We start from the raw sequence: 144179 nt of genomic DNA on the forward strand, positions 1-144179 counted from the left end.
CCATACCACGGTAATCCCGCGGCCAGCAACGCATCTACTCCACATTCCGCAATATCAGCAAATTTCAGGGCATTCTCAGTGTTCAATAATCTTCCATCTTCAGGTCGCGACAGGAAAGTAAGCCTGTCCGTCTCTTCAGGTTCAAGAATATTGAACAGGGGCAGCTGTCATACCCCAAAATTTGCCCCATCTACTTCACTTATAAAGATTCAAAGACTAGGGATCCATTCAAGCAACACCCCTAGTCAAGAGCCTCCTAAGGTTAGGGTTTGAAGTTCCCCTAAGAGGGATCAATGAGATAAGGCTCCTAATCAAGGATATATGGTTTATAGTGATCTAATCTAAATCCGTGGCAAAAGTCAAGGCACTACTCCAAAGGTCACCTGCTCAAACAATCTCAAGATCTACAATCAACTGATTCAAATCCAAAGTCAAGGCATGATCCAAACTTCTAACCATTGGTCACACAATAAGTGTGGGGATGTATATCCATCATTTGATCAAAGCTTGATCATGATTCCACTAATAGAAACTCAGAGATGAACAAATATAGAAAGGTTCAAATTAGGGTTTCTTAGGAGAAAGTCAACCCAACTTTGACTGGGCATAACTTTCGCATGGAACATCAGAAATTCTCCACTCAAAGCCTATTTTGAAGGAAATTGAGTTCTCTACAACTTTGTGTCTCACAAGCCAAGGCTAAAAATGCTTCATTTAAGAGATACAAAGCAAAAGATTACAGGTAATTTTCAGGCATCCTTCAAAAGTAGTTTTTTCCCAAAAGAGGTATGGTCAAGATAAAAGCTTCAAATGAGAAATATGTTCCAAAGTGGCTTGTAGAGGACCTCTTGAGGTTTCTAAAAAGTATTAGAACTCCCTCATAGCTTAAAAATTGAAGGAGATATGCTTGATCAAAGTCAGGTGATTTTAAGGGACCAAATGTGAAAAAGGAGGGTTCAAAATTGAGATTCTTGCAAATAGGCCTACATTCTATGACCCAAACTTGGTCCACAAGCTATCCAAAACATATGCCATGAATTATATCATTTTATTTGGTTTTGCATGTTTTTATTTCATTTAAAATTTATTTTTAATGATTTTAATTAAATGGAGAATCAAATATTTGGTAAAAAATATGTTTTGATTATTTTTTTTAATCAACAATAATGGCAAAATACACTTCAATTTTCGTGGCAAATCAATTAGGAAAAGATTGATATAAATTGGGCCAAGAATAGTAGCTTAAAGTGCAAGAAATAAAATCAATTTCTCAAATTAGGAAGATTGGATTTAAGTGAGGTTTTGGACAAAGATTTACCCTAATTCTATTCTCCTATAAGTAGTAAACACTAGCCAAGAGACTAGGGGACGAAAATCTGGGCAGAAGAGAGCTTGCAGGAACGTAAAATTCCTTCAAGAAAGTCCAAATCGGTTTCAGAGAATTAAGGCGTTTCAACCCAATTTAAACGTTGCAAAAGCTTCTTTGGAGGATTTAGAACGTGTCTGGATACTCGCACGACTTCAACACCCCCAGAATTACCTCATATTTGCCAAGGTAAGTCACTTCAAAAACCTCTTCGATCTGGACAATATAAGCATCCATATTAAAATCTAATTGCATATTGTCGTTTGGTTCAATGCATCGATCGTTTCTGGGCTTGTTTTGTGAAGTTTGTATGTCTTAATCGCATTTCGCCATGAATGACCGATTTAAGCTTTTTAGGGTTTAATTGGGGGTTTTCGGTTAGGGCAAAATTAGACCATAAAGTTTGTATGATTAGATTCGCATGGTGAGGACGAAGAGAATCATAGGGTTGCGCCACATTTATTCACGGGTAGGAGCTATTCGCTATTTCTGGTAGTTTGGTTTGCTACGAAAAATCCGCAGCTAGGTCGTAGCAAAATTTTTGCAGGTTCTTGTGTCTTCTTGGGGAAGACGAGGATGTGGCACCACACTATTGGGTCATTCAAATCCTCGCGCGCGTTTTGCCATGATGTGTCTCAGATCTCCTATGTATTGAACCAGGCGCATATGTTAAACAAATAGCTTGCTTAGTTGAGTTGGTGGGATGCGCGTGCGTATGAGGGCAGGGTCACAGGTTCGAGCCCTCCCTCCAACATATATTTTTTTCTGAAATTAACAACTCTGGATCCTGTGTATGCCACACCATAGCCTGTTTCGTAGACCCTCAGATCTGGACCCTTAATCCAACCACCTCTTAGATCTAGCGCCCCAGATTTGATCCCCATACCATAGACCTTACCAATAATCACACTGAATCATAACCTTAATAAAAACTTAATAAAAATCTAATTAATTTGTTTTTTCTTGTAATTAAAATATTAGTTGGTAATTAATAATTTATATTAAAATTATTTTATTTATAGAATAAAAATATGACGTTTATATAAAATATTTTTTTAATTTGTTATTTGCGCCGATTAAATCGATTAATCGCTGTGGTTAACAATAAAAATAATTAAAGTACTTTTTTTTTATTTTTAATTAAAATAAAATTCAACCAAATTCGATTAAATGGCTGCAACTATCTTATTGGTTGTGGTGATTAATCTTGCCTTATTATTTAATTTAATTTGTTATTATTTGTAGTCGTGTTAATCGATTATGAGAGGTAACAATATAAAACGCCAATTAATAAATAATAAAATACAATAAGTTGTTATTAATGATGATCGAATTAATCGATTTGAATTGGTAACAACGCAAATCCTTAATCTTTTAGCTATGATGATCAAACCTATTGATCATTGCGGTTAATTGTGCCAAATCAGGGTTGTACGCCCAAACCCTAAAAAAAAAATCATTCTAAAATCCATTCAAATTACAAAGACAAAACAAACTGCGATAGGCTAACTAAAAAGCCTCTAAAAAACCATATCAAATCAAATTCCAACTCTAAATGGCGTACAACCCTTCCCGAACTACGTAGACTCTGATCCTCCCTAAGGAGGTACGTAGGCACTTGGCAACAAGGCGAGTCCCCCTCTTCAAAATTCTTAATCAGGTCCTTATAATTCTGTTTGCCATATTTCTTTATAAACCCTGCCATGCAACCCCAATCTTTGAACATTAGCCTTTAGGAAAGGGCTGAGGGTGCCTAACACCTTCCCTCAGCCTGATTATAATAACTTACCCTCAATCTCTTATCTGCGTAGGGTTTCCTATTCGCCCTTCAGAATAGGTGGCGACTCGAAAGCTGAATTTTAGGCAGGTTGCTACAGTAACCAGTTGTGCTTCTTCGATCTTCCTTATCTCCACACCAATCAACATGTGAATAGCAATTAATCACAAATTTTTTCCTTCAGAACTTAGTGGAAATAGATTTCCGCAATTTATCGATCCTTTTAAGTATCTCAAGATTCTTCTTGCAGCCTTCATGTGTGACACCCTTGGTTTAATCATGTAAGTGCTCACCATTCCAACCGAGAAACCTATATTAGGTCTATTGTTGCACACATATATCAAAGATATGACAATTTGCATGAACAAATTTACATCAACTTTTTCCTCCTCTCCACGCTTCTCCCGTTTCAAATTTGGTTCGACAGGCAAAGATGCAAGATTGGAATCATCCATCTTGAATCTTTTGAGTATCACTTTGACATACTTTCTTCGATGCAACACCATACCTTACTTGGTAATTTGAAATTCCATGCCTATAAAATATGACAAGTTTCCCAGATCCCGACATTTCAAACTCCTTCATTATTAACTCTTTGAACTTCGACAAGTTCTCCATGCTATTTCTAGTTACCAGTAAGCCATCGACATATAAACACATTATTTTTATATCTTGTGCCATAACCTGAACATAGACACCATACGCAGACTTGCATTTGATGAATCCCTATTCGACTAAGTATTAGTTGATTTTCTTGTTCCATGCCTTGGGTGCCTGTTTGAGAACAAAAAGGGCTTTTGTGCAACTTGTACACTTTCCTTGCTTCCTCCGTAATCACAAACACAGGAGGTTGTGTTACATATACCCCTTCATCTAAAGGACCATTAAAAAATTTTGATTTCACATCTAAGTGAAATGTCGACCAACCATGGTTACATGCCAAGGCTACCACCAATTTGATAGTCTTCAATCTTACGACTTGTGCATATATTTCAGAGTAGTCGAGTCATGCTCTCTGAAGAAATCCTTAAGCTACAAATATTTCCTTATGTCTTGCTATCGACCCATCAACATTGTGTTTTAACTTGAACAACCACTTCACTTTGATAGCTTTTGTGTGTTTTGACAATTCGACTAACTAATATCTGTTGTTTCTTTCGATTGCTTGAAACTCTTCGAACATAATTGACTTCCACTGTTTATTCTTTAAAGCGTTACTATAGTTGATTGGTTCAACACCAGTAAGTAAAGCAAAATGAACTAATTTTACATCTGGTGTGACTTCATCATCACCAACCACTTCATAGTCTTGAAGTCTTGCTAGAAGAACTCTATTCCTTTGATGTCTTTGGCTTGTGCTAGTCACACCCTCTTCGACTTCAGTCGTGTCCTCTTCGACTTCGACTATGTCGGGAATGTCATCAGCTGCTTCGACTTTGACTACATCAGTTTCTTTGTCGATGTCATAACTCATCTAAGGCTTGTTAACTGCATCACCAGAATTCCAATCCCAGACAAAATTCTCATCAATCACAATATCTCAAATCATCACTATCTTCTCATTAATTGGATTAAACAACCTGTATTCACCAGTTTTTTGATATCCTACCAGAATCATTGGTTCACCCTTGTAAAAAAATATAACTAAACACCTTTAGATTACTCACTGATGGGGAAAACCCACTTTGACCAGGTTTGGGTTTTCCCCGATTATAAAATATAGGGACGTATTGGGTAATATGGACATTAGTACCCACCCCGAACCCGCTCCATTTATTTCATTATGTACATTATTATATATATTTCATAATTTCTAGTATTAAATATATGGCTGATATTTTGATAATTTGATTTGTACTTATTATTTAAAATATTTGAAATGTATGTATGAAATTTTTTGAGATAGTTTTTTTTTATTATTTATAATGTAATTTGATTTTTGGAAAATTAAATATTTTTATTTAAAAATTAATTTTATTAAATGGATGGTGGTGGGGCGGAGATACCCGAATCCAACCCGAACCCGTTTGGGACAAGTTTGTGTTTTAATTCTCCATCCCCGTTTGGGTTTGAGTTTGGGGGAGGTAAAAACCGTCTCTGACCCGCCCCGTTGCCATACCTTATATCCAATATGGTCCTGTTTCTTCTTTATGTTATTCCATTATGTTGAGGGGTGTAAGGAGCAAATACCATGTTCTACACAGAATTCCTCAAATATCTTGGATATGTATTCGCTATCTCCATATGTTCGCAGAACCTTGATCTTCTTTTCACTCTGGTTTTCAACAAGAATTTTGGAATCTTTTAAAGATTTCATATATTTCGTCTTTGTGTATGATCACATATATCCAAAGCTTTCGACTATAATCATCGACAAACAAAACAAAGTACTTGTTTCCACCAATGATATGCTCCTCGAACGAGCCACGTACATAAGAATGAACAACTTCGAGTATGTAGGAGGATCTCATTGGCATAGTCAAAATAAAAGACTTTTTGGGTTGCTTCCCTACTAAGCAGCCTTCACAAAGTTTGTCGGGCATCACAAGACTTGGTATACCAGTTACCATATCTTAAATAATCATTTGATTGAGTGACATAAAATTTAGATGTTCAAACCTCAAATGCCACAACCAACTATTCTTGTGGTCGACAACTATTTTTAGGCATTATACCTCAGTCGAACTCATCATGGTCTCAAATGTCCTATTTTTCGACAAGGGAGATTTTAAGACCAAACTATTTTGGGTGTTGAACAGTTCCATGGCTCTATCTTTCATAACCACTAAGAAGCCTTTTTCGACCAGTTGTCCAACACTTAGCAGGATGCACTTCATTCTATGTATATAGACTACATCTTTGATCATAGCTTTTGCTCCTTTGAATAACTATGTTGTCAGTACCTTGTGCTTGCAACGAGCTATTATCTACTAGTTTGACCTTGCTTTCTTTGACTCGTCGAAATTCGTTAACTACACTTTTTACCAATCATGTGTTTCGAGCATACTGTATCGAGGAACCAAATCTTGGAGTCGACACGGTCATCTGCAACTGCAACCATAACCACCATATTTTCAAAATCATATGAATCTTGGCGTGCAAGGTTTTCTCCTTCCTCCTTGCCTTATGTTGTTCCCTTGTTTTCCCTGTACCAATAATTCTTATCCAAGTGACCCCACTTTTCACGGTTATAATACTGCACACTTTTTTTCTTTCTCTTCTTTGTCTTTCCGATAGGAGTTTCCTTCTCCTCTTTTCGAGGATTCAGAAGCTCTATCATTGACCTTATACTTTTGAGGGTTCGACCAAGACTTCTTGCTCTGAGTCTTGTCTCTTTTTCCTTTGAACTTGTTGGAACCACCACGCTTCTTCCATGTCTGAGCCTGCAGTGCTGGTATAAATTCTTGAACCATTTTCCTGTCAACAATCTTGATCTCATGTGCCTCCAACGAACCAATCAAATCTTCTGGCTTTAGGGTTTCAAGATTCTTCGATTCTTGAATAGCTACTATAACATGATCAAAGTGAGAGGTTAATGTACGCATTACCTTTTCAACTATCATCTTATCAGTTAGGGTTTCACCACAACCTTTCATGAGATGGACAAGATTTTGCACCTTCGAGATATAATCTGCAATCTTTTCTTCTCCCATATGTAGTAATTCATAATGCCATCGCATTGTCTGCAACTTGACAGTTTTAACCTTCTCACCTACTTCATAATACTTGACAAAAATATCTCATGCTTCATTTGTTGATTCAGCATGAGAAATTCGATAAAAAAAATTCGCGTCTATCTCCGACTGAATACAAAACGCATCCTTGCAGTCTTTCTTCTTGACATCCTTGTGAGTGACTCTTTGAGCATCAGCTGCGTTTTCAACAAGTTCATGAACGTCATTGATGACAACTTCTAGGGTTTCATGGAAACTGAACAAAAATTTCATCAGCTTGCTCCATCGGATTCAATTCTTGCCGTCAAGAATTAGAAGAGAATTGGGAATACTATTGCCACTATTCATCTCTACGGAAAATACGATTCATGATCCCTGAAAACACAACCACCGACGTGCAGCTCTTGAAAACCCGATCAAAAAATTAACAGGAATCTTTAGATACCAATTTGTTTGAGTGAGAAGAGAATGAGAGAGAATGAAAAATAAAAATTGTTGTACTATTGAGTGTTTTATATATATATATATATATATATATATATATATATATATATATATATATATATATATATATATATATATATATATATATATATATATATATATTACCGGTATATTATTAAATAACTCACATAACAAACCCTTACACTAATTAATTTGAGCTTGAACTACAACTTAGATTACATCATCGCGACAATACGGTGTTTTTGGAAAATGAGTGTCAATAAGATACATAACTCCATTTAAAAATAAAGAATGTAGCCCTTATGTTATTAAAAAAAAGAAAGAAGAGCATAATAACATTATGCAATAACATAATACTTCCTCCGTCTCATAATAAATGTTTTATTTGAGCAATGCGCGGTTTTTAAAAAAACTATTTGATGCGTTGATTTTAATAAAAAAGTTAATGTCATTTACTAGAATATCCCTATTAATAGTAGTTGAATAACGTGAAAGTTAATAAATAGGGGTATAATAGTGAAAAATTAATAATGATTGATGCATTGAAATTGTAAATGAATAATTAATTTGAGACAAGGAAAAAATACAAATGAGGCACTTATTATGAAACGGAGAGAGTAATAGTTTATATTTTTGGAGAGGCTAGTTAGTAATTAAGGAAAGTTGAAGTATGCTTTTTCATCCTTTAATTTGATTAAAATAGTATATCTTGAGTACATTTTATATTCCAATACAGACAATTCCTGCCTTCCTGGATTATGACTTGACCAACCACAGCTATCATGGAAGAAAAAATGTAATGGTCCTCCTGATATTCTATTCTATACATGGATGAGGAGAGAGCAGCAGTACTGCAAGCCAAGATACGTTGCAATAATGATGTTGAGCAGTACTAGTATTTATTGTTCATGTATTTTTCTACATAAAAAATCAATATATGCACTGTATGAGCCGAAAACTGACATCTCTCGATCTTATTAACAGAACTTATAATTAAAGTACTTTTGTTTTGTTGAGTCAGCAGAGGACTATTTCAAAGAAGTATGAATAAAATAAATTGCGTAAAGTAAACAGATTCTTCAACTTGTTGTCACAAACTCTCAAATGCCGGTTGGTTTTGGAGCAACTCTCTTGTCTTCTGTGGATACCATTCGGCTAATCTAAGAGTATCTACTTCCACGAACTTTTCTTATCTTGCTCACCACACATTTCTTTGAATAATAGTATATTGTCTACAACATAACGTGGGATAGATGTTTATGTTTATCAATTATTTGGTCTAAAATTCAATCTATATAACATGTGTAAGAAAATATAATGACAGATTTTGTTTTCCTTTATAAAGTAAAGGTGATTTGACATCAATAAAACTAATTTGGACAGAATTTTCTCTGAAATATTTAAGTTGTTTTTTATTTTTAATTAATTTTATTTTTAATTTCAATTGTTTATAGTATATTAATTTAAAAATTATATTTTATTTTAGACTATCAATTTTAATTTCTCTCACTTTCTTCTGAATCTTATTATATTTATTTCTTATCTTTCTGTTAGTCAATTCTCTTTCCATTATTTTTCTTCAATAATTTTAATAAGATATGAAAGAGAAAACAAGCATGGTGTTGAAAAGACGGAAGAAGAATGACTTTTGAAAAATTAACATTAATAACTTAAAATAAAAGATATGAATATAATATTTTAATATGTAATTAATGAAAATTGAAAGTAATAAAAAAATATAAAGTAGATTCTATGTAATTTAAATGTATTGATGTCATGTCAGTTTTGAATAAATTACTCATAATTTATTAAAGATAATAAAAAAAACAAAAAAATATTTCTTGAAAATTATCAACTATTTAAACGAATTTCAATAATAAAAAAAATGTAAATGTCTACCTTTGCGGATGGATACTAGAGATGACAACAGGTCGGATCTGGTGCGGGTTTCACACTATCCAAACCTGCACCCGAAGTTGGCACCCAAACTCAAATACTGTTTGTGTGGAAACACTCACGCGCACACCCGCTGGATTTCGGGTTTTTTCACCCAAACCCGAACCCGTAACAAAATACATTTTTCCTACAACTTCCCACAATATATTTTATATATATATATATATATATATATATATATATATATATATATATATATATATATATATATATATATAAGCGGGTGTGATTTCGGATTTCGGGTGCGGGTTTCACACTACCCAAACCCGAAATATCGGGTGGCACCCGAACCCAAACCCAGTCAACTCGGGTTCGTGTGCGGATGGGCCCTGCGGGTTTGGGTCTGCTTGTCATCCCTAATGGATACCTTAAGAGTGTGTTTGAATGAGGTAATTGAAAATCTGAAAGAAATTTAAAATTCAAAGCAATTTAAACGATTCAATTGAAATCAACTCATTTATAAATTATTTTGTTTGGATGAAGTTCATTGTTAAAATTTTGGGGTCATTTTTTTTATAAAATTTAAATTTTTTGGACCAAATAAAAAATTGAAAAGTAGGGATCAATGTGCAATTTTTAAAAAATTAAAGGATCAAATTGTAAAATTTAAAAATTATTAAGGACCAATTTGTAATTTTTTGGAATTTTTTGGGATCAAAATTGTAATTTTGAAAAATATGAGGATCAATTTATAAAATTTGTAAAATTCATAGAATGTATTTTATGAAATATGAGAGAAATTTCAAATTATTTGATTTTTGGTGTCATTTCAAAATAATTAAATTTAACTTAGATAAAATACTCCATAAATTTCTATCATTTTAACGATTCTTCATTTTTGTTTTCAATCAATAAATTTTGTACAAATCATCTTAAATTCCCTCAAAATATTATATTACCTCATTAAAATGCTTCATCCAAACACACTATGATTTATTGAATAAAAACTTATGAGAGAGATGTACTTGTTTCGAGGTTTAAAATTAAATTCAATTCAGAAATATTATGTTAAAAATAATATATTTACTTGTTTATTTGGTAAAATTTTAATTTTTTTAAAAGATAGTGAATTAGTACATTGTTGAGGGTGGGACTGGAGGGAGATGCTTAAAGAAAATTGAAAGGAATTAAAGCTTCACTAAAGCATTAACAACAAAATTGTCCCTGCAATATTGTGAAGAAAAATGAAAAGGTTAAAGATGATATCAATAAGATTGATAGACTTGAAATGAAAAACAAATAACTTAAATGAATCTTAAGAAAGACACTTTCTATCAGTTCAACTTTTTTTTTGGTATAGAATCAATTGCAATATTCAATAACAAATATCTTAAAATTGTGGCCTAAGGAGAGCGATGCTAATTCAAAATACTTTTTATGTTGAGATTTCACATAAAAAAGAAAAAATAATTCTATCTTAAGGAAATGGTGTTTAAAAATTTTGAATCAATTATGATAATTTTAAGAGTTCAAAAAAAAAAAAAAATTATCTTGGCTTTTTTAAAACAGTTTTGGAATGAAGCGAAAAGTGATTTCATGAATTTTGTTACAAAAATTTCAAATGAATTGTAAAATTGTGAAGGGGTCAAACAATATTTCATATATATATATATATATATATATATATATATATATATATGGGTTTAATGGATATGCACTGTCAGTGTAAAATTCTTTACACAGTCAGTGCATCACAACCGTTCACATATATTATTTTATAAATAATGAAAATAAAAGTCAAAATTCAATAAATATTTAACGACTACGATTCATTGACAGTGTAAAACTGCTTTACACTGTCGGTGTATTTCCATTAAATCCTATATATATATATATATATATATATATATATATATATATATATATATATATATATATATATATATATATATATATATATATATATTTTAAAAAACGTTAGTGTTTGAACGATTTCGAGCGATCTTTATGGTAAGCTGCATGCATAAAGTTCTAGAAAAGGCATTATTAATTAAATAGATTGAATGGTATCATGGGCAAAGTGATTTCAAAAAATGCAAAGAAATTTTGTCAAAAGAAAAACAAATTTTGGACAACATCTTAATATGAGGGTGTGGGGGGTATAGAGAGGAAGTTCACAAGATTCATTAGGTTAAGTGGTATAATATTTGTTGTGAGTGTGGTCATGTGTTGAAGTTGAAGGTTTGAAACATTTATTTGTTTAACTTGTTTATTTTGAGAAAATGGAGTTAGGAGTGTGTTAGTTGGGAATTTCGACGGGTAAAGTGAAATGAAGATTATTGAAGAAAAAGTTATTTCGAAGAAAAGATGCAAAATCCAGCTTACGAAGGTGATTCTAATGTCTAACTATCAAATGTTTGAAGAGTTTTTATCTTGTCAAGTACTATAGAAGAAAATATCATCGAAACAAAGATAAAGACTTAGAATATTTCGGAGCTTTCAAGAAGCATAAGCTTCGACGGCCACATTAGTTGAGTTTGGCGCTTCGAAAGGAAGAAGATTCAAATTTAAATGATTAGTCTTATCCAACAAGGACGCGTGGAGGCCTTAGAAGCATGCAAACGACGAACGTGGCGTTCCGTTAGGGTCGAATTAGTATAAATTAGAATCTTAGCATTAGATTTTAGAGTGTTCAAATCTGTATAGATACTCAATAATACTCAAAGTACCAACATATATCGATAAACGAGTTCTCGGAAATGTACGCGTGATTTACCACCATTTAATTCAATTACCAATTTTGACCAGTTTTTACCTTTATTGTGTCAAAGTCCTTTAAATTCCTTTACCTTTCGAGTCAAAATCTTTACTTGTCTTTACTTTTCTGCATTTACTTTATCCTTTAAACATTTCCTTTTACTTACAAATTAACCACAGTAATCGAAAGAATATGTGTCAGACAAACGTCAAAATCTTGAAACCAGACCATGTCCTAGGATCAATCTAGTCGATCCTGCGAGTAACTAGAACGTAGTTATTTTTGGAGAACTAGCGCTTGTTTACCAAATTCTAAGGTAAACAAATTGGCACACCCGGTGAGACTGTGTCTAAGTTTCGAGTCACAAATTCATATGTGTTTTCTTTTCTTTTACGTTACAATCAATTTGTTTAACATTGTTGTATGAGATTGAGGAATGGAAAATTAGCAAACACCAACAAACCAATACCAAAAAGGAAATACAATAGGAAGATGGTTAACCCTCCCAGTAACAATGCAGAATAAACCTTTCCTCTGATAGAAGGAAGAACAGTTGTTGCGACTACAATCGAAGCCATACCATCTAGTCAAGGTACAACAGACATTCCTTCCACGACAGCCTTGACGATAATTCCTTCGACAAGAGTTTCAGCAGCCATACCTTCGAACACTCAGAGTATACCAAATGTCTCATCTGTAGCGACTTAGGGTCAACCCACAACCCTTAGGCCCTCAGGATTCAACGTATCCAAGCCATGTGCACCGGAATTTTTGATCCCTATGCGAGATCCTCCATATGTGATACCAACATCTTTTATGGAAGATTTACATAATATTACATCCACGTACATGAATCCATTGGCATCAACATTTTCACCATTATAAGGATCATGTTATGGTGTTAACAATTTGGGTTAAAATATTTGACCAACATGATTCACTAATCAGCTGACTTCACTTACCACAAGTTCTTCAGCGATTTTGAGGAGCAAATGGATGAGAGCAATCACGAGATGGTGGGGGTAATTTCTCAACAAATGAGTATTATCTTCAACCCATTAATCTAGAATGCAACTCAGCCAAATTTACAAAATGCCCAAGCGAACCAACAAATGGCAACGCAAATGGGGCGAATCACATATTTCTTTGGGGCTCCCAGAGAACCAATTCAGCCACCCCATCGTGACAGGAAAAGGGTTGAATCAATCAGAAACCATTGAGGAGGATCCCACAATTAAACAGGCCCAAATAGTTCCATAAAATATTGACGAAAAAAAATCAGGGAATAATAGTCGAATCACTCAGAAACCAACAGGCTGTGCCCAGGGAGGAAGAACCTCGAAGGGTTATGTAAGTCGACCAAAACCATAACACTGACGAAGTAATCCAACACGTTCGACAAAATGAGATATTAGGAGAGAACAACCAGGCTACCATGATCGAAAGGATTAGGGCACGAAATGGGGTGAACATTGGCCTTCGAAGGCCAAATTATACTTCCCCTATATCAGAATACATCTTGCAAACTGAATTACCAAAGAGATGGAAAGTCCCAAAATTCATAAAATTCTCCGGTGACACTAGTGAATCGTCTATTGAACACATAGTCAGGTATCTTATCGAGGCTGGAGATATAGTAAACAACAAGAATCTAAGAATAATATATTTTCCGAGTTTGCTAACTAAAAATGCATTCACTTGGTTCACCACTCTCTCGCCAAATCCCATCCAAGATTGGCCTAATTTGGAAAGGCTATTTCATGAGCATTTATATATAGGCCAGTCGAAGATAAGTATGAGCGAATTGGCCAATGTGAAATGTAAGTTCAGCGAACCCATAAATGCGTATCTCAATAGATTCCGCCTATTCAAGGCAAGGTGCTTCACACAAGTGTCGAACATGAATTGGTTGAGATGGCTGCGAGAGGATTAGACTTCTCTATAAGAAAGAAGTTAGATCCCAATTATTTAAGGGATATAGCTCAATTAGCGGACATAGTTCGATAAGTTAAACGCCTGAAAGCTGAAAAGGCTAGAGCAAATAGGAGCCATAAAAAAAAGAAAGGGTTGCATATGTCGAAGACGAAGAAGGCGAACAAGAAATCTATGATGATCCTTTAGCCTTCAAAGAAGGCGAAATAAACTTGGTTGAGTTAAAACAAGGGCCACCTTATCCTTGTAAAATGTTAACCCCTTCGAATGGAAAGAACTCTGTCGAACCCAAAAAAAGCAAAAAATTTCCTAAGAAAACATATACATTCGATGTGACGAAATGTGATGAGATTTTCAATTTGTTCGTACAAGATTGCCAAATGATAGTGATATAATTAATAATTATTAGAATTTTATTTTTATTACTAATTAAATCTTTTTTAGAGTCCAAGCCCATTGTTTTTTAACCTATTATTTTTTATACATTAGGGACTAACAATTCTAACCCTGACACTCTCTCTCTCTCTTCTCACAAACACAAAAAATATTTTCTCCTACTTTTCCTTTTTCAGGGTTGCGATTCCGGCTGCAGCACAATAATAAATTTTCCAGCCTATCAGTCGAATTCTGAAACTACTGTTTCGATTTGCTCTGAATTTTTTCAAGAAGTTCAGAAAAAAATCGTAGAACAATACTCCTTTAGAATTCTAAAGGATTTCGACCCTCAAAATCGCAAATTCCTCTTTTTTATATTTTATTTGATTTAATTTCTATTTTCATATTTTCAAAAAAATCTAAAAAAATTTGTAGTTTCGTGTTCTTATTTTATTTGATTTATAATCAGGTTTTTATATTTATTTGATTTTATTTTAATCACTTTTCTATTTTTTCATTTGTTTTCTTAACCGTAACATTGTGCTGGTTTATGAACAGGTTTTCTATGGATTGACCAAGTGGATGGTACCCCAATTGCTTTTTTGGCCAAAACCTTTTGGTATTTGGCCAAATCAAGGTTATTCATATTAGGCCAAAAACCTTTTGGTATTTGGCCAAATCAAGGTCATTCATATTTGGCCAAAAACCTTTTGGTATTTGGCCAAATCAAGGTTATTCGTAATTTTGTCCATAATTTAATTTTCTAAACCCCAATTCTTTTCTTATATTATTATTATTACTATTACTAATATTCTTATTCTTATTATTATTATTGCAGGTACCTCCTTTGGCCAAAGAGATCAGGGTTTTATTTTCGTGCCCAATTCTTCCTCTATTTTGTATTTGCCTCAAGGCCAGATCTGACGCCCACAGGACTGAAGGCATACCATACACCCTCAGAAGGCGTCCACACAGGATCAGAGCTAAGTTCTCTTTAATTTCTTTTTAGTTTAATTGCATAATTCTTTTCTTTATTTATTTTTCCTTCTTTTTTCTCATTAATTGTTTTCTCTAAAATTTATATTTACTACTAATGATATTTTGTCAATTATTTAATCGAAAACCCGATTTTTCTTATAACATTAAAAATAATCGTTTTTTAGGTTTTTTTAAGCTAATAATTATGTTAGGGTAATAATTTAATTTTGGGCTAATTAAATTTATTTTATGCCTTAAACCCTGATTTTATCATGATCACTAATCACTGTTATTGGTAGGTGTTGTCTATTAACCCTGTTTAACTTTTGGCTCATTCAGGGCTTGCCTTTCGCCATGCCCTTTTTGTTTGCCTAAATTATTATTATTTTTATCTGCCACGTTATAATTGTTGAGATCACTCATGCACTAACATTTTTCTTCTTCGTGGCTAATTTTCAGGATAACCAAAATTCTTCAGCCACGCGCCATCAGATCAAAAAGCTAAGTTCTAATCCTTTTCTTATTTAAATGTTATTTTACCTTTTAATTTTTGCCTTATAAGCTAAGTTAGGGTTTATTTTCAATACCAAGGAATTCCTCCTACACTCACCCTTATTATTGTCCGTTTAATTCTCAGATGATCAGAGTCAATCGAAGGTTCGAGGAAGATCAAGGCTGAAGATGTGTAAATTAATTTTCTGCCTTTATTTTTCCGTTACCCTATAAGAGTTTTATTGTAATAGGTTTTAGTTTTCCCCCATCCCCGCAGGTGTTTATTGTAATAGCGTAGGATTTTAACTGTTTTATTTTCTGCCATGGTTAGTAATCCTAGGGAGTGCAAGCCTGCTAAATAACTTAGATCACTAATTACAAGATAAATATCATCGAAGTTAACCACGTGATTGTGCCACACACACACCTTTAGGATAATCCCTCTTGTTGTCTTATATTGTTGCCTTATTGTTGCCTGTTGCCTTTAAGTATACTAAATAGTCAAGTCCCTCGATTCCGAGGATACCTAAAGCAATGTTGCCTTTAAAGTTATTGAAACCCCCTTGAGGTTGCCTTATAAAAATATAATGGTTCTCCCAATTGCTAAGGTATCCTCGCTTGTTGCCTAAAAGTTAAATGACTATTATATCCTTCCCTTAGACTACCTGCCCTCTTTATGGCATGGGACAGTCTTGTGGCGAACGATTATTCTCGATGACCCTTAAACATCCAATTGAAAGACTTCCTACCCTCTCATGGTATGGTATGGATAGAGCCTTTCGCCCTGAAAAGTTAAAAGAACAACTTTCAAAACTTAGGGTGGTTGCTACTAATTGCTTGCTCTTTTTTTCAAACTCAAATTTAAATTCAAATATATCTTTCCCACTCTTTTCAAATACTTTCAAAATAAGGCTACGCTTATTTACAAGCTAAAGTTCTTAACAAATCTTTTTCTATTCACATCCTACTTTTCAAACAATTCAAACATTTTGAAAACAAAGTGAGCTAAGCAATTAAGAGCCCGTGGATAACCATGGATACAAAGGGTGCTTTACACCTTCCCTTTGTATAACTTACCCCCCGAACTCAAAATCTTTTAAAAAGGTCTTTTCTGTTCTTTTAGCCTTTCTTTAAATTGGATAAAATAAAATTCGGTGACGACTCTTGCTTACCGCGACATTCCGATAAAGTCGGTTCACCGTGTTACAGTGTCACATCTTCATAATAACCTCATTTAGCAAATAGCTCTCCTCTGTTGCAAAAACATTTAAATCTAGATAACTTCTTTAGTATCATCAAATAGATTACTTTAAAGCTTCGCAGTGAAATAAATAATTCAAACATCTTCATCATAAATAACCAATACCACGATGGGTAGTTTAACATCAACAAAATCACCACAATTCATGTTAAGTCTGCATGATTATAAAGGTAATACAAAATTCTAAAATATAACAAGGAATAGTCACCGTTCTCGAATCAATCGATCCCAACCCAAATGTTACGTATCAGAGCAAGACCCAAAGACTCAACGAAAAACCAAATAAACGCACTCCGAAGCTATTGGAATATGGGAAAAAGTAAATATGTACTTGCAAGCAAAGTAGATTGGCTTAGTCTGCTACTAAAAACTTGATGGGAAAGGAAGTGAATAAAAAAAAATACTCATTCGTTCCTCTTTAAGTATCGTTTTAAAAGAAGTTTTTGGTTTCTATTTAAGTGTTGTTTTTATAGTTTTATGTTATAATTTGTCAGTTATACCCTTAATTTCTCAATTACACCTTTAATTAGCCATTAAAAAAAGAGAATGATGATTGAATTTATTTAGAAAAAGAAAATAAATGAGGGTATAATAGAAAATACTTCCTCTGTCCCAAAATATAAGTGACAAAACAAAAATCACACTTTTTAATAAAAAGTAAAAACACAATAATTTAGATGATGAACTTTTTGTAGTTTTCTTGTAATAATTGTCTTGGGAAGATGCAAAAAAATTCTAATTGGTAGTTGGTTATAGAAAAAGTGAGCGAGAAAGTAAATTAAATGCAATTTGCATTTAATTCCACTTGAAAAGATGAAAGTTGATTTTCTCTCTCTTATATTTTGGGACAAGAAAAATGTCTTTTTTTTCTCTTATAATTTGGGACGGAGGGAGTATAACTCTTACAATCCACTATCTTTGCTGAATAACTTTATGCTAAAACGACACTAAAAAAAAGAGTAGAGGGAGTACTATTTTCGAAAAAGTAAGGAAAAGTAAATGAAATGGCAAGCTGGATTTTTTTTAAGAAAGATCTCGAAAGAAGTATGTGTAGAGGAAGAATAAGAAAGAATATGAAAGCTGAGCTAGTCCACATGGATAGGCTCATTGGAAGTATTGACAAAAAGGGCAAAAATTGTTTTTCAAGAAACATTGAAATTTCTTTATTTTATATATATATATATATATATATATATATATATATATATATATATATATATATATATGAGGATATTCTTAATATTTAATTCCACTTGAAAAGATGAAAGTTAATTTTTTCTCTCTTATATTTTGGGACAAGAAAAATATCTTTTTTTTCTCTTAAAATTTGGGACGGAGGGAGTATAACTTTTACAATCCACTATCTTTGTTGAATAACTTTATGCTAAAACGACACTAAAAAAGAGTAGAGGGAGTACTATTTTCGAAAAAGTAAGGAAAAGTAAATGAAATGGCAAGCTGGATTTTTTTTAAGAAAGATCTCGAAAGAAGTCTGTGTAGAGGAAGAATAAGAAAGAATATATGAAAGCTGAGCTAGTCCACATGGATAGGCTCATTGGAAGTATTGACAAAAAGGGCAAAAATTGTTTTTCAAGAAACATTGAAATTTCTTTATATATATATATATATATATATATATATATATATATATATATATATATATATATATATATATATATATATATATATATATATATATATATATATATATATATATATATATATATATATATATATATATATATGTATAGGAGGATATTCTTAATATTTAATTCCATTTGAAAAGATGAAAGTTAATTTTTTCTCTCTTATATTTTGGGACAAGAAAAATGTCTTTTTTCTCTCTTATAATTTGGGACGGAGGGAGTATAACTCTTACAATCCACTATCTTTGCTGAATAACTTTATGCTAAAACGACACTAAAAAAGAGTAGAGGGAGTACTATTTTCGAAAAAGTAAGAAAAAGTAAATGAAATGGCAAGCTGGATTTTTTTCAAGAAAGATCTCGAAAGAAGTTTGTGTAGAGGAAGAATAAGAAAGAAAATGAAAGCTGAGCTAGTCTACATGGATAGGCTCATTGGAAGTATTGACAAAAAGGGCAAAAATTGTTTTTCAAGAAACATTGAAATTTCTTAATATATATATATATATATATATATATATATATATATATATATATATATATATATATATATAACATGAATACAACAAACCAAAGTCACTACGGTTGTTCCGTGGTAACATCGCTAAATATAGGTGCTGACATTTCATTTTTAATTTTTAAATAAAAATTGTTTGAATATAATCACGGTTGAGAAGCAAAATCGTGATAATATAATCACGTTTTCATTGGTTTGAACCCCAACGCCCTCAAATATTTTATTTCTGTAAGGTTTAGACCCACTTTTTCTTTTTTATTTACTTTTGTTGTTACAAGAACATAACATTTTTAAGTCACAAAAATGCTTCTTGTGACTTATCAATGTATCCGGTGAGAATTAATATTTATTTTGAGAAACGAGAACTATTGATATGAATCGTCAGATTTAATTAACTTTTAAGATTTAAAAATTCCATATAAAAAGACACCTTACTAAATTATTTTTGTTAAGATTAATATATCAAAATTCCATAAAAAGTGATTCCTATTCAAAATAATTATGATTATTAAATATTTTTCTGCTATATTTAATATTTAATATGGTTATAAAAATATTTTTCTATTTGTTATAATGAAGTTTAATAGAGAAAAAAATTCAATAAGGTGCTCTTTAATATGGAATCTTTAAATGTTAAACATTAATTAAATCTAACAATTGATATTAATAGTTCTCATTTCTCACAAATCTATTAGTTCTCACCGGATACGCTCCATTTACATATATATATATATATATATATATATATATATATATATATATATATATATATATATATATATATATATATATATATATATATATATATATATATATATATATTATCTGGTAAAAACTAATATTTTTTTGTGAAAAACGAGAACTGTTGATATGAATCGTGAAATTTAATTAACATTTAAGATTTAAAAATTTCATATAAGTAGATACCTTACAAAATTATTTTTTAAAGATTAATATATAAAATTTCCATAAAAAAGATTCCTACTCAAAATAATAATTGTTATTAAATATTTTTCTGCTATATATAATATTTAAAATTGTTATAAAAATATTCTTATAAAAATATTTTTTTTATTTCTTATATTATGTTTAATAGAGAAAAAATTCAATAAGGTGCTCTTTAATATGGAATCTTTAAATATTAAACGTTAATTAAATTTGACGATTAAAATAAATGTTGGAGAAAAGAGAAAAAAAGAATGACACATAGGCTCTGTTTGGTAAGTCGTGTTTTCGAGCTTATAGCTTATGTCTTATAAGCTCATATGATAATTTAGATCCGTTTGGTAACGGTCTTTTCATCACGAGCTTATAGCTTATTTTACTAGCTTATAGCTTATTTTCCATACGCTATTTCAAATAGCGTTTTAGCTTATGTCTTATAGCTTATCATTTATTCTTCCTTTTTTATCCTTATTATTTTAATTAAAATCCAATTTTAACCCTTATAATTTATTTTAATTTAAAATAAAATAAATATTAAATATCTTTTATGTCCTTTTACATTTATAAGTTAATTGAACCACTAATTTACCAAACACTTCAATTAGCTTATAAGATATCAGTCTCAATCATCCGCTATAAACTATAAGTCATCAGTCATTAGCCATCAGTCATAAGCTATAAGCTATCAGTTAGCTTATCAATCAACCGCTATTTTTACCAAACAGATCCTATCCACCATTTATTTTAAAATCAAATGGTTCAAATTAATTTGCATGTTCTCACATAAAAATATCATTCTCATATGATACGTCTATATATATATATATATATATATATATATATATATATATATATATATATATATATATATATATATATATATATATATATATATATATATATATATATATATATATATATATATATATATATATATATATATATATATATATATATATATATATATATATATATATATATATATATAACTGAGTTTATTATATTGTAGGTAGATTATTTGTTTCATTTACCCTTCATTGAAAATATATTCATTTTAATTGATTTAGAAAATTATAATTTAAAGTTTTTGTTATATTTGAAAACTCACTTAGATCCATTAATGTTTTACAAATTGCATTCATCTCACGTGCTTTGACGAATAAAACTTATTTTATTATCTCGAATTCTTCAATATAAATTGTGATGCTACTAAATTTTGAACTTAAGTTAAATGTAGTTTCCGTAGGTATATAAATAGAATTATAATAAATAATAAATATTTAATATTTAAATATATTAATTGTTATTTTGTAATGTTTCTAGAAGTTTTTTAATATCTTATGATTCAAGTTTAAGTTGATTTCGAAGATCATTGCGGATAGGTTGGCTGTTTTGATGTCGTTTCTAACTTCGAAAGAGCAACACATGTTCATACAAGGTAGGAAAATTCATGACTGTGTTGGGCTTGCTTCCGAAGCGTTCAACTTACTGGACTCTAACACTTGGTTCGACAACTTGGCTCTCAAATTGGATATTAGGAAAGCCTTCGACACGTTGAACTGGAACTTTCTTTTGAAAGTGCTGCATAATTTCGGTTTTAACGCTAAATTCTGCTCCTAGGTTAGCTCAATTCTTCACTCGGCCTCTCTGTTCGTTAACATTAATGGTGTTTTGCATGGATTCTTTAATTGTTCTAGCGGTGTTCGGCAGGAAGACCCGCTATCTCAGCTTCTGTTTTACTTGGCAGAAGAGGTCCTTAGCCGAAAACTTCTCCAGTTTGTGGTTGAGCAAAAGCTGGATTGTATTAAGGGCCCTTGAACATAATAGTTCCATCTCATCTTTTATATGCAGATGATATTCTCATATTTTGCAAAGGGAAAATGTCAAACATTAAGCATCTTATTTCGGCTTTCAAAGAATACGAGACTGTTTTCGGGGCAAAGTGTTAACTGTAAGAAGTCATTCATTTACGGTGGTGCAATGTCTGCTTCCCGGCTTAATATTCTTGCGTCTAGATCGGGGTTCATGATAGGTTCATCTCCTCTTATTTATCTTGGTGTTCCAATTTTCAAAGGCAAATTAAAAAAGATTTTCCTGCAGCCTATAGCGGATAAAATCATTAGCAAGCTAGATTCTTGGAAAGGTTCGTTGCTATCGTACGCCGGTCGGGTGGAGTTGGTTAAATCTACGATTCATGGTATGCTTATTCATAGCATGGCTATGTATGCTTGGTCGATGTCTCTCATACGGGATATTGAAAGGGCGATAAAAAGGTTCATTTGGAGCGGGAAAACAACTGACAGTAAAGTCATCACAGTGGCTTGGAATTAGCTCTGCTTGCCTTTTGAAGAAGGAGGTTTGGGTCTTAGATCTATAAGCAATATAAATGAAGCTTTTAAGTTAAATCTTTCTTGTGATATTATCAATTCTTCCTCCTGTTGGGTTGTTCTTCTCAGGACCAGAGTAACTAGGAATAACAAGTTTATCAAGCACCATGTTTTCTCTTCAATTTGGGATAGCTCTAAGCACGAGATAAAAACCGACATTGAGAACTCCACTTGGTGTATTGGTAATGGTCATTCCATTAGTTTATGGTACGATAATTGGTGTGGTCCTCCCTTTTGCTACGATAATGAGGCTCTGGTGCTGATTGTAGATAATCAGGTAAGTAGTATCATTGAAAATGGTCTGTGGAACTTTTCTAAGGCTTCAACGGTAATTCCCCTGTCAATGCAAGTGCGTATTAATAATTTTCACATTCCCTTTGACATTCGTTCGGACAAGAGATGTTGGAAGCATTCGGCTAACGGTGAATTATCTTTAAAGCTGGCGTATGACTTTAAGCGTAGCAAGGGTATTTGCAAGGATTGGTGGAAGATGATATGGAGTAGCTCGATTCCCCCGGCAAAATCTTTTATGGTGTGGAAACTTCTTCACCATAAGTTACCCACCGACGATCGATGGGAGAGAAGGAGCTTCTCTTTCCCCTCTATCTGTGCGCTTTGCAATTCAGAAGAGGAAACAGAGACTCACTTGTTTTTTGAGGGTCGGTATGCGATGAAGTTATGGAGATGGTTGGAAAATATGTTGAACCTGTCATTTTCTATTGTAGGATGGTTAGACATTTGGAGATTAATGGGTATGGATGGTGCGGTTCAGTGCAAAATTGTTAACAAAGTGGCGGTTGTTAGTCTTATCAACTCGATTTGGAAAGCTCGGAATATGGTTAGATTTCATAATACTTTTATTTCCTTTTCATCTTCGATTGCTTCCATTTTGGCTACTGTTTCTTCTGATGGGAATGTGGTGAGTATAGGCTCGCATATTGGTATGGAGGAATTTGTGATTCTTAAGAAATTTCAGATTTGTATCAGGCCTCAGAGAGCTCATAAGATTCGAGAGGTGCTATGGTTTAAGATAAATTGTGACGGTGTTGCTACTCCTATATCGTCAGCTTGTGGGGGTTTAGCAAGAGATTGGGATGGTTGTTTTGTTGGCTCTTTTGCGTCTTTTTTAGGTTCTTCTAATTCTCTCATCGTCGATCTCTCGGGTGCTATGCAAGCAATTGAGTTCGCTCATGAGAAGAATTGGCGCAAAGTTTGGTTGAAAACAGATTCCATGGCAGTGGTTAAAGCATTTTACCCTCCGTTTAGTGTTCCTTGGATCATTAGAAATAGATGGATTAATTGTATTCACTTAGTTTCTCATTGGAATTTTGTAGGGTCTCATATTTTTATAGAAGAGAATAGTTGTGCAGATGCCCTTACTAATTTTAGTTTATCACTGACTGATTTTACTCATTTTACTTCTATTCCTTTATTTTTAAAGTCAGATTTTGTAAAGAATAAGATCAATATGCCTTTTTTTAGATTTACATTGGGTTGAGAGGGTTTTGGTATAGCCCCCCTCTCTTTTTACGTACTGTTTTCTTTTATATATATATATATATATATATATATATATATATATATATATATATATATATATATATATATATATATATATATATATATGGGGACGACTCAAGTGAGAACACTTGGTTATTATGAGAAATGAGAATAATGAATCACGACCATTAAATTTTGATTTTGTTGATTTTAATGGACTTGATTTGTTTCTCTTTCTATGATCCTTAATATTTATTTTAAATCAACATAATAAGAGAAACCAATCCAGTTCATTAAAATCAACAAAATTAAAATTTAATGGTCGTGATTCATTGTTCTCATTTCTCATAATAACCAAGTGTTTTCACTTGAGTCGTCCCCTATATATATATATATATATATATATATATATATATATATATATATATAAACCTTATTTAAAAAAAAGATGTATTTACAATAATATATAACATTTCTTTTGAATTAACATCAAATATATGAAATAAAATTATTTTATTTTCCATTTTATTTATTTATTTATTCTTAATTTAAATTTTTACTGTATTTTCTTAATTTAATGCATATAATTTTAAGTCATCAACCGTTAGTTGGTTTAGTGGTGATTGACGCTAAATTTGATAGGGAGAATCATTGTTTTAACCCTGCAACTGCGATCGGGGGGTTGGAACCACTTGATACCAGAACTGACCTCCGAATTGGACTAAACCGGTGGTGATAGATTTTTCCATTTAATTGATAAATTAATTTGAGGTTTTTCTAATTAATTAATTTATAAATTAATTTGAAATTTTCCAAATTAATTTGTAAATTTGGGATTTTCCTATTAGTTGGAAAAATCTCAACTTTCACTATGTTTTAACTTTTCCATATACACTAGTTTATTAGGCTTCCGTGGATGCATCTACGAAAGGAATCAAATTTTTTCAAAATATGGAGTACTTCCGGAAATCCATCTACGAAAGTTGAAGGCAAAAATGAAAATTCTTGTAGTGCGTAAGAAATTCAGTAATTGGTTGAAATTTATTTAAAAATTAATACTATAATTATAATCTGATTTATTCCCCGTGACAAGTGAGAACTCTCTCCCGTAAAAAAAAAAAAGACAACTCTCTAACTCTAAAGTTTTATTGCTTTTAATACTTCAACAACAAATTAATTAAAGCTACATCATAGGAGTATCTTTTATATATTAAATTATTTTTAAAGTAGTTTAGTATTTGAATTACTTATATTTCTTTCATGTATACATTCATGCCACCAACCGCATTAAGATTCAGTGCTGTAATATTTACTATGAATATGATAGTACTTACTTAATATTACCAGTTAATTTGTTCTTTTAAATTTATCGTCACACTGTAAATGATATGAACCGTTGATATTAAATTGAATAACACATAAAGTAATGGACAACAAAGGTTTAATTGAATTTTAGTTGTTCATTTTTAGACTATGTCTTCATTTGACTAAAATTCTACGAAATTCACATGCAACTTCCAAACAACAAAAGTTTAATTGAATTTTAGTTGTTCATTTGTTTTTCCTACCTCATTTCCTGTCTATATATCATGCAATGTTTTTTCTAGTTGACTAAGCTCCATCACAAAATTATCAATAATATATTTTTTTTGTAAAGACGTAACACATTCCAATACTCAAATCTAATACTACAAAAAAGGTATGGGTAGGTGCAACTATTCTCATCATATAAATATCATATTATAATTTTTTTTCTGTTTGGATCTCAAGATCTCATGAACATGAACCAAACAATACAAAAATCATTTAACAAACTTAAAATATTTTTTTTCAGAAACAGTTACATTAAAATAAAGTAATTTTTTTATAAAGTAAATAAAATTAATTAATTATTCATTTATGTATCGTTTACTAAAGGCACAATTTGATTTAATTTTTATCCTTTTTGAATATTCTTTTATATGTTTTTTTTTGGTATTTAATATTTTAATATAATAGAAATTATTCAATTCACGTGTTTTGTTTTGTCTATTTTGAAGACAAAAACGTGTAATATTTAAACCTATCTTCTGAAGAGTCCTGAGCAGTTTAGGCCATAGAGGAAAAACTGGTGTGAGGAACTTCACCTCCTCAACAAACCAGTGGCCATTGAAACGACACATCGTTTCATACTATCTATTCTTATTAAGGTTGTTGTTCATATACTCATAAAAAAGAAGAGAAAAAACTTCAACTACTATAAGGTAATTAATAACCATTTTTAAGCTGTTATTAAGGTACTATGTCGTTGTATCTTAAAGATTGAACGTGTTTTTAGCTTGTTGGTCTGTTTTCTTTTTGTGCCAAATCATTTTTTTTTTTGTTGTCCTCGCTTTTGTTTTTAAACTTTGTATTCATCACCTTTTGGCTTTTTGCTTCTCTTCATTATTATCATTATCAGCATCATTGTTGTTTTTTTGTTACTTGTGTTCATAATAGGAGTAGTTGTTTTTTATTTGATTTCTTAAAAAAATAAAAAACCTCACAACCATGATGTTGTCTGTGATTGTTTCAGGGTTTTGATTGATTGCAGAAAAACACAAACATGTCTTCTTTAGATTCAACTTGGAGTTGGATTACATCTCTCTCATGTTCACCTTCTCCAGGTGATGCATTACCTGAATGGCTGAGATTCGTTTTTCTGTCACCGTGTTCTCAGAGAGTTCTTCTCTCAGCCGTTGATTTTTTGCTCTTGTTTACTCTATTACTATTTGCTATTATAAAGCTTTATTCTAGGTTCACTTCTAATGGAAGTACCAACTCAGAAGAAATCAACAAGCCTCTTATCAGTGACACAACAGCTTTGAGAACGAGGACGAGAACGAGAACGAGAACGACTCTATGGTTCAATCTAACTCTAATTGCAACGATAGTTTTGACTGTGTTGTACACTGTTGCTTGTATTTTAGTGTTTAGCAGTTCGGGGATTGAGTTTGAGTCGTCGTGGAAACAACTTGATGGATTCTTTTGGGTTGTTCAAGCAATAACTCAATTAGTCCTTGTAATCTTGATTATCCATGTTAAGAGATTCGAAGCTGTTGTTCATCCTTTATCGGTTCGAGTTTTCTGGGTTGCGAATTTCGTTGTTGTTTCTTTGTTCGCTGCTTCTGGTGTTGCGCGGTTGGTTTCTTTGGAGGGGAATGAGTCCTTTAGCTTTATGGTTGATGATGTTGTTTCTTTCATTTCGCTACCGGTTTCGCTTTTTCTGCTTGTTGTTGGTGTTAAAGGTTCCACTGGTGTTATTAAGTTGAGAGAAGAGAGTCACAGTGTTGTTGATAATGGTGAAGAAACAAAACTATATGATCATGGTTTGGATAAACCGGGTCTTACTACTGGTTTTGCTTCGGCTTCTCAGTTTTCTAGAACCTTTTGGATTTGGTTAAACCCTTTGTTGAGTAAAGGGTATGCTTCGCCGCTTAATATCGATGAAGTTCCGTACCTTTCTCCACAGCATAGAGCTGAGAGGATGTCTGTTATCTTTGAGTCAAAATGGCCTAAATTGGAAGAGAGATCGAAGTATCCGGTTAGAACCACGTTGCTTCGGTGTTTCTGGAAAGACATAATCTTCACTGCTTGTCTTGCTGTTATTAGGCTATCTGTTATGTTTGTTGGACCGGTATTAATTCAAGATTTTGTTGATTTCACTGCTGGAAAAGGTAGTTCTGTGTATGAAGGTTACTATCTAGTGCTGATTCTTCTTGTAGCCAAGTTTGTTGAAGTTTTAACAACTCATCATTTCAATTTCAACTCTCAGAAACTTGGAATGCTTATAAGATGCACTCTCATTACTTCTTTATATAAAAAGGGATTGAGGCTATCTTGTTCTGCAAGACAAGATCACGGTGTCGGTCCCATTGTGAATTACATGGCCGTTGATACGCAGCAGCTATCCGATATGATGCTTCAGTTACACGCGGTTTGGATGATGCCGTTTCAAGTTGGTATTGGTTTGTTTTTGCTTTACAATTCTCTCGGTGCTTCGGTGATCACCGCGTTTCTTTGCCTTCTACTTGTTCTCGTGTTTATCGTGGTGACAACTCGACAGAACAAAAACTATCAGTTTAAAGCTATGATAAGCCGCGATTCGAGAATGAAAGCTGTGAATGAGATGCTTAATTACATGCGTGTTATCAAGTTTCAGGCATGGGAAAATCATTTCAACAGTAGAATCGCAGGTTTCCGTGAGTCGGAATTCGGGTGGCTTTCGAAGTTTATGTACTCGATTTGTGGCAATATCATTGTATTATGGAGCGCTCCTATGTTGATATCAACTCTCACTTTCGGTACCGCGCTTTGGCTTGGAGTTAAACTTGATGCAGGAACTGTTTTCACTACAACAACTGTGTTTAAGATTCTGCAGGAACCTATTAGGACTTTTCCACAGTCAATGATATCTCTCTCACAAGCGTTGGTATCACTTGGGAGGTTGGATAGGTACATGTCTAGCAAGGAATTGAATGATGATTCGGTTGAGAGAAACGACGGCTGTGACGGAGAAATTGCTGTGGATGTTCAAGATGGTACCTTTAGTTGGGATGACGATGGCTTAGAACAAGACCTGAAAAATATTCATTTGAAGGTTAATAAAGGCGAACTCACAGCTATTGTCGGTACTGTAGGATCTGGAAAATCTTCTCTTCTTGCATCAATTCTTGGCGAAATGCACAGAATTTCTGGAAAGGTATCACCATTTCTAAGTTTAAGGCCACTATTTCATTTACTATGAGCATATACTAATTTGTAGCACGATTATTTATTATATTTATAGGTTCAAGTATGCGGGAGTACTGCTTATGTTGCGCAAACGTCTTGGATTCAAAACGGGACGATTGAAGAGAATATTCTCTTTGGTTTACCAATGAATAGACAGAAGTACAATGATGTTATCAGGGTTTGTTGTTTGGAGAAAGATTTAGAAATGATGGAATATGGGGATCAGACGGAGATTGGAGAGCGCGGCATCAACCTCAGCGGGGGTCAGAAGCAGCGTATACAGCTCGCAAGGGCTGTATACCAAGACTGTGACATATATCTTCTTGATGATGTCTTCAGCGCAGTAGATGCACATACTGGCACTGAAATATTTAAGGTCCTTATCCTCTCGATCAATCATAATCATTGAATCGATAGAAATATTTGGCTTTAAACATATCTATCTTTTATACAGGAATGTGTGAGGGGAGCTCTGAAAGGAAAGACCATAGTTCTTGTAACACACCAAGTAGACTTCTTACATAATGTCGATCGTATCGTGGTAAGTCTCCTTTTCAAATCTTGTGTGTGATTCTCGGTGAACGGTGAGTTATTCTAACATTTATATATATTTGCTTACAAAAAGGTGATGAGGGAAGGAACGATAGTCCAATCGGGTCGGTACAACGACCTACTTGATTCTGGACTGGATTTCGGTATCCTGGTTGCAGCACATGAGACATCTATGGAACTTGTAGAACAAGGCGCGGCCATGCCTGGTGAACCGACGATAACTAAGTCCGCGTCTAATAACAGCAGAGAAGCCAATGGTGAAAGTAATTCGCTTGACCAACCTAAATCTGCTAATGGAAGTTCTAAACTTGTCAAAGAAGAAGAAAGAGAAACTGGTAAAGTTAGCTTTAATATCTATAAACTCTACTGCACCGAGGCTTTTGGATGGATAGGGATTTTCGCGGTACTCTTTCTTTCTGTGTTGTGGCAAGCATCTATGATGGCTAGTGATTATTGGCTGGCATATCAAACATCGGTCAAGCGTGCTGAATTTTTCAATCCTTCTTTGTTTATTTCCGTCTACGCAATTATTAGCGTTGTTTCAGTTCTTCTGATAGTGCTGAGATCCTACTCAGTCACGATCTTTGGGTTGAAAACAGCACAGATTTTCTTCAATCAAATTCTTAATAGCATCTTGCATGCTCCAATGTCTTTCTACGATACTACTCCATCAGGAAGAATTCTAAGCAGGGTAAGAGTTTAAGGCTCAAATATAAACGTTTCGATTATCATCATTTCAAATATCGATGTATGTATGTATGTATGTATGTATGTATGTATGTATGTATGTATGTATAACTGCAACTTCATTGTTTTTGAACTTCCACAGGCTTCCTCTGATCAGACAAATGTCGATATCTACATCCCTTTGTTCATCAATTTTGTGGTGGCCATGTATATTACAGTCATCAGCATCATCATCGTTACATGCCAAAATTCATGGCCAACAGCTTTCTTGCTGATTCCTCTTGTTTGGTTGAACATTTGGTACCGGGTATGAATAATCACTTATTTGACAGATTAAATCCTTTATAGTACTCAATATTATGCTAACCATTAATGTTTTGCAGGGCTATTTTCTTTCTACTTCTCGTGAGTTAACTAGGCTAGATTCAATTACAAAAGCACCTGTGATTGTTCATTTCTCCGAAAGTATTTCCGGGGTAATGACGGTCCGTGCATTCAGAAAACAGAAAGAGTTTAGTTTAGAAAACATCAGACGAGTAAATTCTAACTTGCGAATGGATTTCCACAACTTCAGTGCCAATGCGTGGTTGGGTTTCCGCTTAGAATTGCTTGGAAGCTTGATTTTCTGCATGTCTACTTTGTTCATGATCATATTACCTAGCAGTATAATAAAGCCAGGTATTTCCCTCATCATATATTGCAATAAAGGTTTATTATTGAGATGTTTAATTAATCGCTGTTCTGTTTGATGTTCGATGTAGAAAACGTTGGTTTATCTCTCTCCTATGGATTGTCGTTGAATGGAGTGATGTTCTGGGCCATATACATGAGCTGTTTCATTGAAAACAAAATGGTATCTGTTGAGAGGATAAAACAGTTCTCGAATATTCCATCAGAAGCCGCGTGGAACATTAAGGATCGCTCTCCTCCCCCGAATTGGCCTGGTCAAGGCCATGTTGATATCAAAGACTTGCAGGTATCTATAATACATTATAAATCTTGCTTTGAAAATCACACAGTTTCCTTATGGTAATAAATTAATCTTCTGTTAAACAGGTCAGATATCGTCCGAACACTCCTTTGGTTCTTAAAGGCATTACTCTAAGCATTAACGGAGGAGAAAAGATTGGCGTTGTTGGTCGAACTGGGAGTGGAAAGTCAACTTTAATTCAAGTTTTCTTTAGGCTGGTGGAACCTACCGGAGGCAAAATAATCATCGATGGCATTGACATATCTGCCTTAGGACTTCATGATCTCAGGTCTCGATTTGGTATCATCCCTCAGGAGCCTGTCCTTTTCGAAGGTACCGTCAGAAGTAACATTGATCCAACTGGACAGTATACAGATGATGAGATATGGAAGGTAAATTAAAATTTTCAGTCGCTATCTTTGTAAGGTCTAAAATTTTGCTCGACATAACAAACGTAGTTTTTGGTATCATTGGCAAATAATCTTAATAGTAAGGTTTGTATTGATGCAGAGTTTGGAGCGCTGTCAACTAAAAGACTCGGTAGCTTCAAAGCCCGAGAAACTTGACTCATTAGGTATTGAAGACTCTTACCATTTTCTTTGAACTACTTGAACTTCACTTCCATTTTTCTTTATACTCATTTGCACGCGGATGTTATTTATAGTGGTTGACAATGGAGATAACTGGAGTGTTGGGCAGAGGCAGTTGCTTTGTTTAGGGAGAGTCATGCTTAAGCAAAGCAGGTTGTTATTCATGGACGAGGCTACAGCTTCTGTCGATTCTCAAACCGATGCAGTAATTCAGAAGATCATCAGAGAGGACTTTGCAGCGCGTACTATCATCAGCATTGCTCATAGAATACCAACAGTGATGGACTGTGATCGAGTGTTAGTTGTAGATGCAGGTAATGAGCACATGTCTATTTTTTTCACTGTCAGTGCATAGATATTAAACTTCAATACTACGTTGATCGTGTATAGTAATCTAAATTATGTTTGTTTTGATGTAGGGCGCGTGAAAGAATTTGACACGCCTACGAACTTGCTCCAGAGGCAATCGTTGTTTGCAGCTTTGGTTCAAGAGTATGCCAACCGTTCAACTGGACTATAACAAAACTTCAACTGGACTATGACGAAACTTCAGCTCCTCTGATCTATATATGTTAGCTTCTCCAGCATTCATATTTAAAGCTAGAAAATAACAAAACTAGAATGCGTGTTCGTCAAAGCGAAGCGTTTTGATTAATTAATGTTTAGAAGTATATTTGCATGGAGAAGCTAAATTCAGCTACCATTGCAAAATCATTTTAAGATGAGCTGATTTATTGCTGGTGTATTTTGACCTTGAAGTAGTGTTAGTAGTAAGAAAATGTAGGATTGTAGGTTCTGATTTTAATAATATACTGCACCAAAGTGTAATGACTTATAATAAGCATGCTTTCATTTGCATTATAGTGCTCCATAATTGAATAAGTTGAAATTACTATGAGACTTGGCAAATGTTTTGCTTGCATGTTCATGAGATATATTTGAGAAGCTCCAAACATGCCATTAATCAAAATGAAATATCGTTTGCATGCTAACACAATATTCAAATTTGGCATAATTAAACTGTTACTTTAAATTTAGCACTTTAAATTCAGAAGTGTTACTGTACATTTAGAAGTGGTTATTTAATAAAATGTGCAAGAAAGAAATTTGTTGCAAAGAAAAGCAAGGCAACAAAAGAAAGAAATGTGCATGAAAGCAATGACTTTACATTTAGTATCAGAAGTGGTTATTTAATAAAATGTGCAAGGAAAAAATTTGTTGCAAAGAAAAGCAAAGCAAGGCAAGAAAGAAATTAAAAAAAACATTTGTTGAGAGTGGGATTTGAACCCACGCCCTTTCGGACCAGAACCTTAATCTGGCGCCTTAGACCAACTCGGCCATCTCAACTTGTTGATTTTTTTTCTAAAAATAACTATGTAACAATACATTCTTAATTGTTACAGCACAAAATTTGCTGTTAACCACCCCCAAGCTCCGAATACACCAAAACCCTCCAATACAAATATTTTCTTATGTCTCACAAAACTCCAATACAAGATTAAAAGAGAATAAAAAAATCCACATAAAAGCTTTAGGTACTTTTGATTAATGCATTTTGTAATGAAGAAATTGAATCTTTTATCTAGTTTTGGATTTTCTATTCCTTTATAAAACTAAGTGACATGAGACTTCTTTAACATGTATATCACCCCAACAATCTCCACCTTAATTGAAAATAATACACCAGCTTACATCGTCTTCACCGACAATCATACTCCACCATAAAGAATAGTCACTTGAAGCTACATCACTCTAAGAATTTTCACATTGTATTCACCGACAATCTTAGTTTAAAAACTATCATACTCTACAATGAATAGTATATTTCTCTCGAAGGTAAACCACTCCAAAAATTTCACATTGTCATCACCGACAATCATATACTCTATCATGAAGAACATATTTCACTTGAAGTTAAAACACTCCAAGAATTTCACATGTCAAAAATCTGATTGAAAACTTATGGTGCAACTTCCTTGTTGGTAGGAAGCTCTTCAACCATCGACATAATCTCATATTACATCTTGCATCAATGTTAATCAATGTTCATGTACTAACTACTGGAGACAAAATAATTATCGACGACATTGACAAATCCACCTTAAAACTTCATGATGTTAGATTTTAATTTGGTGTCATCCTCCAGGAGCCTGTCCTTTTCTAAGGTATCCTCAAAAGTATCATCGATCCAAGTGGACAATACATAGAAATGAGATATGGAAGGTAATTAAAATTTCAATAGATATTTTTGTATGGTCTAAAACTTGAACTCACTGTTTATAATAAGTTATTAAGTAGAGTAACTCAAATTAGAGAGTAACTTGATTTCTCATATACATAAAAAACTTAGTTTTTGATATCACTGGTTAATAATCCTAATAATAAGGGTTGTATTGATGCAAAGTTTGGAGCATTGTCAAAACTACTCGGTAGCTTCAAAGTTTCTTAGAAAACAAACAGTGATGGATTGCGATCGAGTGTTAGAAAACAAACAGTGATGGATTGCGATCGAGTGTTAGTTGTACATGCAGGTAATAAATGCATGTTAGTGCATAGATATTACACTTCAATATAATGTTGATCGTTTATAGTAATCTATGTTATGTTTGTTTTAATATAGGGCATGGGAAAGAATTCGACACACCTACGAACTTGCTCCAAAGGCAATTGTTGTTTGCAACATTGTTTCTAGAGTATGTCAATTGTTCTACTGGACTATAACAAAACTTCAGGTCCTCTCTCTATATCTATTAGCTTCTCCAACATCCATCTTTATATATAGAAAATAAGAAAAAATGAACACATGTTCACCAAATCTGAGGGGCTTTGTTTAATATTTAGAAGTATATTGCATGTAGAGGCTTAATTCAGCTACCATTGCAAAATTATTTAAAGACGAGCTTATTTATTGTTGGTGGTAAGAAAATGTAGCGATTGTAGGTCTTGATATTAATAATATACTACACCAAAGTGTAATGACTTATGATATGTTGCATGTTTTCCTTCACATTATACTTCTCCATAATTGAATAATTTGAAATTACTATGAGACTTGGCCAATGTTTTGCTTGCATGTTCATGAGATATATTTGAGAAGCTCCAAACACGCCATTAATCAAGGGAATTTCTTTTCCCACCCTTAGTGTTATTACTCATCACAATGAAATTTCATTAATGTCTATAAAATTCATATTTTAAACTCCGGACGCACTAAAGAATGAATAAATACGCTAAATGGAAGATGTGAAGGCCAAATTAATTTGCATATTTGACTCTAGACCCACCCCTTACCACACCTCACCACACCCATTTCTTAGATCCAAGTCAATTTAACACTTAATTAATTCATATTTTGATCTCTGTAATTTTTATGGATTTCAATCTTCAAATGTGTTTGATTAATAACCTAGAACCTAACCTTTCCATCTTCCTTTTCATTTCACAAACTTACTCAGAACTCAAACTTGAGCTCGTGAACAAACTCCATTTCCATTATTTTCAAGCTTTCTCGCTACTTCTACTACATTGCATTCAAGCCTAGGACATCAATCAACCTATATTCCACTTCATTCAATCAAGGTTTCCTAGTTTTCAAGCTTTTCTCACAATTTGGTAAGTTTTTCATTTACATCCATTTTTATTTCTAATGAATTCATTAGCTAAATAGATTGGTTATGATACATTATATTGTAGTTAAAATAATAATAGACTGGTTTCTAATGCATGCGTAATTTTTTTTTTCAAGTTTAGAGCGTAAGGGTTCTAACGATTCGTGTTATGCAATCTAGTTTTGCCTAGAAATTGGAATTCGGACCATGAGTTCGAAGAAAAAAATATGGATTTTCCTGCCTTATTTAATTGATTTTGCATGTTCTGTCCAATGGGTTTGGCTTCGTTGATTTTGATATGATTTTTCTGGTGTAATTACTGGTAAAATGTCTGACAACCAAGACATCTTGAGGCATGCTAAAGTGGTCCAACATGCTTCCATTCGGAGGAAAAAAGCTAGACCCTCCCTTCTATATGTTGGTGTCAGTTCATTTGATGTAAACGCATCGTCTTCTAGAGCTCAAGTGTCTCTCACATCATCCTCCCGAAGACATGATTGCTCTATGGCTTCCCATGATGCCCCAAAAGCCACAAAAGTCCATGTGTTCCTGATGTTTTTCCAATAGACCCCTCAGACCTGAAACTTCTTCCTCTATATGAAAACCATGTTGTTAGACACGTGTGGGATGGACATGTAACATAAATATTTATTCTTTTAAACATTTGCATTATAAGATTTAAACTTTCTAATAGTGATGTTTTTTTACAGTATGGTGATACATTGAAATGTATCAACCATGGAAGGAAGATTGCAAAGTTACCACAACCTGATGAGCTATGGTTTTAGGATGTCATGCATGCATCCGGGCTTCAATATTTATGTAAGATTGGATATGGTTATATTAACCATGTTCTATTATATGTTTTTGTAGAGAGATGGCACTTAGAGAAATCTTCATTCCATCTTTCGATCGATGAGATATCCATCATACTTGATGATGTGTCACCCCTGCTACATCTTTTGATCACGGGAAGATTATTAAAATACTCCATATGTGGTAGACTTTAGGCACTGGAGATGATGGTGACGTATTTGGAACATGAACCAAGTGATGTCCAAAAGAAGATAGATGGCACTAGAGGATGTCACTACTATAAAATATACATTTTGTAACATCTTATTACCTTGTCCTTTAAATCAACTGAAGTAATAACTTTTATTTAGGCATCTTTATTATTTATTTATTTAATAAAAAACTTTTCACCATGATCCAGACTAACAACAGTGGTGATAGATTAAGCATTACACGTTTTGAATCCCAACACCAGCAATTTCCCCTTTTTTCGTTACAAAAAAGGGGGTCTCCACTTAATTTGTATAATTATATTAAAATTAAAATTTTTAAAGTATGCCTTAAAACATTTGTTGATGAAGATAAAGAAAACATGTTTCGAGATTGCCATAAATTAGGAAGTTAGAGAGTGTCAAGAATGTGTGGTTCAGGCGGTTCGCGAATATCAGGTTTCCCTTTGAACATCCTAAATTATGTAATTTAGAATATCAAAAAGCTTCTAAATGACCAATATTATTAAAATGCTTGCATTTAAATACAAAGCGATTATATTTCTTCATATCATGGAAAATGCTAATGATCGGTCTATGATTGATACTTCAATCCATCTTTATCACATGAAACTCTTTAATTAGACAAAATTAAATCTAAATTTTCTTTATCCTTATTTAATTTACCCAAGGTTTCATTCATGCAAATTACTAACTTCATTTTTAATGAAACACGTGTTTCATATCTGTTAGATTTTAACGAGTGACTTCTCATATCAGCTCATTCTTCCCCAAGAACTTTATTACTATTTTTGAGAAAATTAGTGTGATATTTGAGGTCAACAATATCTCTCTCTGATTTTTTTATCTCTTTGCCAAGCCTAACACCTAATTTAAATATTTTCTTATTGGTTAGATAAGTTACCTTATCATCTTCTTCTTCATGCGTGGCTTTGAAGTAAATATGTTCTTCGTCAGATTCCTTTGTTGTTCTTCTAGAAGACACTTCATGAGAGTCTCCGGACGAGCCATGAGATAAATTTGTGAATACATATTTGCATTAATCTATTGAGTTCTCCTCTATTCATTCCTCTTCTTCGTGAGATACTTGATATGATGAATCTCCAAAAATTCTTGGATGTCGATTCTTCTAAAGTTCTCTTGGAAGTTGATTTTTCATAGGATCATTCATTTAAATTTTGATTATTTTTTAAACAAACATCTGGTGTCAATCTGTAATATACTTCTTGAAGTAATTTTTTTGAGGATGATGAAGATTCTCCGAACATTCTTGACTTTTTTTAATTTGCTAGAAGTTGGATTACCTCTTTGAGTTTTAAGATAATTTCCTTCTTTCTGGATTTTTATTGAAATCCGACACAAACTTTTACGTCTTTTGAATTAAATATTGGATCAAATTTCTAACACAAATTCTTGATTCTAAGATATTTATTAGATATATATTTTCTAAAACAACGTCCAAGGATTACAGTGTTTGAGACCCATATGTGAAAATGACCTTCACTTTCACTTGGCGACTCATCTTCTAGGATATGTATGTCCATTCTCTCAGGTTCAATCTCGGAGAAATCTCCATGGATCATTTCAAGAGTGTCTCATACTTTCTTGGTTTAATTACAATTAAAAACAAATAGGTACTCAAAGGTGCTTAGAGCACCCATCATTAAGTACTTAGCTTTTAATTAAGTTTGACTTTTCACTTATCTTCTTTGCTCCAAAGATTATTTGGTTTATATACTACTTTATTATTAATACAACAAGTAGGAATAAATAGACCATTGACAACACAATTCCACATTTCAAAATCATTAACTTCGATAAAAACATTTATTCTAACTTTCCATAAGTCAAACCTTACACCATCAAATAGTGGATGTGTATTTATGAAAAGTCCCTTGGTAAAAAAATGAAGTGCTTGAAGTCATCACTCTATCTCTTGAGACGATTATTATTATAATAGGAATTAGATTCAGATGCCAATTGTCGGACAAGTGGCTCCAAAACACAAGGGGGAGTTGAATTATGCAAGTTGAAAAACGATGTCCATTTATAAAAATATTGATTTATAAAAACATTTAAGTTAATTTTATAAATCAAAAAGAGAATATCCGGCAGAATAATTAGCAGAAAGGAAATCAGAGAGATGGAAAGATGTTAATACAACAGAAAGAAATATAGAAGATAAACATAAAGAGATAAGGGATGACAGAAATTCATCAATGATTTATATGGGTTCTTGATAGTTTCCACTATATGAGATGTGAACTTTTGTAGGTTATGCCGACAAACCTTCTTACGATCAAACATTTGACTTTACACTACTAATTCTCAAACCAAAGAGAGATTTTACATTGATCTAATCTCATTACCAAACAAAGCTTTTACACTATGTTGAGCTTAGAAACCAAATAGAGTTTGTGACGGCTAAACTTAATAACTAAACAGGAGATTTTAACGGACTGAGCTCATGATCCATACATACATTTTACCTGAATATCTCAAGAACCAAACTGAAATTTTAACTAATTTAGCTCAAGAACCAAACATCTACTTCTTTTAAAGATATTACACATGAGACAAACCCTTCTTGAGTAATTTAAAATATTCTTACATAACTGGAATCACAATAAAAACTTCAAGGTATTTTTCACTCTTAAAGTATTAAGATAATTTAGTGAAGAAAAAGAAAGAAATGATTTAGAGAAATTAGAACGTGAGAAAGTATACTTGAAATACGTTTTCTGGTGTTTTTTTAAAATGAGGATAATCCCACTATTTATATGAGAAAAGTTTAGCCCAAAAAGGAAAAAAAGTTGTGTGCCTTTTAATGACATGATTGATTAAGATTTTCAAAATGAAGGCAACTCTTATCCCGAAATAGAAATCCTACAACAATTATGTGTCTTAATCGATTGGGAGTATTTCTAATCATTTAATGAGCTTTTTTTCCTTTCTCTAATCAATTGGATTGAGTCCCCAATCGATTAAGAAGTTTACAAATGTTTTCTTAAAAAATTTCTTATGCACCTTGATAGTCCTTCCATAAGTTTAAATGTGTTTTAGAAAATTCAAAAAGGTTTAAAAACATATTAGTAATTCAAATAAGTTTTAATGTGTTTTGTAAAATTCAAATAGGTTTTAATGTGTGAGTTGTCTTAGTAATTCAATAATTACACTTATACCTTTATAATACACAGATCACTCAGCCACAAACCAAACGAGCTTTCGCACTTCCTATCTTTAACCATCTTTGAAGTTTCAAGATCCATTCCTTGATTCATTATAAATTTAATACTTTATTATGGGACTTTATTATTTTATATGATGAGACTTGATAAAGCTTATTTGATATACGCCATCATCAGGTTTTACTAAACAAAATGATCGTCAAGGGCTTCATTGAACGCCACTTCAACTTAGGTGTAGTCCTTATTGAATTTGACTTTACATCTTTATCTCATAGAAACATTTTGATAGAACATCTTGAGTACTACTTCTTCTAAACAAATGAAGACTTCACATCATGTCATTTGACATACAATGTTTTCACCATTAACGACAATTACCCATCAAACATTCAACATCGGTGGTATATAAGATAATTAATATGATCCATTTTAGATAGTTTAGAGACCAATATAATACTTTTTAAAGATAAGGGATAAATATGAACCCTGATGTCAAATTAAGGGACCGAAAAATATGGTTTAGCCATTTCTAAATTTACATCCTCATACACACGCATTTTCCCCTATTTTCTAAAATGATTTAATGCGTATATATATATCCTCAATTCAAGAAGAAAAAAATAATGTTTGACAAGATAAACAACATTGAAGATTTTAAATCATGTCTACAATAAGATGAATCAAAGTAAAAGACACACATTGTGGGAGGGAGGGGGGAATCTTAATGATAAGTTTGACTCAAGGAAAGAATAGGCAAAGTCATTTCCACATTGTGGTTAAATTTAAGGCTTTTGATCTTCTCAAAAATTGTCAAATCATACATAACTGATGATTAAGAATTTGTTTCCATCTCACATCAGAAAATTTAAACTTGAAAGTATATGATTTAAGTATAAAAAAGAGTGCTAACTAAAAAATTATTTGCATAAAGAATAATCAATCAACTATCAAGCCACTAAAAGACAATGCCACCACTATACATGTATTACCTTTTTCTGTTCCATCTAATTACAAAGCCAAAAGGGCTTCTTTGTCACGTCATAATCAAGGCATTTTTACAACTTCTAAACAAACCCGCTTAAGCCACGTGTTTGAAAACTTTTTAGATTCCCTCCTTCTCTTAACTTCATTTCAAGTCACTTCCACTTCACTTCTCTTACCCTCTCTCTCTCTCTCTCTCTCTCTCTCTCTCTCTCTCTCCACACCATCAAGAGTCATCATCACTCAAGCATACTCTATCTTCAACCTGTACCATATCTTTCAAGAATCATCATTCAAGCAACTCAGGTTTGTAAAAACTTCTCAATCTTGCTAAATGTTCTTCCTTCGCTTCTTATTTGTTCACTGGCTGTAATTTGGATCCAATGGAACAACAATCATTTTGTAAACCCTTTATGTTTCATGCCGCGCATAGCTCAAGTTTTTCGGTTTCTTTATGCAATAACCTTCGTCATGCTCATCATTTGTTGTATATATTTTTTTTCTAATTTCATCCATATATTTTTGAAATGCCTGTCCTATAAACATGTTATGTTTCCACATTCAAAATCAGTTCCTTATTTTTTACTCACAATAAATAGATCTGTATGTCGTATATTCTATGTGTATTTTGAAAATAAGCTTACATTATAGTTATGCATAGTTTAACAGTTATGTTAAATGTATTAATGCCATATTGTTTACAGATGCCTTTTGAAGTCATAATTTATATTTCACTTACAATGTGTGTTTTTACTTTTGTGTTGTCTTTATTTCACTAACTGTTAAATTTACCATTTTTATGTTAGATGTCAAGGCCTCCAATTTTTGTGAATTACTTGGAGATAGGAACCCAGGTTTGGAAAATGAGTTTCCGAGTTACTAACTTGTGGACCGTCAAAGAGAGGAATGACCAGTTACGCGCAGAGCTCATCATTCAAGATGCAAAGGTGATAAACCATTTTATAGTTCCAACTCTTTCTCTGTTCATTTATCATCTTAAATTGCTCTTCACATTGAGTTGTACTTCTTTTTCATCATCTTGAACATGTATTAGTGTCAGAAAATACAAGTCATTACACATCCGAGAGAATACTAGCATTGGATGAAGGTGTTGGCAGAACGTGAGACATATACAATGTTATATTGGTGAACCGTTGAAAAATAATATGCATTTAAAGGAATGTTACAACATTCTCAAACTTATGTTCAATAATTTAACAACCCTCTATAAGAATTAGATTCATAACATACTTCCTCACTAGTTCTATTTCAAGTCTATATCTGATTTTTTTGTGGAAGTTTCAATCATGATTAGTTATATGGTAATTGTAACCTCTTTTTGTATCACTGCTATTTCATTTTCGTTGATTACTATTCATAACTTATGTTTGTTTCTTTTCTACTTTATGTTAACTCTTAGATGTCTTTGGCATATTACATGAGATCATTATAAAACAGATTGTCGGCAACAACAAAAAGGCTTGTGCTAACATTGCACTTAGTGACTATCATGGTAACATCATCGACTTGACTCTCTGGGACACTTATGCTTCCAAACTTTTTGACTTTCTCTACTCAATTACCAATGTCACTCCCTCCATTGTTATCCTAACTCATGGTTGGTTCAAACCAAGTGCAGGTTTCTATTAGACTATTAACCTTTTATTTCAAAGTATATGCATAGTTTCAAAATGTGATATGATCCTAATTATTTTTTGTCTTACATTGGAGATTACAGCTACAAGTAAAATAACATTGTCAAATGCCTGAAGTGGAAGTAAACTATTCATCAATTTTGATCACCCTTAAGTTAACCATTACAGAACTAAGTAACCACCTTTTATTATACAAATCACATCATTCAAAGCACCCCATTTGATTGTAGGTTACTTAACTTTATTGTATTTCCATTTCAGGTTAGGGTCTCATAAGTCGTGCCTGCAGAATTCCCAATCTTTGTCGCTGACATATGGCTCAAAAAACTTAGAATATGATAAGTTTTGGACCAAGTCTAAGGAATTCAAGACCATCTCAGAAATCATTGGACAACATTAGGTCTTTAGAGGTAGTTATTACTCTTTGTTAACATGGCTCTTAATTGTTTTTATCCATTATTTACCTAACACATTTTTCAAAACAAGGACTTTTTCTCCACAACCATTGGAACTACGTTGAGATTCAAGACTGTATAATTTTGCTGGTACTATAATTGTTGCATAGGATCCAATTGTTCAAACAAAAATCATGAACTACCTTTTCAGAGCGACTGTGGTGGACTCAATAACATTGAAGTCACAAAGTAAGCCCTTAACTGGTATTTTATGTTGAGTATCTCAATAATATTTGCAAGTCTTATTATCCGTCTTATTGTCACAATTGTATTTCGTAGATACAAAATTGAAGTTGATGTTCACCACAATTGTACGTTCATGTTTTGGGACAAAGAACGTCTCCCAATTAATGGGATGGAAGCTGCCAAATTGAAAGCTATAATGAAAGAGTTAAGCATCCTACATCTTTCCAACCAAATTGTCTTTCCATATATATGCAGTCTTATAAATTATCTGCTTGTAATGTAGTTTGGGGAAGATCACCCACAAATCTATGCTTCTTACCTTGATAGTCTTCTAAAGAAAAAGTTGGCTTTCCGTACCAAATATACTACAGACTTCAATCAATGCTCCATTGTCATGCTTAATAGGGATGAACACATTTAAAAAAGGATCGATGAATACTTTAACCTCAATGAGGTAATCCTTCTATTATGCATTAAAACCATTCTCTTATTCTTTCATTACGTTTTTACTTAACATTACATACACAACATGCTTGATTCTATGATTCCAACACACTTCAAATATTGCCACCGTGCAAACTTTAAATGTTTCTGTCGTGCAAACTGTTCCCTCAATACCAACAACTCCGATCAACTAGAATATGGTCGCTTACTATTTATAATTCTGCCAAAATTAGTAGATTTCTAATTATACTCATTGCTAATTTTTAAACTGAATAAAAATCCAATTACCTAATTATTTTTGTGTAGTATCCAAAATACTAAATTAAGCATGTGTGGAATAGGCTATACTAACACCCCATCAAATAGAGACATTGATGTCATCGAATTTGACGAAACTTCTCCGATCAAGTATCTAACACCCCGAAATTCTACCACCAAACTGAAACACATGAAGAAGGAGTGACACGAAACATATTTTGTAGCTTCAACCAACAACTTATGACTCATTTTGTACATCATAAATTTATTTAGCTTACATCACTTTTGTAATTTTGAATTCCAAGCTACTAAGACATATGAATCAAGTATTGCTTCCTTTTGCTCATCATTTGCTATGCATGATGAGTTGGTTACACTAGGGCTTCTATTTGTATTTTGATACAATCTATTTAATTATTCCCATTGTGGTTAACTGAACATCATTGGAATTGGGTTCTTAACATACTATAATTCAACATTGTGTGCATGCACTACAGTTCTTTAAAGTTTACTTCACCTTTTTCCTAATATATGTTGTGTACTGCAGTTCTTTACAGTTCCGCTACACATTGCACTAAACTATGAAGTTTTCCAGCTTTTCCTGCTATTTGATTGAAGTAAATTATTATCTAATGTTAATTAGATTTTTTTTAAAAATCGTGATAACAAATTTGTTAATAACCACTAATTCTCACCACCTTGTACTATATCCTGGCCTTTAAATACAACTCTGTCTCTATATTGTTGGCCTTTGTTTTTGCTTTATCTCCATTTTTTCTATACACAATTTCATAATTGTGGATTTGTGCAAACCGCTATTGCTTGTCATGTTAATGTATTTCTACTATTGACTTAATAATGAGTAGTCATGATTTTTTGAATAAACTTCGTACCTACATCTTCTCCATTTTTTGATGTTTCAGCTGAAAAACTTGATTATTTTACTATACTTTACATATTTTACTATAACCAAAAAACATTTATTTTCATGTTTCAACTTATCTACTATATTATTTTCATGTTACACTTGATCTATTGTATTTTTTAATCCATTCAAATAATGTCAAGATGTAGATATTGCACTCAAGTAGATACTGCACCCATCTTGGTTGTTCTTACATGAAATGCAATTGTCCAAACCTTTTATTAAATGCAAGTTGTCAGTAGTCACTTCAACATGCTCATATTATCCTTCATATATATTTTATGGCTAGAAAACGGGATTACATCCAAAGCAAGTACACTCAGCATCCAAAATTTTGAAAATGTCACTTTCAATCTCAGACAATTGCCAGTTTTTTATATACACTAGCATGCATAGGACTGCAAATCCCTTTAGTTTAAAACCACATGGTTAATACCCAATTATTGCCTTGTGATTTATGTTTTGTCATATTACATTGATTTTACTTTTGGCTATTCGACTAAAATGTGATAAACCAATCTAATTAAAACTTATTCATATTGTCAAATATTCACATACTTATAACTATTGGTAGAAAATTAAAAAATTAAACAATTTTAATACATTTGTTGACTTTTGGCGTTGACTTATGTTCACATACGCAAATATTACAGTCACTTAAACTTTATATTCTTTTGAATTTGTAATCATCATAGTTATCCTCACAAAATGAAGACTGTAATCGTAAAGCATGTGAGCATGGCCTTGGTTCATTGATCATAACACTTTAAAAATCTCATCTATAGTTTAACATCATGACATGTCGAGCAATGTCTTTATTTTCTTTATTGTGAAATTTTATTTTGTGCCCTACATTTTTTTTAAAATATCATGGTCACTAGGACCATCAACATATTTAGAAGTTCACACTTGAATCCAAATTTCATCATTAATATATCAGGTATTTCAAGAACTAATTACAGGACCCTTTATACAATTTACTTTTTATATACCAGCTATTATGTTGTTGTGAAATTTGGATCAATCAGAAGGCTTATGTAATGGTACAAGACTAACCGTTACAAGACTAGCCAATCATGTCATTGAAGCAAAAATCATTTCATGGAAAAATATTAGAAACATCATTTATATCCCAAGGATGTCATTGTCACCTTCCCAATCACTATGGCCGTTCAAGCTTGTCATAAGACATTTTCCTATTATTTTCTCTTTTGCCATGACTATTAACAAGTCTCAAGGAAAATCATTGGACTACATTGGTTTGTACTTGCTGAAAGAGGTTTTTAGTCATGGACAACTTTATGTTGCTTTCTCCAAAGTCAAAAGCAAGCAAGGGTTGAAAATCTTGATTCATGACAAAGTGAAACAAACTTTGGATACTACCACAAATGTTGTATTTAAAGATGTTTTTCAAAACATCTAAAAGGTGTGTATAACTTATCTAAACACGATTTCCATTTAAATTTCATAAGATTTCCTCTTCTATTATTTGTTCATCTTGACTTCATATTATTTTCTTGCAGGTTCTCTACTTATACTTATTGTGTGTCAAAAGATTTGTGCCTTATAATTTCATTGTTCTTATTTTCTTGTAGTTTGATAAGTAAACTTCTTGAACAATACACAATCCTACTAACATTTTTCTAGTGGCTTATATTCATGTTATCCATATCATTCAAAAAATGCTACACCAAATATTCTATACCCGTGCGGATGCATGGGTATGTAACTAATTTATTAGTAACAAAAGATGTTTATTACAAAAGCCCATGTGTGTGGCAACACATAACATCCAAAATAAAAATACAGGTACAAATAAGAGACCAAATGCCTTCTTCTTCCTCATCATGAAATCCTTTTGGGATTATCCACTCACCATTCACCGTAAATTTTAATTAATTCACCCATTTGGTGTTCATTTGGACATTTGGGTTATTAAATTTTTTGACTTGAGTTACGATGCTCTTAAAAGCACACGGACGCGTCTTAATGATATCATTGTACATGTTGATCTTTGTTATTTTCTCTTACCTTATCCTCCTTTATAAATCGTCCACCCGTAAGGCTTTTTCTAAATCTACCTTTAGAGCATCCTTTGTTTTGTCTTCCTTTCCACTAATCCACTCACCTTCTCCAACAAATAATATTTATGCTTTCTAGGGGTGGGAATAGGCTGGGCCGAGTTAGGCTTTTTCAAGCCTGATCCTGGCCTGCTAAAAAATTTAAATCCTAAGCCTGCATTGCTAAAAAAATCAAAGCCTAAGTCTGACCCGTAGCCTATCTTAGGTTTATTTTTAGGCCTGAGCCTAGTCTTTTTGATTGCTTGGTTGACCTACTAGCCTACTTAAAAGCCTACTTCATTTGAACATTTATAAATAAGTAATTCAACTAATATTAAATATCTTAACAAATTATAAGATCAACTAGACTAAATGTTTTCATTGACTTGTTCAACTTTACCTATTAGCATAAGTTTTGTGATACCATTTGTTTGAGATAACTTATGAAAACAACTTATGACAATAACTTATGATATTGTTCATAAGATTTTTCAACTTATTTTCATAAGTTATTCAAGATAACTAAGCATTACTTTCATATTTTAATTCAAAGTATAAAATACAATATAATAATAAAACTATTCATGTTTACTTAAATATACCTGCTTAATAGAGTTAAAATGTTTTTTTTTATGGCACATGGTCTAACATTTTTAGTTAAATAGATTTATAAAACATCATAAGCCTTTTCTATTAAAAGAAAGTCTAACAATGTCCTGAATTTATGTAGGCTAAATCGTAGAACCTTATTAATTGACTTGTCTTATTCCCATCCCTAATGATTTTCCATCTATTTTCCTCTTTGGTCTTGTTGGATAGTTTTGTATTCAAACCAGTAGAGCTATTGCCTCCTCATAAAGATCACGAATAATGTTTTGGAAATCAAGGCCTTTTTCATCTCAATTCTCCTCATTATCTCATAGTTCTTCCACCTTGTACAAGTACTTGCATTCAGTGTTGTTCAAGGTCATAGAAAGAATACTTCCATACGAAAGATAGACATTACACTAAAAAAAATAGAAGATAAGTGAAGTAATTGTAAAATCATATCAAATGGTGCGACTCTGATGTATGGGGTCAAACTAGAAAAAAAAAGTCATTTTCAAATGCAATTCAACATAAATGGGCCAGATAAGCCCAGTTCATTTCATGCCCTAAAATTCTAAACGAAACGACATCGTTGAGACGCACATTTCATTCGATTTGATCTGAAACCATAAACCCTAATCACATACTCGAAAAACCCTAATTCGCAGACGCAGAGAGATAACAGAGGAAGAGAATGGGAGGATCTCGAAGAAAATACAAGAATTCTCGACCTAAGGTTCGTGTGGGTCTTCCAAAGAAGAATCCTAAAGTTGTGAAACCCGCCTTCACCATTCCTCCCAAACTGTTACAATCCCTTGTAGAAGACCCTAAATGGGACGAGAAAGGTAGCGTCACCCAAAACTATAACTCCTTCGGCGTCGTCAATGACCCTAACTCCCTCACCGATTCTCTTCAAGCTCCTTCTGTTTCCGATGACCCCAACGATTCCGGCAGTGACCTCGAAGAAGACGGTATATTCTCCTGAAGTTTCAATTTTTAGTTTATTTTTCTATCGGAAATTGTTTATACTTGGTTGAAATGAGTTTGAATTTTGTTAATTTGTTGTGTAGATTTGAAATCGGCATTGGGAAAGAGAAGAAGAGATGGCAAAAATGCACTTCCTCAACCTTTGACTTCGATTCAGCGTCTTTATATTAGTCGGCTAGTTGAGAAATATGGAGCTGATTTTGAGGTTTGATTTTTCATTATTGCTTTCTAAGACTTTGGTTTGGTTAAATGTTCTTTATTTTCTGTTTGGACAAGGTTGCAATCAAGATTACAATCAAGTTACAAATGTTGCATTATTTGTCTGTTTTGCTAGTTTTTAGGAGGTGTTTGATGTTTTGTTCTTATTATGGCAGAGAATGATGATGGATATAAAGCTAAATCCTATGCAGCATTCAGTTGCAACTTTAGAGAAATTGTGCATGAGCTATTACATATATAAGAACAAGAATCCGCTGATCGTTGGAAGATGAAATACTTTGATTGTGAACTAGTGCAGTGCTGTCGAAGTTGTGAGTTGTAACGTTGATCATGAATAGGTGAAATGTTGTTACAATGAAGATTTTTGTTGTTTTGACACTTTGAATGTTGCTCATGTAATATTGTTATAAAATTTTGCTGATGCTTTTTATTTTTGTATGGATTTTTGTCGGGGAAGATGAAACATTATGGTCTCCTTGCCTGTTGTCAAAAATGTTTTAATAGATGAAAGTAATTTTGGATGGAGTGTGTTTGCAACTGTCTAGGTAGTTTGTTTTTTGGGTTACGGATCAGTTTTGTTGGGGAAGATGAAGCAATTCTGGTGTAACTAACCAGCTTTTGCCAAAAGCAATTAAATGAGATGGCAGTAATTTTAAATGGAATGTGATTGGAACTGTTAAGGAAATTTGTGATCATACATGTTTTGGCTAAACACATTTTGCTGTCCTTTAACTTAATGCTTATAAGTTAATTTCTAAATTTGTTTTCGTTACAATCTGCCTTTAAATCTAAATATGTATGTCGTTATTTAACTTTATACACACAAACTATAGTAATGGATTCTTCATTTCTTTTTAGGAAATGGAGTGGATCCTTATTCATTTCTTAGAGTAAGGATCCACTCCATTGTTTATACTCCACTTCTTTTCCATTTTTGTGTGTGTATTACACGTATTTCTAAGACATGTTACACATATTTACAATTTATTTAACTTTATGCACACAAAACTATAGTAATGGACTCTCCATTTCTTTTTAGGAAATGGAGTGGATCCTTACTCCATTTCTTATGGAGGTTAATTTTAAAGGATATGATCAAATGACACCAAAGTGTCAAAGAATAATTTGACACCAAATCTCAACCGTTTGATATAACTTTTTTTTCTTCTAAAAAGTATGTTATTTATATAACTGTTTGATCGAGTACTATTAACGGTTGAGATTTGGTGTCAAATTAAACTTTGACACCTTGGGGTCATTTGATCCTATCCCTAATTTTCAAATCAATTGATTTATATAATTGTGTCAGACCTTCATTCATCTTTCATTTTAGAAACTTACTCAGAACTCAAAATAGGATTCATGAGCAAATTTCATTTCCATAAATTTTCAAATTTTGTCGCATGTTTTATTGCATTGCACTCAATCCCAGGACATTGTTCAATCTCTACTCCACTCCATTCAATCAAAAATCGTCTACTTATTACATTTAGTAAGTTTCTCATTTCCTTTTTGTTTCGTTTTGTGATGCATTAGGTTGTCGTTAAACTCACAATAGGTTGTTTATGGTACATAAAGTTGTAGTTAAATGCATAATGAGTTGTTTAGTGAGACATGCATTTAGGTTTTTTTTTTTTTTTTTAAGTTTAGAGCTCAGTTTCTGCATTTCAGTGTTCTTCTGATTTCATCCGGTAGGGAAGTTAACTTCCATAGTTTCCTTATAACATAGTTTGTTTATTTTTGTCCTATTCTATCAATTGGGTTTGACTAATTTGATTATGATATGATTTTACTAGTTCAGCTAAAGGTAAAATGTCAGATATCCAATATATTTTGTGACATGGTATAATGAGTCAGCATACTCCCGTTAAGAGGGAAAATATTAGACCCTTGTTCAACTGTTTTCCCTCCGAACGGAAGCATGTTGTTGCCACTTTATTTGATGCAGAAGCATCACCTTCCCAAGTTAACTTGTGTCCGACATCTTCTTTCCAAAGGCATGTGTCCTTTGTTGTTGCCCCAGAAGCCCCAAAAGTCCAACCTACTGTCCTAAAAACTGCTACCATTCCTGATGTTTTTCCAAGATATCCCTAGACACCTCACTACTTTATATGTATGCAGACCATGTTGTTAGGCATGTATGGGGTGGAGAGATAAAATAAATATGTATTTATTCTCTAAATATATATATGTTAAAAGATTTTAACTTTCTGACGATGATGTATTTTTTTATAGCACCGTGAGACATTAAAATGTATCAACCACGATAGAAATATTGTGAAGTTGTTGTTGTTTGATGAACCGTAGTTTCAAGATGTTATGCAGCTATATCGGCTGCAATGTTTTGCAGGACTGACTATAGTTTTATTAACCATGGTTTGTTGTCTGCTTTTATGGAGAGATAACACTCTGAGACATCATCATTTCATCTTCTGATCGGTGAGATGTCCATCACACTTGATGATGTGTCATCCCTCCTACATATTCCGATCACAAGAATATTATTAAACCACTCTAGAATCACTAGACATGATGCAATAGACATGATGATGCAATATTTAGGAGTTGACTTAAGTGATGCCGAACAGAAGATAGATGATATTAGAGGATGTCATGCCAAATTTGGATTTCTAGAGAAGCTACAATGGTGCAACTTGGATGTGGAAATGGAGGTTGATGGTGATGATGCACGCGTTATGTATCTTAGAGTATATGCATTGAGGTCATACCTCATGTAATTGGTTGACACGTTCATATTTGTGGATAAAAGTGCATACTATGTTAATGTCGTCTCCCTGATATATTTTATTAACTTAGAGAGGATTCATGAGTACAACCAGGGGCCTCTTGTTTGGTTACCTTTACTCTAAGTTAAGTGAAGCTTGTCTATGAAAGACTAGACAGATGACAACAAGCAACACATTATTTACGGTAATATATTTGCACCTTTATTGTTTCTAATATTTCATTACACACATGCTACACATTTATTAATATTTCATCTTAACCATTTTCAGGCATGGATCCTCCAACCCTTTCCACGTCTCTCCAGTTAGGAATATGTGAATGAATACAATGAGGCTTTACCACGTGTTTTCTCCTTCCTCCTGCTCAGAGGGAATCAAGAGATCAAGCCATTTTGAGTTTATTTTGTCTGTATCTCGATAGATGATATAGCTTTCACACTATACGACATTCATCTTGAGAGATGGCATTTCGATGAGATAGCCTTCTACTTTAGATGGCTGACTTATGGGTAACGAATGATGTATCCACATCTACCTGCGCAAGTCACGTGCCTATTCGGGTATCTGCAGGATATTTCTAGAGCTCCCACAGTTTGTGATATCCCACAGTCCCCTAAAGAGATGTTTATGGGATATTTGAAGAGTATTACGATCATCTGTTCCTAGTGGATGTACGTAATGTTCCAAGTCCTCAACCATGGAATGTTGTTTACGAATACATCCAATAACCTTTTTAGAGTGTTACATCTTTACATGACACCAGTTGCAGAGGGAGATCCATCTAGGCCAGCTCATCAAGAGATATTGGAAGAAAAACATATTAGGACGAACTATGTCGTTGATGTGTTCTTGATCTATCAGTGTATTATGGCTATTGGGAGATCGAATATAGTGAGAAGAGAGTTTGAGGTGTGGATCTATGTGCTCGGAGGTGGTGAAGATCCGCATCTGAAGTTTTTATGACGAGAGCACATGACAAATACTTTCAACCTCAATGATGATAGCACGACCAAAAAAAGCATCATATGACTCTTTAATAAAAGAACTCAAAATCAAAGTGCATATACAAGTTAGAAACTATCTAGAAAAGGTATTGAAGCTTTTGGAGAAAGGTGTGAAACCTCGCCAAGTCATGTCTATCAGTCCGTTTGAGTGAACAAAGTATTGTAAAAATAAGGAGGTAGCTTATGAGTACTAAGGCAACTCACATGTAACGTCCTGAATTTTATTAATTATTTAATTAAATTATTAAGGATGTAATTATTTGATTTAGTCGAAAATTGGATTCGTCGGTATTATTTAAGAGGCGTATTTGGAGTATTAAATTAAAGTCGAATTTTTAGTCGGTTCAAGCGGAGGAAATAATATTAAGAATAATAATATTTATTGGAATAATTTTATTTAAGTGAATTGGATTGAAGTGATGTGACAACTAGAAAATTTGGAGGTATGTTTAGTTGGCCCAATAAGAACATAAGACTAGTAGAATATTTGATTTGGAAATAGAGTTGGTTTTGTTATAATAAAACAAGGGAAGAAAAGAATTAGGTTTGGTTTCCTATGCGTGAGAAGAGAAAAAAAACAAGGGTTTGGAATCTCGATGGTTTAAAAAGGGATACAAGAGCTGTGCCGGAAAGGAGAAACCGGAAAGATTTCACGAAGTCGGAAAAGCTTGGATTCGACTGGAATTGTAGAGCAGACTCCGAATATAAGGTAAGGGTGGGGTTCTTGCTCTATAAACGGGGATATGATGAATCGTATGTGGGGTTTAGAAAACTAATATTATCTCTATGTGTTGGTATGATTTATTTTTTGGTGTTTGTGCTGTGTGAATTTTTTGGGAAATTGTATGTGAAAATTGTCGTTGTGTGGTATTTGAATTGTTTGTGTTGTCTGTAAATTTGGATGAATTGAAATTTTAATCGATGAATCTTCTGTGCTGAGAATGATTTTGTGAGGCTGTGAGGTTACGACGATGAATCTTCTTAACAAAATCGTTCAGGGTTGTTATTTGATGAAGACGAGGAAAATATAAGACTGGAAAGAGAAAAAAAAATAAAATGCTGGGGTGGGCGCCCCTTATTTATGGTGTTGCACCCAATTAACTTTATTCATTCTAGTACCTGATTTAGTATATGATAATATAATAAATTAAAGATGAACATGTGATACTACTTGTAACCTTAAGTTATCATCATTTCTTGATGAATAATAAAAGGACGTGAAGATCCTAAAACTACTTCCACATCTTTTGATTTCCTAAATTGTAACTTCTATGGCCAAAGAATGAAGGGACGGACGTCCCTTGTAGGAGGCGAGGGCAACTTAAGTGATTTTCAAATTAGTTGTTTTCTTAGCCTAATAATAATGAATAGAGGATACAGTAAGATATACATAGGTGGAGAACTGGTATAATTATTTCAGAAGCTATATTTAGCAATGACACACTCAGTGATGACAAATAAAAGGAGTGGTATAAATGCCAGATGCAGTGTTTTAGTAGCAGTAAAAATGAACTTAGTTACGGGCTTAACTATGGAAATAGCAGAAGTAACATTTCGTAACACAACATATGATAATAGTAGTGAATTTAGTGGCAGGATTTAATGTAATCACATAGTAGTAAAGGTAGCAGAATAGAATAATATTATGAATGTTTCGGGTATAATCCGCTAATCGCTAATTTAGTGCGTTGTTCTTGTGATGTGACGTCGGGACGTGTTTTTGTGAAGTATTGCGATGTTTGTGTGTGAATTAAATGATTGATTTATTGTTGGTAAATTATTGGCGATGATTCGTTGTAGTGATGCATTAGCGATGTTGTGATGCGATGAGTTTTTATGAATTATTGTGAAGTACAGACAAATAAAGTGACGAGTAATTAGCAAGAATGATTGATATATTTTGGCGATGTAGGCGAATGCCTTTGTGACGATGTTTGACGACGTGTTTGTGTTATGGCGTATGCCTCGCGACGTTGCCTTGTGATGTTTTTGATTTGTTGCATTTCATCAGTGTCTCATGATTTGCATGTTATAGCGACGGCCTGAATTGGCAAATAGCGACGAAGGCTTATGCCTGTTTTGATGCCTCTATTATCTGGCAATTGGCGATGGGGGCTGAAGCCCTGGGTACCACATGCATATGCATTTGTTAGAGTCACATTTCATTTGTGTGATTATGAGTATATGCGTTATGATGTGTGAACTTATATGAATCGTTGTGTATTATGAATGTGAAATATGTGAGATATTGTGACATGTGTTGTTTTAATTTAAAACGGTGAAGTAAATTAGACGGTAATGATTATACCGCAAACTGATGATTATTATAACTTGAACCTAAACATACCGTTTATCATCACCCTGTTTATATTATTTGATATCTCACCCTTTTCTTTTGTTTCGCCGTTACCTTTATACTGGTAACGTGCAGGTGATAGCTTTGACGAAGATTTAGACGCTGTGAGTTGAGTCGGTGGCTCTGATACGTAGCACTCGGGGGGATAAACGGTTGTTTTATTAATTGTTATGTTTGCCGGATTTTAGTGATGTTTTACTTTGGTTTGTAACTCAAAATTAATTGTGAAGATACTATGATGATTAAACTAAAAATTGAGAAGTTTTGTGAATTCCGCTGCGAGATTTAATTATCAGTACTGATGAAGTGAATTTTTGAATAATGATTTAATTTTTCCGTTTTAAGTTTACGTGCTATGTATTTATATGAAGGCAAATAAACCGTAATTGTTTTGAATGGTGAACATGTGATATCCCAAATGATTGTATGTTTTGAATTTTATACTCTAATTCTCCGTATAATTATCGGGTAGATTTGGGGTGTTACATTAGTGGTATCAGAGCAGGTCGGTCCGTCTGGCCAGAGTCGTTTAATTGTTGTTTATTCCTTAGTACGCGACAAGTGTGTATAACACTGTCGGTAATTGTTGTTTTCAGATTCCTTGTTGCAGGAGTTGGTTTTAAACTAAGTGGGGGAGAAGTTGTGCTTCTCGGTTATGCTTCAATTGTAAGTTGTTGGTGCAATATACTGCTTAAGGAGACAGTGCAAGTATTGTTGGAGCTTGTTGACATGTAATTAAGATTTTGGGTTGTTAATTAAGTTGGAGTGTCTTGTAAAAAGGATAATTGTTATAAGATGGAGTTTTGGAAGTTATTATGTTCAGTGTTGTTAATGGACTAAGAAGTTGTTATTTGAGTAGCTACTGTGTAAGTTGTTGACAAAGGAACAATGAGTAAGTGACGAATTATTGTAGATCTTGTTTAGGATGATTAGTAAGTAATTATAAGAGTTGTTAAAGTTGTAGAGAATGCGAAGAATAGGATTCCAAGGATATGAAGTGTTGATGAAATCATAAAGGAATTTTGATCGGATATTATCACAAGATGTGTAGTAGTATGTAGCTGCACGACGTTGGTGTTAGCATGTTCGAATGATTTTAGAAATTGTTAAAGTATGGTACTTTTAGTAAGTATAAGTTTGGAGGAACACATTTGTAGTTAGTAATGATGGTTATACTCCATTATGATTGTCGGATATCTATTGACAAATTGAGGACTTGATCACCCTTAATCTCTTGTTAATAGTAGACGGAATTGTATTGGATGTTATGTACGTATCTGGCTATCTTAGTGATGTTCAAAGTGATGGATGCTAAAGAAAGTCTAAAACTTGGTTGAAGTTTGAGAACCGTATAAGTTAATAGGAACTTTGATAAGGACGGTGAATTAAGATGGGTGATCAGAGTGGCGCAGCTGAAGCGGGATGTGACGTTGAGAGTGGTTGTGTTGCATAGATTTTCGAGGACGAAAATATTCTAAGTGGGGGAGGGTTGTAACGTCCTGAATTTTATTAATTATTTAATTAAATTATTAAGGATGTAATTATTTGATTTAGTCGAAAATTGGATTCGTCGGTATTATTTAAGAGGCGTATTTGGAGTATTAAATTAAAGTCGAATTTTTAGTCGGTTCAAGTGGAGGAAATAATATTAAGAATAATAATATTTATTGGAATAATTTTATTTAAGTGAATTGGATTGAAGTGATGTGACAACTAGAAAATTTGGAGGTATGTTTAGTTGGCCCAATAAGAACATAAGACTAGTAGAATATTTGATTTGGAAATAGAGTTGGTTTTGTTATAATAAAACAAGGGAAGAAAAGAATTAGGTTTGGTTTCCTATGCGTGAGAAGAGAAAAAAAACAAGGGTTTGGAATCTCGATGGTTTAAAAAGGGATACAAGAGCTGTGCCGGAAAGGAGAAACCGGAAAGATTTCACGAAGTCGGAAAAGCTTGGATTCGACTGGAATTGTAGAGCAGACTCCGAATATAAGGTAAGGGTGGGGTTCTTGCTCTATAAACGGGGATATGATGAATCGTATGTGGGGTTTAGAAAACTAATATTATCTCTATGTGTTGGTATGATTTATTTTTTGGTGTTTGTGCTGTGTGAATTTTTTGGGAAATTGTATGTGAAAATTGTCGTTGTGTGGTATTTGAATTGTTTGTGTTGTCTGTAAATTTGGATGAATTGAAATTTTAATCGATGAATCTTCTGTGCTGAGAATGATTTTGTGAGGCTGTGAGGTTACGACGATGAATCTTCTTAACAAAATGGTTCAGGGTTGTTATTTGATGAAGACGAGGAAAATATAAGACTGGAAAGAGAAAAAAAAATAAAATGCTGGGGTGGGCGCCCCTTATTTATGGTGTTGCACCCAATTAACTTTATTCATTCTAGTACCTGATTTAGTATATGATAATATAATAAATTAAAGATGAACATGTGATACTACTTGTAACCTTAAGTTATCATCATTTCTTGATGAATAATAAAAGGACGTGAAGATCCTAAAACTACTTCCACATCTTTTGATTTCCTAAATTGTAACTTCTATGGCCAAAGAATGAAGGGACGGACGTCCCTTGTAGGAGGCGAGGGCAACTTAAGTGATTTTCAAATTAGTTGTTTTCTTAGCCTAATAATAATGAATAGAGGATACAGTAAGATATACATAGGTGGAGAACTGGTATAATTATTTCAGAAGCTATATTTAGCAATGACACACTCAGTGATGACAAATAAAAGGAGTGGTATAAATGCCAGATGCAGTGTTTTAGTAGCAGTAAAAATGAACTTAGTTACGGGCTTAACTATGGAAATAGCAGAAGTAACATTTCGTAACACAACATATGATAATAGTAGTGAATTTAGTGGCAGGATTTAATGTAATCACATAGTAGTAAAGGTAGCAGAATAGAATAATATTATGAATGTTTCGGGTATAATCCGCTAATCGCTAATTTAGTGCGTTGTTCTTGTGATGTGACGTCGGGACGTGTTTTTGTGAAGTATTGCGATGTTTGTGTGTGAATTAAATGATTGATTTATTGTTGGTAAATTATTGGCGATGATTCGTTGTAGTGATGCATTAGCGATGTTGTGATGCGATGAGTTTTTATGAATTATTGTGAAGTACAGACAAATAAAGTGACGAGTAATTAGCAAGAATGATTGATATATTTTGGCGATGTAGGCGAATGCCTTTGTGACGATGTTTGACGACGTGTTTGTGATATGGCGTATGCCTCGCGACGTTGCCTTGTGATGTTTTTGATTTGTTGCATTTCATCAGTGTCTCATGATTTGCATGTTATAGCGACGGCCTGAATTGGCAAATAGCGACGAAGGCTTATGCCTGTTTTGATGCCTCTATTATCTGGCAATTGGCGATGGGGGCTGAAGCCCTGGGTACCACATGCATATGCATTTGTTAGAGTCACATTTCATTTGTGTGATTATGAGTATATGCGTTATGATGTGTGAACTTATATGAATCGTTGTGTATTATGAATGTGAAATATGTGAGATATTGTGACATGTGTTGTTTTAATTTAAAACGGTGAAGTAAATTAGACGGTAATGATTATACCGCAAACTGATGATTATTATAACTTGAACCTAAACATACCGTTTATCATCACCCTGTTTATATTATTTGATATCTCACCCTTTTCTTTTGTTTCGCCGTTACCTTTATACTGGTAACGTGCAGGTGATAGCTTTGACGAAGATTTAGACGCTGTGAGTTGAGTCGGTGGCTCTGATACGTAGCACTCGGGGGGATAAACGGTTGTTTTATTAATTGTTATGTTTGCCGGATTTTAGTGATGTTTTACTTTGGTTTGTAACTCAAAATTAATTGTGAAGATACTATGATGATTAAACTAAAAATTGAGAAGTTTTGTGAATTCCGCTGCGAGATTTAATTATCAGTACTGATGAAGTGAATTTTTGAATAATGATTTAATTTTTCCGTTTTAAGTTTACGTGCTATGTATTTATATGAAGGCAAATAAATCGTAATTGTTTTGAATGGTGAACATGTGATATCCCAAATGATTGTATGTTTTGAATTTTATACTCTAATTCTCCGTATAATTATCGGGTAGATTTGGGGTGTTACATTAGTGGTATCAGAGCAGGTCGGTCCGTCTGGCCAGAGTCGTTTAATTGTTGTTTATTCCTTAGTACGCGACAAGTGTGTATAACACTGTCGGTAATTGTTGTTTTCAGATTCCTTGTTGCAGGAGTTGGTTTTAAACTAAGTGGGGGAGAAGTTGTGCTTCTCGGTTATGCTTCAATTGTAAGTTGTTGGTGCAATATACTGCTTAAGGAGACAGTGCAAGTATTGTTGGAGCTTGTTGACATGTAATTAAGATTTTGGGTTGTTAATTAAGTTGGAGTGTCTTGTAAAAAGGATAATTGTTATAAGATGGAGTTTTGGAAGTTATTATGTTCAGTGTTGTTAATGGACTAAGAAGTTGTTATTTGAGTAGCTACTGTGTAAGTTGTTGACAAAGGAACAATGAGTAAGTGACGAATTATTGTAGATCTTGTTTATGATGATTAGTAAGTAATTATAAGAGTTGTTAAAGTTGTAGAGAATGCGAAGAATAGGATTCCAAGGATATGAAGTGTTGATGAAATCATAAAGGAATTTTGATCGGATATTATCACAAGATGTGTAGTAGTATGTAGCTGCACGACGTTGGTGTTAGCATGTTCGAATGATTTTAGAAATTGTTAAAGTATGGTACTTTTAGTAAGTATAAGTTTGGAGGAACACATTTGCAGTTAGTAATGATGGTTATACTCCATTATGATTGTCGGATATCTATTGACAAATTGAGGACTTGATCACCCTTAATCTCTTGTTAATAGTAGACGGAATTGTATTGGATGTTATGTACGTATCTGGCTATCTTAGTGATGTTCAAAGTGATGGATGCTAAAGAAAGTCTAAAACTTGGTTGAAGTTTGAGAACCGTATAAGTTAATAGGAACTTTGATAAGGACGGTGAATTAAGATGGGTGATCAGAGTGGCGCAGCTGAAGCGGGATGTGACGTTGAGAGTGGTTGTGTTGCATAGATTTTCGAGGACGAAAATATTCTAAGTGGGGGAGGGTTGTAACGTCCTGAATTTTATTAATTATTTAATTAAATTATTAAGGATGTAATTATTTGATTTAGTCGAAAATTGGATTCGTCGGTATTATTTAAGAGGCGTATTTGGAGTATTAAATTAAAGTCGAATTTTTAGTCGGTTCAAGCGGAGGAAATAATATTAAGAATAATAATATTTATTGGAATAATTTTATTTAAGTGAATTGGATTGAAGTGATGTGACAACTAGAAAATTTGGAGGTATGTTTAGTTGGCTCAATAAGAACATAAGACTAGTAGAATATTTGATTTGGAAATAGAGTTGGTTTTGTTATAATAAAACAAGGGAAGAAAAGAATTAGGTTTGGTTTCCTATGCGTGAGAAGAGAAAAAAAACAAGGGTTTGGAATCTCGATGGTTTAAAAAGGGATACAAGAGCTGTGCCGGAAAGGAGAAACCGGAAAGATTTCACGAAGTCGGAAAAGCTTGGATTCGACTGGAATTGTAGAGCAGACTCCGAATATAAGGTAAGGGTGGGGTTCTTGCTCTATAAACGGGGATATGATGAATCGTATGTGGGGTTTAGAAAACTAATATTATCTCTATGTGTTGGTATGATTTATTTTTTGGTGTTTGTGCTGTGTGAATTTTTTGGGAAATTGTATGTGAAAATTGTCGTTGTGTGGTATTTGAATTGTTTGTGTTGTCTGTAAATTTGGATGAATTGAAATTTTAATCGATGAATCTTCTGTGCTGAGAATGATTTTGTGAGGCTGTGAGGTTACGACGATGAATCTTCTTAACAAAATCGTTCAGGGTTGTTATTTGATGAAGACGAGGAAAATATAAGACTGGAAAGAGAAAAAAAAATAAAATGCTGGGGTGGGCGCCCCTTATTTATGGTGTTGCACCCAATTAACTTTATTCATTCTAGTACCTGATTTAGTATATGATAATATAATAAATTAAAGATGAACATGTGATACTACTTGTAACCTTAAGTTATCATCATTTCTTGATGAATAATAAAAGGACGTGAAGATCCTAAAACTACTTCCACATCTTTTGATTTCCTAAATTGTAACTTCTATGGCCAAAGAATGAAGGGACGGACGTCCCTTGTAGGAGGCGAGGGCAACTTAAGTGATTTTCAAATTAGTTGTTTTCTTAGCCTAATAATAATGAATAGAGGATACAGTAAGATATACATAGGTGGAGAACTGGTATAATTATTTCAGAAGCTATATTTAGCAATGACACACTCAGTGATGACAAATAAAAGGAGTGGTATAAATGCCAGATGCAGTGTTTTAGTAGCAGTAAAAATGAACTTAGTTACGGGCTTAACTATGGAAATAGCAGAAGTAACATTTCGTAACACAACATATGATAATAGTAGTGAATTTAGTGGCAGGATTTAATGTAATCACATAGTAGTAAAGGTAGCAGAATAGAATAATATTATGAATGTTTCGGGTATAATCCGCTAATCGCTAATTTAGTGCGTTGTTCTTGTGATGTGACGTCGGGACGTGTTTTTGTGAAGTATTGCGATGTTTGTGTGTGAATTAAATGATTGATTTATTGTTGGTAAATTATTGGCGATGATTCGTTGTAGTGATGCATTAGCGATGTTGTGATGCGATGAGTTTTTATGAATTATTGTGAAGTACAGACAAATAAAGTGACGAGTAATTAGCAAGAATGATTGATATATTTTGGCGATGTAGGCGAATGCCTTTGTGACGATGTTTGACGACGTGTTTGTGATATGGCGTATGCCTCGCGACGTTGCCTTGTGATGTTTTTGATTTGTTGCATTTCATCAGTGTCTCATGATTTGCATGTTATAGCGACGGCTTGAATTGGCAAATAGCGACGAAGGCTTATGCCTGTTTTGATGCCTCTATTATCTGGCAATTGGCGATGGGGGCTGAAGCCCTGGGTACCACATGCATATGCATTTGTTAGAGTCACATTTCATTTGTGTGATTATGAGTATATGCGTTATGATGTGTGAACTTATATGAATCGTTGTGTATTATGAATGTGAAATATGTGAGATATTGTGACATGTGTTGTTTTAATTTAAAACGGTGAAGTAAATTAGACGGTAATGATTATACCGCAAACTGATGATTATTATAACTTGAACCTAAACATACCGTTTATCATCACCCTGTTTATATTATTTGATATCTCACCCTTTTCTTTTGTTTCGCCGTTACCTTTATACTGGTAACGTGCAGGTGATAGCTTTGACGAAGATTTAGACGCTGTGAGTTGAGCCGGTGGCTCTGATACGTAGCACTCGGGGGGATAAACGGTTGTTTTATTAATTGTTATGTTTGCCGGATTTTAGTGATGTTTTACTTTGGTTTGTAACTCAAAATTAATTGTGAAGATACTATGATGATTAAACTAAAAATTGAGAAGTTTTGTGAATTCCGCTGCGAGATTTAATTATCAGTACTGATGAAGTGAATTTTTGAATAATGATTTAATTTTTCCGTTTTAAGTTTACGTGCTATGTATTTATATGAAGGCAAATAAACCGTAATTGTTTTGAATGGTGAACATGTGATATCCCAAATGATTGTATGTTTTGAATTTTATACTCTAATTCTCCGTATAATTATCGGGTAGATTTGGGGTGTTACATTAGTGGTATCAGAGCAGGTCGGTCCGTCTGGCCAGAGTCGTTTAATTGTTGTTTATTCCTTAGTACGCGACAAGTGTGTATAACACTGTCGGTAATTGTTGTTTTCAGATTCCTTGTTGCAGGAGTTGGTTTTAAACTAAGTGGGGGAGAAGTTGTGCTTCTCGGTTATGCTTCAATTGTAAGTTGTTGGTGCAATATACTGCTTAAGGAGACAGTGCAAGTATTGTTGGAGCTTGTTGACATGTAATTAAGATTTTGGGTTGTTAATTAAGTTGGAGTGTCTTGTAAAAAGGATAATTGTTATAAGATGGAGTTTTGGAAGTTATTATGTTCAGTGTTGTTAATGGACTAAGAAGTTGTTATTTGAGTAGCTACTGTGTAAGTTGTTGACAAAGGAACAATGAGTAAGTGACGAATTATTGTAGATCTTGTTTAGGATGATTAGTAAGTAATTATAAGAGTTGTTAAAGTTGTAGAGAATGCGAAGAATAGGATTCCAAGGATATGAAGTGTTGATGAAATCATAAAGGAATTTTGATCGGATATTATCACAAGATGTGTAGTAGTATGTAGCTGCACGACGTTGGTGTTAGCATGTTCGAATGATTTTAGAAATTGTTAAAGTATGGTACTTTTAGTAAGTATAAGTTTGGAGGAACACATTTGCAGTTAGTAATGATGGTTATACTCCATTATGATTGTCGGATATCTATTGACAAATTGAGGACTTGATCACCCTTAATCTCTTGTTAATAGTAGACGGAATTGTATTGGATGTTATGTACGTATCTGGCTATCTTAGTGATGTTCAAAGTGATGGATGCTAAAGAAAGTCTAAAACTTGGTTGAAGTTTGAGAACCGTATAAGTTAATAGGAACTTTGATAAGGACGGTGAATTAAGATGGGTGATCAGAGTGGCGCAGCTGAAGCGGGATGTGACGTTGAGAGTGGTTGTGTTGCATAGATTTTCGAGGACGAAAATATTCTAAGTGGGGGAGGGTTGTAACGTCCTGAATTTTATTAATTATTTAATTAAATTATTAAGGATGTAATTATTTGATTTAGTCGAAAATTGGATTCGTCGGTATTATTTAAGAGGCGTATTTGGAGTATTAAATTAAAGTCGAATTTTTAGTCGGTTCAAGCGGAGGAAATAATATTAAGAATAATAATATTTATTGGAATAATTTTATTTAAGTGAATTGGATTGAAGTGATGTGACAACTAGAAAATTTGGAGGTATGTTTAGTTGGCCCAATAAGAACATAAGACTAGTAGAATATTTGATTTGGAAATAGAGTTGGTTTTGTTATAATAAAACAAGGGAAGAAAAGAATTAGGTTTGGTTTCCTATGCGTGAGAAGAGAAAAAAAACAAGGGTTTGGAATCTCGATGGTTTAAAAAGGGATACAAGAGCTGTGCCGGAAAGGAGAAACCGGAAAGATTTCACGAAGTCGGAAAAGCTTGGATTCGACTGGAATTGTAGAGCAGACTCCGAATATAAGGTAAGGGTGGGGTTCTTGCTCTATAAACGGGGATATGATGAATCGTATGTGGGGTTTAGAAAACTAATATTATCTCTATGTGTTGGTATGATTTATTTTTTGGTGTTTGTGCTGTGTGAATTTTTTGGGAAATTGTATGTGAAAATTGTCGTTGTGTGGTATTTGAATTGTTTGTGTTGTCTGTAAATTTGGATGAATTGAAATTTTAATCGATGAATCTTCTGTGCTGAGAATGATTTTGTGAGGCTGTGAGGTTACGACGATGAATCTTCTTAACAAAATGGTTCAGGGTTGTTATTTGATGAAGACGAGGAAAATATAAGACTGGAAAGAGAAAAAAAAATAAAATGCTGGGGTGGGCGCCCCTTATTTATGGTGTTGCACCCAATTAACTTTATTCATTCTAGTACCTGATTTAGTATATGATAATATAATAAATTAAAGATGAACATGTGATACTACTTGTAACCTTAAGTTATCATCATTTCTTGATGAATAATAAAAGGACGTGAAGATCCTAAAACTACTTCCACATCTTTTGATTTCCTAAATTGTAACTTCTATGGCCAAAGAATGAAGGGACGGACGTCCCTTGTAGGAGGCGAGGGCAACTTAAGTGATTTTCAAATTAGTTGTTTTCTTAGCCTAATAATAATGAATAGAGGATACAGTAAGATATACATAGGTGGAGAACTGGTATAATTATTTCAGAAGCTATATTTAGCAATGACACACTCAGTGATGACAAATAAAAGGAGTGGTATAAATGCCAGATGCAGTGTTTTAGTAGCAGTAAAAATGAACTTAGTTACGGGCTTAACTATGGAAATAGCAGAAGTAACATTTCGTAACACAACATATGATAATAGTAGTGAATTTAGTGGCAGGATTTAATGTAATCACATAGTAGTAAAGGTAGCAGAATAGAATAATATTATGAATGTTTCGGGTATAATCCGCTAATCGCTAATTTAGTGCGTTGTTCTTGTGATGTGACGTCGGGACGTGTTTTTGTGAAGTATTGCGATGTTTGTGTGTGAATTAAATGATTGATTTATTGTTGGTAAATTATTGGCGATGATTCGTTGTAGTGATGCATTAGCGATGTTGTGATGCGATGAGTTTTTATGAATTATTGTGAAGTACAGACAAATAAAGTGACGAGTAATTAGCAAGAATGATTGATATATTTTGGCGATGTAGGCGAATGCCTTTGTGACGATGTTTGACGACGTGTTTGTGATATGGCGTATGCCTCGCGACGTTGCCTTGTGATGTTTTTGATTTGTTGCATTTCATCAGTGTCTCATGATTTGCATGTTATAGCGACGGCCTGAATTGGCAAATAGCGACGAAGGCTTATGCCTGTTTTGATGCCTCTATTATCTGGCAATTGGCGATGGGGGCTGAAGCCCTGGGTACCACATGCATATGCATTTGTTAGAGTCACATTTCATTTGTGTGATTATGAGTATATGCGTTATGATGTGTGAACTTATATGAATCGTTGTGTATTATGAATGTGAAATATGTGAGATATTGTGACATGTGTTGTTTTAATTTAAAACGGTGAAATAAATTAGACGGTAATGATTATACCGCAAACTGATGATTATTATAACTTGAACCTAAACATACCGTTTATCATCACCCTGTTTATATTGTTTGATATCTCACCATTTTCTTTTGTTTCGCCGTTACCTTTATACTGGTAACGTGCAGGTGATAGCTTTGACGAAGATTTAGACGCTGTGAGTTGAGTCGGTGGCTCTGATACGTAGCACTCGGGGGGATAAACGGTTGTTTTATTAATTGTTATGTTTGCCGGATTTTAGTGATGTTTTACTTTGGTTTGTAACTCAAAATTAATTGTGAAGATACTATGATGATTAAACTAAAAATTGAGAAGTTTTGTGAATTCCGCTGCGAGATTTAATTATCAGTACTGATGAAGTGAATTTTTGAATAATGATTTAATTTTTCCGTTTTAAGTTTACGTGCTATGTATTTATATGAAGGCAAATAAACCGTAATTGTTTTGAATGGTGAACATGTGATATCTCAAATGATTGTATGTTTTGAATTTTATACTCTAATTCTCCGTATAATTATCGGGTAGATTTGGGGTGTTACATCACACACACTTAAAATCTTTTCCAAAATGGTCCTATCTTAAAATGATTTTCTAAATCAAAACTAAGGTATTAAAAATCTATACAAAACCTTTTTTCAAAATATTTTTAACCATCTAATCGATTAGCAAGATGTGGTAATCGAATGGCGGAACTTTTCAAATCAGCCAATCGATTGGGACACTACGATAATTGATTAGCAGAGTGACAATTGATTATAAAATCAGCAAGGATAGCACAATAATGACTTGCGATGGCTAGGGATGACAACGGGTCGGGTCGGGTCGGGTGCAGGTTTCGCACTACCCAAACCCGCACCCGAAATCGGCACCCGAACCCGAACCCAAACCCAAAGGGTGTTTTGGTGGAAAAATAACACCCACGCCCACACCCGTTGGGTTCGGGTTTTTTCACCCAAACCCGAACCCGCAACAAAATACATTTTTTTCTACAACTTTCCACAATATATATATATATATATAAGCGGGTGTAATTTCGGGTTTAGGGTGTGAGTTTCACACTACCCAAACCCGCACGCGAAATATCGGGTGGCACCCGAACCCAAACCCAAACCCAGTCAACTCCAGTTTTCACCCGTTGACTCGGATTCGGTGCGGGTGGGTCCTGCGGGTTTGGGTCTCCTTGCCTTCCCTAGCAACGACTCTATATCCAAACCTTTCTATTTGGGATTTCTAATCGGTTATATTTGTGTTGTCTAATCGATTTGAGCGTTTTTCCAATCGATTAGACAATAATTTCCATTATTGGTTTTTTCAACTACTATATAAGAGAGACACGCCCTCACTATAAATCACGCCACTTTCCAACATTTTCATATTTCTTTGAAATTCATCTCTCGTCCTCTCTGTAGAAAATATTTCTTTCACTTCATATTGCCTTAGTATTTTTTTTTTGTAAGTGGTCGTGTTGGTCGTTTATATTCTTAAGGGTGAGATAACCTTAAGAGATTGCGTTTGGTTCTTGAGATAAACTTGCCATAAAATTTATGTTCTTGGTTTCTTAAGCTTCGTCGGAAAAAAATTGGTTATTGAGATTAGTCATAAATCTCTAAACAGTTCGCTTGGGTTAAAAGTTGTCATTGGTTGAGGATAAGCCAGTTAAAATCTCAAGACCATATTGTATTAAGGTTTGTGGGAATAACCTTCAAAAGCTCAAAGCTTATAGTCAAATCTCAAGAAGACCTCTTCGGGACCGGACTAGGTCAATATTCGGTCAAACCTGTATACATCTTTGGTGCAATCTTTCTAACCCTATCCTTTTATTTTCTACAATTTACTTTCAGCATTTTATTTTTGCTGCAATTACTCACCTAAAAATTACTAATACGATCTTAATTAAGAAATATTTAAAATTAATCACAAATTTTGGAAACCACAATTCACCCTCCCACTCTCCTCTTGTACTTGAAGTCACTTGTCCAACATGAGAAAAGCACTCTTGAGATGACCACCGTACAAATCATGATAGTCGAGGTACGACATGTCTTGCGATGTAGGAGGCAGAAGAGGAACTAGGCAGTTAAATTTACCTAGTAGTTGACATTTTCTTTGTATTTTGATAATTTTTATTATGATTTGTATTTTGTGAACAATGTATGATTTGTATTTTGACTTAATATAGTATTTTAATTAACTTAAATAAGTGTATGGTATAATTGAATAAAAAATATGTATACTATGTAGGCTTTAAATATAAAGTTTATTAAAATATACCAAATTTATAACAAATTTATTGTTCAAGAGGGAAAGTTATTGTCCTGATGGTTATCCACTGAGTTGTAAAATAAACACACAATCATGAATTCAAAATGTGTCTAGGAATTCAAAATGTGAAATAAACTTAACTTACGATATTTTGGTGTGTATTAAGAATGTACAGAAGTTTAATTTCAGACTACGCCAAGGATATTTTTGAGTTTTATAAGGGTGACATTTCACCACTAAGGGTGCAAAGTACAACCCCTGTGGCACAAATGTTTCATTTAATATATTCTTCACGAATAAATTGATATTATGAAATTAAAGCTCTGTTAAGAAAGAAATGAGAAATTTGATCACTTATGAAAGAGAAATGACAATTTTGAGAAAAATATAGAAGTTTTCTCAATGTGTTTGCGAGTAAGCAGAAAGCTTTTGGAGAGGAGGTCACCGAGAAAAATAGATATTTTTTCATAGTTTTTTAGTGTTTTTAATTTAAATGTTTATCTTTATTATATTTTAATTTTTAAAATATTTATAACGATAAATAAAAATTGTCTAAGTGAGAAAATTTTCATCTTAACTATAAAATTGAAATCCGTAGTTATTGCATCATTTTCATTGAATTTAATTACATTAAACATATATTCACAACTGTCATCTTTGTCCTACTATCAAGTTCTTCAGTGATATACTCTTCTTCTATGATTTATATTCTTTTGTCATCTCTTATATAATAAAGTTATGGTGGAGGTGGTTCACTAGTGGCAACACCATCATCATTAGATGTCTTGCGAGGATTAACTACATCTGAACCAAAACATAATCCTTCTTTAAACTCTTTAGTGAAACCTTCATTAAATTCATTCATCTGTCTTATTTAATGTCATCAAAGTGATCAACATCCTCATCATTCCTTTAACTAGAGTGATCAACATCCTCATCAAAACAACATTCATAAATGGAGATCTCGATGAGGAAATATACATGGAACAACCAGAAGGCTACGTGCTTCTTGGAAACGAACAAAAGGTGTGTAAGCTTGTCAAATCCTTATATGGCTTAAAACAAGAACCAAAACAATGGCATCAAAAGTTTGATTATGTGATACTCTCTAATGAATTTATTCCTAATTCTTGTGACAAGTGTTTAAACACAAAGGTGTGAAAAAATATTGTAATATTCCTTTGTCTCTATGTCGATGACATGCTGATAATTAGTAATGATTTGAATGGAATTTTAGAAACAAAGAGATTTCTAACTTCCAATTTCCAGATGAAAGATCTTGGACTCGTTGACACAATTCTAGGGATCAAAGTTAAGCGACATAATGGGGGTTATGAACTTAGTCAAACACATTATATTGAGAAAATGCTTGATAAGTTCAAACACCTAAAATTTAAGAAAGTAACCACTCCTTTTTGTTAGAACAAGATTTGTTCTGATCAATATTCTTAGTTTTGATGATAACAATGTATATGAATTTTATATGAGATAATGTGGTACTCAATGTATATTTTAACATCACTCATCAATCCTAAAGGATCTTAAATCTTCTTCCAAACTATCATCTCATGTTTCCATTACAGTTTCACATCATCAACATCAAATTCCGAGTTCATCCTCTTGATAAAGTCACAAGCTTTAAAATAGGACCAAAAATCATAGTCATGTCCACTGTATGCATAAACTGATAAACCTCCTAACCTTAACTTAATGTCTTTTACAAAACTAACGCTTAGTATAGAAAACCACCTTAAATAAACTCATGTATTGTATATGACACAAATGGTAGAAATTAAATTTGGCATTGACGACACAACAAAACTTTATACTACCTCTGTCCCAAATTATAAGATGTTCTGAGTACTTCACACGAATTAAGAAATGAAATTATTATTTTATGAAAAAGTGAAATGATGTATAACTTTACAAAAATACATTTCAGTAATTATATTAGAAAGCAAAATTAGAAGAGTGTGAAAAAAAAGAAAAGTAATAAATGATATAAGGTATGTTAGGAAAATTTATATTGATGTTGCATTAAAATTGTAAAATGACTTATAATTTGGGACACATTTTTTCTCCAAAATATCTTAGCATTTGAGACAGAGGGAGTAACTTACCATCAAACAGAATCAACATTTTACAATCCAAAACTAAGTTTGGATCAAATGCAAATTTAAGTATATTTAGAAGACCAATAACTTATTTAATCCTAGTTTATTTTATAAAATCACCCTTCACCAACACTTGCAATATGAAAAAGTGAAATAAAATAAATTAAAAATAAAGTAATAATAAATAGAACAATAAGAAGAAAAAAAAAATTAATACTAATATTCTAAAATCACATACAAATTGACACAAATTTTTATTTTTATAGTTAACATGTATTGTAACTAGATTAGGGTTTCTCAAAAATAGTAGAACAATTTCTTAATCCAGGCTCCGATAAGCTGGATGTTGCATTCTCTTTAGATAGGGTAAAATTTTATTTATATACAAGCAAATAAATGGCTTTTAGTAGATACATATGCAATAATAGAAATATTTACTCTGATCATCAGGCAATAATAGAAATATTTACTCTAATCATCAGAATCAGGCAAGAGGCGAGAATACTCTACCTTTAACTAAAAATGTTAATGTTTATCTCACAAAACAAGTAACAATGTTTCAACCTATAACTACACCATTGAATTCGAGAGGAGTTGCTTATCTACTTCTCCATTTAGATCCCCATGAATGCTCTACACTGTGTTTCCCAATGCTCCTTTGCTTGCTTCACCCTTTCTACCCTCTCCATTTGAAGTCTTTCCTCCCAGTACTCCGTGCAGCTGTAAACATATTGAATTTCTTAGGTTAAGATGCTTGAAAATAATATGTTGATATTACAATATAAAACCACAGTTAGAATGATTGAAAACAAAGTTTAAATTGATTTTGCTATCATCTCTTCCATTTTAATTTCATTCATTTGCAAATGGAACAACAGATATCATACCTTCGGCCTAATAGAATGTTTAATTCCTCCAAGTGAACAGCACCTTCGTAAACTCCTGCCTGTATAAAAAATATAAAAAGTATATTACTTGCCAATAATAACAATAGTAATATATCTTTTGCAATTTCTTAGTAGAACCATAGTATTTATGGTGAAAGACAATAACCGATCAATCGTTAAAAAAACAAATTTATTCAGCATTAAGATGGCCAAAATAAGTAAACAGTTCTTTCTGGAACACTGCAATTAATCAATCATAGAATCATAATATCTTATGCAATATTAAAATATAGAAGCTAAACAATTACAGAAGGGCTACGTAAGCTTATTCAGGAAGATCTAAAGTTTTGATGGTAAAAATGAATAGGCCTTAATGAAGGTTGAGAAAATTTTATAGTGTAAGTTAGGGATGTAAAAACAGAAATCCACCCTTATGGGTGTTTGCTATATTTGGGTATCTTACCGATCGACATAGAGGACATTTCTCTTTAGAATGTGCTTCCTTTAGTCCATCAACAATAGTAACAGATGCAGACGAGCAAGCACAACTGTAGCAGAATATGTGGCCACAGGACAGAGAAACTGGATCAAACACTGTGTCCTGTCATGAAAGAGCCAGATGAAAACTATCAATTGAAAAATCAAAAAAGAAAGTGAAAGACCTTATGAGAGAGATGCTTGCATATAGAAAAGTATATTGATATTGTGGAAACTACGGAGATATTGTCATTATAATCCAAAAGTCAAATGCTTTGGTGCAATTTGTATGGAAAATGTTGGACAATATAAGGAGATCTGAAAATATTTGAATTCATTTAAAAATTCAAAATTGGGAGTAAATACAATTTATCTGTGGAGACATAAAACTAGGTTACAACAACAATAACCAAGCCTTATCTCACTAACTAGAGTCGGCTACATGAGTTGATTTGGTCGTGCATATATGCAATACAAATGAAAACATCCAAAACGAGAGTGATGCACAGAAAAGAGAAATTAATCATACAAGAGAATCCACCTAACTTACCAAACATATAGAGCAAGTCAAGTCAATATCAACTTTGATGGAATCAAAGAGCTCACAAGCAAGTGATGGTTTTCCATCCTTAATTGTGAGATAACATTCATCAAATAATGCAGATGACTTCCTCGACTTGGATTTAGTTTCCCTTAAATTGATATGTAATGCCATAAGCTCAATAAGCCATGGACTCTGAAGAATTTCCTTATGCATAGTCTGAGCTTGTGACTTGAATAATTGCCCTTGTTTGGAATAATGAATCTGCCATCATAGTAGTATTCATATATAACGAACATAACATATTATTTAATTTTAAACTAAGATTGTCACTACTTAAATTAGCATGCCAAAGAAATAAGGAGGAACTGACACACCTTATCATATTTCTTTAGTATTTTGCGAATTGCAACAGCGTTTATAAGTGCATATACTACTAGATCTTTGCCTTCATGAACTAAAGTAGAATGATTCCTTTTTGATTTCCCTTTCAATAAGATGATGTACTTTCTGAATCCAGAAGCAAGATGCAGTTCCAGCAATTTCTGTGCACGCTCATTAAAGCATCCCACTATTTCTGACATTTCATTGAGAAGGGAAGGGAAAAAGGTCCCATCGCACACTGCATAAAATAATGATACTAAGTTAGCTTAAAGTTAAAGGTAGTTGGAATACCGTGAAAATCGAAATGTTTAAACATAGGCCCATTTTTCTTCCCAAAGAAAGTGGCATCATTATATCATAAGATAATTCATCATAGAGCCTACAAAGTCTTTTAATAGAATAAAAGTGAATCGTCAATTTAGTCATTGAAGTTGTAGGGCCTTGGAATTTGGTTGCCAACAAAATTTCTAAAGAATTCCTAATTTTAAATAAAACAGAAAAGAGAATTTGACAGAGACTCAAGGAAAGCCTTATTTGCCTATTAAAAAAAGGAAAGCCCTGTACAACAAATTCTACAATCCAAAACTATAACAGATACACATCTCTTCAATTCCAAGCAATACAATTCAGAGTATTCTGTCTAAACAACACTTAACAGGCCCACCCGATTCATTCACATACTAATCTTCCGTAAACTGAGAGAAATGAATTCTGTTATTTGGTAGCCACAATCTATGCCGAACCATTTTAAAACAACCATCAACACCTTTGTGAATGTTGAGAACCTGAAGAACAAGTGCATACTAGTTTCTGTCATAGCATATCTCTCTATGCATAGGTTCGAGTCTTCGTCAATTGCTTCTTTCTTGATTAAGTTTTTTTTGGAGGTTAGTCTATTTTGAACCAGCCTCCAAGCCAATACCTAATTTTCCAATGGTAATTGGACCAATTTACTATATAAAGAATGATAAATTGATACTCCGTCCCAAAATAAATGTCACATTTGTAAAAAATATTCGTCCCAAAATAAATGTCGCTTATTTCCAATGCATTTTTAGATTTGATTTTCCAATTCTATCCCCAAATAATTCTCATAATTTATTATTTCTCTCACCTTGCATTAATAATAATTAAAATACACCAATAATCATATTTTCTTATTCTTATTTTGTGTGAAAGTGTCTTCTTATTTTGTGTGAAAGTGTCTACTATGACAATATTTTGGGACAGAGGTAGTAACATGTTAGTAAATGGTAACCTCTCCGCTCATAATCTCTCTACAAGCTTCCTTCACATAGTAGACGCCTTCCACCTCTTCCAACCACCTCCATACATCCTTGTTATATTCTTAAACACCACTTAGTTTACTAATCTCCCAACAAAACAGCTCCCTCCTCGAGCTCCATTCCCAGTCACATACGACTGTCCCTCCATGAATTTTGCACACATCTGCCATTGTTACTCCTACTCCCTCCATCTCATAATATGTGTCTATCAAAATAACCTATCAATCTGCTCACTAAGAATCACCCCCTCCCCCACAAAATTGTTAATCATTGATTATACCACAACAAATTTACGACAAGCCTCCGATCAAAATGACTAATATGATCCAAGATTTTCAATTTGAAATATTACTTCGGAGTTTCATAAATTTTAGACATCAAATTGCTCAACCTTTACAAATTCACGAACTAAATTGTCAATTCTTCCTACTCCTCAAATATCCCAATCAATCAAATACAAAGAGAGATGAACAAAAAATGAATGAAAATCGTCAAAGAAAATTAGGAATCAATTCACAGAAAATATCGAACGATTGATTAAAGCAACAATTGAATCGTAAAATTGAATAAAAAAATACCAGTGCATTGATCAGGGCAGGTTCTATGGTACGGAGAAGATCGTCGACACGTTTTCATGATCTTTTTGAGCTTCTTGAATCCAACGACAGGGAGCTTCTTCTGCTCCTGACCTCGCATGAATTCCTGATACGTCTTGCAGAATTTCATCTTTGCGCACAAACATGGCACGATTTCGAACGATTTGTTGTTGCTCTAGCGAAACGCGGCACGGGATGTGAATAAGAAGAAGGAAAAAAGGTTTGAAATTAGTGGTTGCTTCCTTTTTTTAATGCTTTCCCGTGAATATCTCAAATCCTTGATTTTCGGATCTTTGCGTGTGAAGCGGGATTGAGGGTATAATTGTAATATTCATCGTAATTATCTCGATATGAAAAACTCAAAATAGCTTCTTACTCGGTCTTTATAGATCCTCTTTTTCTCTCCTTTTTCTTTCACACAAAAAATGTGTAAGATAAAATGTTTTTTATTAAAAATTATAAATTAAAGGGAGTGATGAAATGTTTGTTTTGAATTTTTCTTTTATTTTTATTTTGTTATAATTTTTTTAAAATATTAATTATTCTAGTATTCTATATTATATATAAAAAATACTCGTGTTTAAGTTGTCTATATATAATTGATTAATAAAAATGAAAATGAAGAAGATATTTACGGAAAGATTTAAAAAGATATTGATTACTTATCTTGTTCATTTATGTAGAAATGTGAAGATGTTAAAGAGTGACAAATGTGAGAGATGTTTTTAAAGAATGTTCTGAATGTATAATTTTGTTCAAATACTTTATCAACGAAAATATTGTTATCAGTAAAATTCTAGTTTAGTTCAAGAGGATTTTATGTTAGTATAACTTTTTTTTTTTAGGAAAACACATATAAATTCGATTGTAATGTTGAAATCGTTATAGAAGAAAGATTTCTAAACAACTCGAAGAATTTGGTAAAATTAATTATATCATTAGTAGTAGTAAACCATAATATTTTGGTAAGATTGAGTCATAGTTAAGGGTGTTATGTCTCAAAGCTTAGAAAAATTGGAGAAGAATCAAAGAAAAATGTTAATCCAGAGATAGGCATGTGAGGCCACTAACATGACCTGTAAGATGTTTTGAACCATGGTAACAAGGTCTTCCATAACATATTGCCCTGTGGTTAACTTCTTTCTATGGTGAAAACGATTTTCCATGTCGTCCACAAACTTGAAAGGATGAGTAGAGTAAGCATAGAAGACATGAATCGAAAAATTAGTAGTGGAGGAAAGTTTCCATCATTGGCTAGAAAATAAATTTAAACAAAGGGAATGATATCTTTTCCATTGTGGCTAAGATCGGTATGAAATTGCAGACATTATCAGTATTGCTGTTTAGTTTTGATTGTTTGCCAATTTTGCATGTATAATATATAATTTGATTTATTGCATGTTAGTATCCTATTCATCATGTGAATTATCTGTATTATTGTTGTAGCATTGCTATTGTAATTCACTTGAAATAATATGTTATATTCGTATTCATTTGCTTCGCCTATTTAAGTTTGTGTACCTCTGAGAAATCTCTTAAATCATTATCTTAGTTGTTATAAGTTCATGTTTGTGTCTTCTTCTAAGTCTAGCAATTGGTTTTATGTCAAAATCCTAAGTATTAGTTGAATTACGACTTATAACACTTGAATCAAGGATGCAAGGTAGTGTGTGAGTCGAATCATGAGGTGTACATAACTCGAATCATGAATCATGGCTTTTTTCTCATCTTTTCAATCTTAAATTAAAGTTGAGTATTTTTTCGATTCGAAAACTTCATGATTTGATAAAAATCTTTTGTCTCAATTAGTTGAAAGAGAGATCTTTCTCAAGAGTGAGTCTATTCTCTTACACCAATTTTCATCTTTCTCCTTTCTTTTTTAACGAGAGTGAGTGTGTCACCAAGAGAGAAAATCTCCCTGAAAAAGTCTAGATTTATTATTTTTCTTGTGTTCTTTTGAAAACTAAAAAACCCAGAGAGAGAGAGAGAGAGAGAGAGAGGTATGAGTAAATAATTTATGGTTCTAATTATTTTAAAATTAATATTATTTTTCTAAAATTTTATTTTGAAAATTATTTATAATTTAGATAATTTTGTATTCATATCCTAACTAAAATTTAAATATATTTATAACAAATAGTGTAACAATATTCTTTTAATGATTTTTTTTACCAATATTTAATCATCAAATAGAAGTATTTTCCAAAAAAATCTCTAAATTTTTTAAATATTTATCGTAATAAAAAATAATTCATAATGATGTTCTTTACACAAAAAATTTAAATCTCAAAGATTAATTAAATTTAACTATTAATGTAAATAACTTTTATTTTTTATATAAATATCAGTTCTCTCTTTTAAATCTAAAGAAATCCCTATGACAAAGAAATATATCCACGCTGGAGATAAGGCTTTCGTATTCATGTTATCAAAGAAAAAAAGGGTTTCGTATTCAGTGACGACTTTTCTAGAATGCGATTGCCTCAATTAAAATTCAAAACAATGATTACTTCAATTCAGCAGAATCAGCACCTTGTTTTCATTTTCCATAATAAAATAATCCATAAATATCTTTTTATATATACGTCCACGTTTTGTTGCGTCTCGAGCAAGTGAATAGATATATAGAAGAGAGAAAGGGTAACTAATTCGGTAACAAAATTCTGTTACGCTTTTCAGAATGGCAAGTTCAGATCAACAACCAGAGAAAGCACAACCAGTGATGATAGTTGCAATCGACGAGAGCGAACACAGTGCTTACGCTCTCAAATGGACTCTTGATCATTTCTTCAACAACAACAATCCTGTTTTCAAGCTTGTTCTTCTTCATGCTAGACCTTCCGCTACTTCTTCTGTTGGTCTTGCTGGTCCTGGTATATATATATATATAACCCTAATTCCTTTTCAATTTCATTCATCCTGTTTATTGTTATATAAACATGATTTTGTAATTGAATGAAGTGTATGCAGGAGCTGCTGAGGTTTTGCCGATTGTGGATTCTGATTTGAGAAAGATTGCTGCTAGAGTTGTTGAGAGTGCTAAACAGCTTTGCGTTAAGAAATCGGTATTTCTATTTTTGTTTTCAATTCCATGCTTGAATAGTTTAATGCATCAGGATAGTTTCTGTGAATTTCTGGTTTTCTGGTCTGCTTTTGGTGTGAAATTATTGAGTTTACATATTTAATCAGGTCTCTAATAGCTAGGGCTAATCAAATTGTGTATTATGATGTTTTAAGTATTTTATATAGGAAATGTCACATGTGGTATAATTAATTGATAATTGAATTTTCTTAGGTAAATGATGTAATAGTGGAGGTGGTGGAAGGTGATGCTAGAAATGTTCTCTGTGATACAGTGGAAAAGTACCATGCTTCAATATTGGTTGTGGGTAGTCATGGTTATGGAGCTATAAAAAGGTACAGTTACATTTTGGTAACAGTTATCATCCCTATTTTTCAGTGATAACTCTTTATATGATCATACATCGTTGTTTGAAGCAAACACTTCACTTCGTAATCTCCTAATCCAGTTATACTTTTTATATGCAGGGCGGTTTTAGGTAGTGTAAGTGACTATTGTGCTCATCATGCTCATTGCACTGTCATGATTGTGAAGAAGCCAAAAACCAAGCACTGATCTATACTAGCATATCCTTCAAATAAACATACTATCCTTTCAGCAAAAGAAAAATAGCAATGTTCTCAGAAAGTTTATGACTTGGTTTGTCCTATGGCATGTCTGCTTTGTAGTTTATGATAGAAAGTATGTAACTGTTGGATTGTTGTTGGCTTGTTGCCCCTACCTGGGGTTTACTTTGTTTTTGTATATGAAAAACTAAGCTTAATGTGTCTATAAAAAGTGTTTTTCTCTTTCTGAAATTTAAATTATAGTAACAGAAATTTAAATTATAGTAACAGAAACATATATTCAAGGCATACATATTTTCTCAATTTTGTGGATCAATCTTTATTCTAGATGGAATTATTCTTCTACTTATTCAAATATGTCCTGTTTTGAGAATTCTTTCCATACATCGGAAGACAGGTCCATAACAATGACTTAATAGAAGAGCCATTATGTAACAACCCTGTAATGCACACAAATTATAGAAACTACTACTGAAATGAATGTCCAAGAGAAGCTAGTGATGAATTGTCGTTGAGTTCAATAGCACCAACTAGAGAGGAACTTGAGCCATTTAAAAATTGCTTATACCATTTTGCGGAGAGCTTTGGGTATCTTCTCAACTCTGGATCATTCCTATCCACATAGTATAGTCCAAAGCCTGATTTATATCCATCCAATAACTCAAATGCATCCATGAAAGACCACACAAAATACCCCTTTACATTTGATCCATTCCTGAAGGGAAAAAAAGACATAAATGATGAGAAAGTGTATAGTGTTTATTTTTGTTTTGTCTATTTTCATAACTGTATTTTGGACATGGTTTTTATTTACCGCTTATGTAACTTATTTCAAAGATATTTTTGAATCTTATTTTTCAAAAGATAAAAAAGTGGAGTAGCAATCACATACCTCAAGGAATCGAGTGTGCTACCAATGTATGCTTGCAAGTATTCCACCCTTGATACATCGTGGAGTGATGCATTGCTGACTGTCCTTTGGCCTAAAAAGACAAGCATTAGGAATGATTCACCAAATCGTTGTTAAATCCCTTGAAGCTTAATTTTACAACTCTTATCAATCAACATCCAAAGACGATTTCCTAAAAGAGACTCATTGCAATCAATGTAATCGTGAATGAAGGGTAAACATACCATTTTCATGAATGAACATAGGTGGATTGCCATAAAGGGTCTTGAATGTTTCCAGCACTTCTTGTAAAGCCCATGGTGCCATAGGATACTGAGTCAAGTCAAGCCAGATAGTTGTATAGCAAATTAATCCAGTGATTGAATCGATTATTAATTAAGATGATAATTATGATAAGTTTTTCAACATTTACCTCTCCGTCTGCAAGTATACCCTGTGCAGCTGCAAAACCATGGAAAACAAGGGATTGATTCATTTTGCTCCAAAAATAATTCAACAAGTGATAGTCATGGTTTTGTGCACTTATAAAAGGGGATTAAGATGCCAAATGATGTTAGAGTTCAACAAGATGAAAACATCAGAATCATAATGAAAAAGATGGAGTTAATGCAATTAGTACAGCATCCTTATAAATTTTTAATCATTAAAATCCAACACATACAGAATAAATTTGCACCCATGTCTGCAATGTAATCTCTTAGTGCTGTCTTCAGGGCACCATAATTGTCTGATACATTAAATTCGCTGTAGTGAATTATGCCAATAAAGTCGTAGGAACCCTTAACTTGTTCAGATTCCCGAGTTGTGAATGCCGGTATTCTTGCACCTGCATTTTTCTTCATCAAATTGGGATAGTCTCCGTGCAACAAGGGTTCCATAAACCTGTGATAAAATAGGATTATAAAACTTAAATGTATCAAGTAAGAAGAGAAAATATTACAACCAGTTTTAGTGTCAGTAACTAACCAACCAAAATAAAAAGTACGGACTCGTTCACGTGCTGCTTTGTCTTTCTCTGTATTTGTCTGAAGAACTATCCCAAATGTATAGAAAGAGATACCAACAAATCCATGTTGTTGCTCCTGCAATGTAATTAATTAGTCTCTATGGAATCATGAACATTACTTGCCTACAAAGCTTCTGTAGGTCGATAAATATTACAAGAGATTAGGTGATATACCCTATACTTTCTTCTATACAATCTCACAGCTGAAGAATGAGCTAACAAAATATGATGTGCGGCCAGGTACGGTTCAAATGTCGAGTTTCCCTTAGAGCTTGGTATAATACAAAATGGAGGAGAGCATCGTTGAGGTGGGGCTAGTCCCTGATCATAACTACCTACGGCAAAAATATTTGGCTCGTTCACAGTTGTCCAATATTTGACTCTATCTCCGAACTCTCTAAAACACACGTCTGCATAATTAGTGAAGTCTTTTCTGCATCGACATTCAAAACATAATTCTCAGTTCTGTCAAAAAAGTTCAATTATATTATACAGTATAGAAGCACGGAACATACATGACATCACGACTAAGCCATCCTTCATAGTCATCTTCAAGTGCTTGTGGAAGATCATAGTTGTGTAGTGTCACATGTGGTTGGATACCTGCATAAGGGAGAGACTTGCATAATGAAATCTTAATTAAGAGATGTTTTATGTTGCAACAAATTAAGAAAATCGTATCGAACCATTGCTAATGAGTTCATTGATGAGATTGTTGTAGTATTGTAGTCCCTTGGGATTGACGGGTCCTCTACCATCTGAGGAAAAATAAAAGTATATGTAGAAAAAAACAAAACAAAAAATTTGAGTGTTTGTATGGATATGTAGTAAAGGTGAAGTTGAGTAGAAGGTACTTGGTATTAATCTGGACCAAGAAATGGAAAATCTATAAGCATCAAGGCCTGTTTCAACCATGAGCTGCACGTCCTCCTGCATTATCGTTTGTATTCTCTTAACCAACTAATGCTTGAAATTAACAAATGAATCCTAAAGAATGCATTACTAAGAAAAATCAAAATTAGAAAGATAGAAGCTCTGTGTATTGCTTGTTTACCTTGTATTTATGGTACGTGTCGCATGCTACATCTCCATTTCCACCCTCACCATGTGCAGACCCTTAAATCATATTCTAAAATTGATGAGATGAATGATAAGAAGAAACATGAAGAAAAAAGAAGGATTGAATAAATAACCGAACTAGCATGTGCTAAGGTATCCCAAATGCTAGGAGTTCTTCCATCTTCATTAGCAGCTCCTTCCACTTGATAAGCAGATGTGCCTGAACCAAAAATAAAATCAACTGGAAAATCACTCCTGCTATAGTTATTATGATCAGTAGAGAACACAGACAAAGACAATTTTAGAAACAAAAGGAAAACCAGGGTGAAATATTTTTGTAGTTCCATGTTCTATGATTTGTGTTTCTTCTGACTATTGTGATTCATCAAATGAATACACTGGCACACAGAGTGTGCGTAACAAAATTAATGTCCCGTAGGATAAGAAAGAGACTGATAGAAGCTTAGCGGTTACAGCCACCACTTGCTTTGACTTGGTGTAGACATTTTTGTCTATTTGTCTTCTATGCCTACGCACATCACTTTTTCTCCCTAAAATAATTTTCTACAAAGTTCAAAATCAAACATTGATTGATGGGATAGAAAGCAAAACGTAACCACCATTCTACTCTATTCTCTGGTAGCTAGTAGCTTATTGTATAAGGTACTGTTTGATCTGACTTTTCATTGACTTATCTTCTATTTTAAAGGAGAAGGAGGGTCAAATATTATTTAAAAAAAAAGTTCATTATAAAAATATGAATTTTATTTTAAAAATAAAAATACAATTTAAAGAATTTTTATTAAAGTTATTGAAAGTTATTTTATAATAACTTTTTAAAATATTTTCATATATTTTCGAATCCCACTAAATACAATTTATGCTAGGAGTTGTTGAATGTCACATTATTTTCATAGAAGGTGATCCACCGGATCTTAAACGAGACTCTTGATATCATATTAAGAAATGTGGTTGGGCCTAACTCATCCATACAAAACCGGTTTTGTAGGGATGAGACTTAAGGGTGGAAATAGGTTGGGCCGAACTAGGCTTTGTCAAGCCTAAGTCTGGCCTGTCAAAAAAACCGAAGTCTAAGCCTGGCCTGTAGCCTGTCGTAGGCTTATTTTTTAGGCCTGAGTCTGACCTTTTCGAATGTCTGGTTAGCCTGTTAGCCTACATAAGGTTAGTCTGTTAGACATATGTAAATAAGCAATTAAAATAATGTTTAAATATACTAACTTATTTTAAATTACCTATTATCATAAGTTCTAGGAGACTATTTGTTTAAGAAAACTTATGAAAACAATGTTGATCTGATGTTTTCATCTTATTTTCACAAGTTCTTCAAGATAACCAAGTTTTATTTATGTATTTTAATTCAAAGTACAAAACATAACATAATGATCATAAAAAAGTATTCATATTTATTTAAATAGGCTGGCTTGATAGGCTTATAAGATTTTTTTTAGGGTCTGAGGCCTAACCTTTTTAACTAAATAACCTTATAAAGAAGCCTAGCCTTTTCTATTTACAAATAATGTGTGGCCTGGCGTGAGCCTATATAGGCTAGCTTGTAGGCCCCTGTTATCGGCCTAGCCTATTTCCATCCCTAGCGCCCAACCACATTTCTTAACATGGTATCAGAGTCTGGTTTAAGATTCGGTGGGCCACCTATTATGGTTTCCGCTATCGGACCGTCCACCATTTATTTTCACGCTCTAGTTGTGTGTTACTGGGTATGAAGGGGGTGTGTTAAGAGTTCCACATTGGACAATATATGGCCTAAACATGTGCTTATAAGTGGGGGCAATCCTCACCCTACCAACCGGTTTTGTAGGGATGAGTTAGGTCAACCACATTTCTTAACATGGTATCAGAGCCCGATTTGGTGGGCCACCTTTTATGGTTTCCGCTATTAGACCACCCACCATTTATTTTCACGCTTCAGTTGTGTGTTCCTGGGCATGAGGGGTGTGTTAAGAGTCCCACATCGGACAATATATGGCCTAAACATGTGCTTATAAGTGGGGGCAATCCTCACCCTACCAACCAGTTTTGTAGGGATGAGTTAGGCCCAACCATATTTCTTAACATAAATGTTTAGTAAATTAGCTGATAGATACAAAATGACATAAAAGATTACTTTACCCTTAATAAGGGTAATAATATTTTGTTAAAATAATAAGGATATAAATGAAAAAAAATCACAAGTTAAAAGCTACTTCAAATAGCTTTTGAAAAAAAGCTAAAAGCTAGTAAAAAAACTATAAGTTATAAGTTAAAATAGCGTTACCAAACAAAACTTTTTCATTAATGTGAGCTAAAATGAGACCCTTAAGTTTTATATTTATTTTTATAAAATTGAAAAATGGCACGTGGATCAGGTTATTGGAGTACTCCCTTTCTTTCAAAATGAATGTGGTATTATCAAATAAAATTTGTTTCAAAATAAATTTTATTTTTCAGTTTTCAAATATAATAATGATTGCAATTTTTTCAATTGTCTTCTTTAATTATTACTCTGTGCATTATTTTTAACATATTTATAAAGTTAATTATAATTACATTCCTTAATTGTGTGAAAAATCTTAAACAACGCTTGAAACGGATTAGTTTTATTACGTCTATTAATACTACACGTGTGAAAAAGATAACTTTTTGTTTTAATTTTCTAATTTTTCTTAGACTATGGTATATCGGGTGAAGAAGCCCAGAAGATTCTATTAATTGAGGAAGACTTATGGATAAAATAAGCCATTTAAAACCATTTCATCAATAAAACAGAGGGTGTTTTCTGTCATATGCAGGTGGAGAACCTTAACCATTTGTTGATGTCTTGTCCGAAGCTACAGTTGCTATGGCTGAAAATTCAAAAGTGGCTGGATATTGATTTGCCTTTAGTTGTGGGTTGTTGTATCCATCTCTTAAAGTGCATTGAAGTCTTACAGGGAAGGATGACTAGTAACAAGGTTAGTGCAATATGGCTGACAGTTTGTTGGTGCACTTGGAAGCATAGAAATGACATGGTTTTTAATAGAGTCGACTAGGATATCGATGAACTTTATTTCCAGATTTTGTGGTACTCATGGTGGTGGTTAGCTATAGATTCTAAGGATAGAATTCGTTGTATCTTTTATGAATGGTTTAAAAACCCATTGCTCTGCTCTTGATGTCTTTGCTTGATCTAGGTTTTTCCTGAGTTGTTCTCTTGTAAGGGTTGGTGTACCCCTTGTACCCACACATTCTTAATTCAAGAGTTGCTTCTAAAAAAATAAAAATAAAAATTCAATAAAACAGATTCTCCACATGATACATTACTTTTATGGTTAGTTTCGAATTTGACTCATTCTTGTGTTCATATTCACATTTTTTGAAATTGTGGGAGACATTGTTTTATTATAGGTTTCCTATTTCTTTGTAAGACTATTTAATAGTCGTAGTTGTAGCTATTTACTTTCAAGGATAACAAATATCTTTGCATCTTGTGCAATTAGCTATTGCGTACATTGGTCAAACAGTCTTGATTAAGAGAGAAAATAAAGGAGTTCTTCAAGTGCAACACAAGACAAGAGTGAGAAAGAATGGCGTAGAGCAAAGTCAACACCAACAATAACACGTTTGTGCAGTCTGTCATCCCTAAATTTGACGACTATTATGGACATTAAGCCAAATTTAGGGGTGTGCATGGATCAAGAACCAAACCAAATTTAACCATATATATGGTTTGATTTGGATTTTAAAACCGTTTTTTTAAAAACCGGTTCACATATGGATCGGTTTTAAACCGGTTTCTCACAAAAAACCAATTTTTTTAAAAAAAAAATTAGCTTTAAATCGGTTTCTCTCAAAACCAATTCAATACTTTTTTTTGACAGAAAAATCAATTCAATACTTAAAATCAATTTTATTCACTTTGAATTAATACCAACTTTTTAAACCAATTTCTCACATAAATTATTTTATTCATTTTGAATAAATTCCAACTTTTTAAAATTAATTTAATACTTAAAATCAATTTTATTTTAATTAATTTAACGTAACATGTAATCAATTTTATTTTAATTAACTTAAAGAAAGAAGCTACATTTTTCTCTATTTACCATGACTTAAAATAAAACTTTTCCTCTATTTAATTGTTAAGTTTATTAATTATAGATACTAGTTATGCCTTTTGTTCCAAGAGCTGGAGTTAATGGAGTTAATGTGGCTGTAACGTTTCATGGTGTTGATGGAAGCCATGTATTATGCCAATACATGATGTTAGTTTTTTTCAATCTTAGAAAAGCCTGTAGTATTACAAGAGAGATCTAAGATTAAATGAGAAGCCAAAAGATTGAATCAATCATGGTTCTTACAGAATCATCTCAACAAAGTGAACCAGTTCAATCTTGCTTCATAAAAAATTTAACTTTCATCATATATATATATATATATATATATATATATATATATATATATATATATATATACACGGTGAACCATAAAAGAGACAAGCATGTAAATTTAATACATAATAAAATTTGGATACCCAATAACTAAACCACATTATTAATGTGGATACCGGTTTATATTTGGATAACAAAATGGATACCCACTTTTATATTTTAACATTTGGATTGGGTTTTAAAAAATGGAACAATTTGGATACTAATTTGGTTATAAGTAACCGATTTTTTTGCACACCCCTAGCCAAATTGATGGAAAATTTCCTTCAAGAAAATGAATTTTCTAGCCTAGTAGAAGATGGAATAACTGTGATTCTAGAGGGGAAATAGCCGTCAAAAGCAGAGGCAAAAGTCATTAGAGAATAGGATTTGAAAGATAAAAAGGGAAGAACTATCTCTATTAAGTTATAGATAAATAAATCTTAGAGACCATTCTTAATGATGACATATTCAAGCAAACAAGGGATTCGATGAAGTAGAAATTCAACGAATCAACTAGAATCAAGAGAGAAAAACTTCAAGCTCTTAAGACTGAGTTCGAAACCATAATAATGAAGGTATGAGAAACCGTTAATGCTTAATTACTTCAGAAGAACACTCTCCATTGCTAAGAAATATTTGGAGAAAATGTGAAAAAAGCAAACATCACAAGAAAAATCCTACACTATTTAGTTTTAATATTTAATTATGTTGTGTATTCTATTGAGGAATCAAATAATGTGGATACTCTAATTGTGGATGAACTCCAAATTAGTCTCTAAATCCATGAGCTGAGAATGAGAGGCCCAATTGAAGAGCATGACTTAAAAGTGACATATGAAGCTCGAGATGAAAGAGGCAGAGGCAAAACTAGGGGACAAGGAAAAGGAAGACAACTTGTTAATAAGTCAACACTATGCCAAAACTAACTTTGGACAGTGTTACATAGGCATCGCTTTTGAGAAAAGCGCTGCTAAATGTTCTTAGAAAAATAATAAATTAAAACTTGAGCATAAGCGCTGCCAAAGGCTTACTTTAGACAGCGCTTCATAAAAGCGCTACTATTGGATGTTTGCATAGGCAGCGCTTTTTTCCCAAAGCGTAGCTATAAGTTCAAAAAAAATTAAAAAATTAAAATTTTAGAAGAAACGCTGCTAAAGGCTCACTTTGGATAGCGCTTTTGAAAAGCGCTACTAAAGGCATTATTGTAGAAATCGCTGCTAAAGACCAAAGCGCTGCCTAAAGTTAATACATAAGCCATTACTTTTAGAAAGCGCTGCCTTAGGTAATTAAAAACTTTCAAAATTCCTAAAATAATCAGAAAGCACCCATACAAACATTTTTCTTTGTTATTCTCGTTTTTCTTCTCAAATTGAAAACCCTAAAATCCCAAATCGATTCTTGTTCTTCTTTTCATCAAACTGAAAACCCTACCATTCCCAGTCGTCATTCCCCGTTCTACTTCCAGGGTGTTGATATCATATGTCGTTCTTCTTTGGCCAAACTAAGAAATAGAAACTGAAACTGAAATCAAGCAAGTAATACTGATTTTGTAGCCATTAAGGTAATCAATTTCAAATTTATTCATTCATTGGCATTTATTTTTCTTATTCTTTGCTATGTTCCTCTGTTTCTAATAAGAATAGCTTATACATAAGCACTTATTCGATAAACGCTTATATATATGTGTGTGTGTGTGTGTGTGTGACTTTCTTTCATAACTCTTTATACATATACAATAGACAAATCGAGATTTTTAGGCAAAGAATATTTCTTTTGTGGCTCAAAACCTCAACTTACCAAGTTAATTTCATACCTCAACCTAATTTCAATATTATGCATATTATCTTCTCTCATTATGAGGTCCTTTGTTATGTAATGTAATTAATGTAATTTTGTTTCATCCTAGTTTTTTCTTTAGTCTGTGTCTGTGTTAAATACTTGCTAGTGTGTCAAATTCATGTTTATCATACAATTCAGGCTATAGCTGAAGCAGCTGGTCCTTAGTGTATCCGACCTGGTCAAATTACTCCCATCAAGGTACCTATTCATTCTTCTTTCAACTATGGACCCATTTTATTGACTGAAAGATGCTTAATTGATGATTGGTGTCAATTCATGATGCTTAATTGGTGATTATTGTCAAGTCATTATGTTTTATTAGCGTTATACAAGTTTTCTGAGCACAAAGATGTAATCAAGTACCAAAGAGTAAATCCAAAAACATTACATGGATTATAGTGGAGGTATATTAATTAATTATCACAATTTTGATTATATTAATAGTGATGATACTTGATAAAACTTAGGCCTTATCCATATTTTCTTTCCATATGTAGTGTCTTGGGCAGCGTAATGATGTAGATTGCGGTTTTTACATGTTGAGGTTTATGAAAGAAATTCTTTTTATGGATCGAATAGAGACTCCACCCAAGGTATGCATTTCTAACTTTGGAGTTATTTTAATATTTAACACATATTTCTCATATAATTAAATAGTTTTAACTTAAACATACTATGTTATATTATTATGTAGTACTATGATGAATTCAAGCGTGCTTATTACTCAAGTTCTCGATTGGATGAATTTAAGGAGGATTGGTGAATTCATGATTGAGTCAAAAGTTATATAAGATAGTATATTGTAATCTTACTTTAGTTTATGAGAATTTTGAGTATATTCAAGTGTTGCAATTTTGTTGTTGTTTGTCATGTGGTAAATTATATTTTGTTTGTATCTTGGTATGAATTACGATATTTTGGTGTTGTTTTAGGTTATATGTGCAGATGTAGAAGATAGAGATGAATAGATTTTGTAATGGTATATAATTATGCAAATAAAATGTGGCATATCTTTTGGTTATATATATGTGTGTGTACAAGAGTAATAATATATATAAGTACATTGGTGTAAATGTATATGGTATATCTTTTGGTATTGTTTTTAATTGGATTGAAGCTCCAATTTGTGAAAATTTGGTGAAATTTGTAATGGTATATACAGGTGCAAAATATGGTGAAAACCTAGTGCAAATATGGTTAAAATCTGTGCATATAAAATTGTATATTTCAAAAAGCGCTTTTTTTGAAAAATATTATATAAAAAATTTCGTGGACATTAGACAGCTCTTTAAAAAAGAAGCGCTGCCTAAATGGGACTTTAGACAGCGCTTTTACAATAAAAGCGCTGCCTAAAGAGGCTTTTTTTTAATTTTGTTTCAAAAAAGCGCCGGCTAAAGGGGGCTTTTAGCAGCACTTTAAAAGTAAAAGCGCTGGCTAAAGGGGTCCTTGAGCAGCGCTTTCAAAGTAAAAGCGCTGGCTAAAGGGGGACTTTAACATCGCTTTCAAAGTACAAGGGGTGTCTGAAGGGGGTACTTAGCAGCTCTTTCACTTTAAAAAAATGTTGTCTTTACCTACAGCAGTACTAGAATAGACAGTGCTTTAAAGCGTTGTCTAAAACCCAAAAAAAGAGTTATCTAAGGTCTTGTTTGGCGTAGTGCAACTATGCAACACTGTAAGTTCCATACTTCGGGGCATTATCAATATGAATGTATAAATCAGGAGAAAAGAGCTCACTATGTGGGAATCAATGATGAACAATAGACGCTTCTAATGGCACATTGATGAACATTTTTTCATGTAATAGCATTGATCACTAATATGCAATTCTACTCAACTATTAATTTATTGTTTGTCGCTCTCAATGCAGCTCATGTTTGAGTCAATGAATTGAGATATGTCATATTAACTAATTGACGATTTTTCAGCATATTAACCAATATGATAGCATTAAGCTTCTAAGTTTATATAGATATTGAGCCTAAATTTGTTTCTAGACTTTAGCATATACAATATATGAAAATCTTGAATCTAGTGATGGCCAATACCTTTCGAATATTATCAGAATAAAAAAAAGACCATTGAATATATTGAATAGTCTATTATTATTACTGAATAGAATTGAATGTTATGTAATTAATACAAAGGTGAGTCGCTATATATTTACAAAAGTAGCCAAGTAAAAAGGAAAAATAAGTAACATAATTATTTGGTATCTAATACTCCCCCACAAGCTTGAGGATGAAAACAAAGAAAGACAGAGCAGGCAGTGGCATAGTAAAGAAATCTGCAATTTGGGTAGATGATGGTATTGAGAACAATTTAATGAGACATGATTCCAACTTTTCACAAATGATGTGACAATCGACACTGATATGTTTAGATCTTTCATGAAATGTAGGATTGTGGGCAAGGTACACGGCAGACCGATTGTCACAGTATAAGGAGATTGGAGTTGTGAAGGAAATGTTCAATTCTTTGAATAGATAGCATAGCCATTGAACTTCATATGTTAAAGTAGAAAGCGCGCGATATTCATCTTCAGAACTTGATCGAGAGGCCATCATTTGCTTCTTTGATTTCCAAGAAATGAGAGATCTACCCAGAAAAATAGCAAATCCAGTTGTTGATCAACGTGTGGTTGCGCAAGTTGCCCAATCGCTAACTACAAAACCAGCAAGAACAAACTTAGAATTGGATGGATAAAACAGTCCTCGAGCAGGACTGGTTTTTAAATACTGAAGTATCCGAATGGCAACCTTAAAATGGTTAACAGTAGGTTGAGAGACTGACTGACTAAGTTGCTGAACAACAAACGATATATCAGGTTAGGTAGTAGTGAGATAAATTAGTTGGCCAATGAACCGTCTATCTATACTGAGTTTGATCGTGATATATAGGAGAACTAGAACAAAGGAGTTTGAGTGCAGAACTATATGGAGTAGAGGAGGGTTTTGACGCTAACGTACCTGTTTTGCTAAGTAAATCAAGGGTGTAGCTACATTGATTTAGTAAAATACCTGATGCGGAGCGAGCAACTTCTAGTCCAAGAAAATACCTTAAAGTACCTAAGTCTTTGATTTGAAATTTTGAATGAAGAAAGTGTCTAACATGCTGTATTTCTTGAAAATCATTACCTGTGAGAACAATATCATCTACATATACTAATAATGCAGTAAGTTTAGTGGGATTAAACTTTGTAAATTGAGAATAATCAACATGTGAGTGTTGGTAACCAAGAGAAAGTAAAGTGTCAGATAGTTTGGAATACCATTGTCGACTAGCTTGTTTGAGGCCATAAATAATTTTATTGAGTTTATAAACCTTATGAGAGTGATGGAGAGGTTTATATCCTTGAGGTAGCGTCATATAAACCTCTTCATGTAAGTCCCCATGAAGAAAAACGTTATTGACATCTAATTGTTCAAGATGCCAATTTTTAATAGAAGCTAAAGAAATGAGTGTTCTTACAGTTGTTAATTTAGCTAAAGGGGAGAAAGTGTCGAAGTAATCAGCACCCTCCGTTTGATTGTAGCCCTTTGCTACTAATATAGCTTTGTACATGTCAATAACACCATTAGCAAGATATTTTATCTTGTAAACCCATTTACAACTAATGGGGGATTTTTTAGGAGGTATGTCAACAATAGTCCATGTATTGGTTTGTTCAAGGGAAACAAGTTCTTTCTGTATAGCTTGGATCCAACAGTCATGTTGGCAGGCTTGATAATATGAGGAAGGTTTAGGGGTAGAGGATATAGATAAGCAAAAAAAAATTGTAGTCATTGTTGCACTTGTTGTATGTAAGGACAAAGGAAAGGAGAAAAGGTGTGGAAGGTGTAATGTGTGGTTAATTATTGATGAGGTTGTAGTGGTAGTCATGTAGGTTAGAGGGTTGTGTCTTAATTCTAGTTGATTTTCTAAGAGTTCAGTGTGAAGGAGGGGTGTAGGGGCGGGTGAGGCAAGAGGTGATTCTGGTTTATGGGTAGGATTAGTGGAAGAGGGGAGGAAGGTGCTGGAGGAGAGGTAGGTTGGATAGGGAGAGGTTCCAGGTCTGTGTTGGTGGGATGAAGGGTAGGGATATTGGGTAAAGGGCGATGATCATGCGTAATTGTAAAGGGAAAACATGTCTCATAAAATAGAACATGGCGAGAAACTACCAGTGTGCTAGAAGACAAATCATAAAGTAATTAGCCAAAACATACAATTAGGGGATCGGGGATCAAACTTAGTACGATTACGAGATAAAGTGGAAATATAAGCAAGGCAGCCAAAACATTTTAAGGAATCATAGTCGGACATTTTTGGATGCAAAAGATACTAAGGTGTGTTAAATTGAATAGTAGGTGAAGGTAAACTTTTAATTAGATGAACAACATGGGCAATAGAAAAATGCCATAAATGTTTTAGAAGATTGGCCTGAAAAAATAGGGATCTTGCAACGTTAAGGATGTGTTGATGTTTACGTTCAACAATAACTTTTTGTTGAGGACATTCAACACATGACCTTTGGTGCAAGATTCCTTTTGAGTTATAAAATTAAGTCAAGAGGAATTCAGGGCCATTATCATTGCGTAAAAATTTTAAAGTTAAAGAAAATTGATTTTGAATAAGAGATATGAAATTCATTACATGAATTCTAGTCTCACTTTTATGTGTCATGAAAATAGTCCAAGTAAACCTAGTGAAATAGTCTACAAGCGTGAGAAAGTAACGCTTATTAGTAATGGAAGGGGTTGCATAGGGACCCCAAATGTCAGCATAAAGTAATTCAAAAGGTTTTTGAGTATTGTAATGATAACCTAGAGGATAGCTGTTTTTTATGAAGCAAGTTTAGATTGTGTAATTGTGTCGACCACAGTGAGTACAAGTGCGATTTGAGGGATTACCACGACCAGATTGGAAGCAACCTCGACCACGAGAAGAAGGACCATTACCACGAGATCCCCCAGAAGTGTTGTAAGGTTGAAAGTTCATAGTCATAAGAGGTATCTCAAGAGTTTTAGAGTTCATAGCCATAAGGAGGAGTTGGGATCGAACTCTGGAAAATTAATCAGTGAGTCCCTTTAGAAACTTGATGATGCGATCTTGGTTCTTGTAACAACAAAGATCAGAGGCGGCACCGCCAGTACATGGAGTTGTGCAAGTACAATCACGAAGTGGACGCAGGGAGTTGATTTGTTCCCAGAGAGAGGTGAGCTTTGTGAAATAGGTTGATACATCCAAGGTACCTTGATGCAAATTTGTTAGGTTATCTTGTAGATCGGAGATCTTGAAATATCTCCTTGAGAAAAATGCGTTTCAAGATTCTTCCATACAATCGAAGCATTCTTGATCCACAAGATTGATTAAGCAAAGTTCTCAGAGATTGATTTTTGAAGCCAGGAAAGAACCATGTTACTGCATCTCATCCAAGGGCCATGTAAGGTGTGATCAGAAACTGGTTGAGGGAAGGAGTCGTCAATGAAATGTAGTTTGTTTTTGGAGATGAGAGCAACTTTCATGGCTCTTGACCATGAATTGTAGTTCATATGGTTAAGAAGGGGTGACAAGAATGAGAGAAGGATTTTTGTTAGGGTGTAGGTAGTACGGATTGGAAGCGTATATGGAGAAATCTGTGAAATCCGCCATTATAGCAAGAAAAGAGGTGAAATTAGGGATTTGCGGTGAAGAAAAGATGCAGAGGAAGAAAGAGAAAATGAGAGGGAGAAAGAAAGAGAAAAGGGGAAAAGAATATTGTGGGAAGAGGAAGCCACACGTGGAAAAAAGAAGGGATGCGTGAAGGAGAAAGGTGTCAGGCTCATACTACATCAGAATAGAAAAAAGACCATTGAATACATTGAATAGTCTATTATTATTATTGAATAGAATTGAATGTTATGTAATTAATACAAAGGTGAGTGGCTATATATATATATATATATATATATATATATATATACACACACACACATACAAAAGTATCCAAGTAAAAAGGGAAAATAAGTAACAAAATTATTTGGTATCTAATAAATATCATGTCATACCATGAAAACATAATTTCGATAGCTAATCCAAAACAAGCACTAACAACAGAGAATTTATCAATATTAAATTTTAAGAAGAATCATATAGAACACCATGATCGGGATCAACATATGAGCATTAGGACGACTACATATAATCCCAACAAAAGATAAATTAGCTACACTTACTCATCGTAGATTTACAATTAATTTCTATAAGAAAGATGTTGAAAAACATTTGTCATCGATTTCGTGGACAGTGCTTCCACCCTCGATCTTCCACTCTTTTTCTCTCTTATTATGTTTCTAGTGCACAAATGGACTTCTCTCACTTCTTACCAATATAACAACTTAACTACACCAAGTTAATTTCAACTAAATTGTCTGAGCCCCTATTTATAGGTTATTATGTAACGCCCGGAAAAATAAGTATATGCTTAATTTGGACGTTTGTGACGTTTATTGGAATTTTACCGTTTTGAGTCGTTTCAGTCGGTATTAGTTTGGGATGACGGACTAATATTTAATTGAAGGTTTTCATATTTTTGGTACTGAGAATATTATTAAGGTAATATTCTGCGTTTTAGGATTTTTCTGAGCAATTGAGTTTGGACCGGAAAGTGAGATATTTTGTGTGTGAATAGTGAGTAGTGGGGGGAGATAGAAAAGAGATAAGAGGAGAAAACGTGAAAAGAAAAGGAAAGAAAGAAGAGAAAGGAAAGAAGGAAGAAAAAGAAAAGGAAGAGGAAAAGAAGAAGAGCAAAGATGGAGAGAAAGTGAAGAAGAGAGTTTTGGAGAAGATGAAGAATCAAACCAAGGTAAGGGGGAGTATGTTGTTTATTATGCATTTGTATGGTTTATATAGCTTGTTCTTGTTCTTGTTCTTGTTCTTGTTCATTTTCTATGCTTGACCAACAATGGTGGATTGTATGGTAATTAAATGATATCTTTGTTGTGTGTATTTGATGAGTTTCCATTTTCTTTCCCATTTCCATGGCTTGATTGAGTTTGAAGAAAATGTTAGGTTTTGAGAAAGATTGATGAATCAACCATGAAAGTTTGATGTTAGGTTATTTCTATGGTATGCATGCGTCGTATTGATGTTATAATGATGTATATGTGTTAGAGAAGTGTTTATAAGAGTTTGGTTGGTGGAAATGGTGATTTTAGGGTTTCTACGAAGCTTAGGTCGACCTACACAGAGGTTTGCGTCGACCTGTGCAGCCTAAAAGGAAAAAATCTGGGTTTTTGCTGAATGCGTCGACCTATTGGGTCGGCGTGCGCATACCCGATGGTGGCAGGAGTTTAATGCGTCGACCTATGCTTTTTCATGCGTCGACCTACAACTTTTTTCAATTTTTGGCAGATTTTGTAACGATCATAACTTTTGATTCGTAACTCCGTTTTATACGCCGTTCAAAGCGTTAGGAAGCTAATTGGATGTTCTATATGATGGTAGAGGTTTGGTTAGCTTGTGATTAATTGTTTATGAGGTCTTTTTGATAAAAACACATAATTGTTTATATGCGCGATATGATTGGTAGATAATCATAGTGCTTGGTTGCAATTGTTGTTGATGTGTGGATTAACATGAAATCATGTTCGTATGTGTTATGTATTAATGAATGTTCATTCTTGATATGTGACGATGTTTGGTTCTTTTTTGTTAACATGATGTGTGGCCTTATGGCAAGTAATTGTTGTTATGAGAATGATGTATTATCATTGTTGAATTGTTGTTATTACAACTTTTTGTTGATGTATTGATGAAGTTGTGGGCCGATGGCCAATATTAATCTGATGTGATGCAAATATGCGATCGTTTATGCCAATATGGCTAGTATGTTTTGACGGTGAATGTGTGTTGTGTGCTTATTAATGCCTGTGCGGTAATTATAGTGTGATATAATTGATAACGATGTTATTAATTGGTGATGTATCCTTTTGGATAGAATATAAACGGTGTAACGTGAGTATGTGACCGTGTTATATTGTTGATGATATTGTTGTCGTGTAATAGAGTCATATATTTGCACAACATAACATTTTAATATGTTAATGGCGGAATGCTATTAACAGGTGGCCTGCGGGCATTGGTTACCAGTAGGAGCTTATTGTTCGGTAACGGTATATTAGCCTGAGTGGCAAGAGGTCATCAGTGGGAGCTACATTCTCGATGACAATAGCATGCGGGCTTCCTGAGTGGAATAAAGTCTCAGCATAATGATCGGCAAGGTGTATTAGCCTGTGTGACAAAAGGTCATCAGTGGGAGCTACATGCTCGATGACAATAGCCTGCGGGCTTCCTGAGTGGTATAAAGTCCTAGCATAATGCTCGGCTGGTGTATTTGTCATAGTGACAAGGAGGAGTTTACTCCGGATTTGGTACCACATGTATATGCATAGTCGAGTCTCATTCATCATTGTTTGTCTTTATAATTTATGTTATCATTCATGTGTCGCATTACTTATATATCGATTGTGGTTGAATGAGTGGATTGTCGTGACTTTTATTCTTGAGATATTATGTTGATCCGTGTGTTGTATTTTGATTAATTGTGTTTTAGTCGCTACATATATTATACTTATTCGTAATGAACTATATACTCACCCTTCTGCTGATTTGATGCTTGAGTGGCATCCTGCAAATAAGCCGCATTGGGAGTCTTTGAAAGAGGTAGTTCTCCAGTTGGTCTTGCCGGTTGCTCTGATACGTAACACCGGGTAGTCGGGAGTCTGTTGTTATTTATTTATATATGACTCTTTTGAACATGTATATGTGATGACGTGCTGGTGTGTATTGTAAACACTTTATTTTGGGAAAACTCCTCTTTGAGAGTGAGAGCTATATATATATATATATATATATATATATATATATATATATATATATATATATATATATATGTTCACATCTTTCGTGTGTTATGTATCATTTTATAGGCAGGTGTTGTATGCTTTTGGCATCGCTGATGGCCGTTTGTTTTCTAGGTGTTTGTTTGGTTACTTAGTGTAACATCCTAATTGTTTATGTGAATTTAATTTTTATACTCTGATATTTGTACCTAAATGCTTGGGTAGAATTGTGATGTTACATATTATCCTTCCATTCTCGCTAAGAGAGGTTCATAACTTGCTTAACGCGCCTACTTTCTTCACCATCAAGAAATTCCAACTCATCCTACAAGTGGTCTCGGTCACCTTTCCCTCTTAGCGTGCCTCAAGATATCCTAGCGAGAAAATATTATCTTTGTCTTGAAGTAACTTAGCCCATTAATTATCTGAACCACCATACCTTGTTTAGCGCGCCTACTAGTGAATTTCTTTCTTGACTTTGAAGTTACTTTACTTTTAAGCATTCTTTTGCTGAATTTGCTTGCTTAGTGAGGCCTTGTTCTTAGTTAAAAGAGCTATGGTTCTTGAATGGTGCATTTTGTCTATTTTTGGTGCTTTCTTGATCCTTTTTATCTATACTTAGTAAATACACAATTAAAAAGTTCATGCAAGCGTTTTATCATATTTTCTTGATTAATTAAGGTTTCTCCATTGATTGATTGCAAAATAAGTTAATAAATGTTTATGAATTTTACATATTGATTAACTAAGGTCTTTGTTTTTTATTGTAACGTGGTTGTGCTACAATAATCTTGATTTTTCTAGGATTCAAATATGCCTAGCAGATAAGAGAGCAATACTTACACTTTTCATTGTTTTTCAAAAATTATCTTTTCTTTTTCATCTTACAACTTCTTCTTTTGGTGATTTCTTATTTTTGTGTAAGCTTTGCCATTTTGAAGTTTTTCTTTTTTTTATTGTCAAAGTACATTGTTTTTCTTTTTTATTACAATCGCCATTGATTTCTTTCTTTTTCAAACATTTTTTTCTACCCAACTTTATCATTTTTATCATTTTTGTAAATTCTTTAAATTCTAATGCTATCTTATCATTAAGCAATGTATGTATGAGCATTGTTTTTCTTTAAAGTTGGATAACCGTTGTAATTTTTTAAAAACAAAAAAAAAACCATTTTAAGGCTCAATGGGGTTCTCAAAGGCAGGCTTTTTTGGCCAAGTAATTTTATACTCAATAATTAAACAAAGTTCAGATTATATCCATAACATCATATACATCAAGTAATAATAAAAATGATACAAAAATTTCATAGTTTAGAATGCAGGCCTACTCTCATTCATTTATGTAAAACAAAAGCTATTCACTCATTTCACTTGATTGACATGTTTTCACCAAACAAATAATAAAATCAAACTTTAAATTAAGCAATTAATTCATGATCATGCTATTAACTTAAAGATAATCAGAATATTAACCATGAATGCAACATTTAAAAGAATAAACCTTTTATTTTGTTTTTATCATAAGCTTTGATTCATCTTCATTTGACTTTTTCAAATCACTTTAATCATTTGCAGATAAACATGTCTAGACAAAAAATTTCAAAATTTAAATTTTTTTGAACAAATATTTAATTTGATTCAAAACACTTAAAACCACAGGTGTTTTGGAGTGTAAAACACCTAAATTGCTCAACAAGCATTAAGATTAACTAGAAAACAATAAAATAAATCAACTAAACATTTACAGTGATGGTGGTCAAGATGTGGCAGCAGCTCGATCATCATCTTCTTCCTCTTCACATTCTTCCCATTCTTCTTTCTCTTCTTTTTCACTTTCCTTTTCATCCTCATATTCTTCTTCTTCAATCTCACCTCTTTCATTGCCTATTCCACTTCCTATTTCTTCATCTCCCTTATCTTTTAGATAAAATGGCCTATCGATGATTGATAAAATTCTACCGTGCAGGTAGATGATCATAGAGAGAATGAGGTTCTTGAATCTGCAACTCCAATCTACTTATAAAATATAAATGGAAAACAAACTTCTATGATATGTATCACTAGTATCTCAGGTATGAGTAAAATAGGTGCGTAAATTATGATCCAAAGCATTCAAACTCAAAGATTCTTGTTGATGTTGTTGGGATGCAGTAGGTTGAATGGTTTAGTGAACAAAATCTCTGTCCATCATTAAATCAAGGTAGAGATGGTAGTAGTTTGGGAGATCTACTTCATATGTTCTACAAAGTCCAATGATCAATCCCAGAAATGCTAAAGGACGTTTGAAAATTTAATCCACAATGACCTAAATCCTATCTGAGATAATCTTGGATATGTCTATCTCTTGTTTTATTAGAATGTACCAAATAAGTTGGGGGCATAGATAGGGTTGTGAAGAGGTATTGAGTTTTGGTGTGACATTAGATAGGATAAAGGTTAACCACAATTGAACTTCCATGGTGAGGTTGAGTTTTTTGAATTGGATAGGTCTGCCAGCTCTTCCTATTTCATAGGTTTCATTTCCAAAGTAAATTTTAATTGCAACCCTATCATAGTCCCAATTATTTCTCACAACTTCCCTGGAGAAAGAATCCAACTCATTGGGATTTTCCACAAAAGCGTCTTCCAAATATTCATGTATGATTTCTCTATCGTATGGGACTTGTCTACATCTTGATGAAAATTAACATATGATCAAGGGAAGAGTGTTATTATAATAGGCTGAACAAGACTCATACTCGAATGCATCATGCTTTGTGATAGTTTCTCGGAAGTTCTGTTCTTTTGGTGTGAAATTATTGAGTTTACATATTCAATCATGCCCCTGATAGTTAGGGCTAATAAAACTGTGCATTGATATCATCCTAAAATATTTTCCCCCTACTTTTGAACCTAAGGAAAAACATATTTATTTTGATGTTTTAAGTATTTTATATACAGATATATAACATGTGGTATGATTATTAGATAATTGAATTTTCTTAGGTAAATGATGTAATAATGGAGGTGGTGGAAGGTGATGCTAGAAATGTTCTTTATGATACAGTGGACAAATAACATGCTTCAATATTGGTTATGGGTAGTCATGGTTATGGGGCTATAAAAAGGTACAGTTTCATTTAGGTTACAGTTATCATCCTTATTTTCCAGTGATAACTCTTTATATGATCATACATTGTTGTTTGAAGCAAACACTTAACTTCATAATCTCCTAATCCAGTTATACATTTTATATGCAGGGCGGTTTTAGGTAGTGTGAGTGACTATTGTGCTCATCATGCTCATTGCACTGTCATGATTGGGAAGAGGCCAAAAACCAAGCACTGATCTATACTGGCATTTCCTTCAAAAATAAACATATAATCCTTTCAGCAAAACAAAAATAGCAATGTTCTCAGAAAGTTTATGACTTGGTTTGTCCTATGGCATGTCTGCTTTGTAGTTTATGATAGAAAGTATATAACTGTTGGATTGTTGTTGCCCCTACCTGGGCTTGGCTTTATTTTGTATGTGAAAAACTTAGATTATTGTGTCTATAAAAAGTGTTTCTTTTTCTGAAATTTAACTGATAGTAACAGAAAGGTATTCAAAGAATTCATATTTTCTCAATTTTGTTGATCAATCTATATTTATTCAAATATGTCCTGTCTTGAGAATCCTTTCCATATATAGGAAGACAGGTTCCTAAAAATGACACTCAATAGACTACTACTTAAATGAATGTCCAAGAGAAGCAAGTGATGAATCGTCCTTGAGTTCAATAGCACCAACTAGAGAGGAACTTGAGCCATTCAAAAATTCCTTATACCATTTTGCAGAGAGCTTTGGGTATCTTCTCAACTCTGGATCATTCCTATCCACAGAGTATAGTCCAAAGCCTGATTTATATCCATCCAATAACTCAAATGCATCCATGAAAGACCACACAAAATACCCCTTTACATTTGATCCATTTCTGAAGGGAAAAAGTTACACGAATGATCAGACAGTGTATAGTGTTTATTTATGTTGTGTCTATTTTCATAACTGTGTACTTTGGACATGGTTTTCATTTACCGCATATGTAACTTATTTCATAGATATTTTTGAGATCTTTACTTCAAAAAAAAGTAGTAAAATGGAGTAGCAATCACATACCTCAAGGAATCGAGTGTGCTACCAATGTATGCTTTCAAGTATTCCACCCTTGATACATCGTGGAGTGATGCATTGCTCGCATTGCTTGCTGTCCGTTGGCCTAAAATACACGCATTATGAATGGTTCACCAAATCGTTGTTAAATCCCTTGAAGCTTAATTTTACAACTCCTATCAATCAACATCCAAAGACGATTTCCTAAAAGAGACTCATTGCAATCAATGTAATCGTGAATGAAGGGTAAACATACCATTTTCATGAATGAACATAGGTGGATTGCCATAAAGGGTCTTGAATGTTTCCAGCACTTCTTGTAAAGCCCATGGTGCCATAGGATACTGAGTCAAGTCAAACCAGATAGTTGAATAGCAAAGTAATCTAGTAAATGAACCAATTTTTAATTAAGATGATAATTGTAATTAGTTTTTCAACCGTTACCTCACCGTCTCCGAGTATATCCTGCACAGCTGCAAAACCATGGAAAACAAGGGGATTCAGATGCCAAATGATGTTAAGAGTTCATCAAGTTGAAAACATCAAAACCATAATGAAAAATATGAAGTGAATGCAATTAGTGCAACAAGCTTATATAGCCTCAATGTTTGAAATCCACTGCGTTTAAAAATAAGTACAACACATACCAAGTAGTTTTGCACCTGAGTCTGCACTGAAATCTCTGAGTTTTATGTTCAGGGCATCAGAATTGTCTGATACATTAAATTTGCTGTAGTGAATTATGCCTATAAAGTCGTAGGAACCCTTAACTTCTTCAGATTCACGAGTTGTGAATGTCGGTATTCTTGCACCAGCATTTACCTTCATTAAACTTGGATAGTCTCCGTGCAACAAGGGTTCCATAAACCTGTGATAAAATAGTCTTATAAGACTTAAATGTTAAAAGTAAGAAGAGAAAAGATTCCAACCAGTTTTAGTGTCAGTAACTAACCAACCAAAATAAAAAGTACGGATACGTTCACATGCTGCCTTGTCTTTCTCTGTATTAGTCTGAGGAACTATCCCAAATGTATAGAAAGAGATACCAACAAATCCATGTTGTTGCTCCTGTAATGTAATTAGTCTATATGGAATCATGAACATTACTTGCCAACAAAACTTCAGTACTAGTACACTATATTAAAAAAAGATATTAGGTGATATACCCTGTACTTTCTTCTATACAATCTCACAGCAGAAGAATGAGCTAACAAAATATGATGTGCAGCCAGGTACGGTTCAAATGTCGAGTTTCCCTTAGAGCTCGGTATAATACAAAATGGAGGAGAGCATCGTTGAGGTGGGGCTATTCCCTGATCATAACTACCCATGGCAAAGATATTGGGCTCGTTCACAGTTGTCCAATATTTGACTCTATCGCCAAACTCTCTAAAACACACGTCTGCATAGTTTGTGAAGTCTTTTCTGCATCGACATTCAATACATAATTCTCAGTTAGTTCTGTCAAAACAAAGTTGCAATATAGGAAGAACATTTCTTCCTAAGCAAAATAAATACTTTTTTTAGAATAAGCACGGAACATACATGACATCACGACTAAGCCATCCTTCATAGTCATCTTCAAGTGCTTGTGGAAGATCATAGTTGTGTAGTGTCACATGTGGTTGGATACCTGCATAAGGGAAAGTCTTGCAGCATTGCTCAAAGAAACATAACTCTTTTATTTTTTGTTGCAACAAATTAAGAAACTCGTATCGAACCATTGCTAATGAGCTCATTGATGAGATTGTTGTAGTACTGAAGTCCCTTGGGATTGACGGGTCCTCTACCATCTGAGGAGAAATAAAAACATATGTATAAAAAAACATAAAATTTGAGTGATTATATGGATATGTTGTAAAGTTGAAGTTGAGTAGAAGTACTTGGTATCAATCTGGACCAAGAAATGGAAAATCTATAGGCATCAAGGCCTGTTTCAACCATGAGCTGCACATCTTCCTGCATTATTGTTTGGATGCTTGAAATTAACAAATGAATCCTAAAGAATGCAATACTAAGAAAAGTCAAAATTAGAAAGATTGAAGCTTTGTGTATTGTTTGTTTACCTTGTATTTATGGTACGTGTCGCAGGCTACATCTCCATTTCCACCCTGTGCAAAACCTTTTAGGAAAAAAAAAGCTAGCATGAGAATTGGATTATAATGATCATTTAAAGCTAAACTACAATACGAAATCATATTCTAAAAGAAGGATTAAATTAATAACCGAACCAGCATGAGCAAAAGTATCCCAAATGCTAGGAGTTCTTCCATCTTCATTAGCAGCTCCTTCCACCTGATAAGCAGAAGTTCCTGAACCAAAAATAAAATCAACCGGAAAATCACTTCTGCTATAATTATTATCATCAGCAGTCAACACCAACACAGACAAGTTTAGAAACAAAAGGAAAACAAGAGTAAAATATTTTTGTGGTTCCATGTTCTATGATTTGTGTTTGTCTGACTATGGATTCATCAAATGAATACACAAAGTATGTGTGAGTAAAAGTGAATACTTAATTCAAGGTGACAAAATCAATGCACCGTAGGATAAGAAAGAGACAAATAGAAACTTAGTGGTTTACATTACAGCCACCTCATCTTTTGACTCGGCGTAGACATTTTTGTCTATTTGTCTTCTACGCACACATCACTTTTCCTCTCTAAAATAATCTTCTACAAGTTCAAATTGCAACATTGTTTGATGGGATTGAAAGCAAAACATCAACCATATATGTACGACTCCTCAACATTTAACAATTGCAATAAGTACGAATGTGTGCAATTTGCAACTGCAGTGGATTCATTTTCGGTTTTGTTTGTCGTCATGAAAGCCTAATCTCGTTAAAAATAATTAAAATGACTCATGTAACATGAATAGTTTGACTTTAAATAAACATAGGGCTCAGGCTAGGGTGAGAGACCTGGTCTCTCACCGAGAGAGACTTCAAATTTTTTTTTTTTTTTTTGGGTTTAAATGAATATAATGTCATTGGATCAGATTTGAACATATGATAGTATGGTGCACCCAACACACAATAACACTCCATAAAATAAGAGACCTGTTCCCAATGTCTGCTGCTACAGTAAAAAGGAAAAAGCAAGTCAGCAAATGATTAGCATTAAATAATACTTAATAAATTGAAATCGTTGCAAGCAAAGCATGATAAATGGGTCTTTTTAATTCTGCATCATTTTGACATTGCAAACATAAAAATGATAAAACTTTGTTTTGCTATAAAACTAAGAAATGTTAAATTCTGTATAAAATTAAAATTTGCATTAAAATTATAATTAATATTATTTTTTATTTAAAAACTTGATGTTTTCTTAAAATTTAAAAAATAAATAAAGTTTAAATAAATAAATCTAACGTTAATTCTATTTTGTAAAATTTAAAATTTGATTTTTTTAATTTAAAAAATAAATTATGTTTAACTTATTAAATCTCACGTTAATTTTAAATTTGTTTTTTTCTAATTTAAAAAATAAATTATGTATAAATTTAAATCTCACGTTATTTTAAATTATAATTTTTTTATTTAAAAAAAAGTTATTTTCACGTTTAAATAAATTATTTTGACCTATAATAATAATATTAATAATAATAAAAAAAACTATAATAATAATAATAACACATAGTTATAATAATAATAATAATAATAATAATAATAATAATAATAATAACCAAAATAATAATAATAATAATAATAATAATACATAGTTATAATAGTCATAATAATAATAATAACAAAAATAATAATAATAATACTAATAATAATAATAATAATAACAATAACAATAACAATAATAATAATAATAATAACCATGTTACAAAAGAATTGATGATGGTCAACTATGTGCGAAGCGTGTTACAAATGAGCTGATGAGGGTCAACTATGTGTTAACCATGTCAGGGAGTCAACTGATGATGATAAACTATGTGTGAAGCGTGTTACAAATGAACTGATGATGTCCGACTATGTGTTAACCATGTAAGGGAGTCAACTGATGATGGTCAACTGTGTGTGAAGCATGTTACAGATGAGCTGAAAACGGTCAAGTATGTGTTAACCATATCGAAGAGTCAACTGATGATGGTCAACTATATGTGAAGCGTGTTACAGATGAATTAATGACGGTCAACTATGTGTTAACCATGTCAGGAAGTCAATTGAAGACAGTCAACTATGTGCGAAGCGTGTTACAGATAAACTGATGACGCTCAACTATGTGTTACCCATATAAGGGATTCAATTGATGATGGTAAACTATGTGTGAAGTGTGTTACAGATGAATTGACGATGTCCGATTATGTGTTAACCATGTCAGGGATTCAACTAGTGATGGTAAATTATGTGTTAACCATGTCTGGGATTCAACTGATGATGGTCAAATATGTGTAAAGCGTGTTACAGATGAACTGATGATGGTCAACAATGTGTTAACCATGTCAGGGAGTCAAATGATGATGGTAAACTATGTGTGAAACGTGTTAAAGATGAACTGATGATGTCCGACTATGTGATAAACATGTCAGGGAGTCAACTGAATATGGTCAACTATGTGTGAAGCGTGTTACAGAAGAGCTGATGACGGTCAACTATGTGTTAACCATGTCAGGGAGTCAACTCATGATGGTCAACTATGTGTGAAGTGTGTAACAGATGAATTGATGACAGTCAACTATGTGTTAACCATGTCAAGGAGTCAATTGATGACGGTCAACTATGTGCGAAGCGTGTTACAGATGAACTAATGATGGTCAACTATGTGTTAACCATGTTAGGGATTCAACTGATGATGTCAGACTATGTGTGAACCATGTCAGGAATTCAACTGATGATGTCAAACTATGTGTGAACTATGTCAGGGATTCAACTCATGATCAAAGTATGTGTGAACCATGTCATGGATTCAACTGATGATGTCAAACTATGTGTGAACCATGTTAGCGATTCAACTGATGATGGTGAACTATGTGTGAAGCATGTCAGGGATTCAACTGATGATGTCCAACTATGTGTGAACCATGTCAGGGATTCAACTGATGATATCAAACTATGTGTGAACCATGTCAGGGATTTAACTGATGATTTCAGACTATGTGTGAACCATGTCAGAGATTCAACTGATGATCAAACTATGTGTAAACCAAATCAGGGATTCAATTGATGATGGTAAACTATGTGTGAACCATGTCAGGGATTCAACTGATGATGGTAAACTAGGTGTGAACCATGTCAGGGATTCAACTGATGATGGTGAACTATGTGTGAAGCATGTCAGGGATTCAACTGATAATGTCGAACTATGTGTGAACCATGTCAGGGATTCAACTGATGATGGTGAACTATGTGTGAAGCATGTCAGGGATTCAACTGATGATGGTCAACTATGTGTGAATCATGTCAGGGATTCAACTGATGATGGTGAACTATGTGTGAAGCATGTCAGGGATTCAACTATGTCTAAAATTTAAAAAATAACATTTATTTATTTTTAAAATAATAATTATTTATTTTTACTTTTTCTTAAATATGCAGTTTGTTTTACAATAAAAAATTTAAATTTTTACGTTATTTATTAATTAAATTAAAATTGTCACTTTTTTTAATTTAAAAAAAAATGTTTTTAAAACAAATATTAGGGATGCACTGATGATGGTCAACTATGTGTGAACCGTGTCAGACAACTGACTGATGATGTTCGATTATGTGTGAACTACATCAGAGATACACTGATGATGGTCAACTATATGTGAACCATGTCAGATAGTCGACTGATGATGTCCGACTATGTGTGAACCATGTTAGGGATGCATTCATGATGATTTAACTATGTGTGAACCATGTCAGGCAGTCAACTGATTATGTCCAACTATGTGTGAACCATGTCAGACAGTCGACTAATGATGTCCGACTATGTGTGAACCATGTTAGGGATGCATTGATGATGGTTTAACTATGTGTGAACCATGTCAGGCAGTCAACTGATTATGCCCAACTATGTGTGAACCATGTCAGACAGTCAATTGATGATGTCCAACTATGTGTGAACAATATCAGGGATGCTTTAATGATGGTCGACTATGTGTGAATCATGTCAGACAGTCAACTGAAGATGTCCGACTATGGGTGAACCATGTCAAGGATGCACTGGTGATGGTCAACTATGTGCGAACCAATTCAGGGATGCACTGATGATGGTCAACTAAGTGTGAACCATGTTAGACAGTCAACTGATTTTGTCCAACTATGTGTGAACCATGTCAGACAGTCAACTGATGATGTCAAACTACGTGTGAACAATGTCAGGGATGCTTTAATGATGGTCGATTATGTGTGAACCATGTCAAATTATCAATTGATGATGTCCGACTATGTGTGAACCATGTCAATAATGCACTAATGATGGTCAACTATGTGTGAACCATGTCAGGAATGCACTGATGACGGTCAACTATGTGTGAACTATTTCAGACAGTTAATTGATGATGCTCGACTATGAGTGAACCATGTCATGGATGCACTGATGATGGTCGACTATGTGTGAGCAATGTCAGAGACGAACTGATGATGGTCGACTATGTGTGAACGATGTCGGGGATGCAGTGATTATGGTCGACTATGTGTGAACCATGTCAGTCATGCACTGATGATGGTCGACTATGTGTGAACCATGTTAGGGAGTCAACTGATGATGGTCAACTATAGTAACCATAATAATAATAAAAATAATAATAATTACCAAAATAATTGTAATAATAGTAATAATGATAACAACACATAGTTATAATAACCATAATAATGTGATAACCATGTCAGGGATTCAACTGATGACGTCCGACTATGTGTCAACCATGTCAGGGATTCAACTGATGATGTCGAACTATGTGTGAAACATGTCAGGGATTCAACCGATGATGTCGAACTATGTGTGATCCATGTCAGGGATTCAACTGATGATGTCCAACTATGTGCGAAACATGTAAGTGATTCAACTGATGATATCGAAATATGTGTGAACCATGTCCGAGATTCAACTGATGATGTCCAACTATGTGTGATCCATGTCAGGGATTCAACTGATGATGTCGAACTATGTGTGATCCATGTCAGGGATTCAACTTATGACGTCAAACTATGTGTGAACCATGTCAGGGATTCAACTGATGATGTCGAACTATGTGTGAACCATGTCAGGGATTCAACTGATGATGTCTAACTATGTGCGAACCATGTCAGGGATTCAAGTGATGATGTCAAACTATGTGTGAACCATGTCAGGGATTCAACTGATGATGTCCAACTATGTGTGAACCATGTCAGTGATTCAACTAATGATGTCGAACTATGTGTGAACCATGTCAGGGATTCAACTGATGATGTCGAACTATGTGTCTACCATGTCAGGGATTCAATTAATGATGTAGAACTATGTGCAAAACATGTCAGGGATTCAACTGATGATGTCGAACTATCTGCAAAACATGTCAGGGATTCAATTGATGATGTCGAACTATGTGTGAAACATGTCAGGGACTCAACAGATGATGTCCAACTATGTGTGGAACATGTCAGGGATTCAACTGATGATGGTAAACTATGTGTCTACCATGTCAGGGATTCAACTGATGATGGTAAACTATGTGTGAACCATGTCAGAGATACAACTAATGATGTATAATTATGTGTGAACCATGTCAGGGATTCAGCTGACGATGGTAAACTGTGTGTGAAACATGTCAGGGATTCAAGTGATGATGTCAAACTATGTGTGAACCATGTCAGGGATTCAACTGATGATGTCTAACTATGTGTGAACCATGTCAGGGATTCAACTGATGATGTCGAACTATGTGTGATCCATGTCAGGGATTTAACTGATTATGTCGAACTACGTGTCTACCATGTCAGGGACTCAACTGATGAAGTCCAACTATGTGTTAACCATGTCAGGGAATCAACTGATGATGTCGCACTATGTGCGAACCATGTCAGGGATTCAACTAATGATGTCGCACTATGTGTGAACCATGTCAGGGATTCAACTGATGATGTCGAACTATGTGTGAACCATGTCAGGGATTCAACTGATGATGTCCAACTATGTGTGAACCATGTCAAGGATTCAACTGATGATGTCGAACTATGTGTGATCCATGTCATGGATTTAACTGATGATGTCGAACTACGTCTCTACCATGTCAGGGACTCAACTGATGATGTCCAACTACGTGTTAACCATGTCAGGGAATCAACTGATGATGTCGCACTATGTGCGAACCATGTCAGGGATTCAACTGATGATGTCGCACTATGTGTGAACCATGTCAGGGATTCAACTGATGATGTCAAACTATGTGTGAACCATGTCAGGGTTTCAACTGATGATGTCCAACTATGTGTGAACCATGTCAGGGATTCAACTGATGATGTCGAACTATGTGTGATCCATGTCAGGGAATTAACTGATGATGTCGAACTACGTGTCTACCATGTCAGGGACTCAACTGATGATGTCCAACTACGTGTTAACCATGTCAGGGAATCAACTGATGATGTCGCACTATGTTCGAACCATGTCAGGGATTCAACTGATGATGTCGCACTATGTGTGAACCATGTCAGGGATTCAACTGATGATGTCGAACTATGTGTGAACCATGTCAGGGATTCAAGTGATGATGTCGAACTATGTGTCTACCATGTCAGGGATTCAACTGATGATGTCGAACTATGTGTGAAACATGTCAGGGATTCAACTGATGATGTCGAACTATGTGTCTACCATGTCAGGGATTCAACTGATGATGTCGAACTATGTGTGATCCATGTCAGGGATTCAACTGATGATGTCGAACTATGTGTCTACCATGTCAGGGATTCAACTGATGATGTCGAACTATGTGTGAACCATGTCAGGGATTCTGTAACACCCCATTTCCACCCGACAAATATATATAAATCAGAGTTTTCAAAAAAATTCTATAAACAAATGAGGCGTCACATAATCAAAACAAAACAAATCAACTCGTCGCATAAAGCGGATACATAGCACCTTTAAAACAGAATAACTTATTTTATTAAAACACAGCGGAATCACTTAAACAAGTATTCAATAAAATATCTCCAGTTAACTTATCATTTTGTTCAACCAAGATAACACAATTAAACAACAACATCATGAATGACATAAATCGTTCCCCCCAGAGTGCTACGTATCAGAGCGACAACCGACTCGAGTAACGGCAACTAAATTTTCATACTTGAATACCTGCACGTTACCAATATAAAGGCAACGGCGAAACAAGAGAAAAGGGTGAGATATCAAATCATATAAGTGGGCGCATGATAAATTGTATATTAGGATTCAGGCATATAAAATCATTACATCGCAAGTATCAACAGTTACCATACACATCATACTTCCACAGTTCATTAATCTCGCATACTTTTCATCGCACAACAAGTCATAATCATGTAAATAGTATCATCCAATAAATTTCACATATTCAAGTATGCACAAAGTTCAATCGTATAATAATCACAGGATTCAATACTATTATTCCAAATATATACACAATCCATCATAATCACATATTCACACGTTTAACCAATTATATATCAAAACATCACCAATTTCAATTATCACATCTCATGTACACATGACAATCACATAAATGCATATATTCAAACATCACTTAACCTCAATGTGACTCAATGCAAGACATGTGACTCTATGCATGTGGTACCCAATGTGGACCCAAAGTTCCACCGTTTCCGATTCATATAGAATCTAGCCACGCTTCAGATCCGGACAAGATCAAAGCCACCAAATGTAAACATATAGTTTACCGCTTCCGATTCACTTTAGAATCTAAGCCTCGCTTATGTTTCAAAGCAAACCACCTTTGTTTCAAGGCATCCATGATATGAATGTATGTACAATGTTAATCAAACGTATGCAATTAAGATCATCTCTACCATCTTAATATTTAGCATATCACAATAATTCAACTCGATGAATTATCCACCAATTGTACACAACATTCACAACACATACATATCATTCACATATAAAAGGTCAATTAATCAATTACGATTCACAAAATCCAATTAACACTAGTAACCATACTATCTCATGTTAATTCTCATTTTGCCAATTATATATGAACATACACATTTAAAATCAAGCAATTAATCATTAAAATTAATGCTATCCAACTAACCACAGAGAATCAATATTAGCACAACATCATGACATATACATATATTATTCTCAACATACATATTCAAGTCAAAACACAATTACGGACGAATCCTCAAAATACCGTAATTTACCGACAAACCGAATGATTGATCCAACTTCAAGTATATTTCAATCAATTAAACTCATTGCAATTAATGTAACTATTAATTTAAACAATTAAAATCAAACTATATTAATTTAATTCACTTCAATTTCTACTCCATTTCTAATTTCTAGCATTCTATTGTTCAAAGCCATTTTTATTGAAAAGAAAATCACGATAGCTTTCTAACGCCTCGAACGGAGACTCAAACGGAGTTACGGTTCAAAAGATATGAATTGTTAAAGTTTCAATGAAAAAAAACAAACACCGACGTTATATACTGACAACTCTAAACATGTCAGAATTACTCAAAACAAATAAAAATATGACTCTTAATAATTCAAAACAACTCTGACAACTTATTGTCGACTCTAACAACTCTATTGACAACTCTAACAACTCTATTGACAATTTTATTAAATTATTATAATTTATTTATAAAGAATATTTAAACCAAACACAATTTTAGTCGATTCGTAAAATCTCACAATTTCAACAAAATAACACTACCACGTTAATCTACTAATTAAACTTAACTACTACGTAAATTTTTATCAAATTCCGGACAATTAATTACACCGTTTAATTCGGCTATTTCGATCAAACGGGACTGTTTGAAATACATTAATTCTATAATTCCTATTGTTTCACGATTACTTTATCTATTGTTTTTCATTTATATCCCAACTTCATGACATTCATTTCTAGTATATACATATATCATCATATATATCTTACTTAAGTAGTATTATGAAAACATGGAAACTTAGAAAATGAAAACAGTAACTAGCGTAGAAAATAGATAGGAAAATGGAAACAGTAACTAAAATAGAAAATGAATTAGCAGAATAATGGAGAAATGGGATGTCGTCCGTCAACAAAATTCCTTGCCGTCAAAGGCTAATGGAATGAAAAGCAAATAAAGAAAACCAAGGAGGGAAACCCGTCAATGTAGCCTTGCCTTCCGTCCAAGCTTCCATACGACATCGGACATTCACTCATATACAGTACCGTCAAGCTCGTTTAGCTCACATCCAGTGCTGTTCGTCAAGCTCGTTTAGCTCACATCCAGTGCTGTTCGTCAAGCTCGTTTAACAATTCTCATTTTCCATTCCGCACAGAATTCATTATTTCAAATACACATAACAATTTCAAAATACGCACAACAATTCTAACAAAACAATAATAGACTCAACATAGAAACTCAAATTCATTTACTCATGGAATAAATTCATAATTTCCAGCAACAAATAACAATAACAAATGCAATAACCTAAATCCCTAATCCCCAACATACAAGATTTCATAAACCCAATTATAGGAAGAGAACCTCACCCTTACCTTATCAATGGAAGCAACTCAATGGGTCTCCAATTTCATCTTCAAGCTTCTAGTCTCCCCTTCAAGACATAGCCTCCTTCTCTTCAACTTTTCCCCCAAATGACAACACTCCTCTTCTCAATCACTAAAACCCTATTTTTATTATTTCAATTGGGCTTAGCATATAACAACTCTTCTCTATTATTCTCTACAAACCAATCTAGGCCCAATAAGATAAATAACTCTAATAATCAATTATATCATATATAATAATAATTCCATCAATATAATAATTCTGACTTATAAATAATATTATTCTTAATATTATTTTCCGACTATCCGACTTCAATTTATATAATTCCAAATACGCCCTTAAATAACACCGACAATCCAAATTCGACTTAAATCAAATATTTAAATCCTTCAATAATTTAATTAACCAATTTAATTAAATTCGGGGTGTTACAACTCTCCCCCACTTAGAATATTTTCGTCCTCGAAAATTGGCTCAACACCATCCAAACACAAACCTCGTATTCAAATATCAATCTCCAAATCGCGCTTGGTAACACTTCGATCACTACCTCTTCGTCACAATAATGATTCTCTTGAACATAAACACATTACAGTTCTTACCAGTTTTGCAATAATCAACGACGCAATGCAGTATTTTGGCGCATCACACTTATTCCAACAGTCCATCAATTCAAATATCAAGATAACTCATCTTTACCGACTTCTGGCATATAGTTTCTTACTCCCTCAAGCCTTACAACAACAGTGTCACCTAAGGCTTCCGCTGATCAACTCTGATAATTCTCTTTTAAGTCACCATTCTCGATAAAATTCCGTCCACTTATATGGTTCACAAATTCTCGATCCAATACAAACTTTCTTCAATACCCATCCTCACATCGTTGTTTACTTGATAATTCCAATCTTTCACTTTGTGACACTCGCTTGCATAAAACGTACCACACCGATTGTTAATCTCATCTAATTCTAGTTCAACCATCCCTCTTACCAAGCTACACAAACTAATGGGCGACTATCTTCACGATAAAATATAGATATTCTTTCTACACTATTAAGACAACAAGACAAATCTATAACGTCCAACACGAGTTTCGTCTACCATTAACAATAGATTGAGGGTGATCAGTTCCCCAATTTGCCAATTAGTATCCGACAACCTTAGTGGAGTATAAATCGTTGTTACATCAAAATAACGTCCTTTCCGAATTTCCACTTAAATCCATTAACACGACGTCATCCAATGATTCACTTTAGGTTTTTACAATTCCTACAACATCTTACCTTATCAATCGATCTTGTCAATGAGACACCGACGTCCAAACATAATAAAAAGTCTAATTCATAATCACTTAGCATCACACAATTTTTTTTTTTTTAACCGAAGTCATCCTCACGATAAACTGGCGATAGAAATTCCATACAGTCCTTTTATACACACCGCCACTTTTGGCATCCCAAATACGACTTCTATCATCCCTAAGTCTGAATTTTTCTTCACTACTACTTCACTCTTCCTTAAAAGTCATCAGTACTCAAATCATCTGTAATACCGAACATCTCGTTCTCTCATCTTAATCATCAACAACAAGTTCTGCTTAACTTCGCTTCAGACATTTGCGGTTATAACCATTCTTATTCAACAGGATTACACATTTCCATAAGGTAGAATACAACTTCACCTCTTCGTAGGCTCAAACGGTACGTCCAACTGATACTCGAAACCCAAGATACAAATCTCTAACGTTATTCGAATTGTAAACATCAACGTCAAGCATCGATAATTTTTATGTTATCTCCCAAACTCCTCAAATAACTTCGACGACAAACTACACCCCATCCCAACATCATCACGTCAAAATCAACTCTATTACGGTTGCGGAATTCATTCTTATAATACACTTCATCTCGTTATCTTTCTGATGCTTCAAACGGAAATCAAATCAGATATCCGAAACTCAAACTACGCGCATTCTCGAGTTCCAACTCGGATTTGTGATTCACAACACTTCACACATCGACTACGTCCATTAATCACTTATGCGAGTCTAACATAAAGTCTACCGCAGCTTTATCACTTTAACACTTGTCAAACACCGGCATCAGACGCAAAGGTTAAACACACCGACAAGTTCTCAGTCCTCAACCGTGCTGAACATCGCCACTCAGCATACTTGACCATCCCTTACAACAGAAACATCTTCAAGAAGTAAAACTTCTCCCCCACTTGTAATCAAACCAATCCCTACAACAAAACAAACAAGTACGGACAGTGTTTCACACACGTGTCGTGTACTAAAGACTAAAACACTGACAGCATTCAACTGTCGCACAACTCAACAGACTCGACAACTTGGCCGGACGGACCAACCAGGCTCTGATACCACTATTGTAACACCCCATTTCTACCCGACAAATATATATAAATCAGAGTTTTCAAAAAAATTCTATAAACAAATGAGGCGTCACATAATCAAAACAAAACAAATCAACTCGTCGCATAAAGCGGATACATAGCACCTTTAAAACAGAATAACTTATTTTATTAAAACACAGCGGAATCACTTAAACAAGTATTCAATAAAATATCTCCAGTTAACTTATCATTTTGTTCAACCAAGATAACACAATTAAACAACAACATCATGAATGACATAAATCGTTCCCCCCAGAGTGCTACGTATCAGAGCGACAACCGACTCGAGTAACGGCAACTAAATTTTCATACTTGAATACCTGCACGTTACCAATATAAAGGCAACGGCGAAACAAGAGAAAAGGGTGAGATATCAAATCATATAAGTGGGCGCATGATAAATTGTATATTAGGATTCAGGCATATAAAATCATTACATCGCAAGTATCAACAGTTACCATACACATCATACTTCCACAGTTCATTAATCTCGCATACTTTTCATCGCACAACAAGTCATAATCATGTAAATAGTATCATCCAATAAATTTCACATATTCAAGTATGCACAAAGTTCAATCGTATAATAATCACAGGATTCAATACTATTATTCCAAATATATACACAATCCATCATAATCACATATTCACACGTTTAACCAATTATATATCAAAACATCACCAATTTCAATTATCACATCTCATGTACACATGACAATCACATAAATGCATATATTCAAACATCACTTAACCTCAATGTGACTCAATGCAAGACATGTGACTCTATGCATGTGGTACCCAATGTGGACCCAAAGTTCCACCGCTTCCGATTCATATAGAATCTAGCCACGCTTCAGATCCGGACAAGATCAAAGCCACCAAATGTAAACATATAGTTTACCGCTTCCGATTCACTTTAGAATCTAAGCCTCGCTTATGTTTCAAAGCAAACCACCTTTGTTTCAAGGCATCCATGATATGAATGTATGTACAATGTTAATCAAACGTATGCAATTAAGATCATCTCTACCATCTTAATATTTAGCATATCACAATAATTCAACTCGATGAATTATCCACCAATTGTACACAACATTCACAACACATACATATCATTCACATATAAAAGGTCAATTAATCAATTACGATTCACAAAATCCAATTAACACTAGTAACCATACTATCTCATGTTAATTCTCATTTTGCCAATTATATATGAACATACACATTTAAAATCAAGCAATTAATCATTAAAATTAATGCTATCCAACTAACCACAGAGAATCAATATTAGCACAACATCATGACATATACATATATTATTCTCAACATACATATTCAAGTCAAAACACAATTACGGACGAATCCTCAAAATACCGTAATTTACCGACAAACCGAATGATTGATCCAACTTCAAGTATATTTCAATCAATTAAACTCATTGCAATTAATGTAACTATTAATTTAAACAATTAAAATCAAACTATATTAATTTAATTCACTTCAATTTCTACTCCATTTCTAATTTCTAGCATTCTATTGTTCAAAGCCATTTTTATTGAAAAGAAAATCACGATAGCTTTCTAACGCCTCGAACGGAGACTCAAACGGAGTTACGGTTCAAAAGATATGAATTGTTAAAGTTTCAATGAAAAAAAACAAACACCGACGTTATATACTGACAACTCTAAACATGTCAGAATTACTCAAAACAAATAAAAATATGACTCTTAATAATTCAAAACAACTCTGACAACTTATTGTCGACTCTAACAACTCTATTGACAACTCTAACAACTCTATTGACAATTTTATTAAATTATTATAATTTATTTATAAAGAATATTTAAACCAAACACAATTTTAGTCGATTCGTAAAATCTCACAATTTCAACAAAATAACACTACCACGTTAATCTACTAATTAAACTTAACTACTACGTAAATTTTTATCAAATTCCGGACAATTAATTACACCGTTTAATTCGGCTATTTCGATCAAACGGGACTGTTTGAAATACATTAATTCTATAATTCCTATTGTTTCACGATTACTTTATCTATTGTTTTTCATTTATATCCCAACTTCATGACATTCATTTCTAGTATATACATATATCATCATATATATCTTACTTAAGTAGTATTATGAAAACATGGAAACTTAGAAAATGAAAACAGTAACTAGCGTAGAAAATAGATAGGAAAATGGAAACAGTAACTAAAATAGAAAATGAATTAGCAGAATAATGGAGAAATGGGATGTCGTCCGTCAACAAAATTCCTTGCCGTCAAAGGCTAATGGAATGAAAAGCAAATAAAGAAAACCAAGGAGGGAAACCCGTCAATGTAGCCTTGCCTTCCGTCCAAGCTTCCATACGACATTCTAGGGGTGTAATCGGATCGGTTTGGACCGGTTTTTGGTTGAAAAAAGATCCGAACCAATGATATTTCCATCGGTTTGGTTTGGTTCGGTTTTCAGCATTTTTCAAAAATGGAACCGAACCAAACTAATCGGTTTGGTTCGGTTTGGTTTGGTTTGGTTGATCGGTTTACAATGTTTATTTTTTAAAATATTATATTCATCCGTATATTCTCCATTATCGTGTTTTTTGGTGTATTTTATACTATTATTTTTTAAAACATTATATTCATCTGTATATTCTCCATTATCGTATTTTTTGGTGTATTTTATACTATTATTTTTTAAAATAATATGTTTCATGCTATATTTGTTCAAACAAATTACAAGTTGCTCTTATTCTATACGAAATAGTGACATGATTTCCACTGCATCATGAAATAAATTTCCTATCAAATATAAAAGTTAACACTTAGTATCAGAAAGTTGGAAAGGGATTTCAAAGCTTAACATATAGAATATAACAAAACGCACATTCATTAACATGTTTCACACCTCAAACACACATCAAAACTATTTTGTAACAAGATCTAAATGAGTTTTGATGAAGAAAAAGAAGGTACAAAAATATATGAAAAATAACAAAGAGAACTTGAGCACGAAGAAGACGACAATAACATATCATAATGACGGTAGTGAAAGGAACAATAGTTGTGGGCAGCAAGAGCAGCAGTTCTGTGAAAGCATAACTTTTGTGACTTATGGTTTCTACTGTCTATGTTTTAGAGTTTGATTCTAGATGCGTGTTTTGCTTAAAGGATGGAAGTGTAAACAAAGATGGATAATGGTTGGACCGATAAAAAATTTGAGTTTAATGATGGGTAGAATAAAATATTTAGAGCGTCATTATTTCCATTGGTTCGGTTCATCGGATTGGCGGTTCCTAAAAACTAAATCCGAGAACCGAACCAAACCACATCGGTTTTTATTGGTTTGGTTCGGTTTTTGAACCAAACCTATAATAATCGGTTTAATTTCGGTTTGGTTTGGTTTGGATTGTCGGTTTAATTGGATTTTTTTGATCCGCTTACACCCCTACGACATTCACTCATATACAGTACCGTCAAGCTCGTTTAGCTCACATCCAGTGCTGTTCGTCAAGCTCGTTTAGCTCACATCCAGTGCTGTTCGTCAAGCTCGTTTAACAATTCTCATTTTCCATTCCGCACAGAATTCATTATTTCAAATACACATAACAATTTCAAAATACGCACAACAATTCTAACAAAACAATAATAGACTCAACATAGAAACTCAAATTCATTTACTCATGGAATAAATTCATAATTTCCAGCAACAAATAACAATAACAAATGCAATAACCTAAATCCCTAATCCCCAACATACAAGATTTCATAAACCCAATTATAGGAAGAGAACCTCACCCTTACCTTATCAATGGAAGCAACTCAATGGGTCTCCAATTTCATCTTCAAGCTTCTAGTCTCCCCTTCAAGACATAGCCTCCTTCTCTTCAACTTTTCCCCCAAATGACAACACTCCTCTTCTCAATCACTAAAACCCTATTTTTATTATTTCAATTGGGCTTAGCATATAACAACTCTTCTCTATTATTCTCTACAAACCAATCTAGGCCCAATAAGATAAATAACTCTAATAATCAATTATATCATATATAATAATAATTCCATCAATATAATAATTCTGACTTATAAATAATATTATTCTTAATATTATTTTCCGACTATCCGACTTCAATTTATATAATTCCAAATACGCCCTTAAATAACACCGACAATCCAAATTCGACTTAAATCAAATATTTAAATCCTTCAATAATTTAATTAACCAATTTAATTAAATTCGGGGTGTTACAGATTCAACTGATGATGTACAACTATGTGTGAACCATGTCAGGGATTCAACTGATGATGTCGAACTATGTGTGATCCATGTCAGGGATTTAACTGATGATGTCGAACTATGTGTCTACCATGTCAGGGATTCAACTGATGATGTCCAACTATGTGTGAACCATGTCAGGGATTCAACTGATGATGTCGAACTATGTGTGATCCATGTCAGGGATTCAAATGATGATGTCGAACTATGTGTCTACGATGTCAGAGATTCAACAGATGATGTCGAACTATGTATGAACCATGTCAGGGATTCAACTGATGATGGTAAACTATGTGTGGAACATGTCAGGGATTCAACTGACGATGGTAAACTATGTGTGAAACATGTCAGGGATTCAACTGATGATGTCAAACTATGTGTGGAACATGTCAGGGATTCAACTGATGATGTCGAACTATGTGTGGAACATGTCAGGGATTCAACTGAAGATGGTAAACTATGTGTGGAACATGTCAGGGATTCAACTGATGATGTCGAACTATGTATGGAACATGTCAGGGATTCAACTGATGATGTCGAACTATGTGTGGAACATGTATGGGATTCAACTGATGATGGTAAATTATGTGTGGAACATGTCAGGGATTTAACTGATGATGTCGAACTATGTGTGAACCATGTCAGGGATTCAACTGATGATGTCGAACTATGTGTGGAACATGTCAGGGATTCAACTAATGACATCGAACTATGTGTCAACCATGTCAGGGATTCAACTGAAATGTTGAACTATGTGTGAACCATGTCAGGGATTCAACTGATGATGTCCACTAAGTGTCTACCATGTCAGGGATTCAACTGATGATGGTAAACTAGGTGTGGAACATGTCAGGGATTCAACTGATGATGGTAAACTATGTGTCTACCATGTCAGGGATTCAACTGACGATGGTAAACTATGTGTGGAACATGTCAGGGATTCAACTGATGATGTCGAACTATGTATGGAACATGTCAGGGATTTAACAAATAATGTCAAACTTGAAGGATAGAAAAACACTTAGAAAGGGGGGGTTTGAATAAGTGTAGCTTTAAAACTTAACAGATAAAAATAAATTGCACAGATATTTTTATCCTGGTTCGCTGTTAACTAAGCTACTCCAGTCCACCCCCGCAGAGATGATTTACCTCAACTGAGGATTTAATCCACTAATCGCACGGATTACAATGGTTCTCCACTTAGTCAGCAACTAAGTCTTCTAGAGTCTACTGATCACACACTGATCACTCCAGGAACAACTGCTTAGATACCCTCTAAGACTTTTCTAGAGTATACTGATCCACACGATCACTCTAGTTACAATCTGCTTAGTTCACTCCTAAGACTTCCTAGAGTATTCTGATCCACACGATCACTCTAGTTCCTTACAACTTAATGTAATCAATTCAAGAGTTTACAAATGCTTCTTAAAAGCGATAATCACAACTGTGATATTTCTCTTAACGTTTAAGCTTAATCTCACTAATATATTACAACAGCAATGTAGTGAGCTTTGATGAAAATGAAGATTCTGAGTTTAGATTTGAATAGCGTTTCAGCAAGTTTGATATGAGTTGTTTTGGTGCAGAATCGTTCAGAGTAGTTAACCTTGCTTCTCATCAGAACTTCATATTTATAGGCGTTGAGAAGATGACCGTTGAGTGCATTTAATGCTTTGCGTGTTCCGTACAGCATCGCATTTAATGTTATACGCTTTTGTCAACTACCTCGAGCCTTGTTCATGCTGTGTCTACTGACGTAGCCTTTAGTAGCTTTTAACGTTCCTTTTGTCAGTCAGCGTAGCCTGCCACTTGTACTTCCTTCTGATCTGATGTTTGTGAATACAACGTTTGAATATCATCAGAGTCAAACAGCTTGGTGCAGCATCTTCTGATCTTCTGACCGTGAAGTGCTTCTGTTGCGTGATACCATCTTCTGAGCTTCAGTGCTTCTGATCTCATGTTCTTCTGATGCTTCCATAGACCCATGTTCTGATTCTGCTTCGACCATCTTCTGATGTCTTGCCAGACCATGTTCTGATGTTGCATGCTGAACCCTTTGAGACAAAGCTTCTGAGCGTTGAATTATGCGTACTCTTTATATATATTTCCTGAAAGGGAAATTGCATTGGATTAGAGTACCATATTATCTTAAGCAAAATTCATATTATTGTTATCATCAAAACTAAGATAATTGATCAGAACAAATCTTGTTCTAACAATCTCCCCCTTTTTGATGATGACAAAAACATATATAAATGATATGAATTTGCGATCAGAAAGAACAGACGGCAAAAGACAAATTACACAGCTATAGCATAAGCATATGAATATGTCTCCCCCTGAGATTAACAATCTCCCCCTGAGATAAATAATCTCCCCCTGAAATAAATACTCGAAGAACTTTAATAAAAGACTTCCCTGATTATTTCGGTAGAGACGATCACATAAGCTTCTGCCTTCAGAGAATTCATAGCTTCTGACTTCTGCTTCCATTGGACAGCTTCAGAACTAGAATTTCTTTAGATCCTTAGAACACTCACAGCTTCTGATTCCTGCTTCCATCTAGGACAGCTTCAGAACTTGAATTTCTTTGATCTTCAGAACATTCACAGCTTCTGATTTCTGCTTCCATTCAGGACAGCTTCAGAACTTGAGTTTTCTGGATCTTTTAGAACATTCACATCTTCTGATTTCTGCTTCCCTCGGATAGCTTCAGAACTTTGAATGTCTACTAACATCACTTCATGCTAGATTTGTATCAGAACATTGTTGAATGTACCAGAGCATCATCAGAGCATCTCTACATCCTGAAATGTTACAGAACAAACACTAAACGACAAAAGTCAGCATGAACGAGTCAGAACATAAGATGTATATTCTAACACATTATATGTATCAGAGCTATAACATTATATGTATCAGAGCCATATATATCTCAGAGCTATATAGGCTAAAATAATGTATCAGAGCAAATAGAATTTTGTCAAAACAAATAGACAAGTATGGATCAAATTCTATTATCCGTGCTTCTGATATCTTGAAGCTTGATAGCACTCAGCTTGCTTCAGTATCCATGAGCTTATTCTTTTTACAGAATAACTCTTCTTATGGTTTTGCTCCTTGTGTTTGCTTCTGAAGATTCTCTTCACTTCTTTATACCTGCAAAACACTTAAACCATATAGAACTTGCAGTTCTTGTTAGAGAATGTGTGGGAGCTTTACCCAGCAACTGATAGATTTATCAAATCATTTATCATTTATCTTCTCCCCCTTTTTGTCATAACATCAAAAAGAAATATTTCAAAAGATTCAGATGCATAAAACGACAAATAGAATCACTGGAATGCAAAAAACAAAGAAACTTTTTTCATTTATAATCAAAAGATATTACATGAAGATGTTACGTGACGTGAGGAGAGATAATAAAGATAAATGAGGTGACTAGCACAGTTACCTATGGTCGGCGTCCCTTCAACTGCACACACGTTTATCCATGAATAGTAACGACAGGTTTACCATCCCGAGACAAAAACGTTACAGCTGTTTTGCTTTAAAAGAGGTTCTGAATCAACTTAGACAATGAAACGTTAGTAATAACCGAATCATAATTTCTAAAAGATTTCAATCAGAACTTCCAAAAAAAAATCCATTTTCATTTCAGAAGATACTCATACATAAGAACTTCTCATCTTCTCATTCTGGGCATAAATCCATACTGATGTTCTTCAGAATGAACTTGAACCTATCTTCAGCCAGGGGTTTTGTAAAGATATCAGCCCATTGATGGTCTGTATCTTTTTCATCTACTTTTTCTAAACAAACGAGCAAGCAAAGCAATTAAGAGCCCATGGGAAAACCATGGATGCAAAGGGTGCCTTACACCTTTCCTTTGCATAAATTACCCCCCGAGCTCAGATTTCTTAAAAGGTTTTTTTTCTGTTTCTTTTTGCCTTTCCGAATATTTTTTGGATAAAATAAAAGTCGGTGGCGACTCTTGCTATCCGCAACATTTCAATATAAAGGTCAGTTCACCGTATTACAGAACTGGCGACTCTGCTGGGGAGAAAATTTCGATTAAGAGGGGTTACCTTAAAAGTTTAGGATTCATTTTAAATATTTTCTATTGTTTGCTTTGTTTGTTTTATCTTTCAGGGGCGTTTTGGGAATTAACTGAAGGACGAATCCTATTCCCGGATTCAAGAACACATAAGATTAGGAGTGGCATAGTCATAAGGACCTCTTTCACATATGTGGGAGATGAGTCAGTATGAAGTTCACGCTTGAGTTAGGACTCCATAGCATATGCACACCTTTCTCAAATGAGGGAGGTCTATGTATGTGTCTGTGGGTGCGCCGGAGCTCAAGGACCTTTAGTTACCCTTAACCCATCCTAGCCTTTAGGAACGTAGTGGGGGGACTACCCTTGACAAATGTTAAGGACTAGTCGCTACCCGATGCTACAATTCAGATAGGTTCTTTCTCAAAGTATCATTGCATGGTGCAAATGCATCATGTCCGAGGGTGCTTTAGAAGGGCTGACAATTCTGGATAACTTGTAGGACCCGTTGCTGAAATCTCCTTATCCATAGAAATACCCTTGGGAAGGACACCTGATCGGACTTCATGCAAGCCTTAAGCCAAAAATTGTGTGACTTGTGTGACTTGTTTGTGTTTGCTACTAACCTTTGTTCTTTGCAGGTTTTGTTAAAAGGACGTGTTTGCCCTTACTATCTCACACTATGCCTAATGAATTGCATTCGCATAACATTCATGACATCATGACATCATAAGCATAACATGATTTAACTAACCCTTTCAAGGATCTTAGGGATTTAGGGCGCGCAATTTCAGGTGCTCTTATCAAGGACTGAATTCCTATCTAGGGGCAAGAGGATTTATTTTCCTCTAGTCACATGCCTTCCAATTCAGGGACACGATACCTATCAAGGGGAAAGAGGATTTATTTTCCTCTAGCCATGTACCTTCAAATTCAGAAGTATCCCGAATCAGAGGCGATGACCCACTCGATATGGTGAGCTTGATTCTCAAAGGAAGATGTTCCAAGACAAAGTTCATAATTCTTCAGACAAAGACGCGACCAAATCATTTTCTAATGTTGCTAACTAAAAGCCTAAAGATCCTTGAAAATATTGCATTTGCATTCATAACATCGCATAACAGGTTTCTTACAATAGGTGTCTCATCCTCCCTCGCTGTTTATTTCAGCATCATGGACCTTGAACAATCTGTCAGAAAACACCAAGCTCAGAATAACCAGTTCCAGAAAATAATCTTTCACTTGGCCAAGGGGCAAGAATAATTAAAGGCACTTCTGGCCGAGAAGGAGAAGGACCAACAAAGGGAGCAAGGTGTGCAAGATAAATGGAAATCCAAACCTAAGCGGTCATTCACTCCGTTACCCATGCCGCTGTCTCAAGCTCTGCAACAACTGCTCAATCAGAACTTGATAACTCTATGGCCTCCATATTCATTTCCTACTAATCCCGCTCCTGGGTATAAGTATCATGCGAGATGTGCTTATCATTCGAATAGTCCTGGTCATGATACAGAAAATTGTGGATCGTTGAAACACAAGATCCAAGACCTCATTGATGACAAGATCATTGACTTCAACTCACCTAAGGAACCTCATATGGCTAATGCTAGGTACAATCGGAAAGGTCGCAACGAACACCACCAATCCGTGGGGACAATTATGATCTCTACACCAGTTCCACAACAACGACGCAAGCCAGATGCACCTAAGCGTCAATTCACCAAAATCAATATGTCGTCGACCCAAGCATTGCAACATCTGTTGAAGATCAGATTGATTACTCTGAGGGATGCTCCAGAGAATTCTAACACCTCCACTCCTGGCTATAAAGTCAATGCGAGATGCGCATACCATTCCAACAGTCATGGACATTACACAAATAATTATTGGACATTGAAGAATAAGATTCAAGATCTGATCGATGACGGAGAAATCAAATTCAAATCTCCTGAAAAATCCTGTGGTGATCACCGCTCCTATGCCTAGTCATGACAAGGCCGATTGACGTCTAAACGGATCAACTGTTGGATCATTAGATCTACTTTCATTTGCAAGTTGCTTTTCTGTTTGTTTAAACATTTGAATCATGATAGACATCATCTGTTCTAATAATCATCATCAGTGCATTGCATATGTTTGTCTTGAATAAATTATTTCGCTATCACTCATTTTAAACCACGTATTTACTTTGCATATGTTTTGTGTTTATTCAACTCCTGCTAAGCTGTAAGCCTTTTGAGGGAGGATGACGAAAACGATACCGCAACCTCATACAGTATGCTTTTGAACGGACTGTGTTGACGATGTACAGGCATTGTTTCAATTCCTAAACAGTGGAGATATAAGGATGTTAATCCCTCGTTAACCCCTTTGAGCCTAAGAAGTAGAAGTTTTCTTTCTTGTACTAATTAAAACCCTTGATCATAACCTGGGGCAGGGTAGTTCTCAGTTAATCTGGCTGTGCATTCTATTTTAAGAGAATAATTCAGTACACCTTTCAACAAAGGTTTCAATCATAAACGTTCAACCATACACATCAAAGAAGTGTTGGAGATGTCAATCAAAAGACAATGGTGGTTCATCAATCATTAAGCAACGCAGTCAATATCTTTCAAAAGGAAAAAAATGAAAAAACATATATACAAAGAAAAGCCTGCTAAGTCAAAAACCAAAAAGGTGACTTAGGCAAAAATCAAGGCATCCCGCTGACTGTAAGCTCAAAATAGACAGCTCAGGCAAAAGTTAGGGATATCAAAAAGATGAAGAAAAAAAAAAGAGAGAAGTCAATAAATTCTTGAACAACTCAAAGTTGTGACTACCAAAAGGAAGAAGTGACTGCCATTTCAAGAGTTCTCTTTGTTTGCGAACCATCAACATTATCGAAGGCGCAAATCCATAGATCTCTTGGAACTTGAATGCATAAGTCGAATTAACTGAGCTTAGGATCGAAGAACATCACGAAGAGGGGTGGGTATAAATAAACTTTGAGCCTTTATCTTTTGTTTCTTAAAACCGTGAACCAAGCCACGTTACAACCCTTGAAAGTCCTAACTGAAGCATGGTTAGTTCGAAAGCATACTGTCACCAAAAAGGTATCCCGACTCCTTAAGGTTTACTAAAATGCTGAGTGGATATTTCGCTTCTACAAAAAATAGCATGTTTTACAAATATCACGCTTTCACATCTCTTGTTTTAATGTTTTTTAAAAAACTCAAGACAAACGTATGCATTGCATCTCATGAATTCATTATTAAACATATTCTGCTACGTAATTTCAAATGTTAGCATCAGAATAAATTTGCACAGGGTATGGCTAATGACTGAAAGTTATCCCGACAAACAAAATCACTCCAAGAAGCCATGTCTCTTACGTATACAAGGGGGCATGACACGTTTTTCCCAATCAATCTGGGGCAATCAAGTCAAGATTCCAAGAATCTCTCAAAAGCCAAACAGTCAGGGGCATCATCCTAAGTTTACGATTACTAGGGGCATGTCGCCTACAATATACACTTCATAAAGTCCTCACTAGCAGGGGCAAATCTATGAAAGTCCAGTTTGACATCTGATCAATACTTAGTGGTGTGTCCTAACCTAATCCAGGAATGGTAGTTACTATAATACTGGGGGCAACTTTCACCCATGTCTCCCCACAGAGATGGGTTCACAAGATCATATCCCCACAGAGTAATCATTAAGAAGATATCTTCAAACGCTCCCGACAAAGACATGGCTCCCCAACAGAGTTTACATATTCAACACTACCGGTTCTCCAACACTTTGCTCTTCTCCAACATGGGTTATTAATATCTCTAATCCCCAATCAGGGGACATCAAGTTACAGATCATCCCCAAGCGAGAATCATAAATTCCCAGCTGAGCATCTTCAAATAAGATCGGACATCAAAGACAAATAGATTTATTTTCTCAATCAAGACAACATAAATCACATTCACATATCATATGTCATAAATATATTCATACGTCGCATACATTACCTCGTAATGAATTCATCCATAACATACAAAGTTTCTCATTTATTTTGAGGGACTCATTACATAATACATGCATCATGACATTACATAACTATACCTTTTGCAGAATACAGGTACAGACAAACAAACGAAAACTCCAACTTTCCAAGGTCTAATTCATCTACCACGAACGGTAATGACACGATCACTTTCAAGATCTAATTCAGCTACCACGAACGGTACTGACACGATCAACGCTCGAAGATCTAATTCATTTACCACGAACGGTAATGACACGATCACTTTCAAAGTCTAATTCAGCTACTACGAACGGTACTGACACGACAGAAGATCTAATTCAGATACTACGAACGGTACTGACACGGTCAACTCTCAGAGATCTAATTCTATCATCACGAACGGTGTAGACACGATCACTGACCTTCTCAGTCTAATTCAGCTGCTACGAACGGTACTGACACGACAGAAGATCTAATTCAGATACTACGAACGGTACTGACACGGTCAACTCTCAGAGATCTAATTCTATCATCACGAACGGTGTAGACACGATCACTGACCTTCTCAGTCTAATTCAGCTACTACGAACGGTACTGACACGACAGAAGATCTAATTCAGATACTACGAACGGTACTGACACGGTCAACTCTCAGAGATCTAATTCTATCATCACGAACGGTGTAGACACGATCACTGACGTCCACGGTCTAATTCAGTTACTACGAACGGTGCTGACACGACAAAAGATCTAATTCAAGTATCACGAACGGTACTGACACGATCAATTCCCAAGAATCTAATTCATTTACTACGAACGGTAAATGACACGATCAACACGCAAACGACATCTTCTCAGACTTCAACTACCAGACGGCATCCACAAGCCCATCTCCGACAAAAGTCCCTACCTCAGCAAGGGCAAATTTCTTGGTATTCTAGTGTTCAATCCTCTTCCACCTTCAGATTCCGACTGGCATACAAACCACTCTACATCTTCAGGTTTAAGAAAATTGAACAGGGGCAGCTGTCATACCCCAAAATTTGCCCATTACATTTTCATACTCAAGCTCATTTGAATATCAAAGTATCAATACTCGACTGAGTATACACTCTCCTAAACAACAGCCTTCCAACTAGGGTTTTCTCTTTCTCAAAGAAAAGTCAGGTTCTGATGCCTCCACTGGACTCCATGGCCTCCCATATGATTCAAATGATCCTCATGCCAAGTTTCAAACCCCGATTCAAAAGATTGCTCAGTCAATTGCTCAGATAATCAACGGTCGACCAATTTGACCTAAAAGTCAACTATGGTCAAACCACAGTCAAAACTTCTGATTTTTGGTCAACATCCTCATTATGAAGTATCATTCAACATTTGATCAAGAATTGATCATGGTTCATCAAGAAAAGCTCCAGAATCATTAAGAACCCGAGTTTCTAAATTAGGGTTTTTAAGGAAAAGTCAACTGAACTTTGACCAGCCATAACTTCCACATGGAACATCCAAAATTTTCCATCCAAAGCTCATCTTGAAGGAAATTTGATTCTCTACAACTTTGTCTCTCACATGTCAGGTCCAAAATTTCTTCATTTGGAAGATATAAGCCAATACATTACAGGTCCCTCTAAAGGATCGCGAAAAGCCATTTTTTCTCAAAGCTCATAACTTGGACATGATAGACTCAATTGAGATGAAACCAAAAGGAGCCTTCAGGGGACATCTTGAGCTTTCTAAAAAGTCCTAAATCATCTCCATATGATAATTATTGAGTGAGTTATGGCTTGCGCAAGTTGGGCGATTTGGAGAAAATACACAAAAGGGAAAGTTTGGATTTTGAGATTTTTGAACCTTTGGGCCAAATTTTTTGGATTCTAAACATAACCATGGGCTTAGGAAATACCTTTTAAATAATTATCTTATTTTTATAATATTTATTTTATTTATGTGGATTTTAATTCATTTAAATAATAGTAAATTATTATAAAATATGTAAAATTATTTTTATCAAAAGATTTGATTTCCCATCAAACCCAATCATCTAAATATCATTATATTGATGAAAATTCGTGGAAAAAGGGATTGGAAAAGATTGGAAATAATATGGAACTTAAATTAGAAAGAAATTACATTTTTTATTCAAAAATTTCTTTCTCCTAACTCAAGGATCCAAGCCCATCAAAAACCCTAAGTTTCTGCACTATATATTCTAAACATTCAGACCTAAAAGGGGACGAAAAAGAAGGAAGAGAGAGCTAGGATTCCAAGTTAAAATTTTTCTCAAGGTTGAAAAAAATCGTACATAGCATTCCAAGCATTCTCAACGCAAGAGGATCGCTCCATTATACTGCCGAGGCATCCAAAGGTAAGTCCAGGTAACCTCTAACACGTTAAGGTATCTGCAATTCATAAACCATGGCTAGCATATTCATGCACATCTCAAAATTTCGTATCTCTCATGTTAGTGTGCTTTAATGTAATTTGATGGCCTGTTTGAGTTTATGATGATGTTCAGAGAAGAATAGAACCGTTAGAACAAAGCTTGGACGTGTGGGACGAGGAACACCATGGCTAGGGCAAATGCAAGTTTCTTTTCGGTTTCGTATTTATAGACGTTTACAGGCCAAAATAACGTCATATTCGAATTCGGGAGAAGATTTCTAGTCGACCTATGTTGTTTGTGTTTGTGTTTGACTCGTTTTTTTCAAGTTTGTGAAGTTGCAGAATTCGCTAGGAGCTTTGTGTTGCAGGAATCGCGGTTAATTTGCAGCCAAATCGTAGCAAATCGTGGCATGGATTTTAGGGAAGAAGATGAACAGCAGCCGTCTGCGTGGCGCTGTGTGGTTCGCCGGTCAGCCAAGCTGACTCTCTCTCGGTCTGCGTGTGAAAGTCCCATTGGACAGTCAAAGTCTGAGTGAGGGGCCCACGCGCACTAATTATTTATTCTCACGTTTTTTGCTTTTACTTTTATATATAGTGGTTGCTTGGGAATTTGCTATCAGCTAAGCTTCATAGCACAGGTGGCAGAGTTAGCATATTGGTGTCCCATACAGCCTGGGTTCGAAACCTACGCACGTCAATTATATTTTAACAAATATTTGCATCAGCCTGTCAGTAGATCCAATGCAACACATCCACGCAAAGCCTATGCTACACCTTCGCCAGCAACCGTTAGATCTTCACCCAGTCAAGTCCAACGCCCTAGAACACGAAGGCACACCATACTCCTTCACCAGCCTATCACACAAGATCAGAGCTGAGTTTTTCTAACTTTTTATTTATTTATTTTTATTACATAATTCCTCTTTATTTATTTTCTTTATTACTTTCAAAGAATTTTATCTTATTTAAACTTATTATTTATGCTTATAAACTTATATTTTCATGGCTTTAATTTATTTAATCGAACTCTCGATTATATATATTTTTATATATACATTAATTTAGTCACTTTACATGTTTAACCCATGACTTTAAAATCTTGATTTTATTTTGGCATGATAATTAATCACTGTCATCAACTGTTGAACCTTAAACAAAGGTTTACAAACAATGTGCCTACACTCAAAATATTTTCCTATGTCCTTTTCAGGATTAATCTTCATATACCTTCCGACGGCGCGCCACGCCTCTCATAAAGCTAAGTTTTCTAAATTTTGCTGTTTTAATATCATTTTTTTTATATTTTATTTTGTCTTGTTTTGCCTTTTAATAGGGTTTGCTTCGAATTGTTATACACTCACTACTTTCTCTTTCTTTTTTGTCAACTCTTTAATGGTCAGGGTCAATGCTTCATGCTCAAGGCAAACCTCTGTCCATCAGCCTTCATCAATCAAAGCTAAAGGTTTGTCAAGTTGCCAAAGCTACATTGGTAATCCTAAAACCCTATTTGCCTTCATTATTACTTATGTCAAACCCTATTAAGGGATCCGCTGGTTTCATTGTCCCCTTCCCCTATTATTATGTAACTGTCTACTGGTTGTATTGATTGGCCTTGAAGGCACTTAAACTGTGATGTTATATTATTATATTACTGCGTGGTTAGTAATTTAGGGAGTGCAAACCATGAATCAAACGTTAGATCACTAACATTACAAGATAAAATATTCGAATATGACCACGTGATTGTTGCACCCACACACCTTTAGGGTAATCCCTCTGGTTGCCTTTGTTGCCTGTTGCCTTGTTGCCTTTAAGTGTACTAAATAGTCAAAGTCCCTCGATTCCGAGGATACCTAAAGCAAAACAAATGTTGCCCTAAGTTCATTATCATCATCGATTCTGTCCCTCGAAGTTGCCTCGGTAAAAAAGATATGATGATTGTCCAATTGCTAAGGTATCCTCGCATGATGCCTAAAAAGATTAATGACTATTATATCCTTCCCTCAGACTACCTGCCCTCTTTATGGCAAGGGACAGTCTTATGGCGAACGATTACTCGATGACCCTTCAACCTCCAAACGAAAGGCTTCCTGCCCTCTTATGGCAAGGATAGACCCTTTCATTCTGAAAGGCAAAAAGAGACCTATCATCTGAGTTTAAGGTAATTGCCCCTAATTGCCTTGCAATGCTCAAACCTTTTTATATTCTTTCTCATAATTTTTCAAAAGGGCAACGCTTATTCACAAGCTAAAGTCCCTATCTTTTTCATCTACTTTTTCTAAACAAACGAGCAAGCAAAGCAATTAAGAGCCCATGGGAAAACCATGGATGCAAAGGGTGCCTTACACCTTCCCTTTGCATAAATTACCCCCCGAGCTCAGATTTCTTAAAAGGTTTTTTTTCTGTTTCTTTTTGCCTTTCCGAATATTTTTTGGATAAAATAAAAGTCGGTGGCGACTCTTGCTATCCGCAACATTTCAATATAAAGGTCAGTTCACCGTATTACAGAACTGGCGACTCTGCTGGGGAGAAAATTTCGATTAAGAGGGGTTACCTTAAAAGTTTAGGATTCATTTTAAATATTTTCTATTGTTTGCTTTGTTTGTTTTATCTTTCAGGGGCGTTTTGGGAATTAACTGAAGGACGAATCCTATTCCCGGATTCAAGAACACATAAGATTAGGAGTGGCATAGTCATAAGGACCTCTTTCACATATGTGGGAGATGAGTCTGTATGAAGTTCACGCTTGAGTTAGGACTCCATAGCATATGCACACCTTTCTCAAATGAGGGAGGTCTATGTATGTGTCTGTGGGTGCGCCGGAGCTCAAGGACCTTTAGTTACCCTTAACCCATCCTAGCCTTTAGGAACGTAGTGGGGGGACTACCCTTGACAAATGTTAAGGACTAGTCGCTACCCGATGCTACAATTCAGATAGGTTCTTTCTCAAAGTATCATTGCATGGTGCAAATGCATCATGTCCGAGGGTGCTTTAGAAGGGCTGACAATTCTGGATAACTTGTAGGACCCGTTGCTGAAATCTCCTTATCCATAGAAATACCCTTGGGAAGGACACCTGATCGGACTTCATGCAAGCCTTAAGCCAAAAATTGTGTGACTTGTGTGACTTGTTTGTGTTTGCTACTAACCTTTGTTCTTTGCAGGTTTTGTTAAAAGGACGTGTTTGCCCTTACTATCTCACACTATGCCTAATGAATTGCATTCGCATAACATTCATGACATCATGACATCATAAGCATAACATGATTTAACTAACCCTTTCAAGGATCTTAGGGATTTAGGGCGCGCAATTTCAGGTGCTCTTATCAAGGACTGAATTCCTATCTAGGGGCAAGAGGATTTATTTTCCTCTAGTCACATGCCTTCCAATTCAGGGACACGATACCTATCAAGGGGAAAGAGGATTTATTTTCCTCTAGCCATGTACCTTCAAATTCAGAAGTATCCCGAATCAGAGGCGATGACCCACTCGATATGGTGAGCTTGATTCTCAAAGGAAGATGTTCCAAGACAAAGTTCATAATTCTTCAGACAAAGACGCGACCAAATCATTTTCTAATGTTGCTAACTAAAAGCCTAAAGATCCTTGAAAATATTGCATTTGCATTCATAACATCGCATAACAGGTTTCTTACAATAGGTGTCTCATCCTCCCTCGCTGTTTATTTCAGCATCATGGACCTTGAACAATCTGTCAGAAAACACCAAGCTCAGAATAACCAGTTCCAGAAAATAATCTTTCACTTGGCCAAGGGGCAAGAAGAATTAAAGGCACTTCTGGCCGAGAAGGAGAAGGACCAACAAAGGGAGCAAGGTGTGCAAGATAAATGGAAATCCAAACCTAAGCGGTCATTCACTCCGTTACCCATGCCGCTGTCTCAAGCTCTGCAACAACTGCTCAATCAGAACTTGATAACTCTATGGCCTCCATATTCATTTCCTACTAATCCCGCTCCTGGGTATAAGTATCATGCGAGATGTGCTTATCATTCGAATAGTCCTGGTCATGATACAGAAAATTGTGGATCGTTGAAACACAAGATCCAAGACCTCATTGATGACAAGATCATTGACTTCAACTCACCTAAGGAACCTCATATGGCTAATGCTAGGTACAATCGGAAAGGTCGCAACGAACACCACCAATCCGTGGGGACAATTATGATCTCTACACCAGTTCCACAACAACGACGCAAGCCAGATGCACCTAAGCGTCAATTCACCAAAATCAATATGTCGTCGACCCAAGCATTGCAACATCTGTTGAAGATCAGATTGATTACTCTGAGGGATGCTCCAGAGAATTCTAACACCTCCACTCCTGGCTATAAAGTCAATGCGAGATGCGCATACCATTCCAACAGTCATGGACATTACACAAATAATTATTGGACATTGAAGAATAAGATTCAAGATCTGATCGATGACGGAGAAATCAAATTCAAATCTCCTGAAAAATCCTGTGGTGATCACCGCTCCTATGCCTAGTCATGACAAGGCCGATTGACGTCTAAACGGATCAACTGTTGGATCATTAGATCTACTTTCATTTGCAAGTTGCTTTTCTGTTTGTTTAAACATTTGAATCATGATAGACATCATCTGTTCTAATAATCATCATCAGTGCATTGCATATGTTTGTCTTGAATAAATTATTTCGCTATCACTCATTTTAAACCACGTATTTACTTTGCATATGTTTTGTGTTTATTCAACTCCTGCTAAGCTGTAAGCCTTTTGAGGGAGGATGACGAAAACGATACCGCAACCTCATACAGTATGCTTTTGAACGGACTGTGTTGACGATGTACAGGCATTGTTTCAATTCCTAAACAGTGGAGATATAAGGATGTTAATCCCTCGTTAACCCCTTTGAGCCTAAGAAGTAGAAGTTTTCTTTCTTGTACTAATTAAAACCCTTGATCATAACCTGGGGCAGGGTAGTTCTCAGTTAATCTGGCTGTGCATTCTATTTTAAGAGAATAATTCAGTACACCTTTCAACAAAGGTTTCAATCATAAACGTTCAACCATACACATCAAAGAAGTGTTGGAGATGTCAATCAAAAGACAATGGTGGTTCATCAATCATTAAGCAACGCAGTCAATATCTTTCAAAAGGAAAAAAATGAAAAAACATATATACAAAGAAAAGCCTGCTAAGTCAAAAACCAAAAAGGTGACTTAGGCAAAAATCAAGGCATCCCGCTGACTGTAAGCTCAAAATAGACAGCTCAGGCAAAAGTTAGGGATATCAAAAAGATGAAGAAAAAAAAAAAGAGAGAAGTCAATAAATTCTTGAACAACTCAAAGTTGTGACTACCAAAAGGAAGAAGTGACTGCCATTTCAAGAGTTCTCTTTGTTTGCGAACCATCAACATTATCGAAGGCGCAAATCCATAGATCTCTTGGAACTTGAATGCATAAGTCGAATTAACTGAGCTTAGGATCGAAGAACATCACGAAGAGGGGTGGGTATAAATAAACTTTGAGCCTTTATCTTTTGTTTCTTAAAACCGTGAACCAAGCCACGTTACAACCCTTGAAAGTCCTAACTGAAGCATGGTTAGTTCGAAAGCATACTGTCACCAAAAAGGTATCCCGACTCCTTAAGGTTTACTAAAATGCTGAGTGGATATTTCGCTTCTACAAAAAATAGCATGTTTTACAAATATCACGCTTTCACATCTCTTGTTTTAATGTTTTTTAAAAAACTCAAGACAAACGTATGCATTGCATCTCATGAATTCATTATTAAACATATTCTGCTACGTAATTTCAAATGTTAGCATCAGAATAAATTTGCACAGGGTATGGCTAATGACTGAAAGTTATCCCGACAAACAAAATCACTCCAAGAAGCCATGTCTCTTACGTATACAAGGGGGCATGACACGTTTTTCCCAATCAATCTGGGGCAATCAAGTCAAGATTCCAAGAATCTCTCAAAAGCCAAACAGTCAGGGGCATCATCCTAAGTTTACGATTACTAGGGGCATGTCGCCTACAATATACACTTCATAAAGTCCTCACTAGCAGGGGCAAATCTATGAAAGTCCAGTTTGACATCTGATCAATACTTAGTGGTGTGTCCTAACCTAATCCAGGAATGGTAGTTACTATAATACTGGGGGCAACTTTCACCCATGTCTCCCCACAGAGATGGGTTCACAAGATCATATCCCCACAGAGTAATCATTAAGAAGATATCTTCAAACGCTCCCGACAAAGACATGGCTCCCCAACAGAGTTTACATATTCAACACTACCGGTTCTCCAACACTTTGCTCTTCTCCAACATGGGTTATTAATATCTCTAATCCCCAATCAGGGGACATCAAGTTACAGATCATCCCCAAGCGAGAATCATAAATTCCCAGCTGAGCATCTTCAAATAAGATCGGACATCAAAGACAAATAGATTTATTTTCTCAATCAAGACAACATAAATCACATTCACATATCATATGTCATAAATATATTCATACGTCGCATACATTACCTCGTAATGAATTCATCCATAACATACAAAGTTTCTCATTTATTTTGAGGGACTCATTACATAATACATGCATCATGACATTACATAACTATACCTTTTGCAGAATACAGGTACAGACAAACAAACGAAAACTCCAACTTTCCAAGGTCTAATTCATCTACCACGAACGGTAATGACACGATCACTTTCAAGATCTAATTCAGCTACCACGAACGGTACTGACACGATCAACGCTCGAAGATCTAATTCATTTACCACGAACGGTAATGACACGATCACTTTCAAAGTCTAATTCAGCTACTACGAACGGTACTGACACGACAGAAGATCTAATTCAGATACTACGAACGGTACTGACACGGTCAACTCTCAGAGATCTAATTCTATCATCACGAACGGTGTAGACACGATCACTGACCTTCTCAGTCTAATTCAGCTGCTACGAACGGTACTGACACGACAGAAGATCTAATTCAGATACTACGAACGGTACTGACACGGTCAACTCTCAGAGATCTAATTCTATCATCACGAACGGTGTAGACACGATCACTGACCTTCTCAGTCTAATTCAGCTACTACGAACGGTACTGACACGACAGAAGATCTAATTCAGATACTACGAACGGTACTGACACGGTCAACTCTCAGAGATCTAATTCTATCATCATGAACGGTGTAGACACGATCACTGACGTCCACGGTCTAATTCAGTTACTACGAACGGTGCTGACACGACAAAAGATCTAATTCAAGTATCACGAACGGTACTGACACGATCAATTCCCAAGAATCTAATTCATTTACTACGAACGGTAAATGACACGATCAACACGCAAACGACATCTTCTCAGACTTCAACTACCAGACGGCATCCACAAGCCCATCTCCGACAAAAGTCCCTACCTCAGCAAGGGCAAATTTCTTGGTATTCTAGTGTTCAATCCTCTTCCACCTTCAGATTCCGACTGGCATACAAACCACTCTACATCTTCAGGTTTAAGAAAATTGAACAGGGGCAGCTGTCATACCCCAAAATTTGCCCATTACATTTTCATACTCAAGCTCATTTGAATATCAAAGTATCAATACTCGACTGAGTATACACTCTCCTAAACAACAGCCTTCCAACTAGGGTTTTCTCTTTCTCAAAGAAAAGTCAGGTTCTGATGCCTCCACTGGACTCCATGGCCTCCCATATGATTCAAATGATCCTCATGCCAAGTTTCAAACCCCGATTCAAAAGATTGCTCAGTCAATTGCTCAGATAATCAACGGTCGACCAATTTGACCTAAAAGTCAACTATGGTCAAACCACAGTCAAAACTTCTGATTTTTGGTCAACATCCTCATTATGAAGTATCATTCAACATTTGATCAAGAATTGATCATGGTTCATCAAGAAAAGCTCCAGAATCATTAAGAACCCGAGTTTCTAAATTAGGGTTTTTAAGGAAAAGTCAACTGAACTTTGACCAGCCATAACTTCCACATGGAACATCCAAAATTTTCCATCCAAAGCTCATCTTGAAGGAAATTTGATTCTCTACAACTTTGTCTCTCACATGTCAGGTCCAAAATTTCTTCATTTGGAAGATATAAGCCAATACATTACAGGTCCCTCTAAAGGATCGCGAAAAGCCATTTTTTCTCAAAGCTCATAACTTGGACATGATAGACTCAATTGAGATGAAACCAAAAGGAGCCTTCAGGGGACATCTTGAGCTTTCTAAAAAGTCCTAAATCATCTCCATATGATAATTATTGAGTGAGTTATGGCTTGCGCAAGTTGGGCGATTTGGAGAAAATACACAAAAGGGAAAGTTTGGATTTTGAGATTTTTGAACCTTTGGGCCAAATTTTTTGGATTCTAAACATAACCATGGGCTTAGGAAATACCTTTTAAATAATTATCTTATTTTTATAATATTTATTTTATTTATGTGGATTTTAATTCATTTAAATAATAGTAAATTATTATAAAATATGTAAAATTATTTTTATCAAAAGATTTGATTTCCCATCAAACCCAATCATCTAAATATCATTATATTGATGAAAATTCGTGGAAAAAGGGATTGGAAAAGATTGGAAATAATATGGAACTTAAATTAGAAAGAAATTACATTTTTTATTCAAAAATTTCTTTCTCCTAACTCAAGGATCCAAGCCCATCAAAAACCCTAAGTTTCTGCACTATATATTCTAAACATTCAGACCTAAAAGGGGACGAAAAAGAAGGAAGAGAGAGCTAGGATTCCAAGTTAAAATTTTTCTCAAGGTTGAAAAAAATCGTACATAGCATTCCAAGCATTCTCAACGCAAGAGGATCGCTCCATTATACTGCCGAGGCATCCAAAGGTAAGTCCAGGTAACCTCTAACACGTTAAGGTATCTGCAATTCATAAACCATGGCTAGCATATTCATGCACATCTCAAAATTTCGTATCTCTCATGTTAGTGTGCTTTAATGTAATTTGATGGCCTGTTTGAGTTTATGATGATGTTCAGAGAAGAATAGAACCGTTAGAACAAAGCTTGGACGTGTGGGACGAGGAACACCATGGCTAGGGCAAATGCAAGTTTCTTTTCGGTTTCGTATTTATAGACGTTTACAGGCCAAAATAACGTCATATTCGAATTCGGGAGAAGATTTCTAGTCGACCTATGTTGTTTGTGTTTGTGTTTGACTCGTTTTTTTCAAGTTTGTGAAGTTGCAGAATTCGCTAGGAGCTTTGTGTTGCAGGAATCGCGGTTAATTTGCAGCCAAATCGTAGCAAATCGTGGCATGGATTTTAGGGAAGAAGATGAACAGCAGCCGTCTGCGTGGCGCTGTGTGGTTCGCCGGTCAGCCAAGCTGACTCTCTCTCGGTCTGCGTGTGAAAGTCCCATTGGACAGTCAAAGTCTGAGTGAGGGGCCCACGCGCACTAATTATTTATTCTCACGTTTTTTGCTTTTACTTTTATATATAGTGGTTGCTTGGGAATTTGCTATCAGCTAAGCTTCATAGCACAGGTGGCAGAGTTAGCATATTGGTGTCCCATACAGCCTGGGTTCGAAACCTACGCACGTCAATTATATTTTAACAAATATTTGCATCAGCCTGTCAGTAGATCCAATGCAACACATCCACGCAAAGCCTATGCTACACCTTCGCCAGCAACCGTTAGATCTTCACCCAGTCAAGTCCAACGCCCTAGAACACGAAGGCACACCATACTCCTTCACCAGCCTATCACACAAGATCAGAGCTGAGTTTTTCTAACTTTTTATTTATTTATTTTTATTACATAATTCCTCTTTATTTATTTTCTTTATTACTTTCAAAGAATTTTATCTTATTTAAACTTATTATTTATGCTTATAAACTTATATTTTCATGGCTTTAATTTATTTAATCGAACTCTCGATTATATATATTTTTATATATACATTAATTTAGTCACTTTACATGTTTAACCCATGACTTTAAAATCTTGATTTTATTTTGGCATGATAATTAATCACTGTCATCAACTGTTGAACCTTAAACAAAGGTTTACAAACAATGTGCCTACACTCAAAATATTTTCCTATGTCCTTTTCAGGATTAATCTTCATATACCTTCCGACGGCGCGCCACGCCTCTCATAAAGCTAAGTTTTCTAAATTTTGCTGTTTTAATATCATTTTTTTTATATTTTATTTTGTCTTGTTTTGCCTTTTAATAGGGTTTGCTTCGAATTGTTATACACTCACTACTTTCTCTTTCTTTTTTGTCAACTCTTTAATGGTCAGGGTCAATGCTTCATGCTCAAGGCAAACCTCTGTCCATCAGCCTTCATCAATCAAAGCTAAAGGTTTGTCAAGTTGCCAAAGCTACATTGGTAATCCTAAAACCCTATTTGCCTTCATTATTACTTATGTCAAACCCTATTAAGGGATCCGCTGGTTTCATTGTCCCCTTCCCCTATTATTATGTAACTGTCTACTGGTTGTATTGATTGGCCTTGAAGGCACTTAAACTGTGATGTTATATTATTATATTACTGCGTGGTTAGTAATTTAGGGAGTGCAAACCATGAATCAAACGTTAGATCACTAACATTACAAGATAAAATATTCGAATATGACCACGTGATTGTTGCACCCACACACCTTTAGGGTAATCCCTCTGGTTGCCTTTGTTGCCTGTTGCCTTGTTGCCTTTAAGTGTACTAAATAGTCAAAGTCCCTCGATTCCGAGGATACCTAAAGCAAAACAAATGTTGCCCTAAGTTCATTATCATCATCGATTCTGTCCCTCGAAGTTGCCTCGGTAAAAAAGATATGATGATTGTCCAATTGCTAAGGTATCCTCGCATGATGCCTAAAAAGATTAATGACTATTATATCCTTCCCTCAGACTACCTGCCCTCTTTATGGCAAGGGACAGTCTTATGGCGAACGATTACTCGATGACCCTTCAACCTCCAAACGAAAGGCTTCCTGCCCTCTTATGGCAAGGATAGACCCTTTCATTCTGAAAGGCAAAAAGAGACCTATCATCTGAGTTTAAGGTAATTGCCCCTAATTGCCTTGCAATGCTCAAACCTTTTTATATTCTTTCTCATAATTTTTCAAAAGGGCAACGCTTATTCACAAGCTAAAGTCCCTATCTTTTTCATCTACTTTTTCTAAACAAACGAGCAAGCAAAGCAATTAAGAGCCCATGGGAAAACCATGGATGCAAAGGGTGCCTTACACCTTCCCTTTGCATAAATTACCCCCGAGCTCAGATTTCTTAAAAGGTTTTTTTTCTGTTTCTTTTTGCCTTTCCGAATATTTTTTGGATAAAATAAAAGTCGGTGGCGACTCTTGCTATCCGCAACATTTCAATATAAAGGTCAGTTCACCGTATTACACCTTAGAATTCTCTTAACAGCAGTTAAATGAGATTCTCTAGGATCTGATTGGAATCTAGCACACAAACAAACACTGAACAGAATGTCAGGTCTAGAAGCAGTCAGATATAGAAGAGATCCAATCATACCTCTGTATAACTTCTGATCTACCTTCTTACTTACCTCATCCTTACCTAGGATGCATGTTGGATGCATAGGAGTTTTGGCTTCTTTGCAGTCTAGAAGATTAAACTTCTTCAGAAGTTCCTTCACATACTTGGTTTGGTGAACATACGTTCCTTCTGATGTTTGATTTATTTGTATTCCAAGGAAATACTTGAGTTCTCCCATCATGCTCATTTCAAACTCAGCCTGCATAGACTCAGCAAACTCCTTTCCAAGTGTAGCATTAGATGTTCCAAAAATAATATCATCTACATATATTTGACAAATTAAAATATCCCTTTTAAAGGTTTTACAAAAGAGAGTAGTGTCCACTTTTCCTCTAGTGAAACCATTATCCAGAAGGAAAGAACTTAAGCGTTCATACCAAGCTCTGGGAGCCTGTTTCAATCCATACAATGATTTCTTAAGTTTAAAAACATGATTAGGAGACATAGAGTCTTCAAAACCAGGAGGTTGATGGACATAAACTTCTTCATCTATATAACCATTTAAGAAGGCACTCTTAACATCCATCTGATAAAGAGTGATGTTATGTTGAGTGGAAAATGAAATTAATAGACGAATAGATTCTAACCTGGCCACTGGTGCAAAGGTTTCTGTATAATCAATCCCTTCTTGCTGACTATAACCCTGAGCCACCAGTCTGGCTTTGTTCCTTACCACTTCACCTTTCTCACTGAGCTTGTTTCTGAAGACCCATTTTGTACCAATTATATTGAATCCATCTGGTCTAGGAACAAGATCCCAAACATCATTCCTTGTAAACTGATTTAATTCTTCTTGCATAGCAATTATCCAGTCTGGATCTTCTAGAGCATGATCAACAGAAGTTGGCTCGATCAAAGATACAAGACCTAATTGACAGTCTGCATTGTTCCTAAGGAATGCTCTTGTTCTGATTGGATCATCCTTCTTTCCAAGAATGACATCTTCTGAATGACCAGAGATGAGTCTGGATGATCTTCTGACAAATGGTTCTTCAGAAATGCTTAGATCCTCCAGAGAAGCTGATACTTGATCTTCAGGTTCTTTGCTTCTGAGAAGCTCTGCTTCTGATGCGTTGCTTCTTGGCTCAACAACTTCTGATATATCAATATCACAATCTGCAAAATTATCAAACTGCTTTGGTTTTTCAGAACCAAGCTTATCATCAAACCTGATATTGATTGATTCTTCTACAATCAATGTTTCAGTATTGTATACTCTGTAGCCTTTTGAGCGTTCAGAATATCCAAGAAGGAAACGTTTTTGAGCTTTGGAATCAAACTTACCAAGATGATTTTTAGTGTTCAGAATAAAGCATACACATCCAAAAGGATGGAAATATGAAATGTTGGGCTTTCTATTCTTCCACAATTCATAAGGAGTCTTATTTAGAATAGGTCTGATAGAGATTCTATTCTGAATATAGCATGCAGTGTTTATTGCTTCTGCCCAGAAATGCTTAGCCATATTGGTTTCATTGATCATGGTTCTGGCCATTTCTTGCAGAGTCCTATTCTTTCGTTCTACAACCCCATTTTGCTGTGGAGTTCTAGGACAAGAGAAATCATGGGCAATACCATTCTCTTTGAAGAATTCTTCAAAGGATCTGTTCTCAAATTCACCACCATGATCACTTCTGACCTTTATGATTTTACACTCTTTTTCAGATTGAATCTGAATGCAGAAATCAAAGAACACTGAATGAGTCTCATCCTTATGTTTTAAGAATTTTACCCATGTCCAGCGGCTATAATCATCTACGATGACTAATCCATATTTCTTCCCTCTGACAGATGCTGTTTTGACTGGGCCAAACAGATCAATGTGCAAGAGTTCTAATGGCCTTGAGGTAGACACAACATTCTTGGACTTGAATGCAGGTTTGGAGAACTTGCCCTTCTGACATGCTTCACAAAGAGCATCTGATTTGAATTTCAGATTAGGGAGTCCTCTGACCAGATTCAGTTTGTTAATCTGAGAAATCTTTCTCAGACTAGCATGACCTAATCTTCTGTGCCAGACCCACTGCTCTTCAGAAACAGACATAAGACAAGTCACCTTCTGACTCATAAGATCTTGCAGATCTGTCTTATAAATGTTGTTCTTCCTCTTGCCTGTAAATAGGATTGAGCCATCCTTCTGATTTACAGCCTTGCAAGACTCTTGATTAAAGATTATATCATAACCATTGTCACTCAATTGACTGATAGATAAGAGGTTATGTGTTAATCCTTCTACAAGAAGTACATTAGAAATGGAAGGAGGGTTACCAGACTTTATAGTTCCAGAGCCAATTATCTTGCCCTTCTGATCTCCTCCAAACTTGACTTCTCCTCCAGACTTAAGCACCAGGTCTTGGAACATAGACCTTCTTCCTGTCATGTGTCGTGAGCATCCAGAGTCCAGGTACCATGACATGTTGTGCTTTGTCCTTTTTGCAGTCAAGGATATCTGCAATAGGAATAATCTTATCCTTAGGTACCCACATCTTTTTGGGTCCTTTCTTGTTAGATTTTCTCAAGTTCTGATTGAACTTGGGTTTAACATTGTAAGCAATAGGAGGAACAGCATGATAATTTTTAATGTGAGTTTCATGATATTTCCTAGGTTGTGTCACATGCTTTTTGGTGTGTGTTATGTGAAAGCTTTTAGCATGTGAAGTGTGCCTAATATCATGGGAGTGGCCATACTTGAACTGATCATACAATGGCTTGTATGTGAGTTTCATTTCATCCACAGGTTCAAGTTTGTATGGGGTTTCACCCTCATAACCAATGCCAACTCTTTTGTTTCCAGACACAGCATATATCATAGAAGCTAGCTGACTTCTGCCAATACTTCTAGATAAGAACTTCCTGAAACTTAAATCATATTCTTTCAGAATATGGTTTAGACTGGGAGTGGATTTTTCTGAATCAGAAGGAGATCCAACATTATTGGATAGTTTTAAAAGTTTTTCTTTTAATTCAGAATTCTCCAACTCAAGCTTCTTTGTTTCAAATTCAAATAGCTTTTTCAGCTTTTTGTATTTGAGACTAATCTGAGACTTGAGTTCCAGAAGTTCAGTTAGACCGGAAACTAACTCATCTCTAGTAAGTTCAGAAAATACCTCTTCAGAATCTGATTCTGATGTAGATTCTGATTCGTCATCTTCTGTTGCCATCAGCGCACAGTTAGCCTGCTCATCTTCAGAGTCTGAATCATCTTCTGACTCATCCCAGGTTGCCATAAGACTTTTCTTCTTATGAAACTTCTTCTTGGGATTTTCCTTCTGAAGTTTTGGACATTCATTCTTGAAGTGTCCAGGCTCATTGCATTCATAGCACATGACCTTCTTCTTGTCAAATCTTCTGTCATCAGAAGATTCTCCACGTTCAAACTTCTTTGAACTTCTGAAGCCTCTGAACTTCCTTTGCTTGCTCTTCCAGAGTTGGTTTACCCTTCTGGAGATCAAAGACAGTTCATCTTCTTCTTCAGATTCTGATTCTTCAGGATCTTCTTCTCTAGCCTGAAAAGCGTTAGTGCATTTCTTGATATTTGATTTTAATGCAATAGACTTACCTTTCTTTTGAGGCTCATTTGCGTCCAGCTCTATTTCATGACTTCTCAAGGCACTGATGAGCTCTTCCAGAGAAACTTCATTCAGATTCTTTGCAATCTTGAATGCAGTCACCATAGGACCCCATCTTCTGGGTAAGCTTCTGATGATCTTCTTTACGTGATCAGCCTTGGTGTATCCTTTGTCAAGAACTCTCAATCCAGCAGTAAGAGTTTGAAATCTTGAAAACATCTTTTCAATGTCTTCATCATCCTCCATCTTGAAGGCTTCATACTTCTGGATTAAAGCTAGAGCTTTAGTCTCCTTGACTTGAGCATTTCCTTCATGAGTCATTTTCAAGGACTCATATATGTCATAGGCCGTTTCCCTGTTAGATATCTTCTCATACTCAGCATGAGAGATAGCATTCAGCAAAACAGTTCTGCATTTATGATGATTCCTGAAAAGCTTTTTCTGATCATCATTCATTTCTTGCCTTGTCAGCTTTACGCCTCTGGCATTTACTGGATGTTTGTAACCATCCATCAGAAGATCCCATAGATCACCATCTAGACCAAGAAAGTAACTTTCCAGTTTATCTTTCCAGTATTCAAAGTTTTCACCATCAAATACCGGCGGTCTAGTATAACCATTGTTACCGTTGTATTGCTCAGCAGAGCCAGATGTAGATGCAGGTGTAGTCTTTTCACTTTCATCAACCATCTTTTACTGAAGCGTTTTT

General features: G+C 34.3%; 7 protein-coding genes and 1 non-coding gene across 11 annotated transcripts; 4 read left to right on the forward strand and 4 right to left on the reverse strand.

Annotated features, from left to right (window-relative positions):
- Positions 1-13371: 13371 nt before the first annotated feature.
- LOC131652251 (uncharacterized) lies at positions 13372-23964 on the forward strand. Its single transcript, XM_058922062.1, has 4 exons — positions 13372-13547; positions 21777-21831; positions 21931-22352; positions 22536-23964. The coding sequence occupies exons 1-4, from the start codon at positions 13372-13374 to the stop codon at positions 23962-23964; spliced, it is 2082 nt and encodes a 693-aa protein (XP_058778045.1).
- Positions 23965-26036: 2072 nt separating this feature from the next.
- LOC131643922 (ABC transporter C family member 14-like) lies at positions 26037-32378 on the forward strand. The gene is made up of 12 exons (XM_058914290.1): positions 26037-26209; positions 26521-28686; positions 28774-29094; positions 29173-29259; positions 29344-29961; positions 30100-30264; positions 30341-30635; positions 30719-30933; positions 31014-31319; positions 31438-31501; positions 31592-31831; positions 31937-32378. The coding sequence occupies exons 2-12, from the start codon at positions 26551-26553 to the stop codon at positions 32035-32037; spliced, it is 4548 nt and encodes a 1515-aa protein (XP_058770273.1). The 5' UTR covers positions 26037-26209; positions 26521-26550; the 3' UTR covers positions 32038-32378.
- Positions 32379-32783: 405 nt separating this feature from the next.
- Positions 32784-32864, reverse strand: TRNAL-AAG (transfer RNA leucine (anticodon AAG)). The gene has a single exon. It is a non-coding gene; the product is annotated as a tRNA-Leu (tRNA).
- A 14622-nt stretch (positions 32865-47486) lies between these two features.
- Positions 47487-48621, forward strand: LOC131614999 (uncharacterized). Its single transcript, XM_058886524.1, has 3 exons — positions 47487-47861; positions 47961-48082; positions 48252-48621. The coding sequence occupies exons 1-3, from the start codon at positions 47585-47587 to the stop codon at positions 48366-48368; spliced, it is 516 nt and encodes a 171-aa protein (XP_058742507.1). The 5' UTR covers positions 47487-47584; the 3' UTR covers positions 48369-48621.
- Positions 48622-69800: 21179 nt separating this feature from the next.
- Positions 69801-73903, reverse strand: LOC131643923 (probable E3 ubiquitin-protein ligase BAH1-like 1). Its single transcript, XM_058914291.1, has 6 exons — positions 73603-73903; positions 71732-71976; positions 71364-71618; positions 70800-70937; positions 70337-70395; positions 69801-70169 (listed from the first exon to the last, which is right to left on the reverse strand). The coding sequence occupies exons 1-6, from the start codon at positions 73748-73750 to the stop codon at positions 70064-70066; spliced, it is 951 nt and encodes a 316-aa protein (XP_058770274.1). The 5' UTR covers positions 73751-73903; the 3' UTR covers positions 69801-70063.
- Positions 73904-76218: 2315 nt separating this feature from the next.
- Positions 76219-77499, forward strand: LOC131643926 (universal stress protein PHOS34-like). 3 transcript variants are annotated; one of them, XR_009296325.1, is made up of 5 exons: positions 76220-76493; positions 76582-76685; positions 76916-77037; positions 77170-77308; positions 77341-77499. XR_009296325.1 is itself a non-coding variant. In XM_058914296.1 (4 exons), exons 1-4 carry the CDS (start codon positions 76301-76303, stop codon positions 77255-77257), a joined length of 498 nt encoding a protein of 165 aa, XP_058770279.1. In that variant the 5' UTR covers positions 76219-76300; the 3' UTR covers positions 77258-77499. The 3 variants fall into 3 exon arrangements, 2 of the variants coding, with proteins under 2 accessions (XP_058770279.1, XP_058770278.1); XM_058914296.1 differs by having other exon boundaries at positions 76219-76493; positions 76591-76685; positions 77170-77499; XM_058914295.1 differs by having other exon boundaries at positions 77170-77499.
- A 61-nt stretch (positions 77500-77560) lies between these two features.
- On the reverse strand, positions 77561-80781 carry LOC131643925 (hydroxyisourate hydrolase-like). The gene is made up of 12 exons (XM_058914294.1): positions 80383-80781; positions 80239-80300; positions 80039-80114; positions 79871-79942; positions 79700-79787; positions 79359-79617; positions 79145-79260; positions 78840-79060; positions 78591-78619; positions 78403-78490; positions 78161-78251; positions 77561-77983 (listed from the first exon to the last, which is right to left on the reverse strand). The coding sequence occupies exons 1-12, from the start codon at positions 80588-80590 to the stop codon at positions 77737-77739; spliced, it is 1557 nt and encodes a 518-aa protein (XP_058770277.1). The 5' UTR covers positions 80591-80781; the 3' UTR covers positions 77561-77736.
- An 18170-nt stretch (positions 80782-98951) lies between these two features.
- LOC131643924 (hydroxyisourate hydrolase-like) lies at positions 98952-102012 on the reverse strand. 2 transcript variants are annotated; one of them, XM_058914292.1, is made up of 12 exons: positions 101729-102010; positions 101564-101619; positions 101381-101456; positions 101219-101290; positions 101043-101130; positions 100664-100922; positions 100450-100565; positions 100145-100365; positions 99942-99970; positions 99754-99841; positions 99504-99603; positions 98952-99321 (listed from the first exon to the last, which is right to left on the reverse strand). In XM_058914292.1, the coding sequence occupies exons 1-12, from the start codon at positions 101934-101936 to the stop codon at positions 99075-99077; spliced, it is 1560 nt and encodes a 519-aa protein (XP_058770275.1). In that variant the 5' UTR covers positions 101937-102010; the 3' UTR covers positions 98952-99074. The 2 variants fall into 2 exon arrangements, with proteins under 2 accessions (XP_058770275.1, XP_058770276.1); XM_058914293.1 differs by lacking the exon at positions 98952-99321 and having other exon boundaries at positions 99544-99673; positions 101729-102012.
- Positions 102013-144179: the final 42167 nt, after the last annotated feature.

This window comes from Vicia villosa, linkage group LG1, assembly GCF_029867415.1.
Source record: "Vicia villosa cultivar HV-30 ecotype Madison, WI linkage group LG1, Vvil1.0, whole genome shotgun sequence".
In the NCBI taxonomy this organism is placed as follows: domain Eukaryota; kingdom Viridiplantae; phylum Streptophyta; class Magnoliopsida; order Fabales; family Fabaceae; genus Vicia; species Vicia villosa.

What these genes read in the sequence shown, in the direction of transcription:
- LOC131652251 (XM_058922062.1), top strand. Translation starts at nt 13,372, where the DNA reads ATGATCGAAAGGATTAGGGCACGAAATGGGGTGAACATTGGCCTTCGA. An exon ending in TGTTTTACTTGGCAGAAGAG is followed by an intron (nt 21,832 to 21,930) that starts GTCCTTAGCCGA and finishes TTTTATATGCAG; the next exon opens with ATGATATTCTCATATTTTGC. An exon ending in ATTGAAAGGGCGATAAAAAG is followed by an intron (nt 22,353 to 22,535) that starts GTTCATTTGGAG and finishes TGTTCTTCTCAG; the next exon opens with GACCAGAGTAACTAGGAATA.
- LOC131643922 (XM_058914290.1), top strand. Translation starts at nt 26,551, where the DNA reads ATGTCTTCTTTAGATTCAACTTGGAGTTGGATTACATCTCTCTCATGT. An exon ending in TGCACAGAATTTCTGGAAAG is followed by an intron (nt 28,687 to 28,773) that starts GTATCACCATTT and finishes TTATATTTATAG; the next exon opens with GTTCAAGTATGCGGGAGTAC. An exon ending in TAGCAGTATAATAAAGCCAG is followed by an intron (nt 30,636 to 30,718) that starts GTATTTCCCTCA and finishes TGTTCGATGTAG; the next exon opens with AAAACGTTGGTTTATCTCTC.
- LOC131614999 (XM_058886524.1), top strand. Translation starts at nt 47,585, where the DNA reads ATGGGAGGATCTCGAAGAAAATACAAGAATTCTCGACCTAAGGTTCGT. An exon ending in CAGTGACCTCGAAGAAGACG is followed by an intron (nt 47,862 to 47,960) that starts GTATATTCTCCT and finishes TTTGTTGTGTAG; the next exon opens with ATTTGAAATCGGCATTGGGA. An exon ending in AATATGGAGCTGATTTTGAG is followed by an intron (nt 48,083 to 48,251) that starts GTTTGATTTTTC and finishes TTATTATGGCAG; the next exon opens with AGAATGATGATGGATATAAA.
- LOC131643923 (XM_058914291.1), bottom strand. Translation starts at nt 73,750, where the DNA reads ATGAAATTCTGCAAGACGTATCAGGAATTCATGCGAGGTCAGGAGCAG. An exon ending in CTGCCCTGATCAATGCACTG is followed by an intron (nt 71,977 to 73,602) that starts GTATTTTTTTAT and finishes TATTTTATGCAG; the next exon opens with TGTGCGATGGGACCTTTTTC. An exon ending in AACATTCTATTAGGCCGAAG is followed by an intron (nt 70,170 to 70,336) that starts GTATGATATCTG and finishes ATATGTTTACAG; the next exon opens with CTGCACGGAGTACTGGGAGG.
- LOC131643926 (XM_058914295.1), top strand. Translation starts at nt 76,301, where the DNA reads ATGGCAAGTTCAGATCAACAACCAGAGAAAGCACAACCAGTGATGATA. An exon ending in TGTTGGTCTTGCTGGTCCTG is followed by an intron (nt 76,494 to 76,581) that starts GTATATATATAT and finishes AATTGAATGAAG; the next exon opens with TGTATGCAGGAGCTGCTGAG. An exon ending in GGTTATGGAGCTATAAAAAG is followed by an intron (nt 77,038 to 77,169) that starts GTACAGTTACAT and finishes TTTTATATGCAG; the next exon opens with GGCGGTTTTAGGTAGTGTAA.
- LOC131643925 (XM_058914294.1), bottom strand. Translation starts at nt 80,590, where the DNA reads ATGGAACTACAAAAATATTTCACCCTGGTTTTCCTTTTGTTTCTAAAA. An exon ending in GGATACCTTAGCACATGCTA is followed by an intron (nt 80,301 to 80,382) that starts GTTCGGTTATTT and finishes ATATGATTTAAG; the next exon opens with GGTCTGCACATGGTGAGGGT. An exon ending in TGGCTTAGTCGTGATGTCAT is followed by an intron (nt 79,618 to 79,699) that starts GTATGTTCCGTG and finishes ATGTCGATGCAG; the next exon opens with AAAAGACTTCACTAATTATG.
- LOC131643924 (XM_058914292.1), bottom strand. Translation starts at nt 101,936, where the DNA reads ATGGAACCACAAAAATATTTTACTCTTGTTTTCCTTTTGTTTCTAAAC. An exon ending in CGTACTTTTTATTTTGGTTG is followed by an intron (nt 100,366 to 100,449) that starts GTTAGTTACTGA and finishes ATTTTATCACAG; the next exon opens with GTTTATGGAACCCTTGTTGC. An exon ending in CTCAGGTGCAAAACTACTTG is followed by an intron (nt 99,971 to 100,144) that starts GTATGTGTTGTA and finishes ATGGTTTTGCAG; the next exon opens with CTGTGCAGGATATACTCGGA.